The sequence below is a fragment of the Helicoverpa zea genome, chromosome 24 (assembly GCF_022581195.2).
Source record: "Helicoverpa zea isolate HzStark_Cry1AcR chromosome 24, ilHelZeax1.1, whole genome shotgun sequence".
In the NCBI taxonomy this organism is placed as follows: Eukaryota; Metazoa; Arthropoda; class Insecta; order Lepidoptera; family Noctuidae; genus Helicoverpa; species Helicoverpa zea.
The window spans coordinates 1,478,625-1,622,803 of NC_061475.1; the positions used below are offsets into that span (position 1 = coordinate 1,478,625).

At 35.4% G+C, this 144,179-nt stretch overlaps 1 protein-coding gene and 5 non-coding genes across 6 annotated transcripts; 3 read left to right on the forward strand and 3 right to left on the reverse strand.

Moving 5' to 3' along the window:
- Positions 1-1,212: 1,212 nt before the first annotated feature.
- On the forward strand, positions 1,213-113,899 carry LOC124642277 (facilitated trehalose transporter Tret1-like). Its single transcript, XM_047180630.1, has 5 exons — positions 1,213-1,557; positions 65,527-65,736; positions 71,580-71,742; positions 100,209-100,396; positions 111,421-113,899. The coding sequence occupies exons 2-5, from the start codon at positions 65,632-65,634 to the stop codon at positions 112,447-112,449; spliced, it is 1,485 nt and encodes a 494-aa protein (XP_047036586.1). The 5' UTR covers positions 1,213-1,557; positions 65,527-65,631; the 3' UTR covers positions 112,450-113,899.
- Positions 59,005-59,076, reverse strand: Trnag-ucc. Its single transcript has one exon. It is a non-coding gene; the product is annotated as a tRNA-Gly (tRNA).
- A 7,104-nt stretch (positions 113,900-121,003) lies between the features above and the next one.
- Trnag-ucc lies at positions 121,004-121,075 on the reverse strand. The gene has a single exon. It is a non-coding gene; the product is annotated as a tRNA-Gly (tRNA).
- Positions 121,076-128,886: 7,811 nt separating this feature from the next.
- On the forward strand, positions 128,887-128,958 carry Trnag-ucc. Its single transcript has one exon. It is a non-coding gene; the product is annotated as a tRNA-Gly (tRNA).
- A 3,828-nt stretch (positions 128,959-132,786) lies between these two features.
- Trnag-ucc lies at positions 132,787-132,858 on the forward strand. The gene has a single exon. It is a non-coding gene; the product is annotated as a tRNA-Gly (tRNA).
- Positions 132,859-136,458: 3,600 nt separating this feature from the next.
- On the reverse strand, positions 136,459-136,530 carry Trnag-ucc. The gene has a single exon. It is a non-coding gene; the product is annotated as a tRNA-Gly (tRNA).
- Positions 136,531-144,179: the final 7,649 nt, after the last annotated feature.

Below are 144,179 nucleotides of genomic sequence, written 5' to 3' on the forward strand. Positions count from 1 at the left end.
TTGTTGGAAATATACTGCCTACTAGAATGAATGCCTAATGATCTTAATGCATGAGCCTATTTAGTTAATATTGATACGAATGTTGTCAGTTATAATTCAGCTAGCAGTGGAAGATAAGCCAAAAATAATGGAACCACAAAGATTTTGTACTAAACTCTGGACTCTTTGTTAATTTTCCGTTATTTGTAGCTTCAAAGTCCTTGGTAAAATAAGTCATCGGTGAATAATAGTTTCTTAAATAAAATAACAAATATTAAGTAGTACTCTTTTGTAATGATATTTAAATGTAATGAATCAATAGTCGTTGCTGGTCCAGGATTTAAATCAAGAATGACAAATCTGTAGTACGGGATTAAAGCGGTTGCAAATAGTTTGGCACAAAACATTGGTTTATCTATTTAGTAAGGTCATTAGTCTTTTAACTTGTATCTAGCTATGACTGGGATCTGGGCACTAAATATAATAATCAAGATTTGTTCGCCGACGACGGAACCCCACGCGTTAATTTTTTCCCTTTCTATAAATAGGCTAGTATTTTGATGGGTGATTAATTTATTTTATTTAGGCATATAGTTCTACCTACATATGTTCGAAGACGAGTGTGTGTCTATAAAAATCTTTTCTGAGGAAAAAATGATGAGTCTAATTACATATTTCTGTATGATGTACTACGCGGAACACCGGAAATAAATTGGTACTTTAGTAGGTCAATGGCGTCAGTCCTATTTCAATCAACAGGAAAATATACAGGTACAATGAACTATGTAATGTATTGAAATATTTTTAAACGTCGTCTTATTCTTCTTTAACTGAAACTAATATTTATTACAAAGTAATAAAGCTCACAATGAGATGAAAGAAATGTTAAATAGATCTAAACATTTTCATTTGGACACATGCCACCAATCTCCTAATAGTAACAAGAACTATTTACTAAGAACGAGACACAACATACTTTCCCAGAAATATTATTAACATAAATATGATATAGGGACAAAATTAAATGCACCTAAGTGTACAGTGTATAGAGAAATGAATCATGTTGTCACACGAGACGAGCCAAGGACTATAAGCGATATAAACATTAATTAAGGTTATGATATAAAACGAAACGCACGCCAACAGAAAGCTCTATGCACAGTTTATTTTTTCATTCATACAAAATGACAAATACATTCGTCCGACTTACTAACACAGATAAGAGAGCTACCTGCAAACGAAACTGAACTTTCAGTTGCTCACTATAGAGTTGAGGATTCGTTGGAAGCGTTTGATAATTTTGTGCATGGGGTTATAGTAAACACAGTCGCCGGCGCAGGCAGGCGTAGTCAGTCAGTCGTTGATCAGTGTTAAGAGCGGACAGTTACTCAAAGGCACGCGCCTATCCACGCGCGCGCAGCGAACGAAATACGATTTTCGAATTATTAACTTGTGGTGTCCCCCTGGGGAATGTTTTGGGTCCTGTGTTTTTGAAAGTTATAAAACATATATTTTGAATCATTTGTGTGTACATGTGCTAGTGTATCGTGGTCCATTGTGTTGATGCTGACATGCATGGTGAGTAGATTTTGAAATTCCTACACACGATGCGTTTCAATGAGTCCCATTGTTTAGGCACGGTCTTTTTTATTCTCGTTTGTATCAACACTTTCATCTGCATTGTTTATTTTCTAGTTTATCAGTCTTCTAATTAAAGTGCAGTGAATAGTAAAATGGTTGTAAATGCATTTTTTATGTTTACTGTTGATTGTTAATTTTATGGCTTAGTGTATTCGGAATTAAAGTTGTACGCTGTGGTAGCAGTATCTAGTAAAATTTTGAGTCTTTTCTTTTTGGCGTTTGTTTACATTATAGTGATTCATGCGTTTGTGTTATTCCAATGGCAGTAAAAGTATATTCATTGGATCATTTGTTATGAAATTTAGATTTCGTTGATTTATGTTGTTTCACTTGAAGTCAATCGCTATCTGCTATCGTATCGGGCAGATTGTTTGTATAATTCATATTAGTGTCAAGTGTATGATAAATGTTGTATGCCCGGCCACACTCGAGTTAATATTAGCCGGTCTTGTAAACCGATGATAATCGAAAAACATGTTGTGTATCTTCTAAATTTTTACTTACCATTCATCGTCTTTGTTAAAAATAACAAAAGATTTTGTGTATTGGCGTCATAGTATTTTATTCATCATAAAATCTTTATTACGCTGTTTTTAGTATCTGTCTCCACTACATTAAAATTCTATCACTTCTTCCAAGTAAAACTGATTATTAAAACAGCTTTCAAGAGACAGATAGATAAGTGAACGTCCTTAGCTATACTTCTAATAAGTGCCTATATTATGAACAGTATACAGATCCAATTAAATGTATCGCTGTACATTCCTAAGTCTAGTATTAATTCTAAAAAAGAAGTGTGGATATGCCCCAGAAATTGTTCATCTGTCACATAAAAAGAGATAGAGAGGTGCTCAACGGTACACACACTATCAATTCCCTCAAGAATCTTAATGGTCAAGTCTTATTCCATTATACTTTGATTTACTACTGCATTTGATACGCGGTACAATTTGCCCCTGCTATCTAGGCCGGCTGTATATTTAAGCTTAATTATTTCTCACACTGATATTGTATCATTCATTTGTCAGTGCAGTTACATCATATCTATTGTTTCAATTTGTTTTGAGACTGCTATCTTCATTTGTTTCTTGGCCTGTTGTATCATTGTCGTTTCCTTTGTTTTTGTTGATTGATTTATATTTGATTTTAATTTCGTGGGTCAAAACTAAATCATAATCAGATGTACATTTGCCGCTGATTCGTCAAATTGCCGATTTGAAAATGGTTCGGTTACTGTTTCAGTCAAATGGTACCTATAAGGAGTAACTCATCGTAAATATGTATTTAAATTTAACCAATTTATAGGCATTTTGTTTATACTAAAATTATGTAGAATTAATTGTATTTGTTTGTAGGTTGTATGGTCCTATTTCAATTACACTGAGTCAGAATATGAGGATAATGTATCTCATATTATGCTAAATGTAATTTTAGCTGCCACCATACCTATAGTATATGTTTCAAATTCAATGTCATCAAAGATATATCTTTGATGACATTTAATTTGAAACTTAGGTAGGTATAAGGTATACGTTAAGGTTCTAAAACATCTTTTAGTTGTAAATAATAAAGCGAATTTAGGTAACTAGGTAGGTACCAAAATATAGAAAAAATGCTGATTATAGTTAGAAAACAACTGTACAATTTAAAATTATAGGTGTTCCTGTACCTACTGATGGAATTTCTCTACTATCAATAACCGTTCAAATGATGACATTATCGAAGTCAGAATCAATTCTTTTGTTCTAGAGAAATTGAAGCAAGATTATACATATTAAGAAAAGAACAATTTCTGCATTGAAATTACAGTGAATGGTGCAAAGTAGGCAAAAAAGAAAGCAAAAAATCGTAAAATGATATAGGTAGGTAAGGTACCTAGGTAAAGTGCTCTGGTTTTCTTAAATGTCACTTGTGTAAAAATCCTCCAAAGCACTATAAACTCCTTCTGTATGAAGGGATTCAAAGATTAAGAGTATTCGTTCGAACTCTAAGTCGTTAGTCAAACCAATGCTATAAATCTTTGGTTCTTAAGGTTTTACGGTTTGGTCTATTTTTATCATCATCAGCCTATCGCAGTCCACTGCTGGACATAGGCCTCTCCAAGTGCACGCCACTGAGATCGATTTTCGGCTTCTCGCATCCAGCTCCTGCCAGCCGTCTTGCGCAAGTCATCACTCCACCATGCCTGAAGACGTCCTACACTACGTTTGCCGAGGCGTGGTCTCCACTCTATTTTTATACATAGAAAATATATAGCAATTTTTTAGACATCGATTCACCTTCGTATTCACTGTCATCTCATCATCAAGCTAGCCTTATTCCAACTATGTAGGGTCGGCCTTATGTCTAATCGGATACATCTGCCTGTCTCACCTCCTCAACCCAGTTAGGTCCCAAGTCAGGATTTTAAGATCTAAGTTGGTAACTATAAATCTACCTATACGTGAGTGATGGACTATGGCCGACATACAAAACATGTATTTTCAAGTATTACGAAGAATATTGACTCATGTACAATATGCGAGTGTAAAATAATTATATTATGATGCATTACATGTTTTATACTACAATTAAATACTTGCGGTTTTTGTTCTGCAGAATTGTGAATATTTTTATGGAATGGCAAGAAATCTAAGTAATCCTTTGGATATGCATTAATTATTAATGCGGTTTAAGTTAGTATTATTTATTACGGCTTATATTTTTACTTTTCTTCTAACGTCAATTGTTGACGTCCAAAATGAATTAAGAATTAATTTACTTACTTATTCTAATTTAGCGGTTGACTGTGCAGGAATAATTTGTTTCCCGTACTCGGATAAGATATAGCGCTTAAAAATTATGTTGCATTCTATTGGGAAAAGAATTTTTAGAATCTCAGAAAAATCGAAATAAAATAACGTCCACTGATGGACTGCTGTCTCCCCCAAGCTGGGAAGATTAGCTCATACTCATTGCACTGGGCATGCGTGTTGGTGAGCACAGTGCGGGATATTTTTTATTTTTTGATAGTCATTATTATTAGTCAGAATAGAGAGTGATGCGATTTTCTCGTTCATAATCAAATATTTTTTCAAATCTAAAATAAATAAACACATCATGTCATCAGATATCCTTTCTAAACATCTATTTGTTTGGCCTACTGGTGTTGTTCCAAATTCTTTTGTTTGTGCTTGTCAGATGCGAAAACGCACCCAGTGTGCAGAGAAATCCTTGTGTAGGTATTGGTAAATTAACCAATTACTTTCTAGCTTTGGTTATTTACTTGTGTCTAGGCAAATTTTATCGAGCTGTAGGATTATTGAAAGGAGTTTAGTACCACGACTCTGATACATAAAGGGCTCTAGAAGGAAGAATCGTGCCATAAGATTCTGATTTCGATTATGTTATTGTGTTTTCAAAGTAATTTTTGAAAAATATTTAAAAACAAAATCCTGTACAAAAAACAAAGTCGTATATTTACGGAAGTTGCCTTAAAAAAATTCTTAGAAAAATTAATGGAAAGTCTTAAAGTAGATCAAAATAATAGTCATTGTTTACATCCAGGTAAAGTACACAAGTATATTAATAGACTTGTACATATAATTATGCGTTATCTATGTGTGCTCTCGAGTGTGTTATCAAGATAATAATTGTTGATTACTTGTTTTATAGCGATTTATTATAGCCTATAATTTATGGGCTATAAACAGTTTATTGATTAAAAGGTTAAAGACTAAAGATTTTATTGAAAAACTATTAAAAAATGTATTGAAATTACGTTTATACTACATACATACAAATATACTCTTTGATATTGGTAATACTTCAAGGAGTGCTCGAATATATACAAGCTGTTGATTTGCATCCGTGCCATATTCAAGGAGGTAATTATGCTAATGATTCTCGACCCAAATCAATAAAAAAATTGGTACGTAATTTTTTTTCTTTCATTTTTTTTCGGAATTCCGTAACTGTTATCCAGCCTTATTTAAACTTGGCGCGTATGTTACTGGCGTTAAAACCGTGCTGCACCCTCACACAAACGCAAACACAAAGCATACGCAACGATCACTCATAAATTTCATTCATAAAATTGGATTACTTCGGAAATACCACGACATTACAATGACAAATAAGCAGTGCATATTAGTTATTTCCCATCTACTGTAATTCCAATCGATTATTTACGTATTGTATGTCCTCCTCCTGAACTATGGCACAAATGCAAATCAACACCTTGTATATATATACTAGCTTCCGCCAGCGGCTTCGCCCGCGTGGTCTGTTGATACAAAGTAGCCTATGTGTTAATCCAGGGTATCACCTATCTACATACCGAATTTCAATCAAATCGGTCCAGCAGTTTTTGCGTGATTGAATAACAAACATACATCCATACATTCTCACAAACTTTCACATTTATAATATAAGTAAGATATATTTTTTATTGTTCTACTAGGAAAGTTTTTTTTGTGTTGTAAATATGTATATAACTTTGTAAATAAACTACTAATAACTAGGAGTGCTCGAAAAAGTTACCGTTGCCCTAGTACATAAAGGGCTTAAAAAAGGAACATTGGTTAGACTAGTGTCAGACTTACTGGGTTCTGACTACCCGTAACGACTGCCAAGGATGTTCAATGATGGCCGGGACCTACAGTCTTATGTGCCATCCGTAACACAGTGGATAGACCAAAGATATAAAACCTTGTCAATTCAGTAACAAACTAAGACAAGTTCCTAGTGAAGTATACATATTTCTAGTAACCTAGTAGTGCATTGATTTATCGGGGTCGAAGTCATTCGTATTTTATCCTCAAGATAAGGAGTGCGGAAGGCCTATTGTTCGGAGCGTTGCAACGTGCATTTCTATCGGGGTTTCTTAATGTTCGCGTTTGGCAATGTTTGGTCTACTTAGTTTACTTTAGTGTTAACACGGAAAAGTTGCTGGAAAATCTTTGAGTAAAGTGGTAATCTTTAAGGTGTTTCTTTGTGGGATAATTTTAGATGTTAGTTTGTAAGTTATTGCGTAAACAATGATAATATTTTGGGTTCTGCAACTAAGTCGCGCTGTCAATTGTAATGACAAATTACAATGTTTATAGATCAAAAGAGGTGTTCAATTACTTACGCGTAATATCAAGCTGTCGATTACCAACAACTTTTTTTGGAAAGGTCTTCAAAGAGCAATCGCATAAGAAATCAACCGACAGCCAGAGATCAGATTTTTTCAAAGTTTCTTAGGCCTTTGCTCAACTACCATCAATAAAAACTGACAAATAAACATGACGGTAAAAAGCACAGTACACTCAATTGCATTTAGAAGTAATCCGTTTCAGAGTAACAGACTGCAGACTAAACAGTCGGCCGACAGTTGACCCGATAGTTGCCAATTTTTTTAAAAACAAAATCTTGATTCCTATCCAAGTTTTCAGTCAGTCTGATACCGGCAAAATAGCTGATCTTTGCAATGTGAGTACTACCATTCATCTTCATACTGATTTATGAGCCCAAACAGACTATCGGCCGACTAAAAGTTTGCAGTGTGCTACTCTAAACAAGATTTTAATGAAGAAATATGTCCTAGTTTGTTTTGCGCCTGTTTAGAATTCCGACCTGATTTTGGAGGCAAAACATGGTTATTTGTCATCGCTTGTAAAACCGTTTTGGAAATTGGGTTAATGCATTCTATTTGGAGTGCAATCTAGTACTATTGCAGAATTGTGTTGAATTACGTTTATATTGGTGAAGAATTCATTTTAATTAAGAATCTGTTGGGTTGTGTTGGGTTAGACTATGAATTTATTTATAAATATAAATTGTTTTTAACAATATTTGTTTGACAAATGATGAATGGTTTAAGATGCATTGTTACCATAAAAAAGATTCTAATCGTCTAAACAAAAGCTAAAAACTAAAATGCTTCTGTCTTGTCATTCTAGCATTTCCGTTGTAGAATGCCAAAATGTATTTTCATAGATAAAATTTAATTTTGTAAAAAGATATTTGTACACTCAAAAAGTTGATTAAATTATGCAAAGAGCTGACTTTTAAAAACATAGTGAGCCACTATTCTACTTTTTATGATATGAAAATTCCAGTCAAAATTCATAGCCCCGATATTTTTGGCCAACGGTTTACTATAACCTTCACACACTACAAATGTCGTGAGAATTCCAATATTTACGTCAAAACCCATGTTGACATTCCACATTGTAAAAACTGTAACGTTTTCACGTAAATATTGCCTCGTAATTATAAATTGGAACGTAAACTCAGTGTGTTATGAAAATTCCTGCGACGATTTCCTTGTGATTGATTCATGTAAACTTGATTGTGATTTGTTTAGCAATTACTGCTTTATTTCGGTGTAAAGTAATTGATTCGTGTAGAGTGTATTTTCGGGTTGAAATTTTGGTAGTTCGAATTTAGTATCTTTTCGTGTTCAGTAGTTTAAATTGGACTTTGTGATGATGAGAATATGTTGTAAAAGCTATTTTGATGCAAATATTCTGAACCTTGATCTTTTAGTCTGTTAGCGAATATATTAAATTCGTCTCGGCTATAATAGTATACTAAAATGCTATGTGCTGGGATAATGATTAAGTAGGTCCTACAATTAGAATCGAGTAAGATGATCAATCTTGTGATTGCAATTAGATTTACGATGCAATTTTGATAGCGAAGTATATTATATAATCATTTTAGGATTATTACAAACATATTTTAACTTTTAGTTTGTGTACCTAACCGTTAACACAACAATAAGCCTCATTTGATGCCTTTGAAAGATCATAAAAAATATTATGAAAGGTCATAAAAACTAAATTTTACATACTTAACTTAAAACCAGCTTTTGCTAGCGTCTTTATCCACGTCCCGAAGGACAAATAGGCTATTTATCACTGAAATCATAGCCTCCCGTGATTAGCCTATTAGAGCAAATCATCAAGCTCTTCAGCCCTTTAATTGGTATAGATATTTCCTTCGCAAGCAAACCCGCGTTAAACAATTACTCTCCCAAGCAACATTTCAAGCTAATCAAAATACCTCAATATTCGATGATGATCATAAAATGATCACAAGAAGATCATTACCTGCAGTGATTGATCGCGGGCAACGCCGCGGTATTGGCGTAGTATCTGATGCCTGTCACCGTGATGGATGGCTACTGATCATCATTGGAGGGTGTGGTTGTTTGAATCCCAGGTGGCCTAAAATGAGATTGGCGTTTGTTTGGTCAAATTTTTTGTAGTGGATCGGAAGTTTATGATTGTGGTCAGTTGATAGGAAATAACATCTAAGTACTTAAGTATACAAAACTGACTGTATCCTCTAGTTTTACTTGCTTACGGCATTCTATTTTAAAGTTAACAAAAAATATATTATCGACATAGGTTATAAATTCCAAAAATAAAATAATTCAAATTGGTAAGCCCAAGAGTATCAAATAAAAACAAATAAGTAGGTATACCGCATTACAAAATGTTGGCAGCACGTGTTATTTTTCACACGGGCTTGCCGAATTTCTGTACACATAACAACATTTTTTGGAAATCATTTTACCCATCAATGTAGCCAAGACAACATCACATCTTATCAACTTCTTACCCTCAAAATCACCCTCTCAGCAGTCGGGTAAAAAACAAAACACGCTCACATCATAGTACACTTTCATAACAATACTGTTATCATCTGCCAGATGTGATCTATCAACATTATAGTGACATATGTCAGGTAAATAACGGCCATGTGTTACTATGTAGGTACTTACTTATGTACTTAGGTAGTCTGCGAGCTTGTTATGGCGAAAGTGAGGTTATATAGTACCTAGTTGTGTATAGCTGGGTACTCACTTAGCAGTGTAGCACGAAACGTATCAGATACGGTATCAAGTGAGTACGTAGGCACGAGCCCGCTGCGAGCCGCTCGCGCGTGGAGCGCTGTAAGCTCGCAGTGACCCGCCGAGTGGCGGTTTCACTGCAAACACAAAGGCGGCTCGCAGTGTGCTCGTGAGGACCGTGGACGAGCCGTACCCACTTGCAGGATGAGACTGTATCTGATACGTTACGTGCTACACTGCTAAGTGAGTACCCAGCTTAAGATGATGGGAGACCACCATGCTCCATGCCATATATTCGTTGCTTTAGTGTGAAAATCTTGTAAATGTAAAAAACTTTGTGAAAGCCTCGTAAGTATAAAAACCTTTTGGAGACTTTTTGGAGGAAGAAATAGCGACTTTGATAGTCGTAAATTTTCTTCCTAGAAACGCAAAAAAAATATAACTTGTATCATCGATGTTTTTACTCTAATTTCACTCTAGTAATTTTGGGGGGCTATTGTTTTAGTTAACAGGATTATAATTATGAAGAATAGTGTTATAAGACGAATGAATTCTTGCTGAAATGTGCGTTTAAGGTGTAACTAATTAATTTTTCAAAATAAATAATTATTATTTAGCTCCAATTATTAACATTTGTATAATCGAAACCATACACAAAACCTACTACTACTCTACTATACCAACATTTACTACCTAACATAAAAGCCGGAACCTAATTATACCCACCAGCACAAACCAGCTTCACCCAAAATGGTACAGCCACTTGACATTACCGTTGCAAACGTGGGGTCTATTGTCACATTGTGACCCTAAGCCACACAAAGGGTCATATTATGCACAATATTGTTTTGACCATGAATGTTGGTGTGTATTTTGAACTAGTATTTCTGGTTGGAGCTGTTAAAACCGCGAGAGTTTGTCGCTTCAGCTTATGGGAAGGCATTTGACCAACAACACAGCATAATAAATATAGATTTTTCAAAGCATTCGTCGACACCGGAGCAAGTATGTTTGCTTCTTTCTTTAGGCAGATGATAAATAATTCTAGATTTTTTGCTTCTATCTTTTATCAAAGATATCTTAACCTTTCCAAAGCAACAATTTTTCTTAAAAAAACTTATCCTCACTGTAGTCAGCCAATAGACTGTTCGGGCATGCGCTTTATTATTTTGACAACCCTGAAGACACATGGTATCCGACTTCAAAGCGTAAAGATATATGTTAGGCACTTCACCACGACCAATTCATTTTTAATCTACTATTCAATACTGAAGATGAAAACACTTGATATTTTACTCACTTTATTTTTCATGGACCGCAAGTAATTTGTCTTTTATAGCTTGCTAAGTTTCTCTTACATTACAAGGCTTGTCTTTTCAATTAGATTTAAGAGCACGATTGGCTATTATAATGTAAAAGCCATTTAATTGGCTCGTGCCTGCCACATACATAGATTATTGATAGATAAGTCAAATTGTATTGTGCACAAAGTTATACAAAAGAGATGAAAACAAATTAAAAACTTTTACAACGAAGCTTAGTTGGAGATTTTATTTTGTCACGCTTCTGGAGAAAAAAATATGGGCCATTTTAATTTGTGATTGGAATGACATGATATTGAATCATGTGGTAGTTAAATCTTTTTATTAGAAGCTTGTAAAAGTGCTCAAAATAAAATAATAGACTACTACAGTTAAATATAATTCCCAAAAACACTGGTACTCAGCTGAATCCGGTATGACTCTAACCCGATCCCAACATATTGGGAAAAGGCTCGGGAGATGATGATGATGAGTTATATAATTCGCATTTTTATCAAGCATTTCCACTTCAACCGCTGTTTTCGTGGCCCCAACATACTCTGACTGCAGTTCAAAGTGACAGTTTGCTTAACTGTACAGTTACTAGTTTCCACACTATTACGTACTTAACCTATGGGACACGATTGCTGTGTCAATATGTCACGTCGTATCTCAGAAACTATATGTGTCTGTTTTAGTGCTTTGAATTAGGATCAAATTTGTTATATGACTTTATTGTTCGTGTTAATTTAATTCTTGACTGAATTTAATTTAACATTACCTTATACGAAGTTTCTTTAACCTCTGTTTAGTAGTTTTTCCTTAAAACGTTATAATCATCATCATCATCGTCCTGCCTTTATTCCAATTTTATTTTTGTGGACACAGCATTTCTTCTTCTTCCAAACGTTTCTATCTGCCGTTATCTCACAAGTAACATTATTTCCAGCCATATCATCTTTCACACAATCCATCCATCTTTACATTAGTCAAAATCAAAATCAAAAATCATTCATCCAAAATGTTTATTTGTAAAATTGCAAAACGGTACTTTTTGAACGTCAAAATTTTACAAAAGACAGCCCCCAATGTCTGTCTGTAGGATGTCAAAACTAAAATATAACAAAAACCATGTAAGTACTGAGAGAGTGAATGTAAATGAGTCTATTAATATACCAGTCCATTAAATATTGTTACATCACAATAATTAATAGTGTCAATTAAATGACGTGCATAATTATAATAGTATCAATACTTGGTACAGTGAGGTAGAAACCAATTGACAGGAATGGATCGTGTGGTCGTTATAATAATGATTTAATTGACTTCCTGATAAGTGGTTTTGATCAATTAATAAATATTATGATGTAATAACAGCCCTTGTTATAGTAGGTTTATCATCATCAGCCTGTTTTATGTAAGTCCACTACTGGGTATAGGCCTAGCTATTTCAGAAACTGGTTCAAAAAGTAATACTTACTTAAGGATGATTCAGACCATCCAATAACAAAGTATACCATTTTAAGTATATCTAAAATACCAATGACGGTGTATGGGTGACTTTAAAATGCTGAAATTGTCATCCCGCTTTAAGCAAGTGTGATGATTATCGATCATTCCTTCTCTCTATGAGAAGAGGCCTTTGCCCTGCACTTGGGACTATAAAAAATCGTAAATGAACTAAAACTACTTAAATATAAGTAAGGAGAGAGATAGGAAGGTATGTAAATTGGGATAAGGCAGGAGGATGACGATGATTACAAATAACAAGAGAACATTTCATACATATTCGATACCATTTGTTTTTCTTCAAAGACATCGGAACAATTTAGATCAATTATCTAATCTTACAGCATTGTAGTGGTTCGATCTATTAACGATAGTGACGAATTCTACCAATCAAATTGAATCTAACAAGCAATACTTAATGCCCTTACAGACGAAAGTTACGCGCGGTTTTTTCACGTTTAGTAACTCCTGTCATCGTAAAGAAACAGCCAGATCAACCTATAGGCTAAGTCATTCAAGTATTGTGGGATTGAGCCATAAATTGTAGAGCTGTACATTTTATTTGCAAGTAAATAGGGTATTTGACCTTACAACCTGGGTAAGACTGGTTGTTGATGTCTTTGCCCGGATCAGCTCAATAGAGCTTTCCTCGGTCTCAAAGTGTTCACCCATCCACTAACGAATCGTGGCTAATGCAGCTTAACCTTTGAAATCGGACGTCGTTGCCTCGTCTGTTATACTTCTATCTGCTATTTCTTCGATCAAATTTTTTTTTTAGTTTAACTTTTGTCGTGATAAAAGTTCTATTTTGAATAGTCTAGCCTAGTGGTTCTCAATTAGTGGTACTCGAAATTGCATCAATCGTTTACCTAAGCAAAGACAAGATTATGACAGCTTCTAACACATCTTTCACTTTCTCACTGAGCTTTAGGTCTTTCTGAAAACGTAGAAAAATATTTGCGAATCTCTGGTCTAGACCACATGTGGTATAGAACCAGATATACTTAGATAAGTTAGAAGTTATTGAGTAAGCCGATATAAAATGCAAGAATGTATGCTTAAATGGCTTGTAGTCCTGTTTGTGCAAGATAGCGAATGTGAAAAAGAAATGCTACAAGATTTTATAGCACGGGATAAAGTTGTGAATGGGTACAATAAAGATTGTGTTTTGTTCATACGGTTATAAAAAGTGAAAACAAGAAATCTTAGCTAATATAATAAAAGGATACATTTTTGGTTTGTACCCTAAAGGCTCCGAAACTATTGAACCGATTTAAAAAATTCTTTCACTGTTGGAAGGCTACACTCTTCCCGAGTAACATAGGCTATATTTTATCCCGGTACGGGCAGTAATTCCCAAGGATACGCCGTATCTCTGTGGTGATATTCAAGTAGTTTTATACATGACAATATTACTCGGTGAATTGTTAGCTACACCTACTTTCTACCATCAGAACTTCTAATTAAGTTAAACGAATAGCGCCCACGACAATTTGTTCTTCCAATTCCAAGCAATTAGTACAAGATGGCCGTTTCTGTTGCCATAGCAACCGGTGTTTGTTCACGATCCTTCCTTAATAGATGGAACATGTTTTCAAAATGTTTATTTATGTGTCTTATTATTGTGGTAAACTTGAGTGACGTCATAATTTGATTATGACGCAGGTTCGATGGAACATTTCCATGCTGAACTAAAATGTGTTTAGATATCTGTGTATTTTTTATTCCCAGCATAAAAAAAATAAACAATATAAAATATTTATCGTTGTATGGTGCCTGTGACTTTATCGCAAAATATTAAAATTTGTATCCAGCGGTTAATTTGTTTTACCTTTTTTTTCAACTATCAGTTTAGCTACTCTTTCAAAAAAAATGGTGAAAATATAAGTACTAAATGTTTTCACCTACTGTCTCATAATTCCCAGTAATATTTCTTCACAATACCTGACAATATGGGAAAACTCACCGTGAGTAGATCTCACTGACAGTATGTGACAAATGGCCGATATATCCATATTGGTTAAAACAAAAACCGAGTTTTATTGTTCCTACTCGTGTAAACCACATCTCTGAAGCTTACATTGTAGATCAATTCCCACGTTACAAAGATTAGCCGTATCTGGGTAACTGAGATTATTTTATTTATATTTTGATTTGAAAATATGTAAATAAATTGGCTATCGTATTGTTATAAAAGAAAAACTGTTGTTTTCAATTGATAGGTGTATGTCAGCATAATAGAATTAGATAATTCACAGGCCTTTGTTTCAGTATACAAACAGGGTATGCCTTCAAGAGCACAGTCATATGACAATTGAGAGACTCCATTGAAAATTTAAATATTTTTTTTTGACACCATAACTTACAACAGACTATTGCACTTACTATTACCAAACCAGGAATTTTTATACATTATAAAATTAGAAAAAATACCACAATACCTCTATTTTGCGCTTTTAAGCAAACTACGTGCTAATTACTCTGTCAATGCGATTTCCGACTCAACGCGTGCAACTTTGTCGCGCGTTTTTTGTTCAACCGTCTGAAACCCCTTAGCTCCCTATTAGCGTGACATGGTTGTATTGAATCGGTTTTTGCTGACTTCTACCTCGAATTAGTGCTAAACGACAAATAGCTAGACAAGATGGTGAATGCTTGAGAGGTTTTTATTTTAAACCCTATTTACTTTTATGGCATTTCTCTGTTTTAAATTGAGATTTTATTTTGGTTGAGATAATTCGGTGTTTGGTGCATTTGATGGTTGCTGCATTTAGAAATGGTGCTATAAAGTCTGATAACTAGTCTTATTAGCGGATATACATATACATATGTATTTCCAGTTGGTATATTACGATAAAATTTCATGGAGTACTTCGCTAATACCACGAATTGAAGAAGGAAGTAGGTAGATGGATGTGGGCTGCTCAAGATGGGAGGCTTAAATTCATCAGTGGACAGCAATTGGCTGGTATGATGATGATAATTTAAAAAAAAATGAATACTTTTGGTTTATTTGTTTACAAATGGAATTGCCCGATTGCTCCATGCAAAAGAGGGTGATAAGTCTGTCTTTAGTACAAAAAAAAAAACTAAACAATGAAGCTTTGTTTAGAATAATAATTAAGTTTAGTATATCCTGGGTCGTGAAGGTCAGATAACGTTGCCCTAACTATTGATGTTAAGATGCATCTCGTTAGACTGGAAGCTGATCCTCGCCTAGTTAGTAAAGGTTAACTAGATGATCTTATTTACAGGTAATTATAATTTCTTATGGTCTAGGATAGTTATGTGATAATTGCCGTTATTGAGGGGTAGAATGTTTTTAGCATAACTGGGTTTAGGAAGTCAAATAGGCAGTCGCTCTATGTAAAACACTGGAACTCAGCATTCGATTTGTCTTTAAGTAACATATCATCATCCTCCTGCCCTTATCCCAATTTATTTGGGGTCGGCGCAGCATATCTTTGAGTAACAAAGTTTGGTTAAAATACTAAGCGGATGACGATGGTGACAAAAACAATATAGGTATTTAATTAACACAAAAAATATGTGTGTTAAATCAAATCTAATGGGATGGTACAGGAACATTTATTGACCGGCAAATCTCGCACTTGAGCAGTATTTTCTGTAATTGTTCTTTAATTTTGCATAGATGAAATTAAAATTAAAGAATGATAAAAGGCAATGTATTTAACGTAAATAAACACCTATTTTAAATTAATTGCTTTGGTTTGCATTTACCTTGTTTATAAAATGTCTAATTAATTCTCAGGAAATAATGAATTAGCTTACATATTAGGGAACACTAATGTGTTTGGCAAAACAACGTAATGTTTAAAGACTAATTATGTTGGCAAACAATATCGAGTGTTCATTAAGCTTCTTTTATTTTAGTATAGACGAGTTTTATCGTGAGAGTATTTGTAATAACTGTAATAAGTAATTATAAATAATTAACTATTCTTGTTATTACGGTTATAAGTTATTGTAGCTATTATGGTTAAAGTAGGCATGTTTTCTTGGTATGGCCGTAAGATTCTCATACTTTTTAAAAGTTTAGAGCAACATGTCTTCGCAATTTGTTCATGAATTGCTAAGAAAAGTATTGATAAAAGAATTTGATAGGATAGAACGAACATTGGCACATTTAGTTTATATACGTACAGTTATAAGAAGAGGCCTTTGCCCTACAGATGCACATTACGATTCATATCAAAATAACTATAAAACAAACTAAGAAGTTAATGATTAAGAAATAATTTAAACAATAGAGTCGTAACGTTAGTAATATAGCTTGATATCGCTTTATATCGCTTATGATCGCTTATCGTGAGCTTTGTTTGTAAAACTATACTCACGTTTATAGGAAACTATTATACTATGAAGTATTTTATACTTATTTCGTAATGCCCTATGTATTTGATTCTCAGGATATGTTTATTTCCTGGTTATTAGAAAGCTAGCGGTTTTTTGTGGCGTAGGTATCTCTGGCATTCCATAGCAATTATTTTGTTTTCTTGGCTAAGTACCTAGTAGGTATGTACTGTTTGAGGTTTTTAACTTGTCTCAGTGTGAAAATCAATTCGTTATTTTTTCTTTTTGTGAAAATAAAGTTAAACTTATTTAGGGCGGCGTTTGACCTTCTAGGATATACAAATTGTGATCATAAATAGAACCATTGTGAAGCTGAAATTCAGGCAAACGTTCCAATGAAGTAGACATTGTAACATTTGCCTGAATTTCAGCTTTGTATTAGGGTTACACGTATACCCAGAGAAATATTTTCATTTTACAAGATAAAAGATATACCTATAACTTACTTGCATAATTTCTATTGACTGAAATGCTCTTGTCTCATTTTAATAATCACCCACCATGACATCACCTTTCGATGAGATGGCATTTAATAAAATTGAATAAACGTAATAAAAAATAACAGCAGCAAGAAAAAAGTAATGTTTTCATTAGTAAGCTTAATCAAACAGACACCACACGCTGTTTACTAACCAAAGTCTAATAGTAGCAAAAAACTATTAACATAAGTACTTGGCTAATAAACTTGCATGACTCAGAACGCAAAAAACACCAATAAAATAAAATGTAGTAAGATGTGGCAATTTTTTTATTTATCTGTGTAGCGTTTTCCCAACTATGTTGGGGTCGGGTTCCAGTCTAACTGGATGCAGCTGAGTACCAGTGACTGTCTATCTGACCTCCTCAACCCAGTTACTCGGGCAACCCAATACCCCTTGATTAGACTGGTTGTAGGATTTACTGGCTTCTGACTACCCGTGACGATTGCCAAAGATGTTCAAATGACAGCCGGGACCTACAGTTTATAGTGCCCTCTGAAACGTGGTCATTGGATTCCTATATAAATATACCTATGTACTTAGAATTACAATAGATTACAAAAACTATTAACACAGGTAAGTACTTGATTAATAAACTTGCATGACTCAGAACATCAAAGCCAATAAAATTAAAATAAGATGTCGCAAAAAAAAGGTTAAAATAAAAAAGTTCTCATAATTCGTCATGGCTCCGCTTCGGTTCCGCAGAATAAGCCTGAAATCGATGACAGACGGACAGACATGGTCAGATTGAGTTGTTACAGTTAACGCGATGAGGGCGAGTGAAATCTTGTTTTTTTAAGAGTACTGAATTAAACTTTTTTTTTTTTTTTTTTTTAGCGACGTAAAATCATCAAATGACCCCTCCCGCTGTGGGTTAGCAGCGGTGAGGGAGTGTCAGACTCTTACTGACTAAAATCGTCGTGTTCCGTCATAGGCCTTTTATGTACCAGGGCCGCGGTATCTCTTTCGAACAACCCGCAGCCCCGGCAGGCCTTGGCCCTGCTGGGCCCCGCTGGGGTTGCTGACATCTCTTTGAGGAGCGCGTGGAACAACGCGCGCCGTCGACACGGGTCTGTCGTCTAGAAAGACAGAGGGACGATGAGCCACCCGAACTCACCGCCCACAGACCCACGCCTACGGTGGCCGGGAGTCATCTCGCGACACCCGGCGCCCATGGTGTCTACCTGGTCCAGCGCGGCGGCCGGGATGAGAGGTGCGAACTCTCTGGCGTTCCGCCTCCTCCTTCTCGAGCATGACCGCTTCGCAGAAGGAGGCGACGGCATCCCATTCCCTCTCGCCCCGGACCATGGCCTGAACCAGGGCCGGACGCGAGAGGTCGCCGCCGCCCAAAGCCTCGACGAGGACCCGGCGGTGCCCTTCCCATGCGGGGCACACCTGGACTGTGTGGTCCACCGTGTCCTCGGGGCTGTCCGCACAATGGTGACACCCGGGCGCCTCCTCACGACCGATGCGGTGCAGGTACCTCCCGAAACAACCGTGTCCGGTGAGGACCTGCGTCATGCGGTACGTGAGGGCGCCGTGACTCCTCCCGAGCCACTCCTCAAAGAGGGGACTTACCGCCACGATGGTGGCGTGCCCTGTACTGAATTAAACTGAGATTTAATTTTATGAATGTGTAAATAAAATGGTGAAATCTTCTTTTGAAGTGAATGCGAAAGGGATAAAATTGATGAAAGAGTTACAAAATCATCTCTTTTCCCGAATGCCAAAAACGGTTGATTTGGAATTTACGGGTGATTTAATAAACTTGTTAGTTTTCTAAAAGTACAATAAGATTAATTTACAGAACTTTCATTACCACACTGTTTCCCTTCGTCCTTTAGAAACGATGTTCATTGAAAACATTCTAACTAAAACGGTTTGTTCCCACTAGTTCTACTGCTTAGTTCTACCGTAGAACTAATGGGAACTTTTTTTCCCACTAGTTCTACTATTTGAGGTGTAACAAAATAGTAGAACTAGTGGGAATTATGGTTTTTATTGGTATTCCCACTAGTTCCACTGAACATTGGCAGTAGAACTAATGGGACATAATTTTGTTCTACTAAACAGAAGAAATACAGTCGACGGCCGATAGTTGTGATTTTTTTTGGAGCTCAAAATCACTCAGAATAACTTAGATTTTTTTCATTACTTTCAACAAAAATCTAATGTTTTTCTTTATAAAAGTACTAGGATAGCAGAAATGAAGAGGAGCTAGTTAATCTTTTTGTTCTTCTGATTTTTAAACAGGTGGAGGTGTTATAAAATTTTATAACACCTCTATGGTGGTATTTGACACATTGATTAAAAAAAACACACTAAAGTTAGTTTAGTTAAAAGGTTCTTCTAACCTACAGACAGACATGTGTTGCTGGGGAGTTTGTTGCGCCACTTCTTCTTCCCTGCAAAAACACATAGGAAGTGGTGAAGGGCGGGCGTTTTGGGGGCTGTCTATTGTAAATTCCTAGCGTTCAAAAAGTGCTGTCTTGCAGCTAAGTTTGAATAAATGATTTTAGATTTTTTGATTTTGATTTTGTTAGTTTGATGTGAGTGTTGTGTTTGAAACTAACAGTATTAATACAAAAAGTTAAACATCTGTTGAACACTTGTCTAAAAAAGTGTGGCTACAAAAGGGACCTTATTTCAACGTCGTTTGTCATTTATACAAGTGTTCAACAGACGTTTAATTTTTTTTGTGGTACGACGGTAAATATCCGAATTATTGTGTTTTTTTAAACGATTATTTTTTTTATTTGTTATTTTTTTGCCTAAATCATAGGGCTGCAGTTCAAATAGTCAGTCTCTTCAAAGTAATTTTTGCGTTATTGTTTACTTACATTTCTATTCAATGTGTATTATTATAAACAATGTCTTTTAATTAGTAGTGTTGTAGATGAATATCAATGTCTGATTTTAAACACCACCTAGCTCCTCTTCATGTCTGCTGTCCAAGTACTTTTATAATGAAAAACATTTATTTTTTGTTGAAATTCATGAAAAAAATCTAAGTTATTCTGACTGTGATCGATTTTGAGCTCTGAAAAAAATCACAACTACAGATAACCACCCAGGCCGTCGACTGTACTTCTTCTGTCTAGTAGAACAAAATGTCCCATTAGTTCTACTGCAAATGTTCAGTGGAACTAGTGGGAATACCAATAAAAACCATAATTCCCACTAGTTCTACTATTTTGTTACACCTCAAATAGTAGAACTAGTGGGAAAAAAAGTTCCCATTAGTTCTACGGTAGAACTAAGCAGTAGAACTAGTGGGAACAAACCACTAAAACATGTGCTCCCATGCGCTTGAATCGAAATCGAAGTCAAGCCTTCTTGCAGTACAAAAGTCAAGTAAAGTCTGGTATACCCGCAAGTTTACTTTGTAGTAATAAGGTAAACATGTCGGTTAATTTAACTTGGCTATTAAACGTCACGGTAACCGTGTTTGACTAACAAAATTAAGTTTTAACTAAGTGGCGGGCGTGCCCGGAATATTTCTGTATTTTAATTAATTTTTGGTCAATCTTGTATAAGTTTTAAAGTGATATGAATCAAAATCAAGATGTGTAATAAAATATAACTTTGATCTTTTCTATATTATTGTTAAAAAAATCATTTAGTAATTTAAAAAATCTGTACTACGAACCACTTCGAGCACCTGGGTGAAAAATCTGTAGGCTACTTCTACACTGAAATCATTTCATCTAAGTTACCTTCTTCCTGAAAAAACGATAAACTCTTCAAAGTCAAAGTAAAATCATTTATTTCATGCAGGCCTTTACAAGCACTTATGAACGTCAAAATTATAAATAGGTTTGATGCTAGTTGCCCATCCCAAAAGTAGCATAGGAATATGGAGAAGAACGGGCAAGAAACTTCAGTTTATAAAATTACTAGCCGTTTTCCCGCAGTTTCACCCGCGTCCCATGTGAATGTGAGCTACTGCCCGCACCGGGATAAAATATAGCCTATGTTACTCGCAGATAATATAGCTTTCTAATGGTGAAAGAATATTTAAAATCGGTCCAGTAGTTTTTGAGTTTATCCATTACAAACAAACAAACAAACAAAGGTTTCCTCTTTATAATATTAGTAAGTATAGATAACAGAATCGATTCTAGTAATTCTATCCCTAAACATACCATCTAATATCTAGATTTACAACAGCATCATCACAAGCGCAGTTATTTTAAACACAGTCCAAGTCAGTTTTACGCAGGTACTAAAAGTCGGCTCGGTTTACACGCACGGCATCCAGGTTGGGTCTAGGTTTATAGGCCAGTACACACAGTTATTGCTATCATTAAACCAGCTATGTTATAGGAATTTGTACAACCGGTCTGAAATTCTTGTTGGGTTAAGCTAAAATTGTGTGTTTGATTAAGGTTTCTATGGAACGTTATATGAAAATGATCTATTTACTAGGATTATAAGTAAGAAAATCAAACAGCCGTTTTGTTACCCTAAAACGGCTGAACCGATTAGAATGTTTTAGAATAGGTTCACAGAGATTGAGTATATTCATGTTCTTTCTATGACAGTCAAAAATCTATACTTATATAAATATATTATTATAGATATGTTGCTAAGTTTTTTATTGTAACTGTGTAACCTCAGAACACAATTTTTTGTCCAAATTCATCTTAACTCTTAACAATATTTACTAATATGAAGTTCAATAAAAAACTCAGCAAACATTAATTCCAAACTTCGTATGTTAAGAGCAAAATCATCATCAATTCGACATAAGTACGAAAAAAGTGTTGAAAGCTATTGAAATAGTTACGTACTTAGCCATCATGATTTGCAAGAAAAGACAGATGACTATATACTTACCGCCATCCCAATATGATATCTATCGGAAGTTATATTACTGGAGAAAGGAATATGACGTTACTTGTACGGATCTTATGTCAAAGTTCTGTATCTGATGATGATGTTCTCCTAGCCGATTATCGGCCACGGCGGCTGTTCTCATGAAAGGAGATCAGCCAACTGCGCAGGACATATTATAGTGCACAAGCATTTGCGCAGACACAGGTGCACTCACTATTCCTTCACTCTCGTAGTCCGACGGGACGGCAATCCGACACGGAGGGAGATCAGGCGCAGGACCGACATTTACGTGCTGTCCGATCCACCAACTTCCAGGCTCCGGGCTGCTTTGTGAAAGTCTTCTAAAATCCACAAAGCGATTTCGGCCCGACTCGGGAATCGAACCCGAGACATCATGCTCAGCAGGCGCACTTGTGACAGTTAGACCAACAAGGCAGTAATTCTATCTCTAGTAACCGAAAAAACGATAGATCTCATATTGGGAACGGCCATAAGTCTGTATTGTCTGTCAAAATTAGAAATCTTTGGAGAGATCGCGACGATGGCATATTCGTCTCATTTTCATTTAGCAGGTCAAGATTCGACACGGTGGTTTAAAATGTCAATTAGCGTTGAAAAAATCAGGATTTTGTTTGAAGTAAACACTTTTATTTTTGCAAAATGGTGATGTTTTTTTTATTGATTCGTGCGCAGTTAAGTGAATTCTTTGTCACATGCAGTTGGTTCTAACTAAAAAACAAAATTATTAAAATCACAAGGAAAGATCACGACCACTCGTGAAGTGTTTAATTGTTCAAAAATTTAAAATTTTGAAGCAATCTACCATCCAAATAAATGTTTACACAAAAAATTATTACTATGTCCGAAAATAACAGTCATAACTCACAGAATAACTTAATTACGGCGTAGACTCAATCAAAAATACCAATTTATAAACAAAAATCCCACAGACCACACATCATCACGAGGGAAAACGTACAAACTTTTATTTACAGCTCATTTCTATTATACACCACTCTATTCCCTAGACTTAAGATCTCTATTTGCTTATCTTTCAGTTTTAGAGCGGCAAGAAGAAAGTTTGACTTTATGGTGTCTGTCAAAATTAAAGTTCCATTTAAAGGAGTGACTGCATTATTTCTTTATAATGTTGATGCATCCGAAAGTCGAAAAAATGGCTTTATTACGGTTTGGGCTGACAACGTGAAATCAACCTTTTTTCTACGTTTTAAAGTTTAGTTTTGATAGCAAAGCTAATTAGCTTTTGGGATATAAAAAGTTTCATCTTCTTTGGTGGTCTTTCCTTAGAATTCAGTTGTCATTAAATTATAGAAAAAATCAAGATAATAGTTCTGTTGGATGTTTATGTCGCGAGCCACAAAAATATTATGTTACATTATTTTATCTCTATTTCTGATGTTTTGATGTTTTTTTGTCCGCTTTTGTAGAGATTGGACCACTGTGATGAGATTTTTATGGAGAAAGCATTTTTTATGATCTGATATAGTTGTTCTATGTTAAATCCTTGATATTCAAGGCTTTTGAAATATAGTGTGTATCGGATTTCATCGGTAGATAATTCGAAGTGAATGAAATTTTGGATCGAGTTACACACATACTTACTTATTTTTTTAAACTGATTACGAAAATAAAATTCTACAAATACTTTACATAATAAGTAATACTGTTCTTTTACTCATTACGAATTGTTAAGTAAACACGACAAAAAAAGATACCTTAAGCTTTCATCAAATAAGTCACAGCTTCAAAAAGGTTAAACCAAAGTTTTCTCTAGAGTGCACCAACATACCAAAAGTGTATTTTTAATCCATTAAACCCTGTATATATTTTAAATTCTCTTTAACATCAGTACACAGGTACTATTAACCTATTTTACGACTTTCCAACCAAAATGGCTTCAATATAAACATTATAAAACAAAGGAACGTTAACACGGTTTTTTCTTAAAGTAAACATATGGTAAAGGTAACAAAAATCGTGGTGTTTATGCCCGTTAATGTATATTTAATCAACTATGAATAAGGAGGTTCACAGTTTGACCTGCATGTATGTCTATAAGTACCCTAAGATACCTATGTTTGTGCGCGATTATCTCACGTTCTGCACAACCGATAAAAAATATTTTGTAGTCATACGAATAAAAATTTTGATTATGACCTTCTTCTATAGATAACTTTTCTATTTTAGTTTACTTAAGTATGTTTTTCTATGTGACCGTGTAAGTTTCTGATAACATTATAGAACTTTAGCAGCTGATTTTATTTCTCTAAAATGATTTCATATTTTTTCTTATTCTTTGATTAATCATGTAAAGTTCCTTACAGCGTATTGAGCGTAAGGTTATCCTCTAAAAAGTTAATAAGTCAATAAGTTTAAGTTAATCTTAACAAAAGAAACATTCGGAAGTGTAAAATCAAAGCCACAACAAGTCATAAACTCTAGTTATCTTATCTGCAGTTAAGTTTAACTGTTTGCTAGATAAGATAAGCTATTGTTAGCAGTTGCATGTTTTTGTTCTACTCATCAGTGTAAGCAATGATTGCACAAATGCAACATGTGCTTTTGTTCGAAGTAGGTACATTATAGTTCCTTTACAACGTGGTGAACAGCCAGTTGGACAAATTATAACCGCATGCCATATTCTGTTCATCCCTTGAAAAAGGTAAGTGTTGTAAATTAAAGTAGGTCGAAACAAAATTCGTCAGCTGTATTTCTAATCTAGAATATAAAAGATCATAATAAATATTCTTTATAATATAAAAGAGACACTGACATATAACTTACTGAAAAAAATTACAACTTTTCGAGCTGTTTTAATGTCGTACGGTTGATCTACTTTGTAGTTAAGTTGAAAAACAAAACTCCAAATCTATTTGAACTTCTTGAATCCGATTTAAAAATGAAACAGTTCCAATTCTAAACTCAAAATCTTACTCAGCACGCATTGACTGGTCTGTCAGTCCCAAATATGTTCCCATGCATGTAACGTCATAATTATCGGGCAGGTACTAGCGCATTATGCTAATCACATGAGCTGGTTAGCTCTAACGAGCCAATTAAATAGTGCCGTTGTAAAGGGTTAAGAGCAAAAGTGCCAGTTTGGTAGTTTCGGGGGAATGTTGATGTAAAAAGTCTCATATTGCCAGTTTTTTTAGTAGGTAGATAAGGACTACAAACACTGTTGTTTGTAGTTGTGCAAATAAACAAGGTAATGTTAAAATGTCATGACCTAAAAATCGTCAATTTTGCCGTTCAAGACTGATGAAACGATGGTTGCTGTAATGTGAAATATGCCCTTTTTGAAGTAAAACCATTTGAATTTGACTTTGGTTTAATGTAAAGTCAAAAAACCAACCATTTTTTTACATTTGCACAAAGATCAACTGATGTAAACAATAAAGTTGTCAAGACCTCTTTGCTTTAAGTGGAACTTCTGTGACTTAAATATTATGTGTAACAACAAACACGATTGCGTACCGATAACGGTTTAGTTAATAACAACACTACAACAGTTGATTAGTTCTGTATTTATTTGATCACTTTCTTCCAAGAATCCTTCTCACACTCTTCATAATATTATATGTAACACAAATAACATAATATTGATAACATTTAAAGTCTATTTGAGTTAGGACCTAAAGCGTTAAGACCGCCATTTTACATTAAAGCAAAGAAAAGCATTAAATAAATAAATAATTTTGGATACCTACAGAATACGGTTCAAATGAAGCCGTTTTCCGCGGTCTCAACGTTCGTAAAAAAAATTTTCAAATCAGTTCTATAGTTTCAGAGCTTTTAGGGTACAAAGAAACAAAAGTTTCCTCGTTGTTATATTAATATTCTAGCCTAGTATTATCTCCGAATTATAGTTCAACATTGAAAATGATGTCTTGATCGAATTTTGAAACCATAAAAATGTGGATGAAGTAATCAAGATGATAAAGGATGCCCCTAGTATAGAATGTAGTATAGAACTTTCTAATATTTTAGTGGGCATCTCACGGTTCAGTTATTGGTTTTATAGGTCAATTTATCAAGGTTAAGTTTCGTTTGATTCGAGGATGAGTGACCGAGTTTTATTACAGACTAGCTTCTGCCAGCGGTTTCACCCACATCCCGTGGGAACTACTTCCCGTACCGGGATAAAAAGTAGCCTATAGCCTTCCTCGCTAAATGGGCTATCTAACACTGAAAGAAATTTTCAAATCGGAACAGTAGTTCCTGAGATTAGCGCGTTCTAACAAACAAACAAACAAATTAGTCACAGATAATGAGGATCACTTTTATGCATATTTTCTATTATTCTAGCCCACTTTTGTGTTACTATTAGTTTAGTAAAGGATTCTTATGCCCATTTTTTGCTGACAACATAAACGCCCTATTTCTTACAAGTCCTTACTCTGCAAATTAACCGTAAAAATTCATAGTAAACAGTCAAAAAAGATGTTTAAATTGTCGGTGAACTTGGGCCCACTACGGCGGCTGTTCTCATATAAGAAAATCAGCTAGCTGCGCAGGACATACACAAGTATAGTATAGTGCATAAGCACAAGCATTTGAACCTTAAAGGACCTAATCATCCACTGACCTTTCAAGCTCTGCTTACCCCCTCACCAAAGCAAGCGTGAAGCGTGTAAAATGTCATAACTTGCGCAAACGCATAGAAATAGCCGCCGAGCCGTCTGATAGACGAACATGCATACATACAGTACACATGTCTAATGTGACAGTTATTGTTGTGAACGAATTTGTTTTTGAACTTTTTTTGTATTTAGTGTCGTGTTTTGTTGTTGCGTCATCGTTAATTGGCGTCTTATTCTCATTAGGGATAGCTCTCATTGATAATACAGTTTTCTACTAGCATAATCTTTACCAGGCTGTGAAGAAGGGTTTTACAATACATTACATCTTCCTTGACGGTATATGGATCTTTTTATTTCTTTCTCCCTAGGATCATTTTTAAAAAACTTAACGATTTTCAGATAAATCTTTAAACCTTGGATTACGAATTGAATCTTCTACGTACAATAAATGCTCACTTCTGTATACCTTTCTTATCAAAAGTTGAAAACTATAGTACCAGCTTCGAACAAATATTTATAGTTTTAACAAACAATATAACAGAGCAACCTTTAATACATCTATTTACTGCAACACCACTTGGTTATATAACAGTTACCTAAATTTGAACCAGTCGGTCAACTGGCAGCCGCCCGGTTCTATTTTAACCAGCTTTAGTTACTGATAGACGACTATGATTCATTGCGTTGAGTAACTAGAAATAAGGCAAGGGGGGTGTGTCTTTGCGTTAGAGATTACTTCTGCCAACTATTCGAGCTATGTGAAGGGTAGGTCGGAATTTTAAATTGTAATTTGTTGTTGGAAAAACACCTGGTGGTATTGTTATTTTTTATCGCCATCTTAAGTTAGATTGGTCAAGTTGAACATGATCGAATGCCTATTCGATTTCCCCTATCAAATTCTTTAAGAGAGCTACGAAATAATGCTCTGTTTACATTTGACAGGGAAATAATGCTTATTTGCTGTTCAAGAAAGCTCTTGTTTTAGCTTCAGTTGTTTGTTCGTTTGCCCTAAACGCCTTTATCGTTATGTCCATCATTTGTTTTTGCCACGGTTTTTGCCGATAGGAAATCTTCAAAAAAAATTCAGGCTGTGAGTGCAGCTTGAGGGAGCGTCAGGCTCCTAAAACCCACCATGTTCCTTTTCCCCCTTTCTCTGTTCCATGTCCCTTTACGTACCAGAGGCGCGGTAACTCGCGCGAACAATCCCGCAGCCCGGGCAGGCTTTAGCTCTATAAAATCCTACTAATATTTTGATTCATTATCGTCCCTTTATTAGTTCAATCAGGAAATACATTATAGATACAAATAATGTCTTAATCCGAGGTTATTAAGTACCGTCTACGTGATCAATGGTATTAACATGACATCATGCATGGTAGTCGAAGTCTGACAAACGTACAAACACTTCCTAGAATCTTAGTAGTTACGAACCTATCTTTTCCTCATAATGTTTAGTTAAGATAAAGTACCTATTAATGAGTACTTAGGAAAAACAATGCAGTTTGTCTTTTGTTTTATGCTTTCTTTCAAAATTGTTTGTGAATAGTTTGACAGGCATTTTAAGCGCGTTAGATAAGAGGGTCATGTTTTAGCAGTACTAGGGATTTATAAATACTGAAGAGGTCGAACATACTTGTTCAAACCAATATTAACGTAAGGGGATCGTGATTCCCGGTAACTTGGTTATGGAGATCAGATGGTCAGTCGCTCCATCTTAAACTCTTATAGCTACTGGATTAGGCAACGACGGTTGCAACTGTCTCAATTATAAAATCTAGTGCAGTTAGGGCGAATTATTTTCATTTTTCAATTCCAATCCAGTCCAATTCTGACAAGATTTTTTGTAGGACGTGTTCGTTGCACTATTGCTATCAGTACGTGCTATTTTTCTCCAACATAAAATCTGTCTCCGACGATCGGACGTGCACTTAATAGTTAATGCATCTATTTCCTCACTGAATTGGTTCTCCTCCTCCATGTATCCATGTGTCTGAGAATACGTACGATATGGATGTACCTAGTAGTCTACTAGTAGTAGAGTGACAAGCTGTAATGTAAACCGCGGACAGGGACAGTGCTGGGTCAGCATTACTGATACGGTGGAATACGGTGACCATGCGTTTAGAGTTGCAAACAGATAATGAAGTCATGGTTTAGATTGTTTTTAGTGCAAATGTTTGATTGTATTTTTAAGCTTATATTTTATAAGGCTACTGTTGTCCCTTGGATCGTTAATCTGAATGTATTATAAGATCATCTGTTTTCATAATTTATTCTAGGAAATCTGTCAATGAATTCACATAACTACTTACCACTTTCTTTTACAACATGGCAATATCTATTTACTTATTATGTTCAGTCAAAATATATCAGTACCTAATGTTTCTATAATTACTACTCAGGTTCCAGCAGTTTTTCTTTCTATGCATTGTACATAAGTATTTTAGATATAGGCCTATCTCCTAAAACCGCTTTGGCACAGTCACCCCACAGTAGGCAATATATAACATGCTGCGAGTGTAGAATGGATGCGTTGTACTGCAACTGTGTGCATCAGTTATGCAGGCTTCGAACTATTGCAGTGCTGCGTTTAACTGCTTTAGATTGAGTACCTAGTCTACGAAGTAGCTGTTTTTATATACCTATTTGTATGACAGAATTTTGAGAAGATGTAATATTAGTGCAATTAATTGCGCAATCTTAATAATTCTGTTAACTCACTGACATTATAGAGTTAATGTAGAAGATTGCACAATATGTTTTTGTAATATTACTCAATAAAATTGATCATCTAGGTGCCGCTTTATACAGATCATGTACCATCCTCAAAAAGCCTCAAAAAGTAAAAGTAAAGTAAGATTATAGTGGTAGGTATGACAAAATAGTATCGCGTAAGGATCTTGGTAAAAAGACAGTTTTAACGAAATAACAATAGATATTGGTACCTAAAAAAACCCTAACACTTTAAGAATGTGATCCAAGTATTTTCACTATTGTTAACAAAACACAGACAATAGCATTATTTATTCATTTGTCTATTCACTTCTACGAATCTACCTGAGCTTTTGCTAATTAGTTTTCAATATCCCAAAACTCGTTCCTTTCGGTATTTCACAAACTGGTATTTAAGTTTTTTGTTACAGATTTAGATAAAAGAATTGCTATTTTTGTCATAGCCTTGACTCTTCAGTTGTTATATAAAAGGAGAATGGATCTTTTTATATAGATAACAACTGGTTTAAAAGTGAGCTATTGCTATGCATAATATGCTAATTTCGGTGAGTCATGCTAATGTTACGTAACTGATTTTATTTGTCTGTCGTTATTGCATAACATGATATAAGTTTTCTCCTTGAAAACTAGTCTAGATCTTAGTACAGGTCATCTATATTTTAATAGAAATGCTATGTAGGAAGTGCCATCTACCGATTATACCTCTAGACGTCTAGGCTGAAATATAAAAAATAATATAGTAAATACTATTTCTAGATATTTCAAACTGTACAGGATAGGAAGACATGCGATTTCAAAAATTGGGTCAAGCATCCATTATAACGGTTGTCTCGCTTTAATCCTTGTAGCTTTAACATCTTTGGTGACTATGATTGTTCAAATATTCTCCAGGATTAGTTCAAGAACTCACCAGAAGCAGCTCTGGGTATTAATTTATATCCTGTCGAAGGCTGGCTCGTCCGATATTTTACATATAATATAATACGGCTGACAAAAGCGCAGAAACCAAGCAAAGTATGATTATGATTTATTCAACCCACTAGCTTATACCCAAAGCTTAAACCTAATCAGTACATTTCAAAGTTACTTACAATTCTTACCAATAGGCGTTGACCTTCAATGTAATAATATAATGTTTTTAATAAAAAATATGACATAAACTACTTCTGTCATAATATGGTGTTTTCGTTTGGAAACGTGACCTCCTTGACTATATGAGTTGACCTCAAGTTTGGAAACTAGTGATGTGGTATGCGGAATATCCGAATAAACGAAAATGATTTATAATCATAATTGATTTATGTACCTAATAATAATAATTATGGTATATAGGTATCGTTATTTATGTGATTTATTTTATTACTGGATATATATAGCCTCTGATTTTATAGCTTTTGGTTAAGTAAATACAAAATATTTGGACCCTTATGATAGTGGAAGATATGTAAATGTACCTAGCGTTATATATTTATGGAATACGTCAGTAAAAAAATGAAAATGTATCTAGTGTAACTATATCTCTAGAAAGTGTTAAATATCCGCAAAAGTGTGGTCACACTATATTTCAACTTCCCTGAATATAAGATGCATATTAAGATGTGACTTAATACATAAAATTGTGTATTAATAGCATCGGCACCTACGACTTTTGAACTAATCTTTATTACATAATATGCAGTTTATAACTTCTAATAATGTTCACTACATTATTAAAATTCAAATATCATCATCCAAGTTAATAAAATTATAAAAGAGAAAGTGTTTTAACAATTTTGTAGCCAAAAGAACATAATAGATAGCCCTTTGGCATAATAAATCTTTATTAAAATTACTGACAGCTCTATAAAGGTCATAATTTTATAGAACGAATGAGTGAATGATAGTGCGTCATTTATTCTTGTATGAATGAAAGTGTTATAATACAATATGAATGGATGGACTTTCTGATTTTCCAAAAGTATCTACGATGCGGTATTTTTTTTATTATCAATTAGGTAAATGAAGGTTTAGTTTGTTGTAATAATCTCGGCTTAGTGCCTTCTTATCCCTAGTTTTAACTTGCCCGATTCATACACGTATAACATGAATTCATATCTAGGAGATCAAAATACAGACATAAAAAGTGGGCGATATAAAACTAGGAGTTAGATGGAACTAAGCTAAATAATGGATAAAAATTGAATGAATTTTAATAACGTATTGTACTAGGATCAAGAATAGTGACATTTAGGGTGAGTTGCACCATTCAACTATTACGATAACTAAACCATAACCAGCCGTATAGTTGCCGCCCAATGGACAAATCGGCGATTTGACAACTCCAAATGATTTGGTTATCATTATAGTTAAATGGTGCAACTCACCTTTAAAATTCCTTCCCTAAGTAGACCACAATAAAAATATATTCTGGTACCTACTCCAGAAATGAACCAATCGGAATTTCAATTGCATTTCCTGGCGTGGGAGGAACCAGAAACAACGCAATTTATGTTTTATAAATAAACCTACCATAAACTAATACTTCAAAACAGTATTTATAGAGAGTAAACTTTATGGTTACCTGAACCTGTTTCAAAGGAATAGACAATCGATAGATTTTATGTTACAAAGTCTCCCGTTGTGGCTGCCTATTGGTTATGGATTGTCTATGGTATTACTGGATTTATTTTGCTCTACTTTTTCACTAATGAATTGATTTCTGTACTAGTTTATCTTTGATCGCAATATATAAGTGATAGAGAGGAGATAAAGCGTTTCATGATATTAATTTGGAGCTTGCCAAAAATAGGACACATATTTAGTTTATAAGTGTTTGATTAGAAACGCATTGAGTATTGTATGCCAATTACCTTCATTGTTAACAAACAAAAATATCTTCGTTAAGAATACAAAAAAATTAAGCCACATATAATACAATGCTTCTTACGCTGAAAACTTCATCAAAATCTGTCAGCTTAACGTGACAACCATCCATACCTTCACGCTAGTCAAAGCTCTTTTTTTTGAAGTCGGATAAAAAGTCTCACTAAAAGTATCCGCATGTATATCCGAAAGAAATATCCGCCGATGACGTCCCTTCACATGACCTGTATTGCCAGGCATAAAAACTATCGTGTTAGTGCAGTATCTAACAAGTTCGTGTAGTAACTAGTATTCCCACGCGCACTGAGCTTTCTATACCAAGGAGTTGGTAGTAGTGGAAGGGGCTAGGAACATGGTATTGCGGGGTTGAGCGTGGTTTTTTGAGGAGATGAAGTGAAATAAAAAGCTGTTATTTCAGTATAAAGGGGAAGATCTGAAGAAGAACATTGGTTAAGGGAGAAACATACAGTTACCGGGTTACTTATAAAATTAAAAGCCATTGAAGTTAAACTTGCTAAAACCAGTCAACAATTTGGGGCGTCATAGTTAAATTTATTTTAACAAAAGCAACTGCAGAAAAAATGGTTAAACAGCAAAAAAACCTATTCTACAAAAATCTGTATCCTTATCGATTTGTAAAACAAGATCAAACTGTTTGTTTTGAAATCAAAACTCATCTATGTATGAAAAGAACTCATTGTATAACAATTAAAACCTTACAGAAGCTCATCTAGCACCACAAGTTCTACAACAATTTACGGCACGCGTCGATACCGGTACAAATAAATAATACTTTAACCGACTGCGGTGAGCTTGTGGTAGCTGCACTGCTAGTTTCCTTACCTATATCAAACTTGTGTACGTGCATAATTGTGGTTGTGGAAAATTTTCATGCACTTTGAAAGGGAGATTTTAATAAAGTTTTCCATCATTAACCGAAGTAGACTGATGATCTTTAGTTCGTCATCTAACTAGCCTTTTCCCAACTTTGTTGGGGTCGGCTTCCAGTCTTACCGGTTGCAGCTGAGTACCAGTGTTTTACATGGAGCGACTGCCGGTCGCATATGCTGAACCCAGTTACTTGGGCAAGCTGATACCCCTTGGTGAGATTGGTTGTTAGACTTTCTGGCTTCTGACCACCCGTAAGGACTGCCAAAGCTAAATATTTTGTTTCCTTATTTTGTGGACGTCCTCATTTTTTTAACATTCTATTTTTTATTTATTAAAGATTTTACTATGAAGATCTTCATTTTTTATGTATAAAATAATAATGTAATAATGTTTTTTTGTTGTTACAGGTATGTATCCTGTTATATTATAATAGCTACATAGTAACGTGCGTGAGTTTTTACCTCTATAATGATTGACATGGCATGTCTATCTAATAAGTTCTCTGTGGAGACCGTTACATTTTTAATGGGTTAATTTTGTATGAATGCCGCATCTTATAAGGCTCTAATGCAATAAGCAATAAGAATGAGACAAGGTTCTGTATGACTGCTTTAATTTATCTGCAGCATGGCAGCTAACTTATTTATTTCAATCAAGAGAGGGCATTGGATAGAACTGTATAATACTTAAATCTCTGCCAAATCTTAAATTGTCATTGGTCAATTAAAAAAAAAACGTTTTATATTAGACAACCTACATCCTTCTTCAGCCCGAACACGATAGCCAAATCTAAACATTACTAACTCTACAAATTGCAGTTCAAATCACCAAAGCGTATAATTTTCACGAAAAAATTCGCAGTTGTTAAAATAATCTGCCATCATTAGCGGTAAATATCAAATTGTCGGCATGTTTGTAAACAATTATAGAAAGTGAGGAATTATTGCTATTCACTGTTATACAGTTATTTGTGAGAATAGTACTGTAAATGATCATTATGCGTTTATAGTGAAGTTAGTTGCAAAATTGCTGGGATGAGGACAAGAGTGAATTTGCTTGAATTTTTTTGATTGACGTGCTACCTACTCAATTTTTGCAACCACGTGGTTGATATCTGATTTTCATAAAAAAAAAAAATTGTGTAGGTACCTATTACTAAAATTAGCGATTATATTCTATTTAACGTATTGGATAGGTAGTGCCTTAACAATTAAAACATGCCATTCTTTGTTTATTGTTATAATTTCCGTTAATTCCATTTTAGTTAGTGGGCGTAGGTATGTGATTTGTAGCTATGATAACAATTATGCAAAGATTGAAAACTCAAGTCATTTATCTGTTTAAGTCTGAATATTATGAATTACGAAATAAGAGTGTTGTATTTGTAATTTCCTACTTAATCAGTAAAAGCCAGAAATTACACACACCTTATTACTTTATTTACTCTTATAACCATTCATTGAAGATAGTTAATTATTTTGCAACAAAAACTAAACAGCATTATCCATAAACACTTACAATTAATGTCTAACTAGTCAGTAGGAATGGCAAAAACTATTCAATTGCTTCCTCCTAAGAAAATAACTATTAAAAGTTTATTATCCGTTCGTCCGTCATATTATATAAGAAAAGGTCATTCACCTCTGTTTATCATCGACTGAGATATTGATATGGAAACTAGTAGAAAGTAACTTTCTTGAGCTTAAAGCATTTATTTTATTGTCGCTTCATAGAAATAAACTGTTCATTGTTATAGACTTTAATTGTTCTATAAAATATTTTATGTGCAATTTGTATTCAATAATATTTTGTAAGTACAAAATAATGACGTCATCATTGTTTAGATACAGAATTGCTATAATATTTCAACAACTTTTTGCGATTTTGGTAATATTTTTAGAAGTTTGACTGGTCCTTTTTGCAATAAAATGAGGATCTCAACCAACGTTACTGTATTTGTGACAAAAGAGCGTAGCAGAAACAATTGGACGCTATGAACCGCAGACACAATTTTGATAAGTACAAAAATGTATTTTCCAATCAAGGTAAGTACATCATCAAAATAGCTACTTTCTTCCAAACTTGCTACTGACAAAAAGTGTAATAATAACCCGCCCCGTTAAAATAATTGCTTTCAATTAAGGTTAAAATGTCAGTTAAGTTCACGTTAACGAGAGCTACTTACTGTCAATCAACTGTTACTGTTACACAATTATTTCCAGCAAGATATCGAAAGTTCAATCCTAAGAAAATCTTAAATTAATGTCCTCATTTGTGGATTAAATAAAATAGATAGCAAATTTTTAACCGACTTCCCAAAAAGGAGGAGGTCCTATTGTCAGTATTTTTACAAGATAAAATCATTGGTATGCGTATGAATACAATTTTTTTTTGTTCAGTTTACAGTTAAAATTTTCAACGGGAGACTCAGAATTTTCACTTGCACCAAAAAACGGTCAGACCATAGGTAAGTTACCTTACATAGGTAACAGGTAACAAAATACATAAACATATTTCTACCACCTTCTACACAATAATTTCTCCTTTTAACTTAATCGTAGTACAAGCCAATAAAACCACACAACTTTGACATCCTAAACCGGCTAGCCACATAGTATAACCTAAGCAATACAATCAAATAAATATGTTATGATACTTTATCCATTTCCTTAACAATCCCGAAATACATATCGTTCATACAAAAGTTGAATGTATTTTCAAGTGGTTTAAAATCAAAGGTGTCTATGTACTTCAGCATCAAAATTCAACCTTATTTTCTACACAATAAGGTTGGTTTTCCTTCTCTGTTTGCTGGGTATAATGTAGTCTTTGGTCGAAGAAAGCCGGGCCTGTTACTGATACTCGAGACGGGGTATGTCTCCATTGTTACACGGCTTTTCTACGAGAAACACAATGGATTGTTGTGAAGAAACTTCACTTTCTTTCATTGAACTGTGTATGCAAATATGTTTTAAATAAATACACACACAAATGTCTTTTGTTGTTTCAAATGTTTATTTGATTTTCGTTTGTTTGTTGATTGACATGTTTTAGCGTTTGAGAGCTCGATAATTGGTTGGTCACGGTTCTTAATCGTCACGACAAAAGTACGCTGTTTTCACGATTCGGATCAGTTGTAAAAATTGGTATTTCCCAATAGGTTGTAGAGATCAAATTCCAGTCGTTCAATGAACGTTGAAATAAAGATTACCTACTTGCTAAATGATGATGGAAGACCAATCTTATTGGTATTTGATAGCACATTTCCAGTAAAAAACCGAATACATTATAATTAGACGTTTATTAAGGATTTTTGAGGCGGTTTTTTCTAAAGATTTTGATTATCGTCAATCTTTATTGCGCAAACAACACTTGTAGATATAAAAGGTTTTACAATAACACAGGAAGGTGATAATTTTTAAGCCATTTAAAAATTGCCTTGTTTGGCATTTTCAAGGTAGGTAATTTTTTCTAAAATATATACTTAATATAGATAAGATGTTTCTTTTCTATTACTTACTTTTAAAAAATGTGTTCCTTCAATCAATACGAAAAAAAAAAACAATCAAAATAGTCTAACCCCCATACAACAATGGACACACACTTCAAGTGGCTCTTGCGCAGAGTTCGGTAACTCTGCTGTAATCGAGTAACGGTGCACGCATATGACCCACGCTTGTGAACTAAACATATTTTATTCAGCCTACTATGTTAGTTATTAGTCTTGTTTGTATTATTGTTACGTTTGAAGAGCAGAGTAAATATAGAGAAGATTTTTTGGGTTACAGTAGGAATTTACAGAGATCGGTAATGATAATTAATAGGTAATTATTAAATGTTCAGTAGTTTTTATTTACTTTATTATTTTGTATGTATGTATAGTAATATAAGTTAAATATTATAGTATTGTTTTTACTGATATATTCTTATGTATTAGTTTATTAGTATTTTTATATTTTCGCATTGTATTTTGTGTGGGCCTTAGTTGCCTGAAACAAACTTTTATGTCTATCAGAGTACCTAAGCTTTTGCTACAAAGTTGCCAAAAAATAATCGTTAGTTAAAATCGAAATAAATGAACAAGTATACAGCTCATTAACGTCCATTTAACCCTTCATTAATTTCAAAATAAAATGAGCATATAACAGCATTAATCTTAGTAAAATTATTCACCGTTAATCTAGTTATAACCTATCAATTTCTTCGAAGCACGTGCATCCTAGATATAATAATTGAACCCTTCGTCGCCTCCGTACTATCACAGCGGAACCGATCAATCAAGCAATTGATCAATGAGAGATAGTAACGGTTTAGGTATATACTTACTTATTTTAATCTTATCTAAGCGATGTTTGTTATTTGTGTTTTTCTTTTATTGAGAAAAAATCTAAAAAATCAAAGTTCACGGTGTTCTGATGTACCTACAATTAAATTAATTCGCAGAGTATTTAAAATAATACATAATTTCTTGATAAATGGGCCATCTAACCCTGTTTTTGTCGGATCAGGATTTCCTGAGATTTGCGCTTCTAAGAATACAAATTAGTATAGATTAGTAACGATTAGCAGGCGTACTTATCAATTGACAAATCCGATTTCACACTTACTCATAGCAAGTTAACTAGCTTAAATACATATTTCTGTAAACCGAAAATGCATATTGGAATCTTGCGTTTAAGTCTAAATCAAAACGTTTATTCTTAGCTTGCAAAACAGCACTTTTCGAACGTCAGAAATTTACAAAAGACAGCCTCCAAAACGCCCACCCTTTACCACTTCCTATGTGTTTTTGCTGGGAAGAAGAAGTGGCGCAACAAATTCCCCAACAACACATGTCTGTCTGTAGGTTAGAAATACCTTTCAACAATGTATAATGTGTATGTATGGCGTCCACGGCCGATTTCGGCCACGGCGACTGTTCTCACTTAAGGAGATCAGCCAGCTGCGCAGGACATATTATAGTGCACGAGCATTTGCGCAGACACAGGTGCACTCCCTATTCCTTCACTCTCATAACCCGATGGGACGGCAATCCGACACGACCAGAAAGAGATCAGGCGCAGGACCGACATTTACGTGCTCTCCGATGCACGGGTGAATCAATCACCAACTTCCAGGCTTACGGGCTGCTTTGTGAAAGTTTTTTTTTTAAGAAAACCCACAAAGCGATTTCGGCCCGACCCGGGAATCGAACCCGAGACCTCGTGCACAGCAGCCGCGCTTGCGACCACTAGACCAACGAGGCAGCAAATAATGTGTATATTGCGATATACAATGCAATCACATGGTAGAAAGATGAGGGAAAAATAATTCAGAAGTATCTAATATAGTGACCTTAATGCGAATGTCCGTCATGAACTTATTGGCGTATGGCTTTCTTAGAAACGGATTTAATATCTTTTATTGTACTATTTGAACTTAGTAAAAGGATATTTATTTACTGTTGAACCATACTTTATTATATTATGCTATGTTATGTTGTTGGTAACTAGTAATATTGCAGGCGTTTTCTACGTTTTATCACATTCTGAGTTTAGGAATACTTTCAGATGTATGTACATACTTTGTTTTTGTGTAACAAGCTATAATAGAGTACCAATCAAAAATATGATTTAAACTTTTAAAGCTAAAACTTAATTTGTTTGTATAATATTCATTGCAAGATTCATCAGGACCATTGAAAAATAATATCAGTGGATAATTTTATCCAAGTGCCCGGAGTAATATTTACGGGTCGCGGGAGAAACCACTAGCATTGTCTTCTAAGAAATATTTACTTTTACAATTACAATTAAAAATTACACTAACAATCGCATATTTAAACAAATGATTACTACCTTCATAATTACAGCTAACTAACCGTATCCATAATTAGTGGTTTCCATAGTAATGAATAAAATACCGAAAAGTTTTTCCCGGGTCGTGACTTTAAAATATAGCAACAGTATCTAACGTTTACATAAATGATTATCATACATATAATTATTATATCGATATTAAGCATAGGAAAATCAATGGGAAAACCATTATTTTCGTAGTTAGATCATCATGGTAAATTAATTTATGGGTTTTGTTGTTTTCCTTCTAGGTAAAATTTTGTCTTATTGGTATTGAAATAGACAGCTAAAATTAATTCAAGTGCAAAAATAAATAACTAGAGCTACCTGCGGGTTTACCCACAGCCTGAAAATTTTATTATTTTACCATGTGTATGTATGTAGTACCGTATGTTTCACTTCACTTCAGCAACTAATCTCAGACACAATACTTACTGACGTAATTTTCAAATTTCACTGTTAGTTAGTCATGTATAGAGTAACAGCCTTACTAATAAAAATCTCTAATCACCTTCTAAGCAACATTTTAACTAACCACTACTTAAAGTCTTAAGTAGTGATTAAATGTTAGCTAAGACATGCTTAAGCAACGTTTATAAGTAAGAATTTTCTTAAACAGCCCTTAAGTATCACTTATTATTTCATTCACGTTTATAAGTAAGGCTGTAATAAATCTTTTGTTATTATCATAGGCTACTTCTTACCCCGAAGTAGTTACCACGAAACAGCTGGCAAAAGCTAGTAAGTCATACCGATTATTGAAATCTGCTCAGCATTTATACACAACGGAAAGTTACAAACAAACAATCACAATATAATACAATCATTTATTTCATTATCATAATACTAACTTCTGCCAGCGGTTTCACCCGCAACCCGTGGGAATTACTTCCCATACCGGGATAAAAAGTAGCCTATAGCCTTTCTCGATAAATGGGCTATCTAACACTGAAAGAATTTTTCAAATCAGACTAGTAGTTCCTGAGATTAGCGCGTTCAAGCAAGCAAACAAACAAACTCTTCAGATTTATAATATTAGTATAGATTAGTAAAGAATGAATTGAACCTGCTACATAAAACACAGCTACCAATCTGTCAGAATGCCAAAGACACCATATGCATCCAGTCACGTATTCAGGAACTTTGACCGATTTTACAGTTTTACTACTGCACTAAAATGTTTAGGAAGTAGACGGGAGAGAAAGAAATATTGTTTTCAAGAATGAATGATGGTAGTTGCTTGTAAATGTCGGATAAAACATCATTTGAAGTGATCTTTCGAATCTTTTGATCTCGAAATATGTGAAGTAGTTCGTTCAGCTGTTATGAAGCAATTGTAAACTGTAGTAGCTTTTGGATATAGAATCATTTTATTTTGTGTTGTAAAAGATAGGTAGCTGGGATAAAGATAGGTAGCTGGGATAAAGATAGGTAGCTGGGATAAAGATAGGTAGCAAACTTGGTAGCTTCTTTGAAATATTATTCAGAGTTAGATAACCCATTTTTATCGAGGAAGGTTATACTTGGGCTACTCTTTATACGGGCGCGCCGAGTAGTCCCTTTGGAATATGGGTAAAACCCCTGGCGGAAGATAGTCTATCTTATATTGATGACTTAATATTTAAAAAGATACTCATTACTAAAGATATTATATATAGAGTTGCAAGATTTCGACCGTATGCATAATATTTTACATAAATACATTGCAAGTTAACTGGAAGCGTTAAAGAGTATCTTCATATAATTTTCAATATCATAGCACCTATAGTCACGTGAAACATTTTCCTCAGAAACTGCATCGATCCGTTTTACATAAACCACAGCTTATTCGATCATAACGCTAGAACTAGTTTTGTTGATTCATCTGGCCCATGTTTCAACCCACCCCATGCTCACGTGGGTGTTAGACATGGAGAACAAAATGACTAGCGGAGATGTCATAACGCAAAATGTTCTAAGAAAGTAGCGCGACAACAGGCGGGTGTTCGGGGGACGAGGAACGTTACTAGCTCCACACGCCTTCTACATATAGAACCCTCTTATTATTTTTAAAATAAATCACCACTTATCAAAGCCCATCTTTGACAGATTGGTTTTTATTTGTTCTAGTAACTGATCAAACCTACCGTACGTCGCTTGACCTACAAGAAGGTGCTTGACCTACCTTCCTTATAGCATCTCCGCTCTTTCCTTCCTCCGTGGTGTTAGATCTTAGAAGTGTCATGTGTCAATGTTAACATTTACATATTATCTCGTATTGTAGATAAGGCTTATCAAGATAGAAATTGTGATAAGTTGTTTTTTTTTGTTATAATGTTTGAAAGGTTAGGAAGGAAATGTTAGATAGGTGATAATATTATTGTAAGTTTTTTTTGATATTGTTCAAAAAATATGACGGCTTCCTCTAGACTGGACATTAAAGATCAGTACATACATATACTAGTTTTAAACCATTTTAATGTTAAAATTTTAGACACTATAACTGTTAGGTTAGTGGTCATTATACACCAATCCTTAATAAAAATATTTTTTTTTCAGTTTTAGATATTGAACTAAAATAAAATTATTATTATAAATTACACTAGGTATTAGAAAAATAGTTTTTTTTTCTCTGGTCCTTCAAAAGTTTCCTATTTTCTTCCAGAAACGTAGACTAAAATACATAGATATCTTGTCCCTGTACAGTCGCGCACAGATGCGCCTCAATGTTTGCTCGTAACTATTTGTACGCGGACGTTTTATCTTGAGCTAACATTTGGAACTGGGAGCACGGACACTTGTGCACACAACTGTACCTCTTTTTACTTTTTCTTTCTTGATTTTTGTTTCTGTAAATGTTATAACTTTTGTCTTTACAATTACATTAGAACAATTTTTTGTGGACAATCCTTTGATTGCAGTTTTATAACACTTTTGTCCAGGAACGGGAATAAGTTCCCTCGGGAGTATTCTAAATACATAATTATAATGGCTAGGTATAATTCTAACTTAGATTAAATATGACGAAAACTAATGACAAGACTGCTCAAGGATTTGGGTACAATAGTTTTTCACCGATTTCTCAAAGTACTTATGTATGCTCAATTTCCCTTGCGAGTGAAACCGTAGAGAAGTAATATAAAGGCTTATGCCTTTATATAAATTCACATAAACATGTCCTAATATCCTACCAAATTGTAAAGACATGTTACACTTTGAAACCCGCTAGGAGGCGCCACCTGTATTGTATAACGTGTATAACCGACATATCATCGGAAAAGCAATTAAATGTCAACCTTTCATTAAACATGGCGGATTATTATTGTTCTTGTTTATTTATATGTCATTTGAGTGAGAGCAAATTACTGTTACTTAGCTTTTTTTCATCGTTAATTAAATGAACATGCTTAATTAGTTGAGCCGATTAATAACTTAAGATCATTAAAGAATATAAAGGCAGTTCTCAATTCGGATGTGTATAATAAACATTGAATTGAGAACTGCCTCCTTTTTGGGAAATCGGTTAAAATATTTGTACGTACCTATAGAGTTTCGTGGGTTCCAAGTACCTACTTAGTATTTTCTTATTTGCATCTAATTATATTGGAAGCTAGAACTAACAAAACGCATACTTATGGAATTATTGGAATCATGGAACGTATTAGAAAATTCTGAACACACGACTTATTCTTGGATGAATATTTTGTCTATATTTCTTTAGGAATTTTGTAGTCTAAATAACTGATAACATTTATAAAATCTATAATTCTTAAGAAAGTGTAATAGTGATGTAGTAATCTCACTCTCCTGCCTAGTCGATATTATCTACAGTTTCACAACACAGATATAAGTTCGATACACTCGCGATTAGATTAAACTAGAAACATTGTTTACTTACATAACTTACATGACATGTGTTAGATCATAATTATAGTATTGGGTTTTATTAGATTTTCTGTATGTTCATTGCATAATTTTGAAAGATGCACAAATGTAGCTACAATATGTTACAACAACTACTAATTACAATAGGGCTGAACGCATTAGAGTACATGGATACAAATGTATGTATAGGTACTTACTTGCATAGCAAATTGTCACGTCTTTAGTTTCACCCATCCAACCAAAGACAGTGACAATAGCATCTTAACTTTACAGCCCATTACATGCTTTAACTAAAAGTTTTCTATAAGTCAACTCTTTTCACATCAAACGAATTTACAAATTCCCAGGGAAAAATGTATACACGGGTTCAGTCAAACGGCCACACAAACCAAACCACCACAAACCTATAATTTCAACATCATCAATAAAGTTTGCACATTCCCTAATGTTAAACAAAGTCTACCTCTAATTAGCCAGCCTAATTGCTACACACCAGACAAAAACCGAGATCAAACCAGACAGTTTTCGGAGAAACCATTAATGATTGTTTCTGAAATATGAAGGGAGATACAGAAGGAAAACAAAGGAATTCAGATCATTAATATTAATAATGTAGTATAATAGTGGTGTTGTGTGAAAGAGTTACCGCGGCTTTGAAACACAAAGGGTAACAGAAGGAACATGGTTTAAAATTGGTTAATAAGTTTTTGGCACTCCTTCCTATTATTGCTACATATTCTTGCCTGTGGTAAGAAGAGGTTAGAGGTAGAAAAACCTAATTCCCTGACTGATTAGTCATCAGTCAGGGAATCTAATGGTCTAATGTTTTTGCCTAAATAACTTTCGTATTAATAATGTTAGAAGGATTTCCCATCGACTAACTTAGCTGATTCATATTGGACAAAAAGTAATAATAGGTATCTAAGATTTAGTGCTATCAATATGTGTATCACACACAATTCTTATTGACATTATATATTTGAACACCACAAAGGTTTACAATGTAAACATTTTCTTACACTCGCTTCACAAATGAGAATTAATTAATTATACCATTCTTCTCAGAGACGATACAACATTGTACTCCGTTATTCATCTTTCTTATGACGTTTTCCACGAATATACTGAAATAGCGTTTTATAGACGTTCCGTTCCGAGGAAAGTATTTTCTTTTTAATCTGTATTTTATTGGCGACGAGTGGTACGTTTATGGCAACACTGGATCAGATTTTATGTGTTCCTTTTTTGAAATAAAGCATGGATAAGTGTTTTTTTGTTTTTATAAAGAGTTGCTTTAGTCGATAAATAGCTCGATTCGAAAAAAAAAACACATAAAAGATACTGTTTAGTAACTTTTTTGTATATTTGTCTTTGGAGCCATTTTGGAGCTATTCCAGAAACTCTTATACTAATAGAAAGTCACATTATCCTTCAATGTTATGTTTTCTGAACAAACAAGACAGACAAAGTCGCGGGTCTGTGCTAGTTTCAAAGAAATAACGCAATGAACTATGTACATAATACATAAGTTAGTAATCATACAATAACCCATAAAATACTTTAATACCACTTATATAACACAAAACCATTGTTAGACTATAACAAAAGTTATCCAAATATTTCGAGAACTCAACTAAATTCGATTTATTACATAATAAAACAATCTACCCAATATATAAACATTGTGAAATTGTACGATTGTAAAATATTTATAATATCGATATCGATATGGCCCAGGTGCGTGGGCACAACACTATTGTGATTGCGATCATAAAAATATCGATTTAAATCGTTTATTTGTATATCTTTATTTGATGTGTTATATAACAAATTTATGTTATGGGCAAGAAAGAGCTACTGGCATATTCATCATCATTGCATAGGAAATAATAATATCACTACCAATCCAGATTGTATTTTTATGTTCGTTACGTAGGTATGTCAATTCGTAATATAATACGCTTTTGTATACAGTGTAATGTGGCGTGTAATGGGGTATCAGTGTATTGTAAGACAGTCAATAAATGACTCTTGAGCTGACTACAACAGGGAAAAACCGAAAACCTAATCATGATCAAAATTTTCAAGATTTTTCTAATAAGTCTAAACACAACTATGATACGATGTTCCATCATGAAGTTCCAGTTCATATCTTCCGGCTCCATCATCAAATCAGTTCCACAGTACTATATTATTGTATTGTCATCAGAACTAAATACAGCTGCCAATTGTCTGAAGATTATTTAATTATTATTGTTCTTTATTGCACACATAAATACATTTAATTAGCTACCTTAGATTCCATTACATACATAGTTACATACAGGTCGACCTAATAAAAAAAACCGCTAAAAGGTGATCAACCATTTCAAAATTAGAATATCTTCAAACTCACATTCTAATTTCAAAAATCGGTCGTACGATCCTAATTACAAGATCCGTCATAGTAAGAGCCCTTTGCAATCCATCAGGTGACCACTCTATAGGAAATACCGTAAGAAACTCGATCCGTTGCGGTTACTCACAAACTGGTGTGAACTTAGATAACTTTGCCAACTGGATACGATAGTGATATATAAAAACAAAAAGCTCGTCTCGTCCTCTCCCCTCGTGTGTAAATTAGGTCTTCTCACATAGAGGTTGCGTCCATTGGCAGATGTAACGGGTAGTCAGATGCTTCTAAGTCTGACAACCAGTCTTACTGAGGGATATTGGGTTGCCCGGGTAACTAGGTTGAGGTGGTCAGATAGGCAGTTGCTCCTTGTAAAATACCGGTACTCTGCTGCATCCGGTTAGACTGGAAGCAGACCCCAACATATGTAGTTGGGAAAAGGCTCGGGCAGATGATGAAAGATGATATTACATAGAGATTTGAGGTCATGGTGGTTCCAGTTAGTTAGATGCTCTAAGGGCGTGAAGAATGTCGGGTTTCTGAGACTGACTGTCGCATCGAGATGAGAAGCCTTTGGTAGTCCGGATAATAAAGTATGAAGAGTGCCTATAAGTCTGTCCAGTGGAGGAGGAAACGGTACGTCTTCGATTTCAATTGATTTTGAACGAAAGAAGGTTGTTTGTCACACTATTTAACTATCAAGTTAACGGTTGACTGTTAAATCTATGGCCGGCGAAACTATGAAGTTAACTATCAAGTCTATAGTCAAATATAAAATTTTCTGATGATAAAATAAAACATACAAGACAAGAAAGATATGCTCATCGTCATCCTCCTGTACCTATCCCAATTTGATATGGAATTGGTGCAGCATATTTTCAACTTACCATACTTTTATATCGCGTATCATCTTACGGCTAGTATGAAAATATGCTCATCAATAAATAAACATTAATGATTAGTGACTAATTTTGCTAAAACACATCTAGATTTCTAATGAAAATTTCTTGATTTTCTTCAAGCATTAGCATAGTTCCATTTTCATCAAGGATGGTTTAATTTTCCAAAAGGACTTTTCGAATAATTTCGAACCAAAGCTCTAGTCCTGTAAAACCATCCATTACCTAAACGATTTTTAGTTACATTTAAAGCTTAACATTGCACTTCTCTAGTGGAACCGCATCTTTAAGACTTCACAGGTATTCAGGTGGACTAATAGTAGGTAATTTCGCCTATGCAAAGGAAAGTCGTCTTTATACATAAACACACAAGATTGATTATCGAAAATCCGTAAAAATTTTCGACTATGACCATTTATCGTGCATTTCAAGGTTTAATATAATAATTTATTACTATTGAAAAACCACAAAAGAAAACCGTAAGGAGGTTTCCAATGTTTATAATTGTACTTAATACAATTTTATTTGACAAAATGATTTAAGTCAGTCGCTAAACAAATTCGTATTGGCAAATTGGGTTATCACGATTCATGAAAAATCTGGGATTTTTGTGACCTAGAAATGTGTCATCCTTGCATATAAGAAAACTTAATAAATAAGAAAATTTTAGAACCTTGTCCCCAACACCTCAAGACAGATTATTTTCTACTGAATCAATGCAAAAGTAACTCTAACTGCCTTTTGCGATTTCTACAGTACATGCATTTTCCTAAATCTCTGAAATTATGTACATATCTGCCAAAGTAAGTACTGGAAGATATATTAACCTTACTAGACTTCTTCCACGATTTCGTTCGCTTCCATAGGGACTTCATCCTGGATAAAAACTTGGAATATCCTCAGGAATCAGTTCAACCTTTTAGTTAAAAAATGTAACAAACAAACTCAATTTCGCATTAATGCACAAACTAATGTGAAATGCATCCTTTAAAACAACTAGTAGCACCAAAGATCACATTACAAAGACGCGACAACTCATCGCCGTGTCCGATACCTAACGCGTCAAGGTTACCCTTTATCTTCGTTATTAGATACCGTGCGAACATACAGACAGACGGACATAGCATCTCATGTGGTTTCTTTGAAGAACTTAAATGTGAGGACTTCGTGGTTGAGAGGAAGAGGATTGAAGAAGTCTGACTAGAGAGATATTCTCGCTCATAAAATAATTGGAACTTCCTGTCTTTCGGCCCAAAAGTACCTTACATGTTCTGGACCAGAAGAGTCATTTTCAATTCTAGCTTGAAGAGTTGGCTTATTAGAACAGTCCAATAAAAATCACAATGTTAGGTAACCCATTTATTTATCAAAGAAGGCTATATAAGTTATTCGTTTTATCCATGTGCGCGAAGTTACTTATACACTACAACCCTGGCAAAATTGCACGAGGAAACTGGTGCCTAAATAAAACAAGAATTTACGAATTCTTCGATAAATGAGTCAAATATCAGTCGGAGCAACTAGGGCTCAATCTTACTTCAACACTTTACACTAAAGTACCTCATAACACCCGAAGCCTAACTACATACTTTCACCAAACGAAGGAAAGTCTAAAACAGTATTATACGTAACAGCCTAGTTGGCATTCAACGGGTTACCTAGAAAGTCCTAGAATCAACGGCATAAGCCCAGAAAGTGCCTGTCGGCGGAAAATCTGCGGTGGCCATATAATTAAATGCTTATTAGATTTCCTTATTGGTGCATTGATAAGCTGTATTTGCCTATTTATCAAGCTTTCATTCATTTATGCGTAGATTGAAAGTGGGTTATTTTGAGTTTAAATGTTGGTGTTTGTATTTCTTCGATGTATATTTCTGATTGCCGTTTCATAGTCTTCAATACATCACATCATTATCAGCCTTTTTTATCGTCCCAATGCTGGGCACGGGCTTCCTCTCACACAGAGAGTTAAGCGTCTGCAATATATTTTTCAAAAAAGTTTTTGTTCCAAGTGACGTTTACCCAAAAAAAAAAACAAATACGAAATCTTAGATATAAAAAGCAGCCAAAACCTAAAAAAATCTAGATCAATTGTGTTACAGCCTTTTTATCGTCCCACTGCTGGGCACAGGCCTCCTCTCACATGGAGAAGGATTGAGCATTAATCACCACGCTTGCTCAATGCGGGTTGGTGATTTCAGACTGTAGTCCAGGTTTCCTCAAGATGTTTTCCTTCACCTTTTTATCAGCCATTGGTATCCAAGATATACTTAGAAAGTACATACAAACTTAGAAAAGTTGCATTGGTACTTGCCTGACCTGGAATCGAACCCACACCCACATACTCGAGAGGTAGTTCGTGGTGGCCTAGTGGTTAAAAGAACCAACCTCTCGAGATCAATTCCTAAAGAAAAATTTAAAAGGTCTCGTGAATCTCTAATAGGTGCCACACGTAAACTAAACCAGTTAAGGCTAGGTGTCTATCACATTAACCGTCCCCCAGTCCAGGCATCCATTATATGCGCCGCTCCGACAATGCAGTTAACACAATCGGATTACTGGCCGGTCAATCTGTCACAACTGGTGGATATACCACGGTGTCGTTTACAGGGAGATGCAGAATTAAGAGAATCCTGATAATATTGTTAATGCGAAAGTTTGTGTGTACTTTCGTTACTCGTTCACGTAAAACTACTTGACTTGATAGTAATATAGTAATATATACATCAAGCAAATTAAAGAGAACGTGAATGTTGTGACGTATAAGGAAGTTCAGGAGTTGGCGCTAAATGGAAGGAGCTGCACCGACAAGAGCTGGGCTCTTGAAGAGAAGATAGTAATATAGGTTATATATCCGAATTTATATAGGTCATATACCCGAATTTACATAGGTTGCCATTCAGGTAATTGGATTCTTTCTTCTAGCATTCCTCTTCGTGCATACTTTTAATCGAGGTAGGGAAGAAGAAACTTTTTGGGAAGCGATTGAAACCGCAGGAACCAGGTAGTACCTACTTTATACTGTCGTGTTTGAATTTATTGGGTAGTAAATATGGTGGGTGTGGGGGATAGTATCGAATTTTATGGGTAAGGAAACTGAAGTGTAGAATGCGTGATTGAATGACTTTGGTGGCTAGAATATATTCAACGCAAGCAATAGATGGAGTTATAGCCAAATGTGGAAAATCCTAGCATTTCTTATTAGTGGTGTAGTCCATGAGGACTTTCCCAAATCTGCGAACAAACCAAAATCTGCGGAATAATTTTTGTGTGACCAATTTTTATGTGTGTTGTGTCTTAGAGTAGCATCATCCTCATCTTTCATATTCCTGCTCTTGTCCAAATTTTTTTTGTAGTCGGCGCAGCGTGTTTTCTCCTTCCATACTTTTCTATCTGCCGTCATCTCACAAGTAATATTCTTCCTAACCACATCGACTTTCACACTTCCACTGTCATCCTCCGAGCCTTTTTTCCCAAACTATGTTGGGGTCGGCTTCCAGTCTAACCGGATTCAGCTGAGTACCAGTGCTTTACAAGAAGCGACTGCCTATCTGACCTCCTCAACCCAGATACCCGGGCAACCCGATACCTCTTGGTTAGACTGGTGTCAGACTTACTGGCTTCTGACTACCCGTAACGACTGCCAAGGATGTTCAATTACAGCCGGGACCTACAGTTTAACGTGCCCTCCGAAACACAGTCATTGGTGTCTTAGATATACTTAGAAAGTACATACAAACTTAGAAAAGTTGCATTGGTACTTGCCTGACCTCGAACCCGCGCCTTCATACTTGAGAGGTTGGTTCTTTGCCCGCTAGGCCACCACGACTTTTTTTTCGACACTTCCACTGTCTTAGATGAATATTATCTGCTAAAACGCCATGACCGAGTCCAGTAACACCCTGTGTCACGTCACGTGCGTCACGTTGTCACAGATTGGACTATTGCATAAAGTTACACCGCCGGATGTACTTGTAACTGCAACACGTGCTGCCGAGGGTAAGGTCTCACTCCTGAGAGTGAAGAAGTGGATGAGTGTGAAAGTGGTGGGAAAAATGGGGTGGAAGGATCTAGAATGTTGGTGTTGGTTTATGGATTTCTTGTTAGTTTAGGCTGCCTACGTCAGACTTTTTGTAGGACAGATAAACGGGTCGATACACTTCCTACAAATTATCGGACGTGGGCGCGCTGCCTTGATGGTCATAAGATATATGTATATGTATGTGTGAAAGATCATAAATTACCAGGTCAAAGTGTGGAAAGGTTTTTGATAATGTTACAAGGCTTGTATACTTTCCCTATTTTGGTTGTTTGGACTCTAAAACAGATTTGAACCCTTCGATTCAGTATTCCTTCTCAGGGATGGTCAGTTATACAGGGTTACTGGTAAGTAGACCGCATCCTTTCAGGAGGTGATAGTACTGGTCAATACGGACAAATTTGACCCTGGGATATACTGGGCAAAAGTTAACCCGTTTCAAGATAATCGAATTTTAAGATCGATTCTTTACAAGTCGTCTAGGTACACGTATACATTTTTATTACTAGTTAAAAGTCTCGTTTTTGCGAGTTTTTGTGTATTTTGTGGCTTTTTGGATAGCTAGACAAATGTAGATGTTTTTTAAGTATTCTGCACAAAAAAATGAAGAGTAATATTTTTGAGAAAATATCTACTAAAAAAGTAATTGCTGTTCGCTATAATTTCCTCTGTGATTTGTACAGTTTTATGGTTTGTTATTATGAAATGATTCATCTTCTATCCAAAAACACACAAAAGTCCACAAAAACGAGACTTTTGACTAATAATGAAAATTTATACGTGTACCTAGACGACCGATCTTGAAATTCGATTATCTTGAAACGGGTTAACTTTTGCCCAGTGTATCCCAGGGTCAAATTTGTCCGTATTGACCTATACTATCACCTCCTGAAAGGATGCGGTCTACTTACCAGTAACCCTGTAGATTGCTGATGTGTTCTTAAAATAAATTGACATATACACAGGCAAAACAAGCGATTTCATATCATGGGTTTTGGGTGGCATTAGATGGGTTCTCGTAGTCTCTCAGTCGAGCGGGATTTGTTATGTGGTTTATTTATACCACCAAAGCCATTTCGCAAGTCAGTAAAACTCCCACAGGTGTTAAACTCAATAAAACTGCACAATTTAACCCCTTCTCTTCATTACGAAGATATAAAAAATAAGTGCTTAATGATGTTCTAAAGATTTCATAAAAGATAAAATAGCTGAGTAATTCTATAATATCAAGTACAACATGAACTTCGTAATAAATATAGATTATAGTATCCATAAAACGGGATACTAACGACTTATCCTGAGGATCTAAACAGTCTGATCCTTTAATAAGTTTAATAATATTATCTTCGTGGTTTAACTATCGGGCTGGTAATATCTTCGGCTCAATTGACTAGTCTTTACTAACAACGCCTCAGATATACCTATATTTATTTCTGCTGTTACTTCAACTATAACGCTCGTAAAACCCTGGCATTGAACTGGGGCACAGAATATGGAGTGAATGGAGAACGACAACCGTTTTTTTAAGAGCTGCTGATACTGGTTAAAGCTTTGTCACAAGCGTTACTGAACGCGATAAAATTAGATTCGTTATCATCAGCGTTGTTATTCTTCCACTACAGGGCACAGGCGTCTTGGCATACAGAGGCAGAATTAGCGTGTCACATATTTTTTACTGCGAGTTCATTCGTCACATGCATCATGGCTTAAAAGTACCTAGATCTAGCCTATTTATAAATTTAGATAATTTCTATTCTTAAATCAGTTTATCTTATTCTGTTTACTTTATTGCAAATTCAACAGCGAGTCCAAATCTGCCATCGGAATAAAAGCAACAAAAACATAGCTTGAATCTTCACCCACCATTCTGCTCATGAAGATCCCTCCATTTACTATCTCCTCCGCGTTTGATCATAACCTTACCATATTTATGTGATTGTCATGTTTGTCCGTATGTCATGTACGCAATGAAAACGGTATGAAAGCTGCAAATTACAGGATTAATCTAAGGCTTAAAGTCAGAGTAATTTTAATGCGTGGTGTTGCCAGGATAGTAAATGCGGTTTAGTGTAAATATGCTTTGATGTGGTGTTGTGATGGTCAGCTTGTTTATAGTTTGGTTAATTTAAGGTTTCATGATGTAGTAAATGTGGTATACGGCAAAATATCTAAATATACTGTTACATTATATGAGCTGCTATGGACAGTGGACAAAGTAATCATCTAAAGTGTTCACTTTTGTTATGAGACCAATTCTTTCTAATTAAGTATGTATTCTTAATCCTGATCTCTCTCCAGTGGTGTCGAATTGCCGTCCCATGGGGCTTTGAGGGTGAAGAAATAGTGAGTGCACTTGTGTCTGTGCAAATGCTTGTGCACTATAATATGTCCTGCGCAGCTGGCTGATCTCGTTACACGAGAACAGCCGACGCAGCCGATAATCGGCTAGGAGGACATCATCATCTTCATCATTCTTATAATGTCAGAGTAAATTGTCTTTCTATTTATTTTATGAATGGCAAAAATTCACTTCAACTTAGGTCTACTGGCTTCATCGTCATAACTGAAAGAAAGAAATATTTATTTGCTTAGAATATAAGTGGTACCGGATTAAACAGTGGTTGTAGTAGGAAGTACTCTAGCTAACATGCCTCAATTAGTCGTAATCACAGTCATTAATGCGTTTATGTCCATATGTACTCTTAAATACTATCCATGCTTTCAGTTTAACATATTTCCTTGGCAATTTATATTGTTGTTTATGACTTAAAAGCTTCTAACATATCGTCCACTTTACCAGTCCATATTGGTAGCTAGATTCTTGAGAAAATGATATAATTTACAAATATTATGAAGTGGTAAATATAGCAACTTATAAATTGTTGCTTACACTGAGTGATTTCAAATGGAATGCGTAAGCAGAGGCATTGGTAGAAGCTAATATTCTGAAGACAGTTATGATCTTATATTTATTCCGAAAATAGTTACTACATATATTAAGTGTCGACTATGTTAAGTAAAATGTCTACTATATTTAGTATATACATATTTCTGCAAGTCATGTAAAATTGTTACACAAAAGAACATGTGTGTACATGGAGTTTTTTGTCGGCTCTTCTGCATGAGACCAACATTTTTGGGAACCGTGCAACTAGCGTGACGTTTCATAAGAGCCTGCAAAGGCTTATTTGAAATAAAAATATTTGACATTTACTTAATTTCTCATCAGTTAAAATCAATATTGGAAGTATGATATTAATAATTCTGTAAATTAAGGGTCACCTCACCCACTCTGATATTCAACACCTTAGCAAAAACAAAAAAAATATATTTTAACACACATCAATTCCCAATTAAAACCGCATCTTATTAACAAGAAAAATTAAAATTACCCATGCTAAAATTCCCCTGTGATATGAAATTACATGCTGTATGGTATCAATATCGCGAGCCCGTCATCGTCGCGGTTCAGCGAGCAGCGACGATGATCGACTGACGTAATGACCGCGATTATGAGTGTAAGGCTTTATGTGGTAAGGGACGGGGACGACACGACTTGAAAATAAAATATGTTTATTGGTAGCAACTAATGGCAGCTGGTAGCAATTAGGTAGCAACTCTATATATGTATTTCGAGGGATCTATGAGAAGTGACAGCGATTCTGACGGTCACTAATGGATGGGCCTGGAATTTAGGACATCTCTTTTACCAGCAACGCGGTGTAGCTATTGGGCCATTGCTGTTATTTAAGCATGGCAAGCTAATTTGCACTATGCTATATTCCTTTAATGTAATTGTATGACAGTTTGATCGGATTTTAATTTAATTTTCACTTATACTATTAAAAGGTAATAGATTTTTCAAAAGCACGGAAGTAATTTGCAACGTATGACTTCAACTTGTTGTTTTTAAATATTAAACTTTAAATCTGTCAATTTGCAAATGATAACTCAATTAACCAAAAGTATAAAAGGGCACACACTCAATTAAACAATGTTCAAGCTTTTTAAAAATCCCATAAATTTCCCCGCACACTATAAAATACCCCATATAGAGATGTAACCTGTCGATACTTGCAATTTGCCATCGATATTACGCATAATAACCAGACACCATGCCTTCGTTAAAAACGCGTTCACGGTAAAAATGAAAAATGACCGCATTTTTTCTTTTTTTTTTACAAAATTGCCGTTTAATCGCCATCTTTAAGAGCTAGGGTTGTTATGGTACGTGTTTAAGCCACGCCTATTTTTGATAAAGTGTAGTGATAGAAGTTATTATAGGTATAAGTGCGTGCAGGAATGCTTGTGCTTGCAACGTGTAATGTAAGTTGATGAAGCATGTAATGCAATACTGTGTCTTTGGATAGATAGGCTGTGATTAATTTTAGATAAATTTTCAATCTATATATATCAAGTCTGGTAGTCAGCGTTAACAAGTAATACTAAAGGTTGATAGGTTGTAAGGATCTAGCTTTTGATATTTTGCAAATACCTGAGATAGGTCAAAACCTTTGTCCTTAATCTTGAACCTTGGTCTTTTGGGAAGTAGAATATATTTTCAAACTTGTTAGGACTGAAAACTGCTCCAATGGAGATCAAAAATCTCTAGCTTCAGCGAGGTTTTTCTAAGGAGTTACCGCGGCCCTGGTACATAATGGGCTCCAAAATTAACATGTATGAGTTTTAGTCAGTAAAAGTCTGACACTCCCTCACGCTGCACTCATAGCAGGATTTGATGATATTCTATATTCAAAAGACAGCTACAGACAATTTAAAAAGGGACTTTATTTAACAAAGATGACATAGCGAGTTCAAAATAATAAAAAAGGTTATGTAATTTTAATAATATGCATAGTGTCTGTCAGTCACAGTATATAATGACTGATGAATAAACTAAAGTTCATTATTAACCATAGTTTATTACCGTAGATTACGCAATTACTAGAGTCATGCAATCGCTTGTCCTAGAGAAAAACGATAAACAAACAAACAGATATACTATAGGTAGCTTGTTATCGTATAAATCAAAGAACAGTAGTTATTATATATAAAGGTAACCCGTAGTGATGACCTTTATCGAAATTATATGTTTTTGAATATATGTAGTGTGGGTCCATGTTTTAAATATGTTTTTTGATTTATTTTTACTTTTTTTAGGTTCAATAAAGATTGTTTACACTGCTTATTTAGAGGCTAAGATAACTTGAAGTATAACTTATCAGTGTGTAGGTAAACTTATCATGCAAAAAAAGTATTTATTTAGTAATCTGTGACAATACAGCCATATTAAAACTAAACTAAAAAACCTGTAAACATGGAAAAAACTGAATTAGGTATAACAACACAATAGTTTAGCTAAGAGAAAATCTGAATATTTTTTTATCATAGTTAGGTTAGGTTAAGATTCATCCTAATCGGGCAGACCTGATCAAAAGCTATGGTAATTTTGAAATCAAATCAAATTATGTACCAAGGAGTTTGTATTAATTAACTAGAGTATTACTTGATCAGATTTACATATTCCAGCTTTAAAAACTTTATCCTATGACTACTAATAAATGCGTGAGATAAACAAAATATTTAACTTTTCATCTGTTTTCCTGCCTTTCATTAAATTACTTTGACGGTAAAAACGACTGATCCGATTTAGATGAAATCTTTCAACCAGTAAGATGAAACTCTAGAAATGGTTATAGCTTTTAAGATTTAACAACTTCCTCAAATATTGAGAGCACACTACAAACTTTTAGTCGGCCGATAGTTTGCCTGGCTCATAAATCAGTATGAAGATGAATGGTAGTACGCACATTACAAAGATTAGGTATTTAGCCGGTATCAGACCGACTGACAATTTTGATTGGAATCAAGATTTTTTTTAATTGCCTGCTAACGAGTCAACTTTTGACCGACTGTTTAGTCTGCAGTGTGTACTTTAATTAATACTTTTGTTTTGTTTTTCATTTGTTTCATTCCAAGATCTTTCTTCCTGATGTTTCGTAAAGATAATAACTATTTGTGAAGTGTCAAACGTTGGGGAGTTATTAACGTCATCCTGCCATTTTGTAACTGTCTCGGAAGTTTTATGAATGCTTTGTCACCCTGTTTCGGACTTTCATCTTTATAAGCTTGATTTGACGAGCTATTTTTCATGTTTGTTTTGTTTTCTTTAACTTATTGCACTTAAGACTTTTTTTTTGTTTTTTTTTTTTTTTTTTAATGTCGGGACACTTTTTCACACACGGTCGGTTAGCCCCATGGCAAGTTATTAATTAACTTGTGTTATGGGTGCTAACACAACTGATAAACTACATATAGTTACATATATACATAAGTATAAATACATATCATAACACCCAGACCACGGCCAACAAGCATGCTCATCACACAAATGTCGACCGAACCGGGAATCGAACCCGGGACCTCAGGTTCGGTAGTCTGGCATGGTGACCATTGCGCCATCGAGGTCGTCAAGACTTTAAACATTGTTTTTTTTTTATATCTTGCTTATTCTATTAATATTATAAATGCGTAGGTTTGTGTATCATATATCAAAAGCTAGTAAGCAAAGCAACAGATCATAAAACTTTGTTTTTGTCAATAGATTTTATAGATAGTGGTTTGAACTTGACAAATACCTGTCAACATTGCTTGTCAACGGTCAGGTGACAAATCATTGACAGCCTGTCAATTTTATTATTAATACAGGAAATTATCGTAATCCATGTGTTAATGAGATTATTAATTTCAATGTGAGTAAGTACTTGTGTTACGAAAGAAATTAATTACTTACGCTTCAAAGTTTTTAATTATGTAAAACTTAACTAAGTACATTGTTGGAATGCCTGAAAGGTATGCAAATATCCTTTTCTATATGATATCCTAATATAATGCAGATAATAAAAAGGTATAAAACTTTGCATTGTACCATTAAAATAATCTTCAACTGTACTTAGCATTCCTTACCTAGAAATAATAACTACAGAAAATATACACCATATTAAATCAAATACATACTTACTTACCTACAGCAAACTCAAAGAAATCCATTTAGAATCAACTGCACATTTTATGAGCGACAATTTTATTTCCACATCCTATCTGAGCATCTTCAAGTTAAAGAATCATGCGTGTTCCAACATCGTTTTATCTTAATAATCTTAATTAGTTTAGAAGGGACATTTCCGCATTGTAACGTGTCTATAACTTGCCTTGGTTAAACGGCTTTTAATTAAGTTTATATACACAGAAGTTTAACTAAGAGCACACGGCAAACTTTTAGTCGGCCGATAGTTTGTCTGACTGTTTTTTTTATGCGTAATCAACAAATAACCCCTCCTGCTGTGGGTGCAGCGTGAGGGAGTGTCAGACTCTTACTGACTAAAACCCATCATGTTCTTTCTTAGGCCTACTATGTGTCAGGGCCGCGGTAACTCTTACGAACAATCCCATATCCCAGTTTGTTTGGGCGCATAAATCAGTATGAAGATGAATGGTAGTACACACATTACAAAGATCAGGTATTTAGCCGGTATCAGACCGACTGAAAACTTTGATTGGAATTAAGATTTTCTTTAAAAAAATATTTGTGTACTATCGGGTCAACTATCGGTCGACACTTTAGTCGGCAGTCTGTGGGTACCTACTCTATGTATAAGTATTTGTGTGTTTGTCCACTGTGTAACGTCAAGAGTGAGTGGGTTTCGATAAGTGGTATTAAGTAAGTCTGGTTTGTGTTAGAGATTATTTTGAGCGAATTTGTTTGTCAGTTGTTTAGATAGGTAATTTCTAATGTCTTTTTGACACTAATGAGTGACGAGGAAGGGTAATGGAAATTAATTCTCTGTCATCTTTAAGCTGTGCCCCACTGAGTCTATATTATGTCCATCTTATAAAATGTACGACTTGTAAACATATGGAATGCTTAAAGAGTTGAGTATAATTAATGAAAAAATACTTTAACGCTCATGATCTTATAATTTTTGACGGTTAAACATAACCCATGTTTGTTAAAAGTTTCAGTATGATAAACAACAAAACAGTTATATAGCAACCTGGACTTTTTAAGCTTAGGTCAAAACGGTTTTTGTAACCATAAACCAGATTTACAGATATACTCACATATACAGATTTTCTCTAAAAACATATTCATTCATACAAAGAGAAAATAAAAGTCAACGATGAGAAGGAAAAGTAATACAAGTAAAGTTTTACGATGTATTGTTTAGCAATTTATGGCGTGAATGTGCAAAACTGAATTATTATCTTTTGTCTTGGAAAGCGGTGTCTATCAATATTATTAGTTTCAATGAGTTGGTATCATTGTGGTTTTAATATTAATTTTGTTTTACTTGTTTTATGGTTTTGTTGTTTTCTATGGGAATAGTAAATAGTAATTGTTGGTGTTCAGTCTTAGAAGGTTTTTCTTAGTGGTCAGCTGTTTTTTTTTTCTCTCTTTTGTACAGTGGGTGAGTGTTCAATTTAAATTAATTTATTTCGGAAAATAGGGATCTATATTCTGTTTAGATATTTAGTGCTTATTTAAATACCTAAGTACGGTGTTCAATGTCTTTTCTCGATTACTCCAACTCGACGTTAAGAAAAGTCGATTTTTATACTGAATTCTTTAAATAAAACGGCTCAATCTAGATATGCTTTTATTTTTCAAAGTTTTATATTATTTCGAAAGTACAATTTTCCAAAATTCCCGTACCGTGTACAACAACGGACACACGACACGGCGTCGTAAAAAATCACCGACAGTTCAAAACATAAAATAGAAATAAATTTCTTCACATTTTGATGATTTCCGTAAAACTGTATGTTTGTTCGCGCTTCAAAAATAAAAATACGTGTTTTTAATAGCCATTGAGCAATATTTAAACTTCATTTTATGGCAAAGTTATATAATTACCATAGAAGAAAAAAAAGTGTGCGTCGGCCGGGAATCGAACCCGGATCAACTGCTTGGAAGGCAACTATGCTGACCATTACACCACCGACGCTTGTGTCAAAGTTTTCAAAATGGCCGCTGAAAACCAAATAGATTTATTGCAACTACTTATTGACACAGCAGTTATTAATAATGTTTTTTGTTTGTTCTTAGGTATCTACGTCAATGTCAACCTATGTTTATTACTTACTAGCTTTCCCCGCGGCTTCGCCCGTGTCAAGTTCAGTTATATCGCGTTTCCAAGAGAACTCTTCAAAAGTCCGGGATGAAAACTATCCTAAGTTCCTTTCAAGGTCAAATCTATCTCTGTACCAAATTTTATTAAAATCCGTTCAGTGGTTTAGACGTGAAAGCGGAACAGACAGACAGACAGAGTTACTTTCGCATTTATAATATTTTAGTAGGGATTATTATTAGTTACCAATATTGATTTGTTACGTTTACTTGGTCTTAGGAATTTTGTTTATTTTCCTTGTTTTTTCTATGCAGTATGTTCTTGTATGCGTATGAAGTTGCATAACCAAGTTAAGCTATAGGTATCACACCATAGAGAAAAAAAAAACAAAACCTGTTTAGACTCAATTTATCTTTGTTCTAATGAAGCATAATTACCATAAGTATTATTATAAACGTTCATCTTCATCTTCCGAGCCTTTTTCCCCAATTATGTTGGGGTCGGGTTTTATTATAATCATTGATTGCAGTAAAAGGAAAAACATAAATCTATTTTAATTATTGCTGCAGCTTTTTTGGATTTGCAGATGACTCTGTGCTAGAAACTCAAAACCTTTTTAGGGTTCCGTAGCCAAAATGGCAAAAACGGAACCCTTATAGTTTCGTCATGTCCGTCTGTCCGTCTGTCCGTCTGTCCGTCTGTCACAGCCGATTTACTCGGAAACTATAAGTACTACAGTGATGAAATTTGATGGGAATATGTGTTGTATGAACCGCTACAAAAATATGACACTAAATAGTAAAAAAAAGAATTGGGGGTGGGGCCCCCCATACATGTAACTGAGGGATGAAATTTTTTTTTTCGATGTACATACCCGTGTGGGGTATCAATGGAAAGGTCTTTTAAAATGATATAAAGTTTTCTAAAAAACATTTTTCTTAAAGTGAACAGTTTTTGAGATATCAGCTCTCAAAGTCGTAAAAAGTATGTCCCCCCCCCTCTATTTTTATAACTACGGGGTATAAAATTCTAAAAAAAATAGAGGTGATGCATGCTAATTAACTCTTTCAACGATTTTTGGTTTGATCAAAGTATCTCTTATAGTTTTTGAGATAGGTTGATTTAACTGTAATTTACGGAACCCTTCGTGCACGAGTCCGACTCGCACTTGGCCGGTTTTTTTTATATATTTTGCGTGTTTACGTAATGTTAATCAAACGTAGATATCTACGTATCTACCTTCATTAACGTAAGAACACAGAAAGATATAAATTAAAATAAATACAGTAATGAGTTGCCAGTCATAAATATTGAGATAACATTGAACGCCCATAAAGTACAAAGTTATTCATGTACTTGACTACTTTATTGACAATCAACTGACGTAATTAGTGATGTATTGTTGTCGATAATTAATATCTTACGTGAGTTGTGATGTATCGATAGTTAGCGCGTGTAAGAATAGACGAGTGAAGATAAAAGTAGGTAAAGAGACGGGGGTCGAAAGAATCAGGGGTTACTTGAATCATCGTTTACATGTCAGTTAGTAGAGATAATGGTCATTATTTGAGCAACTAGAGCTCTCAGTAAAAGCTTTAAGTCCTACTAGGTTTACTTATTATTAGGCACAGTTCACATCCAATAACTTTGTAATTCTGAAGTTACCCATTTGAATCTTGGCGCAATTTGTTTGTGTGTACAGATCTTGGCTTTGCTTGTGTGAAGTTGGCTGCTTGAGATGTTCGCAACATCCAAAAAATATGAACAAAACACTATCTAATGAAAACTTCAGAATTGCAATATGAGTATAGCGAACTGTAAAAAGGTATGAGTATAGTTTTGTTTCCAATATCTATTTAGATCGCTTTGCACTATTTTGCTTCAGCCTAGGTTATTTTTACCGTACCTACAGAAGTCACAAATAACTAGCGTATCGTACGATTTCCGAAATAGAATTTACTGTCAACACTACGCATTTAATAAGTATCTAGTTCACCAGGCACAATAATTACTTTGTTTTGACACTTCTGTTTCTTTTCTATATCTACCTACTCAAGCTATTTTTAATCCCTAATTTCAGATGATTGTAGAAATACATTTAAAACGAGGAAAATTCTTATATTTTCCTATTTTTTTTTCACCTTTATACTTGTTTTATATTAGGCATTCTCCTTGTATTACCACAGAAATTGTAAATATGCAAGAAAATCCTTCAACAAATATCTGTTCAACATCATCACCATCATCATCATCATCTCAGCCATAGGACGTCCACTGCTGAACATAGGCCTCCCCCTTAGATCTCCACAGATACCTGTTGGAGGCGACCTGCATCCAGCGTCTTCCGACGACCTTTATAAGGTCGTCTGTCTACCTCCACTAATATCTATTATAAATGCGAAATTAGATCTGTCTGAATTTGATAACCAATAGTTTTGTGTAAAGTCTGAGAAAAGGTATACCTTTTACCCGGTTGCTGAAAGTAATTGTCCCGGTACGTGAGTGAATCCGCGAGAAAAAGCTAGTATGTATATAAAAAAACTTCATTTATCTAAATATCCGCTAACTGACAGACAGTTTATTTAAATTGCAAGTATAACATATAACTGGGATTCGGATGTTTGACGTCAGGCCTTGGGAGGTAGACTGTCTGTATGTTTGTCATTGACCTCATTAATGCAGATATACAGAATTATACAACCTTGTAAGGTGCTGAAAAAATATCTGAGACTACGTTTGTTGAGGTGTTAAAAATCTTTTTTTATGTACTGCTGTACCTATTATTATTATTACCTATTATTTTTAGGTTTTTGATTTTGATATGCCAGTCCGATTAGATTTAAATACAGTTGGTGAAAAGTTAATTTTAATTAAAATCTTTTGATCCTCAAATGAATGACTACGAGTAACTTCTGCCCGCTACTTACGTCAATGTGAATCACTCTATTACACTCTATAGTTCGTAAAAATCCGTGCAATAGTATATAGACAGTCTCGGCAGACGATTTTTTATATAAAACTATTAATGGAAACTATAAATTTAAATTGTATAGTGTTTACGTCAACCAAGCAGTAAGCAATTCTATATTTCCTGATATTCTGCAAAACACATTATTAAATTTTAAAAGATCTATCCATTTCATGAAAAATAGAAAATGAAAAGAAAAAAGCACAAACAGATGTTATAATTCGCTTTTCGAACTATTTGTAGAAAAAGTCCGTCGACCCGATAACAATCTTTTTCTAAAAATTGTCGTTGCCAAAATTAAATATAAACTCGTGGGAGATAAGTATTTACTCCAAATACTTAAATAAAACAGTTTTTTGGGTTGTTTTCATTTTACAAGAGATTTCTTTGCAAATCATTTCAGTTCCGATAAATAACATACTTAGCCTCATTTCAGTTTGCGGGGTTACGTCTAAAAATAAATCATTTCGGTAATATGGAATTAAGAATTTGATAACATATCTGAAATTTTAATGCAAAAAGATCTCTCAGACAGAGGCTTCTCAGTATTGTTTTTTGCAACAAATTATTTTTTTTTTTTTTATAAATGTTACATTTACTTTAGCTAATTTCAATGCAGTTCGATAAATCAGAAATCTCAATCACAAAACAGTTTAATTGATTCCTTGATTACATACACAACAAGTTTCAAAAATACTCCAATTAATCCGATTTCCAAACATTCCATATTGATCTGCCCTTCAATAAATCTATGTGTAGCTTACCTACGTAATATCAGAGTAAACCACCCATATTAAAACTATCCGCAGACTACAAACTTTTAGTCGGCCGATAGTATGTTTGGGCTCATAAATCAGTATGATGATGAATGGTTGCACGCACATTACAAAGATCAGGTATTTAGCCGGTATCAGACTGACTGAAAACTTTGATTGGAATCAAGATTTTCTTAAAAACACTTTTTCTCAAAATCATAGTATCTTTATTCTGGGCATATTTAAGTTACAGATCTTAACAATATATTCTAGTATCAATATATCCTGCCTAACAGGCATATAATAATTACATGGGTAGGTATTGGCAGTGGAATTAATATAATTGGTCAACAATTTAGGAACAATTTGGATCTTGTAAATTGCCAACCATTGGGTCAACTGTCGGCCAACTATTTAGTCTCAAGTGTGTGTAGGTACACACATTAGTTAAACCAACAATTGTTTACAGCATCCGATTCCGGTTCGTTTCAGGCCATCCTGACGACTGTTTGTTGTTCTTCCGTTAATTTCCACGTTTACTTGTAAATTAGATTGCGTAAATAATTAATGTCGGTCTGATCAGTAATGTTTTATTGTTGAATTTCCTGTTAGGAGATTTAATTGTAATTCTGAGTCTTGTTAACATGAGAGTTGGTATTTTCTACCATTTTTGTACTTCCTCTATCCGTTCCGTTGGAACTACTGCCCGTACCAGGATAAGATATAGCCTGTTACTTGGGAAGTGTCTAGTTTTCCAACAGTGAAAGAATTTACACATCAGTTCAATAGTTTCAGAGCCTTTAGGTTAGAAACAGAAAAGAAAATGTTTCCTCTTTACTATTTTCGTAGAAGTATAGAAAACACTATTCTTAAACCACTTTTTTCAAAGAAGAAGAGTAACAATTGTAGTGGTAAAGTCAGTATAAAATTCGAATCAACACGTGTTTAACATAAAGTTAAACAAATACATTGCAATCAATTACATAACACAGACACAGCTGTAATTATTCTTTCTAACATACATATTACAATCAATATTTTTATTCTAAATCCTAAATATTTCTACATTCTTAGCACGGGCGTCATTGCAGGCCATTGTTAACAATAGTTGTGATCAATCAATAGTACCGTCATCTCTTCAGTACAGATGTAATGTATGGGTTAGAGCTCTGTCCTACGTGAGGGGGAAATGCTATGCTATGCTGAAGCGAAAAAGAAGCTACAGTTTTGCAAATGTTTATGGGATATTACTCGTGGAATAAGTCTAGAAAAATACAAACTGAATTGTGGCCTAAAATGTATTTATTAATTTGCGCTGTTATTGTTCAAATTGATTTAAAATGATTATACATAGTTTTTGAAAGACTAGGCAGATAATATTGTGATGAATCGATTTCTACTTATTAGTCGTCACTATTAATACAAAAACGTTCCGAAATAAGACATGCAGTCATACTATACTTTTGCATAGTCCATGAAGATGTACAAAACAGATCATGATTTTGATTTGCAGCTAGAATGACAGCTGTTTACACATTGTATTCAGATCTGTCACTGTTTAGCTTTAACTTTAGATTGATAGTACTCTGAGTCACATCGCGAATATTGTTTACTAGACTCAGATTTACACGTGAAAGACAGCATCATGGATAAACTACGCCAATTCTGACGAATGGTGAAAAAGAATAGCTATTTTTCTACTCATTTCATAAACTATTCGAAGCTTGAAAGTACTTGCTTGTGTCCTTTCATGTGTTGTAGAGATTTTTATTCGTTATTCGACTGTTTTCACAGTGAAGGTGTTCAATAAATTGTAAAATGACTTCACATAATTAAAAAGACAGTAAAAAGGGCTGTTATTCGTGTGTGTTGTAATTCAAATAATAAAATTGTAATACACAGCTGTGTTGGAAGTTGTCTGGGAAGTTTGTTCATCACCACTTCTTGTAAGTGGTGAAAGGTAGTTTTTGGATGTCTTGGAAAATATTGACGTAAAAGTGCTAATCTAATAAGCCTTCTTTCAAGAAATGATTTTGTCTTGACTTTTGTCCCCAATCAATAGCTTCTAATCTCTCAGCATCGCTTTTACCCTTCCCCTCTCACGTAGGACGAAGGGTATAGAATGAAGGAAAGTTAATATAGATATATAGATGTGTCTTTGTTTGAATGGACAATTAGTACTGAGTATGATGTAGTTATGTTTCAACCGGCAATCGGAGAGCTCGTGTAATTGTTATCTGATAAAAGTAGGGGATTGATTAGAAAGGTTCTTGTAAGGTTTCTGTGATGAGAAGATGTCTTAATGAGAATTGTTATTGTTGTTTTTTTTTTGTGTGTGATGGAAAGTGTATTTTGTTATTGCGGATAGTTTAACCATTGTGGTAAAAAAATTGGAGGTCTTCTAAGTTTGACTGACATGTGTGCCTGTCTGTGGTGTTGACTTTTCAAATGGATTCCTCACTGTAAAATTTGAAAATATTGGCAATTATGTCAAAAATATTTTACTAAAAATGAATTTTTACCGTCTCGTGAGATAACCATGAAAAAAATATTTCAGCGTTTTAAAAACAATCAAATCTAACACCATCTTTCTTTTTGTTACAGATTCAAAAACCAGCAAAATGATACCTCATTCTACGTGACACCTACAGTGTACAAAGTGTACAGTTTTACAAGAAGTGAACAAAAAGTGTACTTTTTAGTGTACATATGTGTGAAAAGGGATTGCGTAGTGATAAAATGACGAACATTACTCCTGAGACCAGGATTATGATGATGAGGTCTAACGATGGAAGAAACAGTTATAGGAGACAGGTATGTACTACCTATATTTCACTAGTATTACATGCGTCATTACTAAGCATGGAGTTGTAGGGATGTAAACCAAAATTATTGTCCTGCCCATTGACAACCCCACCTGCTATGGTGCACTCTGCTTAAAAACGAACAGGGCTCTGGTAACCGACCGGTGACATGGCAGTATAATCACTGCACAGCATCAAGTGGGATCTGAGACAAGCGAACAAAAATGTGGGTTTTCTTTGAAAAAGTGTAGTCCATCCGCTCTGTCGTGTGGTTTTTATATGTGGTTTTGGGTTCGATTCCTGGGTAGGTAATGTGTAACAGACTTTTCATAATGTCTGATTTTCCGAGCGGATAAACCGAGCGGCATCGCCAGATTCGTAAGGACTGTGTATTACAACAACAACATTGCAAACAATGACAATGTCTGTACAAAAATGACGAGAAGAACGAGAAAAAAGTGTGAAAAGGTTCTAACTATGTAAGGTATGTTTTTATTAGTCAAAACATAAGGTGGAATTATAGTGCAATAATATGCTCTCTCTAAATGAGTAAATATAAGAGATTAATTAAGTCATATTACATAAATTATAAATATTATAATAACTTATGTACTGGGAACATATATCTCATGTTATTCTGTCATTCGTGTGAGAAAATAATGTTCCCACACGCGTGAAGTAAGTTCACTGTTTTTCTAAATCTTGACATTATTATTTATCGATCAGCCGTCTTTCTACGATAACTGTCCTGTGCGATAACTTATCGTTATTGGAAAACGTGTTGAGAATATTTTCTTTATGTAAGTAAAAGATTTATTATTCTTCATACCTTCATCTTCTGTAAGTAACCAACTATGTAGCGACAAGTTTATTTTTGCTGTCATGGCTGACTGTTTCTACTGAATCTAAAAACGGAGTCGTTCTCATTGATAAGAAATTGGCTTATTGTATTTTCTTCTTCTGCTAAAATAGGAAATTTAAGGTGTGCATGTGATATTTTTCGGCGCCCATTTGCCCATATAGAAAACTAGCTTCCTTCAGCGGTTTTACCCGACCCTTGAGAACTATATCGCGTAAAGTATCTTCCTCTATATAAAACTGAAAGTTTTTTTTCAAATTGGGCCAGTACATCCTGTGACTACAGCGTTCAAGCAAACCAACAAATAAACTCTTCATTTTTATAATATTAGTATAGGCGTAAAGATTCGGAAAAAATGTTTACCTTCTAAAAATGATAAAGTCATAAACGATGGGCAGGCGTGCAGTCGGATGCGTATGGGTTGGAATGTGGGGTTCGTCAAGGTGGTTTAACATCTCCTACACTTTTCAACCTTTACGTTAATGACCTCATTGATAAACTCAGCAGCGTCAAAGTGGGTTGTCATATTGACGGAGTATGTTTTAACAATATCAGTTATGCGGATGACATGGCGCTGCTGAGTGCATCGCCTTGCGGTCTTAGAAAACTTATAGGCATTTGTGAAAATTATGCTCAGAGTCACGGTTTGACTTACAATGTTAAAAAGAGCGAAATCATGGTTTTTGAGACTAGGGGTAAAAGCCATAATTTGATACCACACCTGCTACTCAATGGGTACCCATTAAAAAGGGTATTCCATTTCAAATACTTAGGGCACGTTCTTACCCCCGATCTTAGGGACGATGAAGACGTGGAAGCGGAGGGCGTTGTCGGTGAGAGCGAACATGCTGGCCCGCAGGTTTGCAAAATGCTCAAGAGCAGTAAAAATCACTCTTTTCAGAGCTTATTGCACATCTTTTTATACGAGCAGCCTGTGGGCTAGATATACTCAAAAAACATACAGCTCCATCCGTGTCCAATTCAACAACGCGTTCAGGGTGCTGTTGGGGCTACCTCGCTTTTGTAGTGCCTCTGGAATGTTTGCGGAGGCGAATGTAAATTGTTTTTTCGCTACAATGCGTAAGCGTTGTGCCTCCTTAGTGCGTAGAGTGCGGGCCAGCTCCAACAGCATGTTGGCCGTGATTGCAGACAGACTGGACTGTCCTTACCTGAGCCATTGCTGTAAAGTCTCGCATGGGGTTGAGCAGCGATGACTCGGGTTTATAATATGTTGAGTGTGATATTGTGTTCCTAGGATATATAACTACTAACATAGGGTAAGAATTTTGTATTACTAACAAATTTGAGTCTTGTTACTTGAATAAATGAAGTTTAATATATATATAAACACATTTCTCTCACTGTTACATAAAACAGTCGCTCGTAAAAACTGTGAATTTTACGAGACATCCCTTTTTACGATCTTCCTTCGTTTCCGATAACAACACTCATTTTCGGACAAACTCGACACACTTAACGGTGCTGGTGGCGAAATACGGAACTAATGTGATTTGTATGGAATTTGACAGCTCTCTGACAGCTCGCCTTGACAAGCAGCGCCGCCCTGACGCGCAAAGTTATGTGTGTCGGTCTAAAATAACATGGTTGCTGAGTGGACAGCTGTCATTTATGGATAGTTTTTGGGTTATTTTTTGACGAGAAAGTTGCAACACGTGAACATTGGGCAAAACTGAAAAAAACGTCAGCATTAAATAGGTATAGTTTATTCCATCACGTTGTTACCCTACACAAAAATCAAATACATTTTCATTAAAATTTGGAGATTATCTTACAGCATCGGATAGTAATTCTAAGAATTCGTCTAACACGGAACTTTTCTAAATTAGGTACGCTCCTAAAACCACAGGTGCATCTCTAACCTCAAACAAACTTTCCTACAAATTCATTTAATTTAATTCCCCACCTTTAATAGCTGCCATAAATTAAAACCACCAACTTAATTACCAGAGCCAAACAAATTAATATTTCGTGAAGTAATAATCAATTTTAATAAAATTATACACATTCGAACTCTGTTTCACAATCCGTCAATTTCAGTGACATTAACTGTGCCCATCATTTTCGTTGCCAAGTCACATCATTTATCATCCTTATTTCCTTGGAAACAAAGTTCATTATCCCGTGGCAGAAATGCGGAATTAAATTTGTCAACACCCATGATCATTATTCGGTCGAAACAAGTCTTGTACCGTCGCTTTAGGGTTCATTTTTGGTTGAGTTAAATGAAAATGTTGGTTTGTTTTAGGGGGATAGAATGTATGGCAGTGTGCCGTTCATTGACCCCGCCAAATGTTAGGAGTCTAGCGGACGCTTTCTGATAGAGTAACTAGGGTTGTCCCGGGATGTATATCGAGGTCGATGATTATTTTGTGCCGAAATAGAATATGGGTTGAGGGTGTTGCAACAAGGTGATGACTGGTGACACAGTTTTTGATGGATACTGTTAGCAATAGGACTTTTGAATGTCAATTGAAAGAAAAATCGATAAAACAAATACAATTTCAACGAGATAAAACTTTCAGTGTAACTATAATAATTTAAGTTTAAATACTACTACTATAATGGTACTTAGTTTCAGTTTAAAAAGTTTTGCAATTTTTTTCTCATTTGGATACATCACATTTCATTTAGTAAACATATTCCAAAATTATTTATTATATAATACATAGTTAAACTACATACAGCTGCAAAAATCGGCCATCCCGCCATCGCTCGTTATATCGATATATCGCAGTAACATCACTAGCTCACCATTCACACATGGCGTCGGAAATCGATCGATCGACGTACGTGTACCGACCATGTTCCCGTAACACTGATGTATGTCTGTACGTTACAATGCACGGGATAAATCTTATAATGGAGGAATTTGTGGAAAGAAAGAGTTTATTTACTGGGTAGATAATATAATAAATATGTTTTATCCAGGACTCGAAGGAATGACTTCACAACTATATAAAATACAAACATCCGAATTGAAAACTTCGTCCTTTTTGGTAATAAGTAAGAAAAACATACAATTCAAATCAGTCAAAGCGTCTGCGAAAAAAACTAAATATCGAATTGAGAACTTCCTCTTTGTTTGCAGTGGGCAAAAATCGTCTAATCTAGCAATTTCTAAAAGCTTCATTATAAAGCACTATTATTTTGTCTTAGTACAGGAAGTAGTTCCAGCAAAACAGCTTAGTAAAGCTTTAAAACAAGTCAACCTCGCAATTAAATTTTAGTATCTCATTTTCTTCCAAAACTAAAATCTGTATTTACTCATTTCCAAACACAGTTATTTGTTTACAACGTAACGGTGTTACTGTCCACATTAAACCAGCTAATTTAACTATTTCTAATACTAATTCATACTTATAAATGTCACAGATATTGGGAACACCAAATTATATGGCAAGGTGTCTTTAAAACGCACATTAAATTCAATCTATGGGTACCATTAAAAACCACAAACTACAGACTAAATAGTCGGGCGACAGTTGCCTCAGTTGTCAATCATTTCTAAAAGAAAATCTTTATTCCAATCAAAGTTTTCAGTCTGTCTGATACCGGGTAAATAACTGATCTTTGTAATGTGCGTACTACCATTCATCTTCATACTGATTTATGAGCCCAAACAAACTATCGGCCGACTAAAAGTTTGCAGTCTGCTTTTAATGTTATAGTAGTTTATATTACTGGTTTAAAGTGTCGAAATTACCTTTGAGGTGGTCTCCAAAATAAGTGTTAGTTATTAAAGAAATTGTTTGTGATCTAATTTAAATTAATTATACTTTTGGATTAGTGAATGGTTTAGTTTTTTGATGTGGTATTAAGTTTGGTAATTGCTGTATCATTTGTAGTGATAGATGTAATTTTTGGTGGCAGGAAATGCATAGTTTGTTTAGTTTCGATAGTAACCATATCTGGACTGCGTTCTTCTTATCTTTTAAGTTATCCGGAGCAGATTAAAATCGTGCTGTAGTGTCGCACACAAATATTTCATCTGGTCTAGTCGCTCTAGGATACAGTAACAAATTGAAAAATACGCAAAACTGAAATCTTTATGCACGAAAAAATTCCAACAGTGGAACTCAAGACTTTGATTGCAATGTAACAGTTGCATTTGTGACCTTTAGGAGAGTCATAGTAAATAAATAACTGTTTGACTGATCATTGCATAATACATGTGAAGTAGGTCAAAAAGACGTATAAACAATGTCGCTTATGATCTTAAAACGCTTATAGGTAGGACCACTGAGGAAGGAAAGATAGCGGAGATGCCATAAGGACGGTAAGTCAGGCGCCTTCTTGTTGGTCAACGTGCGAGGCGTCTGTTACTAGAACTCACGAGGCATATGGGTTTCTTGTCAAATCCAAAACAATTTGCCAAAGATTGGCCTTCATTGATTGGATATTTTAGTTTTGAAAATTATGGGAGAGTTCTAATGAAGGCGTAGCTAGTAACGATTCTCGTCCCCCAAACACCCGCATTTTGTCGCGCTACTTTCTTAGGAGATTTTACGTTATGACATCTCCGCTAGTCAGTTTGTTCTCCATGGGTAGGACGAATGGCGTCGTGCGTTTGTAAGCGTTAAGCTGTTTGTAGTTTGCTTTCTGCTTGAATAAGTTTTGTGAGATAAGTCCTAGAGACTCTGGGAGGGTCACTTTGGAATCATTTCTAGGAAAACCTCGTATTATCGCGAGAAAAATAGCTGCAAAGGTTGTTCTGCGCACTTAGTTGTTAGACCGACTAAACTCAGATAAACATTTGTATGCATCACAATGCCACACAGTACCGCACAACGTACACCGGTGAAATCTAGCCCTCACACTAATCGAATAGGATACTCATGATTCAGAATTTTGTACTTACTTAAACAGAAGCAGAAGAAAGAAAGAAGAAAAAGAAGAAGAAGTCTTGCATTATTTAAGTCCTGAAAAAGCAATCACTTGGGACTCCTAAAACTAAACCCATCTCTCTTCCACAGATCCTGGCAGCTCTCGCGGTATCCCTGGGACCGTTCGCAGCGGGTCTCAGCAAGGGGTACATGTCACCCGCCATAGCATCGATGCAGGACTCCAGTCTCCACGAGGGGGGGTTCACTGTCAGTGATCAGCAGGCCAGCTGGATCGCTAGCCTTAGTTTATTAGGTAAGTTCTTTTAACTTCTTCTAAGCTCCGTTTAGTAGGTCTTCTTCTTGGCGAGACGATGGCAATCTGAGTATATATTTTAGTGGCCCAGTATTTCGCCATGCACACGGCATTGTCATTGGCGGCAAGTAGGTCTTTCGCTGTGCAGATGTTGGGCCATATCGGGCGGCTTAGAAAATGCAATGCCGCATTGTTTGTGGTGTGGCAATTAGTTTTTTTTTATATATTTACATTGGGAAGAAAGGTTAACACTAATGGTATGTCTGCGCCTTTCTCCTGACTGGTTTTGGGTTGGGGAGGTATTGTGGAGGGGTTTGTGATGTTGTAGGTAGTTTGAGGACGGATAGGTTTTTTCACTTATAAATATATACATAATAAATAAAGTATCGATTAGTAGGTACAGACCACATTGTGAGTAAAGAACAGGTGGATTCAACATTGGAGAAGAACGAACTAGGTACTCCTAGTCGAGGGGCTGCGGCATTGTTTGAAACAGTTACCTCGACCCTGTTACATAAAGGGCTTAAGAAGGAACATGATGGGTTTTAGTCAGTAAGAGTCTGATACTCCCGCGCGAATCAATCTATTAATTAAAAAATAAAACTCTTCATCCAGCAGTTGAAATACCTAATTTAGCAAAATAAAGCACTGGTCATAAACAATATAAAATTAGATAAAAATCTGTCTTTGTAAGGATATCTTAGTTTCCATGAACTTTGTAGTATTGTTGCGACGCATTTTTGGTAGTGTGCGTCAGAAAAGCATATCTTGAGACAGTTTTAGGAATTAATTAAGGCTAATGAGATATAGAAAAGGTCATTGTTTGCATTTCGTCTACTGATGTCAGCATGTTTTTATTTAGATATTTAGGTAATCATCTAAATCTATTTATGTAGGTATCAATTTCGCTGTTACTATCTTGAATAGTCTCAACTTAATATTGTAACTTTGTCTGTGTATTGAGCTTTTACGCCAAAACCACTGATCCAACTTGAGTTAAATAAAGAAATATCAGTCTTTAAATTAAACTATCGGGTGGCTTAACTTACCTCCAATCTAGGCAAAAAACAGAAAAAAATGGGCAAGTCCTATTAAAACTAAAGACGAAAAAGCAACGAAGAAAGTATGGCAGTCTAGATTTGTGTATAGATTTTGATAAAATTGGCAAACCAAATACTGAAAATGGCTCTCTCAGGACACATATGAAACAGCTGGCGAAAACTAGTGTAAAATAAATACATACTATTTTCCCACATAAAAATATACTATATCTATTTACTAATAGCACAACCGCTGTGCAGTAGCATTGCAATCTGTTGCCTGCATAGAGCACTAGTATTAAAGCCTGTGGCTTTCATTGTTTATATTATCCAGGGCTCTGTGGATAACTAGCTTCTGAATAAGGGTATACTTGTGTTTCTATATAAACTTGGCAATTTTTCTATGTCATTTAATAAGGCAATTAAATAATTAAACAAAATTATAAGTGGTGAAAGGGGGGTTTTCGGGGACAGTGTCCAATGTAATAAATTGAAATAGTGCTCATTTAATTAGCGTAATTTCAATAAAAATACAATATTTTACTTTAAGTATGTATTTTGGCAATTAATAAAATAGTACATGGGCGTTTCCTCTGGTTTGGGTGATCGCCAAAGAAGATTTTACGCACGTTTATTAAATTGAGAATTCCTCAAAATATTACGAGCATATTTATTAGTAAAACCCATCATTAACAAAAAAATTGAGCGCATCAAATCCCAGATATTTTGCAACAGTGTACTTAAAGTACCTACGATAGATTCGTCATCCTTACAAAGATTTTTGAAGGTAACAATTTTCAAAAAAAGGTGCACAAATCCCATTAAAACGTTCAATAATGTTCCACGGAGAACAAACTGACTAGCGGAGGTGCCATAACGGAAAATCGCCTATGAAAGTAGCGCGCCAAAATCATCAGGCATCTCCGTCCATCTCCCGAGCCTTTTCTCAACTATGTTGGGGTCGGCTTCCAGTCTAAACGGATTCAGCTAAGTACCAGTGCTTTACAAGGAGCGACTGCCTATCTGACCTCCTCAACCCAGTTACCCAGGCAACCCGATACCCCTTGGTTAGACTGGCGTCACACTTACTGGCTTCTGACTACCGGTAACGACTGCCAAGGATGTTTTATGACAGCTGGGACCTACAGTTTAACGTGCCATCCGAAACAAAGTCTGTGGTACTTTCCTACTCCGTGTAATGTTGAATTCTCGGTACAGTCACGAATAGCTATCAAAAGTGTTTTTTCAATCACACTACGGGTATTACCATTGTTTGGTTTTAGGCTTTTTGTACTCGCTTGTACTCAGTACTAATTCGATTTCGTTTACGAATGTACACAAATCGATTGAGTTGATCGATATACGGAGTGTTAGAAATTGGATTTTTTGTTGGTCCCATTTTAAAGGGGCTTTTAAACAATGGCTAATCGCTTTGAGAAAGATTGAAGTTGTCAAGTAGCTGAGTTGAGGAGGTCAGATAGGCAGTCGCTATATCTTAAACTTTGGTACTCAGCTGCATCAATTTAGACTAGAAGCCGACAACATAGTTAGAAAAAGGCTAGGCAGATGATCCAGAATAAGGTTTGCAAAAACTTATTCCCGAGAAAATATAGCATATACCTACTGTTAAACAATTAAGTTGTTGGTTTGTAAACAAATTCTAGTATTGCTTAATTAATTCTGATAAGAACTGGCTGCAAAATACTTGAAACAAATACTCCATAAACATACATTATTACGGTACAAAACATACTTACTTGTCTTACAAACAAACAAGCGTACATTTCCCTATTTGCAAAACACTTAAACAATTATTTCGAAAACGTATGTCCGACTGTTTACGCCGGCCAAACTCGGAAATGGCTAAACCTTTACTAATGATCGTTTGCAAGCTTTTAGAAACTAAGAATGTATGGGTAAATATAAGGAAGGTTTTAACGTCTGTGAAGCAAGTTTTCTTTATGGTGTAAATAAAGATTTAGTATCTAGTAAACTTTGTAAGCAACTTTACACAAATTAATTCAAAGTATTCCGATTTAATTTTGTATAATTAATTCTATAAAGATTAACTTACACAAAGAGCAATTAAAAAGTTTCATTAATTAATTACTTAGCTACTGGCAATTTAATCATTATGTTTTACTAATCAAAGATTAGAAAGGCATCATGTTCTTCTCACGGACTTTCAGTCACGTTTACTAATATCAATGTAGAATATGTATTTAACTAAACATGCTATTATTAAATGCTATTATTACCTACTATGTATTTAATAATATTACACGTTCAAAGAACAGTCGAGGGCACTAATGATTAATCTAATTTCCATTGTTCATAATTTGGGAGTATCTCTAACGAATATTGTCTGATAGATTCGTTTTAGTTCGTGAAATCTCACGTATAATGTAATGAACTAAATAATTGCGAAGGTGTAAGAGCGGCTTAACTATTAATGACTTGCTATTTTGAAGATTGTTTATTTTACTATCAGTTTATTTCCTAAGTAAATAAGACTCAAAGTTGGTGTGCGAATAAATAGTCTTTCTTTCTTTCTAATGTCATCGACTGTACTCACGAATAAATCGTTTTTCTTTCTTTCTTTTCTTCCTTTCTAATTTCCTCGACTGTACTCACTCTACATGAGAAAGCATCAAAAACAGACACCATTTCTTAACTAAAGTCATTCCAATTCTATGTGGCCAATATTTACCACCAACTTACTGCAATCTTTATAACGTAAAATTCTCTTAGAAATTCACCCAAGCGATTATGGTGGTCATAAGTTAAGCTACCAATGACATTGTCCATTCAACAGTCGTTTGCACTAATGTTGCTTCATTAGGTGACTGAATGTCATTGCGGTAAGCGCCACTAGCGATAATGTCAGGAATTTCTGACAGATAGGTTTGGGAGAGGGGGGAGGTTATAAGAAATGGGGGGGTAACTTTAGAGTTGTATTATATGAGATTTTTTTTTTCAAAAGTAAAGATCTTTGCAGCTATTTGGTCATTTACACACATATTCTTTGTGAAATGAAAATTGCATAGGTTACCTGATTCATCATCACCAGCCATTTTTATTGTCCCACTGCTGGGCACAAGCCTCCTCTCATATAGAGAAGAATTCAGAGTTAAGGAACCTAATTATTTTAGAAAAATATTAATCGTGAATTGGTGGCATCCTTCACATTGGGACAGCTTAAGTTTGCCCCGATAAAAACTATCCTAAGTTCTTCTCCAATTTATAATCTATCTACGTATCAAAGCAATTCAAACAATTAGCCCATTTCTAACTCTATTTCTCAATTAAATAGACAAAATACTGTATATTAAATAAAATACATTTCAACAAAATACATATAAAAATCAAACACAGTTACTCTTGCACTAAATAAACGATACTGGATTAGGATAAAATGGATCACCCAAATTCACCACATTATTATCCTTAACTTACATAATATCAGGAAGAATCCCGTGACCCATAAACAAACGGAAACCTCATTCAATTCGTTCCAGAATAAATAATAAAATTCCCATCAATTTTGACCCGTTTTGCTCACTTCCCCAAATTTTGCGAACGTTATTGATCATAATTTGAGCTGTCAACTTGACAGATGTCATTGTACCCAGTAATCGGTTGAATTGGTTGAGATTTGGTTGTTCTGAAAGTTAAGTAATCGTTTAAAATGCTTGCCGTTATGTTCGAAAAAATAACTGATATACTTTTACTTACCTATGTAGTTTTGATTTTTATGGTCTTATTAACATCATCAGCCTTTCTTGACCTACCTAGCTTTAATCATCAGGCTTGCTCAAAGCGGATCAGCGATTTCGGTTATAAAGTACATTAAATTAAGGAAAGTTAAGTCAGGGTCTTACGTTATTGAACTGGATACTGAATAAATACTTAAGAATTGTTAGATGTCAATGAGTCAGACTTTTTAAGGTCTCACTCAAAGTAATACCTGCTAATAAAAGGTAGTTTACATAAGTAATATTCAACATAATTTGGTCTCCGCTTGTATGTCAATATTTTGGTAAAAGCGATCTCAGTCAGCTGCCCCTTATTTCAGCAAAATACGACCTATATGACGTCATAATTTTTACGGGTCAATAACCTCCCATATTTACGAACCACCCTTCAATGCACAGAACACACACAGTCACACATACATGCGTACTTAAGTATATATGTACATGTGCGTTGAATCTGTGTGTACCATACCTACAAGGAGAACAAAATGACTAGCGGAGATGTCATAACGCAAAATCTCCTAAGTAGCGTTCAGTTACTAGCTCCGCCCTGTCATGTCTTCTGTAGAACCATTATTTTCAAAATAAAATAATCAATCAATCATGATCATGAATGATTTGTTTTGATTTGACAAGGAACCCGAACACCTCGTTAGTTCTAGTAACTGTTCGCGTCTACTATACGTAACTTAACCTACAAGAAGGGGTTTGACCCCCCTTATGGCATCTCCGCTATCATTCCTTCCTCCGTGGCACCATACGTTCGCGAAACACTGTTTTCACAATAAATCAGTTCGTGTTTTAAATCATTGTGAACACAAGCCCAGAACACATTTTACTCAACAATTACGTTGTCCGCACCTAATATTTAAAGTTGAAGTAATGTACAGTCGTATAACAATATGTACTGCCTCTAGAGATGGGAATCGGTGACAAAAAGAATCGATATCATACCGATTAGGGAATCGAATTGAAATCGAGTAAAGTGAATCAACACATGTAATTCGGTTTCATTTTGAGGGCATTAGAGTGATGTAACATTGATTTGAATGTTATCGATATTTCGACGCCTATTTTGTTTCTACTACTTCAAATCCCTATTTAATTAATGACAATTGCTATTTCAATTATTACGATGGCTTTACGAGTGCCCTCTTAAACGATAGTCTCGACAACTGATTGATTTGACCTTTCCTATTCGATTCCGTAACACAACTTTGAATCGATTTCAATTAACCTCCCTATCTCTAGTTGGAGTAAATAGCAATAAATTGGCAGCGTTTGATAAATAAACTTCAGCAATTCGACGCTTTAAGAGATACGTTTAACACCGAGTCTGTTCAATGTTACCAGGTGAGAAACAGTTTTGATACTAATAGTCTAATTTTATTCGTTGGCAACACTATTTGTTTCGTAGAAGTTCTTTTTTCAAATGTTTTGCGAGGTTATGTGGAAAGCTTGAGTTTGGTTTGTAAGCTTTAGTGCTGGTAATAATTGTTAATGGCTACATGTGGAGTTTGGGAAAGTATTTTCAGTATTGAGAGTAAATAGGGACCTGCTTGGGTGGGTTACTTTTTAATTCGTATGTCGATTAATAAATGGTCATTCGTGTAACTAAATATGAAACAGATAATATGGGGAAATTCTTAATCTACCCGGAAAAGAGTTTGCCTATGTTAGCAACTCGGGGATAGTTCAGCTGAAAAGTGAAACAATTTTTGTAATCGGATAGTGAGATAGATAGAAGTAACTTCTATAATAAATTAGTATCGATATATATACTTAGACTGTTTACATTTGCAATATGACGCACAATAAATTCGCTCCTATTCTTTAAAAATCTGTCCTAATAATTTTGCAAGCAACTGTACCGCCTCAATGTAGTCGGTAATTGGCGCTGCGATCGCGCAACGATTTGTCACGTCGAGCATAAACCATTGCCAAAGGCGCCGAGTGTACCTACAGAGAGAAGTAGCTGCTAGGTTACTGTACAGGCAAATATTATTAAGGTAAATATTGGCGAACTATATTCCTATTACATATCTAAAATATTTTAAATTTAAATTTAAACTATTCTAGTATAAATCTAAAACTAAAAAGTGTAAAAAAATCGTCTCCATCGCTATGTTCTTTAATAATATTTCATCATCAGCCATATATGGTTCTACTAGGCTGCGGCCTCCTCTCACACAGAGAAGGATTGAGCGTTAATCACCACGCTTGTTCAATGCGAGTTGGTACCAATATTTTTAAGTTCATTAATATATATTCACTGTCATTATCATCAGGATATTGTTCACCCTACTTCTGGGTAAAGCCATCTTCTTATACAGATAAGGTATGAGCATTGATCACTAAGCTTAATCAAGACAGATTGGCGATTTCCGATTTTACGAGTCCAGATTGATAACTGGATCAGAAAAGGACAATGTTTTCCTTCGCCATTTGTCAGTAAGAAAACCTAGTTGTTGACGGTTTCACAAAATACAATAAAGAAGCTTGTATGTTATTCTGATATAACAGATGCAGATTAATCAAAATCTATTCAGAAGTTTTTGTGTCTGTGAGTTCCCAACTCTCAAGTGTGAAAGTGTTACATGATTTTGAAAAAGTGTTAACAAGACAGGTTTTGAATTTGTACGTTGCAGGTGTAAATCTCTATTTTCTAGTTAGTGAATAACCGTGATCTAGGCTAGTTAACTACATGTTATTACTGCTCGATAAATACTTACTATTGTCTGTATCTTGAATGGGAGAAAGCATACATACCTAGTGGTTCAGAGAATGTACTTATGTGTTGTACTTTCTTAGTAATTATATTGGAGACTAGTTTCTATTCGCAACTTTGTCTGTATTGGTTTCATAATTAGGTACGTATATAAAGAGAATAATTTTATAGACTTAGGTGGATTAAATAAATTACTAAGCCTTAGTACCTAAACATTTTGTCTCAAATTGTGTAGATTTTTAATTTCCTTATTTTTTATATTATATTTCCATAAGGTAATAAATAGATGTTGAAGAGACTTAATGCTAGGTATTGTATTGACAACCCTAAGTTTTGTATTGATTGTGATTCATTGATTTCAATTGCGTGTAAGTCATTTTCTACCCAAATTCATTCAGTAGTTAGTTGTTCGAGCATACAAACATTCGTGCTCATAAAGTTTCCCGATCTGAACTTAATTACCAGTGATTATGATTGCGGAACTGTCAAAATTATGAACGAAACTAGTAGCAGTAGATTTATTTTCTTCGCGCCGCCCGGGACTGCGGGATCGCTCCGTGGTAGGAGATGGTACACAATGGGCACCAGCAGGAACATGGTGGGTTTTAGTCAGTAAGAGTCTGATACTGACCCCGCTGTAGGTGCAAAACAAGCGTTATAAAACACTGGTACTTTCCTGCATCCGGTTAGACTGAGAACCGACCCCAAACATAAGTAGTTGGTAAAAGGTTGGCATTGGCAGATTATGAGATACGTGAGAAGTCACAGCAAAGTGCAAGTATAAAAACCACAGTATTATATACTGCGGTTTTATATACTATATATAAGTAGTAGCCATTTGTAATCGTAAAATTAATTCATAGTTCAGGTCCTAATACTTTAGTAATCTATGCAGCGTTGTTAATCAAATTGATTAAATTGAATTAATCAATTCACCTGTTGTCTGAGTATTATCCAAACCGGTTGTTCTATGATTAATTTACTTGCCAAAGATATGACGTTTAGTTATTTTAATTAAGAAGATTTTAATTTAATTTGTAATTACGTGTTAAAAGCTTAGAGCTTTCACGTTCACTTTCAAAATAATTATAGTGTTTAGTTGCGTCGTGTAAACATGGTTTTTAATTGCTAGTTATTTGTATGTTTACATTGTATATACTTTGAAACGAAAGTGCAAGAACTTTTACTGCATTTCCTACATGTTTTCCAATTTCTTTATGTATCTATTTACCTAAAGTAGCCGGAAAATCCGAGAGTACTTCCTATAATTAATTGTATGTTTTATTTGCCTTAAACAAACTTAATACTTATGTATGTATACGGTAAATATTTTTAATCACTTCTATCACAAATCAATTCCAAACTGGCTGTCTTCTCGCGTCCTGTAGGAACTACTGCCCGTTTATGGACAAAATATAGCCTATGTCACTCCGAAAGAGTCTAGCTTTCTAACAGTGAAAGAATTTTTCAAATAGGTTTAGTAGTTTCGAAACCTTTAGGATACCTACAAACAAGCAAAAAATCCTCTTTTTCGTATGTATAGTATAGAAGAACTTGCAGATGTACTACTATGTAGTTTTCATTTTCCATGAATAAGGTTGTATCGTGGTTAGGTCAAATAGCTTTCAAAATAATTATTCATGTTTCAAGAGATTGCCTGCATACCTTTCTTATCGCCGTCCGTTCACATACATTTAAGGCCTATTTTCTAGATCAAGGTCTCAATAATTTAGCTTTAATTTAGCCACCGTTTTGTCGATTATCTTGCATTATCAGTTTGACAAGATACAAGATATGGGCTTACCACAAACCTAGGGTTGGGAGGTATTGGTAGACTTCGTCTATTTTATCCTAGCTAATATAATATTTGACTACAGTTCCTAAATGGAATCTTACCTAATTCTTGTTCATCTCCTGAGCCTTTTCCCAACTATGTTGAGGTCGGCTTCCAGTCTAACCGAATGCAGCTGAGTACCAGTGTTTTACAAGGAGCGACTGCATATCTGAACTCCTCTACCCAGCTACCCGGCCAACTCAATACCTCTTGGTAAGACTGGTTGTCAGACTTACTGGCTTCTGACAGTCGATTGATTTTTCATCAATGATATATGGTGGTGTTAATAGGTTAGTCTCTTAATCAAAACGTGTCTATTTTATTGGTCTTTCCGAAGTTTAATTCGAAGTCTAATTACAGCGATTGGTAATTACTTGAGTACCAGCCCGCTGAGTTTATAACGTCATTAAGTTAATTTATTTTTAGAATAAGGATGTTTTCCTGAAATGCTATAAAATTTTCTGCTGTTTCATGTTTATATCTAATTAGTATTGCTACCTCGTAAAGTTTTTAAAGGTTAATTTTATGTACACTCTTGATTACATCAATCACACGAGCAATGCTGAACATAACTTTAACTTCGTCGAACTGTACAATTTTAATCGAAGTTAGATGAGTAGTTTTTGAGATAAAGGCGGCCATAGAAGTACATACGGCTAGCCGTAATTAGTTTAATACAAGAGTTTTTTTAAGATGAAGGGTGGGCGTTCTGGGGTCTTCTGTTATTTTGCCATTCAAATAGTGTTGTTTCGCAGCCAAGTCCAAATAAATGATTATTGAGTTGAGTTTTTATAAATTTTCAAAAAGGCTATTCCTTACTCAGATCTGTCTATTCCTAATCGCGCCTTAAAGTTCACTAATAACTTCAAAATCGTGCTGGCTACTTTATGCTAATCATGGTTTCATGTTAATGTAACTACCTATACCTACTTAACTATACTTAGTAACGATATATAGTACAGGGCTGTTAGTGACATTTTGGGCCCAAGGCTAATCTGACTCCTAGTAGCTAAGTCAGTTCCATAAATGGAGCTATATTACGACGGATTTTGAAATTTTGAGCTGGGTTGGTCTGGGTACCTAGGTAGGTAGTTATGTAGTTGTTAGGTAGACAAAATGTTTGGTTTAGACCACCCGTATTGATTGGTGTTAAATCAATGGTTTTGAAACTATAGCTCAATGCTTTGATCGTATATTTGATATAAAAAGATAATCTTTTGTATAGAGGAAAGTATATTTAAAAAGGGTATGTTCTAATTCTTCTTTTTATCGAGTGAGCTGCTGATTAAACCACCTAACAAGCAAGTGTCAGAGTTTTTCAAATCCACCTTTCAAGCTTCTGTACCGGCAATATTACAACAACGACTGCTAATGAGTAACATTTGTGTACGGCTTTATATGCCCCCTTCGGCTCGGGGGTTTAATACAGCCAATTTCCAATGCTGGGAATGGAAAACAGCGTTAGATTTGAGTAGAAACTAACTACATTCACCAATCACCGCCACTCATTTTATTATTTGATCCTCTGATATAGAACTTAGAATTAATAAACCTTATCAAAATCTATTAGTGTTTGCACAGAAGCCAAACTATGCGTCAACTGAAACAGAATTTATTGCTAAAACTTATTCAAACACAAACAATAGAATCTAAAATGAACCTAAAACTGAATTTAACAAACAATAAGGAATGTGTGCAAATGTGTCAATGTCAATTACAGCTGTGAACATAATCTTATAGTTTATAGTGTAGATAAGGATATCTGCAAACCTATGTCACGAATACTTAGAGCAAAGAAACAACTGGAACCGCTATGCTCAAAAATCTCTTTGCAAAAAAGTCTGCCAAACGCTTGGGGGCATCGCAAAAGATAGTAATAGTTCGCAAGGATAAACTTGATAAACACTACATACCTATACATAGATATTATTATGAAGAAGTACGATAAACTGTAGGTCCCGATATCTGTGGCAGTCAGAAACCTGAAAGTCTGGCAACCAGTCTTACCAAAGGATATTGGGTTGCTCGGGTAACTGGATTGAGGAGGTCAGACAGGCAGGCGCTTCTTTTAAAACACTGCTACTCAGCTGCAACCGGTAGTACTAGAAGCCGACCCCAATGTAGTTGGAAAAAGGCTAGGCGGATGAACTCTCGTACCTTCAGCGTAGGGGAAGTTACGGCAATGGGTATTGGGGTATCCGGTAAGTTAAGTTATCTAAGCACGAATAATACCAGACTGGCTGTCTGATAAACAAGATTGTTTAGATAAACGAAATTATTATGAGGTTCTGTTCAATTCTCACTAGGATTTGGAATTCTTGACAGAAATAGACAGCGTAGAGTATTGTTGTAAATTATAGTGAGAATAGTGTCAACTAACTTGGTGTTAGGTTTCGTTAACATATCTTGCTATTTTGTCAATTAAATAATTTTCAAAACTACTAATAGAATGAACTATGTACCTAATAAAGGTTTTAACAAGTCTTAATTTTGTCCCCCCAAAAAATATAAACACCCTAAGTAAAAATCGGTGAAAATTCAAAATGATACAGTATGTAGCTGTTTTCTTTAATTTAACAAAATAGTAGTCCATAATCCTACGAATATTATGATTAAAGTGAATTGATTAGTTACCAATAAAAACATAGTCACATCAAGGATATTTTAAGACATCTTTATAAAGATATTTCTTAAGAGGTTGCCTACACAAGTTTCTTGATAGTTGCCACCTATCTATCATTATAACCATAAAAGGCAGCCATATTAGAAGTTTTGTAACACGTCCAAGCAGGATTTAATGACTGATTGCAAGCTAATCGCGCGGCACAAATATGTGGTTAGGTGACAATTTTATGACATAAAGCCGACGTATTGGCGCCAACATTTGCACCAATATGTACCTATTAACAATTGTTTGATTTAAAGGAACTGGCAAAGAATCCTTCAGTGGAATAAATAGAAAAGAAGAAAATATAACCAGGTACCAAACAGTTAAAGCTTCGAGCGAAACGGATTCTCAGATTCTCATGAATTATAGCCAAGATGTATGCTGATGCGTGGGTCTGTGGGCGGGCGTGGGTCTGTGGGCGGTGAGTTCGGGTGGCTCATCGACCCTCTGTCTTTCTAGACGACAGACCCGTGTCGACGGCGCGCGTTGTTCCACGCGCTCCTCAAAGAGATGTCAGCAACCCCAGCGGGGCCCAGCAGGGCCAAGGCCTGCCGGGGCTGCGGGTTGTTCGAAAGAGATACCGCGGCCCTGGTACATAAAAGGCCCATGACGGAACACGACGGTTTTTAGTCAGTAAGAGTCTGACACTCCCTCTCCGCTGCTAACCCACAGCGGAAGGGGTCATTTGATGATTTTTGACGTCGTTAAAAAAAAAAAAAAAAAAAAGATGTATGCTGATTAGGTACAGTGAAATTCAGTAATAAAATCCCTTTAAAATTTGGGAAAGCAGACTAATTGGCCCCTAAACCATTTACTGTCGAAAAAACAGATAGAACTACAAACATAGGTGCGCAAGTTGATGTGAATGTTCTATACCATGTATTGGACGTATATGTTGGACCAACATTGGGTCCAGCTTGTAGAACCATAATAAGTATTGTGTAATTCTTCTCACAAGTATTTGCTACTAATTTTATGTTTCATGACATATCGATACTAACATAAATAGAGATGTGCCCTTTGAATTGTCGATAAGAACCTTGTATATTCACGAAGCACCTAAAACCACAAATTCTGTAAATGCTAAATCGTTTTTCATTATAATTGGTGAAACAAATTGAAGTAATATGCCTATGTTTTACCGATACCCGTAGATAGAGACGGTAATTAATTTTGCAACTCAATAAGTCTCTATTAATATATGAAACTTTAAGTTATCTGTTTTGTTTATCTCGTACAAGTTTGCTGGTAGGCAGATTTGAACAAATAAGTCGTGTTTGGAATAATCTTGAAACTTAATGCCATAGAAAATAAATTCACTGTGACGTGTCTACTTCATTGTGATTTATAAAAGATACTCGATTACTATACCTGCTTAGTTTTTGCTTGTTTCTAAATATGTGCGGCTCCTCTAGTCCTTCGTCTTCCAAACCAATCACAACTAATTGTACTTGGATTCATCACCATTTCTTCTGATCATCACTGCTAATTCTTACCATTAGAAGAAGCAGCAGTAGATTTATTTATTTTTATTTTTTTATTTATAATACGTTTTGCACAAATAGTACAATGGCGGAATTAACGCCTTAGGCGTTTTCTCCCAGTCTACATTTGGGTGGTGGGGAAATAGCAGTGGTAGGTGCAGTTTTTAATACAGTAGATCAGTCACATTGTAAAACCACACTTAAGTTCTACCCACTAAAGTCTGATTCACCACAACCGTTCCTTCTTCGAACATGTCCATATTTTTCTGATGCCCAATCAGCTAGATACTGATGGCTTCTACATCCTGGTTTTCATCATAAACCTTGATTATTCCTAGCATAAACATGTCATATTATCTGTAGATAAATAGTTTTGGCCCGCGGCTGTGTCTGAGATTACAAAGATTTATATCCAGACTAGGTTTGTGGTCTGACTTCTTACGGCCAGTATTTTGTGTTACGTTGTAATGAGTTTTCTTGTTTATTTTGTGGGGAAATTGCATTTTTGGTATTATCTTGGTTCCTGATATTCTGCTATATTTTGAGCATTTTTTAATGATATTTGTTTGGTTCACTTTCTTCTTTGTCCTATCCGATTTGGAAGATAAGTATCAATTTTTCATGAGTATTTGGTTAGTCTTTCATCTAACTATTTTTTAAAGTAGGAGAGATGGAGAGACCCAGCTTTAAAGCCCCTTCAAACGGTGCAAAAACTGAAGGCATAAACAATGCAAGAAAAAAACCTTTTTTGCAAACATTCATACTTACTACCTGTGTCTGCAATTTCTTGATGATCTCCTTCTGTCTTCCTCCTAATTAAACCACCATAATTAATACCCCAGCCAAACGGTCTACAGTCTACACCAGTAACTATTAGTTACGATTATCTACCAATATAAATAGCTCAGCTCCCGGCTCTGTCTATATATAATTGATTTATTTGATAGATCGCGACAGGATAACAAGTTGACACTATTGATTTGCTGAATAAATCTTGAATCCGGGATCGAATTCGTGACTTCACTGTTTTAAGATTATTATATATTTGTTAGGTAGGTATATTTGGTAGTAAACGTGACGGTTATTAGTAATAAGTTAGTTACAACTTATGCTGTTGTTTTTGCCTTGTTTTGGTTATCTTGATTTATGTGAAGTTGATTTTGGTTAAGGGAATCGGATAAGGTGTTGCTTTGTAATATGTATTTCTAGGATGTTTCAAAATTAAAAGCTGGTGAGTTGGTTGCGCCTCTTCTTCACAGCAAAAACAGTAGGAAGTGATGAGGGGTGGGTGTTTCGAAGGCTGCCTTTTACACACTTTTTGATCAAAAAGTAATGTTTTGCAGCCAAGTTTGAATAAATGAGTTTGAATTAGAAATAATACTGGGCACAAAAAATGAGCACTCAATAAAAGTCCAATTTACAAAAGACAGCCCGATCGCCATTTCCCTCAAGTTTTCTCTAAAAAGAGGTTAAAGTATATAGACCGGATACCTATGTTAGTATCAAACAATGAGGAGAGTAGGATTTGGAAGTGACTCATACAAACACGAAAAACAGACGTAAATTAAAGAAAGACTTATTGCTGAGTTCAAAGTGCAAAGTCTGAGAAGATTTAAAACAGGTTGAGATTACTCTCCGATTTACGACTTTAATACAGGCCTAAATATACATACGGGTAACTTAAAGTTTACTTCACAGATGATTAAAAAAAAAAAGATTAAAAAATAATTATTATATCAATGTCGAGATTATGATGTCAATCAGTCCATTTTCAGAGTAAAATGAGAATATAAAATTTTAATACATTATAAAGTAAAACCATTTAGTAAAAACCATTGTTAATTACATTTTACAGCTTAATGAACACTTAACAAGAGCTCTTAGTGAGACATTAAAGCACATTAACAGCTTTCAGACAAAAACCCTTTTATATTATAATCGTTTTAATTCAATTTCAGCACTGAGTCATCCTTTTAAATTATTATTGTGAGTAAACAAAGAGTAGTGAAACAAAGCAATCTTTGGCACAGCAAGGAGGAAGGAAAGATAGCGGAGATGTCATAAGGAAGGTAGGGCAGGCGCCTCTTGTAGGTCAAGCAACGTACAGTAGGTGATTCAGCCTGATTAGTTACTAGAACTAACGAGGCGTTTTAAATCGTTATCAAATCATTGATTGACTGGTGATTTTATTTTGAACATAATAGGCGGGTTAGAACGAAGATGTGTAAAGGAGCTAGTAATGTTCCTGGTCCCCAGAACACTCGCATTTTCGGGCGCTACTTTCTTAGGAGATTTTGCGTTATGACATCTCCGCTAGTCATTTTGTTCTCGATGGCCACAACTCAATTTCATAGACGTCTTAACTAGACAAAGCAAATGTCTAATTGGGACTTTAAGATTAAGATGTAGAGTCCAAAATTGCATGGCAAAGGTTTGGAGGCTTAAGACGTTTTGGTTTTCAAGTAATTGTTGTAAGTTATGTAAGTGTTTTCCTTTCAGTGTTGTGAAATATGGCGTTAGTTTCCAAATGTTTAGCGTTTTGTTTGTAAAACTTGAAATGTTACTACATATTAGTACAAACAATCTTAATGTTTGGAGGCTTTTTGGGGATAAAGATTTTGACATCCACTTTTCCTTTACATTTCCGTATATTTTCACCAAGATTAATTAGTTTTTCTTTATTCGAATTTTTCGTCCCATTTCCGTGGATTTTTGTCATAACTGGCTTAATATTTTTTTTAAAGTTTTACCTAAAGGAAATTCTATTGACCAATATTCTTTAAATAAAATAGGTACACTTGGTTGCATTTTATTTGGGGCAATTTTTAAAATGTTCAATATATATAAATGTTTTTATTTATATGTTTTATATATTAATCAAATAATACGTAATTGAAACTGATTTAGGACAAGCATTTTTAGGAACACTTACAATATTAATATTATTTTAATCCTAACAAAGCCTAAGTCCTTTGCTTTATAGTATACAAAGTCTAGGCTGCCGAGCTGTAAGCTTATTAAAAGATAAAACCACATAGCTCTTATATCTCAACATCGTAATAATATCTTGTATTATGAACATATTTACAATAATACCACCGGTAGAACTAGCTACACAACTTTCTTCGGAGAAATCATTAATAACAATATCTTATGCTAAAATATACATGCTAACTTGAGGTTTCGAGTTAAGTTAGTACATTGACTTTTCTATGTTTAACTCTTTCTATATTAGACAGACTTATGTTGATATTTTCTTATAGTAAAAATGTAAAGTTTTTAATCCATATATGTATCTGTATGTTTAAGGGCCTATGCACACCACGTTTTTTAAACGCGCCGTCGCACAGTGGATCCAAATTGAAAATTAGTGGACATAGGCAACAAAGTTCCAATATCGATTCGATATGTTTTTATGTGATTCTACATGATATTCCAGACAACTTTTACTCTTGTGAAATTTCTTCTAAAGTCGATCGTTTGTCTGAAAAAAAATAAATTAGATTTTTTTGTATGGAGCGACTCACGTTTATTGTTTTTTCTTCAATTGTACGAATATGTTAGGTCTGTGGCGTGAGTATATGATACTTAGGGTCATTCTCTATCCAAGAAAAAATATATCAGCGCCGGCCATCTGCAGCCGCGCGAGTAATCATTCGGTAAAAAAATAATATTTTCTATGACATTTTTTGCCTTTTAAGATCAATTCAAAGTATATTTTCTGTCTCACTTGGCTGTTTTCACCTTATTTTTGGTTAAATATATAGTTTTAATGGCACATAGGTACTCACAACCAGTAATTCTAGCAGAGGTTTTGTTATTATTGCATGTTATCGGTGGCACCTGCATTGTGATTGATGACTCATTTTTGTTGTGCGCTCGTCTAAGCGCACAACTAATTAGTCATCGAAAAATGCTCGTCTCTGATTGGCTGTAATTTTTTTTACTACCTGCTAGTCATGTTAATATGTTCACTACTTGAGTAATTAACACTGACTATAAATACAAAGACATTTATTATGTCCCTCTAGTTTCGCTCTTGTCGCTTATTTGTGAACACGGTGAAATACTTTTATTTTAATATTTACGTTAGAACTATGGCTGGATTTTGTACCAACCTAGATCTTTTTGTGAAATTAAGAAGTGGTGGTGATCTGAAAAATTATATGTTTCTATATGAAAGTATAATTTCTGTTTTGAATCCACAGTTTCTGAAGAAGACAAAAACCTAATCAAGGAGTTCTGTCGGCTTTTTTGTGTAAGTCTAAATAAAAAGTGGACAGAGTCAAGTAGAAGTCAAAAAACTTTTATGAATCGTATAAATAATCGCAATTGGTTGGAAAAAAATATCAACTGGCCTGTTTTTGACAGTGTTGACCTGAGAAGTGAGTTGGGCTTTTCGGACGCAGACTTATCTGAGCCAGTGGATGTGAATTCCCATGTTCCTAATCTTGCAGTATGTACTACGGAAGCGGTAACATCTACCTACACTCTACAGAAAACCGTTCGAAGACTTATGTAATAAGCAAAAAAAAGACGTTCTACTTCCATAGTAGAAGAAAATTCAGAGGAAGAGTTGTAGGACTGGTACTTAACAAAATTGAAAGACAACGGCAAAACGAATCTGGCAAAAGTAGTCGAATACCTTTCCAGTAATCCGGAAACGCTATCCCAAGTACACGAGCGACTATTCAAAAAGCAGAACCTAAGTACCGTCTCTGAAGATAAGTGCTTAGCTCTTTATACCTCACTTGCGCTCTCGAGATGGAAGTACTTACTTAAGACTTCAGAAACGTCAGAGAGAAACAAACTCGGAAAACGGACAGAACAGCAACAAACGAAGACATCCTCCCATGGACTTCTAATAAGCTCTGATCCCCACATATCCTACATAAGGCCTAAAATAACGAAACAGGTTCATGGTGAGTTGTTGCCTGAAGCAATTCAGTTGTTACAGACTACCGAGCCTCCCTGTGATAGCGAGATTATGGAGGAAGAAGAATGCCTCATAGCAGAGTCCGAAAATTTGCTGGACCCACTTCTGGAATAAGAAATAAAGTGATCCGGCTCTGGACTGTTCCCACAAAAGCCCATCAGGGCTGGTATGACAAACAGCCCCTTTCAGGGCTTTAATAATTTCACAATGTTCTTTCGATCATACGTACGATAACTTATACTATACTTTACATACGCTTGATTGTGTAAATAATGATTATCAACGTCTTGCCCATAAAAAATCAAACTATTTCACCTATATTTGACAAATAATATTTATTTTACAGGTAGCAGGTATTAAAAAAAATTACAGCCAATCAGAGACGAGCATTTTTCGATGACTAATTAGTTGTGCGCTTAGACGAGCGCACAACAAAAATGAGTCATCAATCACAATGCAGGTGCCACCGATAACATGCAATAATAACAAAACCTCTGCTAGAATTACTAGTTGTGAGTACCTATGTGCCATTAAAACTATATATTTAACCAAAAATAAGGTGAAAACAGCCAAGTGAGACAGAAAATATACTTTGAATTGATCTTAAAAGGCAAAAAATGTCATAGAAAATATTATTTTTTTACCGAATGATTACTCGCGCGGCTGCAGATGGCCGGCGCTGATATATTTTTTCTTGGATAGAGAATGACCCTAGGTATCATATACTCACGCCACAGACCTAACATATTCGTACAATTGAAGAAAAAAAAATAAACGTGATTCGCTCCATACAAAACAATCTAATTTATTTTTTTTCAGACAAACGATCGACTTTAGAAGAAATTTCACAAGAGTAAAAGTTGTCTGGAATATCATGTAGAATCACATAAAAACATATCGAATCGATATTGGAACTTTGTTGCCTATGTCCACTATTTTTCAATTTGGATCCACTGTGCGTCGACGCGCGTTTTGGGAACGCACGTCGACGGCGCGTTTTTATCCTGCAGAGCAGTTTGTTGTCATTTGTATTGATACAAACGCGCGGCACCGGCGCGTCTGTATCGATACAAACGCGCGTTTGCATCGCGCCTGCATCTGCATATACAGGTGTGCAAAGGTCTACAGGCTGCGTCTGTCTTGCGCGCGTATCGCGTCTGTATCGCTACAAACGCGCGTCGACGGCGCGTTTAAAAAATGTGATGTGCATAGGCCCTAAATGGTGAGAAAATTTAATAAATCTGCGGGCATTACATATATAGGCAATGAAAAAAACTTTATGTAGGTGTAAAAGCATAGTACATTGTCCTTTATCATCTGTCTAGCCTTTTCCCAAACATGCTGGAGGTGGCTTCCAGTTCCAGTTAACTAAATGCAGACGAGTACCAGTGTTTTACAAGAGCGACTGCCTATCTGACCTCAACCCAGTTACCCAAGCGAACTATTGGGTTGCCCCTAGGTAAGACGGTTTCTGACTACCCGTAATGACTGCCAAAGATGTTCAATGACAGCTGGGACATTATGTACAAAAATATATTATAAAAATATGCCTCGTATTTAATAACACAATTTACGGTAAAAGCAACACAATAATCAATAAAACCGATCTTCCGAAATAACCGTAATTTATAATCGATAAAACTGTCTCAAAAAGTATCTGGAAATTATTATTTATTGCCGGTATAATGATAATTGAATACACGTCCATTACGTTACACCCGCGAGCAGTTTGCGTATGTCGGTTCAATTATTATGTGACCAGTTTATTTTGGCACGCAGTGTAATGTGGGATTGAAGGAATATGATGGAAGTATGTGTATTTTATTAGCTTATTTGAATTTGATTGACAACACATTTTTAATATGAAAAACAAATGAGAATCAATTGGTTTTGAGTTTTCTTTAGCTTTCCTGAATTAATAATTAGATAAGTAGTTAAGATTTATTAATATTATAATTTTGGTTATACGAAACATAACATTTGGCTACCTCCCTCTACCTAAACACGATATTCAATGAATTTTAGAAACAAAAACATTGTCAAAAGTGACCATTATTAAGCGTTGTCTCATGGAAGACTTTCCTTGAGGCAGAAACAAGTATGTAACCAGCTCTATTCCTACTCATACAACTTTAACGAGAAGCACCAAGGACTTTAACCAGTGCCAAGGACCAGTCTATTACAAACTGATTGATACTACGGTAATATGTTAGTTGAATAACTGTCAAACCCATAAAATATGGCGGCGTGAAGATTGCTTCCACGGAGGAAGGAAAGATAGCGGAGATGCCATAAGGAAGGTAGATCAGGCGCTTAGGTACTTGTAGGTCAAGCAACGTACGACAGGCGTGATCAGTTACTAGAACTAAAGAAACTTTCAGGTTCCTTCTTATGTCAAAACCAATCGGTCAAAGTCTTGATTGATTGGTGATTTTATTTTGATAATAATGAGCGGGTTGTATAGAAGGCGTGTAAGGGAGGAGCTAGTAACGAAGTAGTTCGAACCCTGCTTTCTTAAGAGATTTTGCGTTATGACATCTCCGCTATATTTTGTTCTCCATGATTTCACGCCATAACGTTTTATCACTCCGTAGTTAGCAATTTCAAGTGATATTAATAAACTGGAAGCATTATTCATTAATTTTAATCCGTTTAGTAGGCATTTACGCAATGATCAATTTGATGTGGTTATTATTTCATTGCTGAGGCAATAAGTTAGGGAAATAAATATCGGAGAGCGCTAAAGTAAAATGTATGAGTCTGATTGGCCCTTCCGTAATATTTAACTTTTAATGTTTTTAGGGTTTATATTGTTTGTATTGTATTCAGACAAATGTAGGTTTGTTTGGAAGTATTTTTTACAATGAGCCTATTTTTTACAATGGGCTAAACATTACAGTAAACCCAGTATATTGTGATCCCTGATTTATTTCATCGAACTATTCATATTAAAGGACATTGTTCAATTTTGGCCTAAGAACCGATGTGAATATAAATTATACTATAATTTTTATTTATTTTTATATTGTTTGAAACATATTTTAGTATTCCACGGACACTTCAAATAAATAAATTCCAAATAAAAAGTAGGGTCACCATTATTGATGCCTTATAAAATGTTTCCGTCAGCCAGTGCTGCCAGTTTCAGAAGTTTTCGGGATTTCGGTAAATACGGATCGAATTGAGAACCTACTTTCCGAAGTCGGTTATTAAAATTAGTTGGTAACACTTTATTCATTTAAATACCTAAACTGACTAGCTAGAAAAAAGCTAGTATTCTGTATAATGTTTTAAGATGGTTTTGAGCGAATCGCGAATTTCTAGCTTGGCATTCGAGTAGGATTATAGTTTTCGTAATTGGCAACACTGGTGTACTTCAGTCAGTTTGCTAGAAGTCAGTTTGATTGGTTTGATTGCTTTGCGACTATCGTTTCTTTTGTGATTTTCTATGCGTTTCATGGTTTTATTCTAACAACTTTGGCTTGATTACGGACTCCGATTAGATTGCGTACTTGGTAGACTCGGCTTTGTGTAAAGAACTGGATTTTACTAGCATTTTCGGATATTGCTCTGTCTGTGATCGAATTTAGTTATATTATAATTACAACAATGGATGCAGAATATAGTATATTGTATAAATTGTGGATCTGCTGGAGGTTCTTTGGTATTAGAAAACGAAGATATACTTCGTTGCATACAACAATGGACTGTTCCCCGTATGGTAAGTGGTCTACGAAAGTGTTTTTCTAATTTTGATAAGAATGTTACTACCTACTTATGTTTTCATAAGCACACAATTTCTCGGTTTTCAAATCAATTGCCACAATTGCAAGTTACTTGATATTTACTAATGATTTTTTGTATTTATTATTACAGGTTGAAGCTCATGACCTTATATGTACGACGTGTTGGTCTGAAGCAGTCGAGCATAATAAGATGCAATGCACTGTTGGACGCAATTGTGTACTTTGTAAGAAGCTCCTACCATCAGGCATACTGTTGCAATTGTATCGTTGGGCGTAGAACAGTGGGCTGTTGTGCCCACATAATGACTATTATCTGGTATTTAAGCTGGGCGAGATACCAAAGCTCAGTTCTTAGATATATTATTGAGAAATATTGATGATTAAAAACCTTTAATTGAATATAAATATTGTTTTTATTGCACATCCTCGAAAACCTCTTTCATTGTTATTGGTAAACCTTACTTTAACTGTTAAATTATTTTGTGTGGTAATGACATTTTTAGTATGGTCTGTGCCTTCTTGGTAATAGACCGCGGGTTCGATTCCCGCCTTATGGCATGTAGATAGCTAGGTAACTGTCTAATATAAAAGTAGTAACAATCATTTAAATAAATAATTCTCCATCCTAATAATATCGATATTTTATGAATTGTGGTGAATGGAACTCTTCCATTTTGGAAACTTATGCGTTTTATCACAAATCCAAAGTGGATTCACTATATATTAAGAAACGTAACGTTGAAAGCAAAAGCGTTTAGGTAGTTGTTTTTCATAAAAATTCTAAGCATTTATGAAAACTAGTCACACGCCCCGTCTTCGCACGGTGGCAATGTAAAACCTTGGTGTAAACCTTCCTCTTGACCTACTCTATCTATTAAAAAAAATCGCACCCAAATCCATTGCGTAGTTTTAAAGATCTAAAGCATTCAAAGGGACAGACAGAAAATGCAACTTTATAAAATGATCATTGTCAAAGAATTATCTTAAACTTGACTATTTACTATCTCTTTTCCTAGTATCTAGTAGAGTAGTCTTTTCCTAGATCTAGAAGAGAACATATAGAGCTGTACATAGTATTGTTGATTTTTTGTATAGTGTAGTTTGATAATACTACTCTGATATTTCACGCAAGCTTGGTTATTTTTTATTTATAACCTCAAAATATTAACTTTTTTCGTAATTATTTTAGTTTCCTGAAGTGTCCGTTCGTGAAAACTTATTTCATAGGATTCCATATAATTTTAAGAGTTTATAGAAGTCACTTTCCATTCGAACGGTTCTTAGGCAGAACATGTATGGAGCCGGAACAATGTCCTTTCAACAGTTACATGTTGCTTACAGTTATTTGCATTAAACATAGATTTCGCTCAAAACGAAGCAGCAGCATGCAGCAGAATGAAAATAAAAACAATTCCTCACAAAATTGACTGCTCCTCCGAAACCAATTTGACATCTCCAAAGAAACGTCAAGATACACTGGTCGCACTGTACAAATACCGCGACCAATAAATCAATAAATACATTAGAACAGCATTCTAAATTGGTAGCAACCTGAATACCAGCGTAAATAACAAAATAAAAGTGTTTTGTACCGTCAAGTGACGGCGTTTAATATATCTTCTGCCGCCGACATAGGTATTTCTTGAGACATTGTTTTTCGTTGATAAAGGGCGTCTCTCGACTTCGGTATGCCACTTTTTGGGATGTTCACTAAGATTAGTTAATCAACTGGAGAAGCTCTTATGATTGTTTTCGCCCAAACTCACAGTTCACTGTAGGTAATTGTCCTAACAGTATAGTGACTTTTAACTATTATTTTGCCAATTTTAAAAACTAGTTAAGTCTAGTCCACCTGTGACCATGGTCGCTGCAATTCAACTGAAATGAAATCTATTCGTGGCAGTGCCTCCCCCACGCGTTAACTGTCAAACTTTTTCGCACAGACATATTATTATGAGCATGGCGTCTCCAGTTGGTTCAATACTCTAAGAATGTTCAGCCTACTTATTTCGTTTTGGTAGGCGGGATTAGTGTTCCAGTCATCGACTGAAAGAACTCTTTTGTTTCATTTGTGAAGTCTTGCGATGTATTTATTCATCATTGAGATACCACGAGGTTATGGCCGATCAAAAGGCAGTGTAGACAGATTCGAGCTATTGAAATTCCTTTTGAACAATCATAGCTAAGCTAAAATTAACTTGATAGGTTAATTAAATGTCAATTTGACAGTTCTCTATTTTATTTCTTAAAACTTTAAAAGTGTGCAATGCAACCTCTTTTCAGAATGCCATGGCACTATATAATGAGAAATTAGGTACTGGCCGTTTTGCTGTCAAAAAATTTAAGATGCCATTAGAGTTTTTTTTTTGTTAATTATTTTAATTAGAGTTAATGGCTTTATTTGATTTTTTGCGTAGAAAGACGAGTGTTTTATTGAATTGAATGTAAACTTTTCATGTGAAAATGGCCACATTTGCAGTTTTTTTTGGGTTATTATTTATTTGCAATACCTAACCAGGATCATTTTCAACCCGTTTTCAATCCCACTATTTCCTGTAGTAGTCGTATGCTTTTTAAACCTTTACAAAACACAAGCCGTATGCATAGTTTATTGACTCGAAACTGATAGTCCATCACTTCATACCCCGATTGCGCTTTGTAAACGCAGAAATATTGCACCAACGTCATTCAATCGTCTGTGTGTCTGTGTGTATGTCTGTTTGTCTGTGTGTTTGCCTTTGATATGAAGCTTTTGGCTTGATGGTTCGTTATGGCATACGAGCTCGTTATTTGTTAGTGATGCATATTTTGATTTTATAGGGCGCGTTGCATAAAATCTGTGTAGTTATCTACCATAAATATTCATTTGAATTGGACTTTGGCTTATATTGGGCGAATTTATAGATGAAAAATATAATGTTGTAATAGAAGCTATGAATTAGGATTTAAGTAGGTATAGATAGATAGGTATGTATTTCTTTTTAATTTATTTTTTTTCCAGTTATTTGCTCATATTTCTGGTGATGACAACTTTACTTACTTTTCTTAAGTATAGATTTAGGTACATATTATATCAAAATTATAGTTTAAGCTGGAATTACAGAGGTGGATTATTAAGAAATGACAGAGGTTTAAAAGCATGCACTCTCCCTTAGAAATTCACAATGAAAATGATTGGTGATATTCCAATACGGAGCTCACACAAGTTTATTTGTTTTCCTACAATTCTGTGTTAACGTACAATTTATAGGTTTTGCATCCGTTTCTGTGTATCATTTTAACGCAAATCGTGTTTATTTGCAGTAATAGAATTTAAGATTGAGTAAATACGCTTACTATTATAGTTGTGTTTTAACGTCCTGTAGAATGTACCTACCTATACTATTTATAGTTATAAGGTCTACTCCTAAAGATTTCTATCTGTGTGTGTTTATCTTCAACTAAATTAGTTAAATTGATGATTTTTATTAAATGTATAGAAAATATAATAAAAGCAAAGTGACCAATTGTGTGCCAAAATACTTACAATAATTTGAAACGACATTATAATAACTGAAAGTATTTTGTCTGAGACAAAACTACAGTCACTGGAAGACATTGAAAAAATCTGGGCAGTTTACTACTATAGATACTAAATTCGGCAGTGTATCCATCACTTTATACCTGCTAATCTAACAAAAACGCCGAATTTACAGTACCAGACAAACCCAACCTTTCAATGATCTCCAAGACCACACATACAAAACTTCGCAAAAAGACAAAACAAACAAACGCACATGAAATCAAATGTTTAGTCCGAGCCAGCCACGGAGTCAGGAATTATTAAAGTTGAGCGGAGATGCCATAATGCAGGTAGGTCAGGTACCTTCTTATAGCTCAAATTCCTACTGTCGGTATGATCAAAACGACTCACTTACGAGAGAACTAACGAGGCGTTCGGGTTCGTTTAGACGTCTGTCAATGATTTTTGGTATTACAAAAAATGGTCGGGTCCTAAAAGAGCGTCTCACTAATATGTGGTATAGTAGAACAAAGTCACTTTCTCTGTCCCTATGTATGCTTAAATCTTTAAAACTACGCAAAGGATTTTGATACGGTTTTGTTTAATAGATAGAGTGACTGAAGAGGAAAGTTTATATGTACAACAACATCCATTACATAATGTAGAAATACTGTATTTAGTATCAGCATTGCACCCGTGCGAAGCTGGGTCGGGTCGCTAGTAAGTACTAAAACAGTACCTAACGTTCCTCGTCTCGTTCACCCACATTTTGGCGCGCTACTTTCTTAGGAGATTTTCCGCTATGGCACCTCCGCTAGTTATTTAGTTGTCCATGGAGCCAGCCAATCTGGTACATCTCGCAGTGATTTCGTGCCAGACGGAAATAAACGGCTCAGACGATAGACATACCCGGGATATATTTACATGTATCGCAATCGTTCAGCGCTGAGCTTTCAATTAATAAGAATTGTGGTTTTCCGTCAGTGTGTACGAGAGGAAAACGGGAAAATATTAAGTCTGTTGAATGTTTTTATTTTTGTGTTCTTGAGACGGTAAAATTTTAAATAGATACTTTTCCTACTAATAAAATGACAGAGATCGAAGAAATCTCACATACTCGTAGCATATAAGACTTTCACTACTCAGTAAGACAGGAAGACTGAAAAAAAGTAGAAAAATAAATAATATTTTAAAACCTATATTTTCAAATACAAGACGTATAGTACTTACCTAAAGGCATCCCAATATTTATAACCCTTCAGCAGTTTAGGATGTCCGAAGTACCAAACTATCTTACATACAATATAGCAGCTCTCTGACGTCAAATATAAACAGTATTAAAGCATTATCATTAATAGCTACAATAATAAACTACATATATTATATTTGTAGAACTGTTTTATAATATTAATAACATTTCCATTACCATAGAGGTATGAAAGAAAATCATAAACATTAGAATGAATGATTTATTATATTACCGTAACTTCACTGTTTAATGGAAACCTGAGAGGTTTTTGTATACATTTGTTTGTAATTATTATTTGCTAAGATTTTACATTGAAATCGGCTACCATTTTAACCTGATACATTGCTCTTTCTTGAAGTCTAAGGCTGGTACGGTAATAAGTACCTACTGTTTTCAAAATTTTTTACCACTTAATTTTTTTTAATGAAATATAGAACAATGTACTGCTGTTATTATAGTAAAATAATCACCGCTTTTAAACTATGTAGCTCATTACTAAAAACTGCACCCAAATCGTTTCATCTGTTTAAGAACGTGCCACAGATATCAGTAAAATAAAAGACACACATCAGTAAATATATGACTCCTCTTTTATATCGGGGATTAAAACTTCACCTGACAACAGAAAGTCTACAATAAAATTTCCGATTGAAATCGCTAGAATTGAGCACAAAACTACATCGTTTGATATTCCGCCTGTCAAAGAGAATATTTGTCCCCTTTTCACGGGAAAAAAGTTTTAAAAGCGATCACGGAATGTAAAGCTTTTCAGAATTTTCAATTTGTCGTGAGAAATCCTATTGAAAATGTACAGGTAAACATTGCTATGCAGAGGAAAATATTTAGGCTATTCAGCGAAATTGGAATGTTAAAAAAGTATGAATTTTTACAGACAGTAATTTCATTGTACATTATAATGTACAATCACTAGTCCGTGCCTCATCATAGACAGTAGTACCAACTGACCGTAATGTTTAGATGCACCATCCGCGTCTATGCATTAGAAGACGATATCGGTGATATCTATACCATACCAACTCTTAGAATAGAATAGAATAGAATAGAATAGAATATTCTTTATTGTACACCAAAGAAACATAGACAAGGACATTACAAACAAATACGTGTGAGTACAACAGGCGGTCTTATCGCTCAAGAGCAATCTCTTACAGACAACCTTTGGATGGAGTCGATTTTAAATAGATAGATTAGGGTAGTAGGCGTACGAATAATGATTAAATAGTTATATATACAAGTATAAAATAAACAATACATACACATATTTAAGGATAGTTGGATGGGAGACAAAAATATAAATATAAAGAAAGTAGAGAGAGTGTTAAAGATTCAGATAATAGTTCTTCACCATACTCTTGAATACAGCGAGTGACTGTGCGCGCCTGATAGATACAGGCAGTGCATTCCACAGACGAGTTGCTTGGACAACAAATGACCAATCTTAGTTTTATATCAAATTCTTCCATCTAAATTAAAACACTTATCAAAATCTTTGTTCTTCCTCAGGTGCATTCGTGGGCGGTATAATGGGAGGCTTCGCGATGCGTCTCGGCCGCCGCTCAGTGCTGATCGCGACCGCCCTACCGTACACCCTCGCGTGGCTCGCCACTGCACTGTCCACCAGCGTGCACATGATCTCTGCCGCGTCATTCTGCGGGGGCATGCTAATCTGCTGCATTATTATGACGACACAAGTAAGTAGCTGTATCATGTAGACACTGTCCTACCGTACACCCTCGCGTGGCTCGCCACTGCCCTGTCCACCAGCGTGCACATGATCTCTGCCGCGTCATTCTGCGGGGGCATGCTAATCTACTGCATTATTATGACGACACAAGTAAGTAGCTGTATCATGTAGACACTGTCCTACCGTACACCCTCGCGTGGCTCGCCACTGCCCTGTCCACCAGCGTGCACATGATCTCTGCCGCGTCATTCTGCGGGGGCATGCTAATCTGCTGCATTATTATGACGACACAAGTAAGTAGCAGTATATTTTTTTGGTAGGAAATCATCAAATGACCCTTCCCTCTGTGGGTGCAGCATAAAGGAGTGGATGACTCTTACTGACTACAACCCATCATGTTCCTTCCGGAGCCCTTTATATACCAGGGCCAAGGTAAATCGCGCGAACAATCCCACAGCCCCGGCAGTAGGCTTCGGCCCTAAGGCTATAGGACTTTCATAACTGAAAATAGGTTCACCTTAAATTTCAAAAAGAACCGGTTTTCCAAGCTTTTCGTTTATGCTTTATTAATTCTAATAATAGTCTGATTTAAACTACTGAAATGTTTATCAGAAAATAATATTTCCAACTTGCATTCCAAAACGGTAGGATCACCATCAAATTGCATAGTAACCTACCCATCTAATACACCAAAGACATTTCCCACAATAACTTAAATAAATCCAATAACATTAGGGATCAGACCACAGACCTCAGGAAACATAAACCAGTATTATAGCCCTATTACGAAAACTGCGTATAAAGGAACTGTATCTACTGGAGAAAGCTAAGGAACACTATATATGGGCAATTAGGGGCCAACATAAAACATTATGGGACACCTTATACAGAAGAAACTTGCGTGCGTCAAAGAGACATTAAAATTGAATGGAACTCTGGTCTAGGATAAGGGTGCAATCACACTTGGAAGCAATTTATTGGGTATATTTTGTATTGATTTTTAACCGACTTCCAAAAACAGGAGGAGGTTGTCACTTCGGATCTTTATATTTTGTTATTTCAAGGCTTCTGATGGCATATTGTTTTAAATATCTACCAATCGAATATGGCTATTTTTAACCAGTTGACTGTCGCGTATTATATGCAAAATAAAATTCAATCCGGTCAAAGCTCGGCGACTTTACATTAATAGAACAATTTAATTTAAATATACTATAATAAGCATATCTTCACTAAGTTTTCTATTAAGCAGTAGTTAGAAGCTAAATAAAACTTTTATTCGTCGAGCAATACGAATTCGCCATAAATCAACACAATTCTTATTTAAACTTTTTAATATTAGCACAACGTAATCCATAGGAAAACAATTGGTGATTTAATTTAAGTTATTGAGAAATAAATGAGTATTAGCATTGCGTGCCCACTGCAAGCAGTTTTCAGAATCGTGCAATCTTTGACAGACGTCACGTTGAGTTGAGGACGAAGTATAGAGTAGCTAATTTTTGCAGATGCGATAGTCCTTCTCTTATAAGGATAGGTTTTATTTGGTACCTACAGTCCTGCATTGAGTAGGTCATTTTAACATTGAGGTAAAAATTTTAAAAAGTAAATTTCTTCTAATAGTACTGAAACGTTGTTTTTTACTTGGTTGTCTCGTCTCTTAGAAATATCCACATTACCTTTCCGTGTTGATGTTTTGTTCTAAAAATAAAAAAGTAGTAATGTTTCCTACGAATTTAACTATGAATACCTTTACCGTTTATCATATTAAATAGCTGATATTTACAGGCATCTTAAAAATATTTGCATAAGTTGATGCCAACTAGATACAAATGTATTATTTTAATATGACCTTAAGTATGATAATCCAATAACGAGGCTATTTATAACTATAACTGTATTTTAATAACAAATGCATAATTCATTTACCAAATTCCGAATTACGTAAAGTTAACGATGCTTAAGCATCAGAATTCGTACCCTCAATCCGTATAATCCTAGAACCAACACAAATCATTATAAATCGGATTACCCATAACATTAATATTCGTAGAATTTATCAAATTGAAGTCATGAATATCACAGAACGTTTGCATGCAAATTTGACAGCTGCGATGCGAGCCATTGTGAACATCACAGTGATTGAATTAACAGGAATCCCTTACACAGCCTATGTTTTTCAATTGATAACCAAATTGAATTTCGACAAAACAGGCAGAAACCCATCAATCGAACAAGTAGGTAGTAGGTAATAAAACATCGCCTTTCTTGTACTTGTCAATGGATAGTCGTGTCTGCCCATACATAGTGTTTGGCATTCTCCGAACAAAACATAAAAAGGTATTACTGTGCTTATGCAGTAACGTAGCAATGTTAAGTATTATTTATGTAAAGTAATCTATTGTTAACATTTTACGAGACTATGTGAACTGATGACCAATGTTTTGGTGTAAGAATACATGATTATTGGACGTAAGAAACAATATTCGAGAATTTATTGTGAGAACGTTTCTGTTATTGGCTGGGGTATCGTGCGGGGAATTTTAAATAATTTGTTGCGACAAATTATTTAAAAACTCGAAATAGATACCTATTTCGAGTTTTCATAAATAATTCTCTCAGGGTAATTGGGGAACGAAAATAATATAAATGATGGGATAAGCCTCGACGACCATTCAATTTCAAAATATTTTTGTTTATAAAAAAAGTGTCCAGAAAAGCTACTTCTTTTAAACCTTTTATGTTCCTCTTTTTATTGATTTTATCAACATTGATGTGATCACCCTGGAGTACCAGAAAAACCAAGATGAGTGCAACGCTGGTCTAAGGTACAGTAGTGTAGGTGGTAGCCTACAAGATAAGGACCGAAGATGTGGTCTAAGCCACCAAGTACCTGCGCTGTAGAGAGAAGAACGGATATATATGTCAACAAGAGCATCACGTTTCAGCCGACAGATAATCTTGAACTATTCCAATTGACTGTGTATGCGGCTACAGAGGAAAATGAATCTTATGCTGATGAAGCGTCAAAAGAAGAGATCGCCTAGCAGATGACATCCCACCAGGGCCCCTGTGGGCCTAATAAGAACATGAGGGAACTCATACTAGACCTCTCTAAGCTGGAGGTTGCAGTGAGGAGACTAGATCCGGATTTTAAAAGACTGGAGTGTGATATTTTTGTTAATGTTTGTTAATTTAATGTTTAATATTTTAATGTATGTATCCTAAAATACACCAATCCTTAGGTGGTAGGAGAGTGACCACCAACAATTGCATTCCCAAAGAGGGTTGACGTCAGGCAGGCGGCCGGTCGTAAAAACACAATGCCAAATCATATAGCAATATGTCGAATGTTGAAGAGATGAGCGATAGGGCTAGGGCGTACCCCTCAGGCGACGCGCAGGGGCAGCACCCGGCCCCTGTGGGAAGTGGACAAGGGTTTTTGCACCAACCTGGGCGGGTGCAATGTAAGAAGCGAGTCCGGGAAGTAAGATTGAGGTATGCAAGTTGGAATGTAGGAACGATGACTGGAAGAGCCAGAGAGTTAGCGGATGTATTAAAGAGAAGACGAATAAATGTGGCATGTTTGCAAGAGACTAAATGGAAGGGCACGAAAGCTAGAGAAATTGGGGAAGGATACAAGTTTTATTATTGTGGAAGTGATGGGAAAAGGAATGGGGTAGGCATTGTGTTAGATAAGAACTTGAAAGAAAGTGTGATAGATGTAAAGAGAGTGAATGATAGAATAATAGTTGTTAAAATAATGTATGAAAGTTTGATAATAAATGTTATAAGTGTGTATGCTCCTCAAATCGGTTGTGATGACAGGGTGAAAGAACAATTTTGGACGGATTTCGATGCAGTAATGATGAATGTGCCGACGAATGAACAGGTATTTGTGGGAGGAGACTTTAATGGCCATGTTGGCAGAATGAGAGGGAATTATGAAAGAGTGCATGGAGGGTGGGGGTTCGGTTGCCAGAACGACGAGGGTGAAGCCCTGCTACAGGCTGCTACTGCGTTTGACCTAGCAGTGGTAAATACGTGGTTTCAAAAGAACACCGAACATCTAATCACCTATAAAAGCGGTCACCACGTGACACAAATAGATTACTTTTTGGTCAGACGCAGTAGTTTAAAGAACATCAAAGATTGCAAGGTGATACCAGGCGAAGCTGTAGTCTCGCAGCACCGACCCCTAATTATGGATGTGATTTTAACTTCCCGGCCAAAAGCCAAAGAGAGACGGCCCCCCAAAATCAAATGGCATCTGTTGGGGAAGGCTGAGTTGGCCCGGGAATTTAGAAAAGTAGTGGTTGATAAGATGATTGAAATGGGAGAAATGAATGAAAAGAATGTGAATGAATGCTGGAGTGGAATGGCGACGTGTATAAGGAAAGCGGCAAGAAGCATTCTAGGAGAATCAAAAGGGAATGGAGTGATAGAGAAGGAAACTTGGTGGTGGGTGGAAGAAGTGCAGAGTGTATTAAAGGAAAAGAAGATGAAATTCAAGGAATGGCAGCGGACGGAAGACAATGATGATAGTGAAAAAGCACGAAAAAAGGCTGAATATGATGAATGTAAGAAGAAAGCAAAGAAGATTGTGGCTGTTTCAAGGGCAAAAGCGCACGAGAGGATGTATGACTCCCTAGATAGCCCAGCTGGTCAAAATGACTTTTACCGATTGGTTAAATCTAGGGAGAAAATGACAAGAGATGTATGCCAGATAAGGTGTGTAAAGAATGGAGACGGAACGGTCCTTTCGAATGATGTGGAGATTAAAGGTAGGTGGAAGGAATATTTTGAAAGACTGATGAATGAAGAAAATGAGTGGAGCGGTGTGCTCCATCATAAAGCGGTGAACGAGGGCCTTGTAAGAAATGTATGTGAGGATGAGGTCAGATTAGCAGTGAATGGAATGAAAAATGGAAAAGCGATAGGGCCAGATGGAATACCAGTGGAAGTGTGGAAATTATTAAAGATGGATGGATGGAAATGGCTGGCTTTATTCTTCAATAAGTTGTTGCAAGAGGAAACTATACCAGACGAGTGGTGCAATAGTTTCCTGGTGCCCATTTTTAAGAACAAGGGTGATGTGTTGAATTGCAACAACTATAGAGGAATAAAGCTAATGTCACATAGTATGAAAGTGTGGGAGAAAGTTATTGAAAGGAGGCTGAGAGAAGAGAGTGATATCGCACGAAATCAATTCGGTTTTATGCCTGGTCGGAGTACAACGGACGCTATATTCTGTATTCGCCAATTGTGCGAAAAGTACAGGGGTGCACACAAAAACTTGCATATGGTGTTCGTTGACCTCGAGAAGGCATATGACCGGGTGCCTCGTGAGGTTTTGTGGTGGGCCCTTGAGGAGAAAGGTATACCAGGGAAGTATGTGCAGTTGATCCGAGCGATGTACGGCAGATGCCGTACAGAAGTCCGGTCCGCAGCGGGCACTACCACCAGCTTCAGTGTAGGTGTTGGCTTACATCAGGGGTCGGCCCTCAGCCCGTATCTCTTCCTGCTTGTAATGGACGCGCTTACGGCAGATATACGGGAGGAGGCACCCTGGTGTATGCTTTTCGCCGATGACATTGTTCTGGTGGGGGAGAGTGGGCCAGAGGTCCAGAGTAGACTGGAGGCATGGCGGCTGAGACTGGAGACAGTGGGTTTAAAGGTGAGCAGGAGTAAAACCGAATACCTTCATTGTGATTTTGGCGGTATTTCGGGACCCATGACCATAACCCTAGCCGGCATGCCCCTACCAGTTTGCTCCGACTTCCGGTACCTTGGTTCACTCGTCCAAAGTGACGGTGAGGTGAACAGGGACGTTACGCATCGGATCAATACTGGATGGATGAAGTGGCGACAGGTAACTAGCGCTATTTGTGACCCGCGGATGCCCCTCAAACTGAAGGGCAAAATTTACAAATCCGTCATTAGACCTGTCGTCCTGTATGGATCGGAGTGTTGGGCATTGAAAAAGAGGGACGAGAAGAGAGTGCATGTAACAGAAATGAGAATGCTGAGATGGATGTGTGGTGTTACAAGAATGGATAAAGTGAGGAATGATTACATTAGAGGAAGTCTGAAAGTAGCGCCAGTTACAGAAAAGATGAGAAGTAGAAGATTGTCGTGGTATGGACATGTAATGAGGAGGGATGATACGCATGCAACAAAGTGTGTGCTAAGTATGAATGTAGATGGATGGAGAGGAAGAGGAAGACCTAAGAAAAGATGGATGGATTGCCTGAAAGATGATATGAATAGGAAGGGAGTGAGTGTCAGTATGACGAGTGACAGGGGAAAATGGAAGAAAATGACATATTGCGCCGACCCCAAGTAATATTTGGGAACAGGGCAGGAGAAAGAAGATGTTCCTCTTTTTATTCTTCATGCCTTACTACCACTTTTTCATTCCTCTCTGTCATTCGTCGTACTAACATTGACTCCCGTCATATTCATGTCATCTTTCACACAATCCATACATCTTTTCGTCGATCTACTACATAAATTGCTATTACTAAAGAAACCATATTCCTAACTTAAAATTCTCGAAATCCCGCACAGGTGCTACCAACGACATTACGACTTGACAAACGAATGCCTGCTCACGCGCACTTAACATAAACATTGACATAATTCTATAGAATATTCACGCATTTCCATATATTACTACAACAATAACTGCGGCCAGTGTTATGGCGAATCGTTCAAGAATTTTATGTTTTTGGCTCACCGTCGTATGAAGCTTAGAACATGTAACTCACTGGACACGCCATGACCACCGATCTCTATGCAAAATAGTCTTAATTGCCTGTGCTTTCGTGTCTTCAACAGAGGGGAAGGAACGTCTATGGCATCTCCAGTAGGTTGAATTATCCAAGTATAGACCTATGGGCTTTCACAGGGTGGTCTAAGTTTACTAACTTTACTTTGTAGGACAAAGGAACAGGAATGTTAGAGTACTCCGCAAGCAATAAACGTAAGCCGTGATTACCAATGCACATGTCAAAATGGTCACTTTCATAAATAATGCAACAGAAAAGATTATAACCATAACTATTAAGAACGATGTTAGCGATGTTGTATTTTAAGCTGTAAAACTGAATCTATACATATAATAAATCTGTAGAAAAGTAATTTTTGTACATTGAAGAAATTGACAAAAAAAATAGCCAGCATGTTAAAGGATAACTAACAGAACCCATTTCCATCACTTTTGTAATTTTTGTCTGTTTGTCTGTTTATCTGTTTGTTTGTTCGGGATTCACGTAAAATCTACGAATTAAATGCAGACAATGCTTATATACAAAAATTCTACGTAACTTGGGGTATTACTTAGTTTTTGTTTCATCGAAATCGATTCACTCTATCAAAAGATATGATTAATTTTGTGAATTCAAGATGTAAAATATTACGACACGCAATCTATTTGTCAAAACTGTACATTTGAATGTTGTACTTATATTAGTTGATCGGCCTATTATTAATCTTTACACAGAAAATCACACCTTTATAAGTAACTTCGGAAGAAAAAAAAAATAAAATTTTGTTTAGCCAAGGTTAAAGTAGCTCCATCTGTGGTAAATAAAATACATCATCAATTTGTCAAAGGAGCGAGGTGGTAAATGACAATATTACCATACATTCTTTATAGAGGATTATTATTTCAACAGATGGAGTTGTGTATTTTCCGTAATTCACCATATTTTAACACGAAGTGTAATTTTTCGATAGACATTTCAATTGTGTTTGTCAGTTTGCCGTGCCACATCAAAATCCAACTATAATTATTACCTTGATGAAAGGAAAATTAATAGTTTTCGGCCAAATTTAAAACGGTGCCATCTAAATTATTTTTTGAACATTATGTCAAAAATGATGACTTTAGTGGAACAATTACTTATCATTTAAAGTTACAGATGGAGTTCATATCAGGATTTTTTCATAAACATAGTTTAGCTTATCTTCCACTAATGTGGTGGCCTTAAAACAAATTACTTTGAGTGAGTAGTATTAAGTAGACCTTAATTATTTTTTCTGATGCAAAATATGTAAAATTAATCCTAGAAGAAATGAGGATCTATCTCTCGCAGGCGCTGCTAAGCGTGAGGTAGGTAATGTAGGATTCTGTAGCTTTAAAAACAAGCCCAGATACAAAGTGCAGATAAGAAATGGGAGCTTTCTCGATTTAATACCATACACACGTAAAATGCTTTATGCGTCTGAAAACGTACAAATTACGCGCCGCATACCAGAGACAAGTTTACTTTCAACTTCTGATTGCAAATACACTGTTCACGATTACGAACAGTCTCAGTAAGACCCGAGCCAAGTCTAAAAAAACACCTTTTATATAAAACTACGTTTGATGTCATTTAATCACAAAGACAGAATTGTTCTCTGTTGCAAATCCTATCCACCTATATCCTATCCTAATCCAGAATGCATTGCAGGTGTGCATTGCACAAAAACCAATGGTATCCTATTCGAGAAGTCAAAAGACTTGACCTGCTAACGTCAGCTTCTGCGCTAAGCAAGTGTTCTTAATAGTACCATCAGAATTACAATCATCGTTGAATGAGGTGATTAAATTTTCAGAAACCACAATAACAGTAGGAGCCAAAGCGTATGATCGCTTCATAGAGCTCTGATTGGCCCCAGGTGACCAAGTCAGGTCTGATTTGTTTGTTCATCAGATCTTTGACAGTGTTTCGGTGGATACTTACTGTCGTCCTGTTTACGTGTGACACAAAATATGGTATATAAACGTCCTCCGCAATAGCGAAATTTTCCCGGTGTGCGGTAGTGACGCACAGTATACAACACTTATGTTTCTTTTGATTTGCTGGCTCCACCAAGAAATGGCAAATTGCGAGCGTACATTTTGAAAATCTTGGCAAAACTGCAGGTTTCAAGTACGAACACATGAAGTGGACTCGCACAGATACGTACATTTTGCCTATTCGTGAACTAATGCAAACATTTCGGTGGAGTCCCGGCTTAGGCCACCACATTAGGCGTGCGCGATCCTCGGGCGTGTGAGTAGCGCGGGCGCCGCGCGTGCGTCGCGAGCGCGTTGCGTGACCGTCGTGTTTTGCTGCCCTGCGGCATTTGCAGCGCGCTCGCGGCTTGCACGCGCCGCTCTCCTTGACGTTTAACTGCTAAGGCGTTTAGCGGGCGGCGGGGATAGCGGGCGAAGGGGTAAGAACGCAACTCGAGCGCCGCGTGCTCGCCGCGAGCGCGTCGCTTGCACTCTTCACACATGCCGCAGGGCAGCAAAACGCGACGTTCACGCAGCGCGCTCGCGACGCCCGCGCTTCTCACACGCCCGAGGATCACGCACGCCTAATGTGGGGTCAGCCTTATCATAGTGAGTAAGTGCACAGAAAATCCCCGTCATACAAGTGTTTCTCCCCAGTAGTGAAACTATCCTACCCTATGCGCCTGCTGATGATGATGACTCATTTTATCATCCATCCAGCTATTCCCCAACTATGTTGGTGTTGGCTTCCAGTCGCCGAATCTGTTTGAGTACCAATATTTTGCTTGGAGCGACTACCTATCTACCTATCTTCAATCCAGTCAACTACACAAGACGATATCCATGGTAAGACTGACAGACTTTCTGGCTTCTGATTAGTCGCAGCAGCTGCAGAAAATGTACAAATGACAGCTTTGTCAGACTCAAAGCATATAGACATAGATTATAGCTGTTTCCTGTGAAAATTACTTACGCACCATACGTAATAATTTTCCAAATTGGCTGACTAGATCAAGAGATATTCACAACGTCACAAACTTTACTTCTTTTGTTTAGATAAATGGTCACATCCACAACACAACCTTGATCAATGAATCTATGCGACTGCTAAGTGCTAATCCTAATTATACTGTCACGTGAAAGAATGCACCTACGGGATAAGTAGTATTTTGACTATTCTATATTGCCCACGCAGACGAAGTTGCGGGCAACAGCTAGTTATAGTAATAAAAGTTTGTTATCTGTAACATCTTTAGTTAGGACCATAGATTTAATCAATTTAGTTATGGCTAAAACAACATGGGTAAAACGATCTACAGTAATAACAATGACGAAAGACACTGATAAACATATCGAAAGTCCATAACCTACTAAAACTATTTCACTCGAGACAAATTTTACTACCAACGTGGGCAGAATCAGCTGGTAAATTCTATATTGTATTACGCCACACAAACACCGAGGAAGTCATTGAACTACATAATAAAACCAATAACAATCAAAATAAAGTGAAGAATGAAAATAAAAATACAATCTTGTATGCCTACGCTGAAATTGAAAGCAAGGAACAAATTGATCTTATCTCTAAATTAATAGAAGCTAATAAAAGAAATATAAAGTCATCTGATAATGTAGAAGATGATACCAATGATATGTTAATCTTAATTTGTGATGCTTTAGGCGATGGAGACAAGATTAAACGTCATTAGATAACGCTTTGTCTCGTTTTACAATTTAATTTGATTGCATAATAGATTTTATTGCTTGTATGTGTGGTCTGACATCGGAGTTAGACAGTTTTAGATGTTAAGAGTTTTATTATTCACGTAATAGATGTTCTTTGCTATAGTTCGGCCATTCAGAGAATGCGTTCCTGACACGTCGCGATTGAACTGACGACGTAACTTTGCAATGGCGTTGCAGTTACGATAAAAATATTTTTGCTGGTTGTTTACCGTTTTAACAATTGAGGAGCATTAAAACAACATTATTATATCAATAATCAATGAATGTTATTACGTCGTCAGTTCAATCGCGACGTGTCAGGAACGCATTCTCTGAATGGCCGAACTATAATTGTAGGAATCTTTCTGCATTCTAATTACGCGGCACTTCACATTAGATATAGACATTAATGAAAATATTCAGAATGATTAGATACTGACAATGATAAGCATTGATTGCCTTTTATACTGCGTTTTATACTATAATTAGGTTCCAATATATTTTGAACTATATCTAATGAATTTTTCTCTTGTTCACAGGTATATGTCACAGAAATAGCAGTTCCCGAAATCAGAGGATGCCTCAGTTCAGTTCTCAAAATTCTCAGCCAGATTGGTATATTAATATCATTCTCCATAGGCGCCTACCTGAACTGGTACCAGCTCGCTCTGATGGTCGCCGCGGCACCTATACTCTTATTCTTTGCTCTCTTCTTCATACCAGAAACTCCATCTTCCCTCCTGCTGAGAGGGAAGGACCAGGAAGCAGAAGAGTCATTACAATGGCTCCGAGGACCTGAAGCAGATATCCGACAAGAATTAGCAACGATACGAACAAATATCTTAGCCAGTAAACTATTCAACGGTGATAACACAGGGAAGTTTAAAGCCTTGTTGTCTAAAAGGATGACAAGGCCAGTCTTAATAACTTGTGGCCTGATGTTCTTCCAAAGATTTACTGGAGCGAATTTATTCAACTTTTACGCTGTCAAAATGTTTAAGAAGACATTTAGGACAATGAACCCTCACGGCGGTGCAATAGCGACTAGTGTTGCTCAACTATTAGCGTCATGTCTATCAGGAATGTTGATAGACAATGTTGGCAGACTACCACTGTTGATGATTAGTGGAGTCATGATGTCGATAGCACTCGCCGGTTTTGGGTCTTACGCCTACTACGAAGAAGTCTTTCGAAATTCATCTGATTTGATGCAATCAGAACCGACCTATGACTGGATTCCTTTGCTCTGCGTTCTAACGTTTACGATCGCGTTTTCTTTGGGCATCAGCCCTATATCATCATTGCTTATTGGAGAATTATTTCCTCTTGAATACAGGAGTACTGGCAGTGCTCTAGCTACCAGCTTCAGTCATCTCTGTGGCTTCGTTAACGTGAAGACAGCCACAGATTTCCAGGATTACATAGGACTTTACGGACTCTTTTGGATGTACGCAGGTATATCCGTACTATGTCTCCTATTCGTAGTACTTTTCGTCCCAGAAACGAAAGGCCGAGAGATAGACGAAATGGATCCGAAATACGTTGAATCTTTATGTATTAATCGATAGTCTTCGTTGTATGTTTGTCATGGTTTGTTTTATAGAAGACGCTGGTTAAGCGCGTGATGAGGAAAATGGAGATTATGAAATATCAGCTATAGACACTGTTCTGCTAGTCACAAGCAAAGGAACTATATCTTGGTGTTGAGCAGGTCTAAGCTTCCGTGCGCTTATCAGCACATGTTGTCTTCAAACCAGTATTAATGTGTAGTATTTCCCTGAAAGTGCCTTAATCTTAAAAAGTTCCTTAATTCATCACAAGACTTGAGAAATTGCATCGGGAACAGACGTGCTAAATATATCTAAATGGTGCTTGTAATGAATATTGTAAATAAAGTGTTGTGTAACTAAATTTAAATCATTCAATGCTTTTATTGAATTGTTAGTTATTGACTTTAGTAAATCTAAATGTATATTTTATTTATAATTAATCTGTACTATTGTTATTAATATCAAAATTATCGTCATAAACTGAATTTATTGCTATTGTGCTTCCAAAATCTGATGCAATTTCAAAATTATCCATTTTCTTGTAGATAACATTTTATTATATAAATGTTAAGAGATCTGAATATTTTCAGCTGTTTATTGTATTCGAAAAACTAGTGATATTTATTGTAAATATAGTTTAGATGATTTTGAACGGACTTTTTTATGAGTGAAGTCTGAGCATTTTGTTCTTAGCCTATCTGGGTAGGCTTTAAAATAATTTTGAGTGGAACAAGGAATTGGGCTTCATTTATGATTTAGTTTATTTGTATTAGAGAGCTATGAGTATCATAGCATTGGTTGGGTAAATTAATTTTAATTATATAGATCTTTAAAAGCTAATATTATTATTAGCTTTTTCAGTGTACCTGTCAATATAATAAATGTGAATTTTAATAGAATTGAAATAAATAGGTAATTTTAAATTAACCAGTAATTTTGTAAACCAACCAATGATATTAAACTCATTGTAATGTACGGGTATGGAATACAGTCGCGAGCACAAGTGCTCACAAATTGTTTTAAAAATATATCTTATACAAAAATGTAAATTATAATAAAATTGTATTATAATATCGAACAAATAATTTGTTGAAAGTATTACACCTTTGTGTAGGTACAGTCGTGCATAGTATAATTATTTTTTACTCCAGTGACAATGTCATAATATTTTGATAAAATAATGATGAATTTTGCAATTTTATTTTGTAAAATTTGGTGCTAAAACCGGTGCCTTGCATTTTTATAATGTTTTTTTTTTCGATTTTATATTTAGAGCTATTGAGAAAGCGAGTGTAAATAGAAACAGTATTATTAAGTTTTGTAAATAAGTATATATTTTAATGAATATTTATGTATTAAGTTATGTGTTGCAAAAACACGTTGCCATACGAGGAAGCTAATTCTAATTATTATTGATTTGTACTTAAAAATCGAATTTAAGTGTTTCAATAAAAACTTTGTGACCCTATTTTTTTGTTTGATTTTATCAACAGTCAAATAGTAACAGAAAAATAATATCACAGCAATGATGCCCAAATAACCTCCAGTGTCTCACAACATTATAAAATACGTTATCCACACGAAGCTAATTTGACTGTAGGATTTACATAAGTCTACAGCATTTTTCCCCCAAGGTGAAAATAATTTGTAGATCAGTGTAATTTATTTAAAAGAAAAACCTGAAGGAAAGTGTTAAGTTAGTAACTGACACTTCATAAATGCCTGTTTATAATCAGATCAATATACCTACCTACCTAAAAAATATTTCAGAAAAAGTAAGTATTTTGTGCTTGACAGTCCTAACCTCGAACTACGTAAACTTGACACACGAACTATCAAATAGAATAGAATCATCATTACTAGCGGAAGTAGCAACATTACGGTATCACCATTGTGGACCATTGTACCATGATTATATGGCGTCATGGGTTTGAGCACGTAAATGTCGGTCCTGCGCCTGATCTCTCTCCGGTCGTGTCGGATTGCCGTCCCATCGGGCTATGAGAGTGAAGGAATAGTGAGTGCACCTGTGTCTGCGCAAATGCTCGTGCACTATAATATGTCCTGCGCAGCTGGCTAATCTCCTGATATGAGAACAGCCACCGTGGTCTACTTTGGTCTTGGAAGCTTTGATATGGCGTCATGGTGATGAACAGGGAACCTGTGAAAAGTCTGTCAAATTAGTTTGGTTCTTTGATAAAAGGGTCAAGCAATCTTAGAAAAAAAAATGGTAAAAAATACATTCCTACATCATATTTGGTACATTACATTTACTTATTTATTTATTTTATTTTATTTATTTATTCCTTTAATTCAGGCAACTAGGGCCCATAGAAAATACAATACACAAATAACATTAAAATAATTATAAACTAATACATACAAAAATAAAAAACAATCATCAATTCTATTTGTTTACACGAATAGGCGAACTCTGTTTTTGTCCGGGTGCGATAAGTAATTCTGAATAGTACCTAAGTACCTATGCTAGGTATACTAGAAGAAAAGTTTCCATTTTCTTATAATAAATCATCGTCAATAAAGTACTCAGACTATTCTGATAAATGATCAGGACATTGTCACTTAGATGAGGTGTTAATTTCCTATCAGAAAATTACTTGGTACCTATTGATAAAGATACCACTTGTGAAAATACAGCTGACATCATACGCAAAGTATAGTTTTATAACATACTTATGTAAATATTTCTTGGTTTGCATGTTGGGGTAAGCATCTTAAGTAGGTAATAGAAATACTACTAAGTAATTTGATGCTGCAATTTCAAATGATTACAAGATGTTATAACCGCCTTCAAGATTTCTAATAATCTTGGGTCAGTCGTTTTCAATATACATATATTTTGTCTCTTTAAAATTAAAAATATTTTAGTTATTATTTATTGCGGCATAAACAAATATTATATTTTTTTCTTTCTGTGGTCAGCACCCGCTTTTCCAATTTGTTATTCAATTAAGCGCCTGTAAGAAATATCTTAGCAGAACTCTTGTCTTCCTCTTTTTACACTTTCCCATTTTATTTGTAGGAACCTATGTACGACTTAGTACAGGCATAATTTTGTTAGTGAAAAAAAAACTGTGTATTTAAAAAGGAAATTATATAAACTACAAATTAAGTATTTACATCCAAAGCAGTCACTTAAAAGCAGGATACCAATTAGTATTTCTAGACAAAAAAAAAAAAAACATAATGCAACAAAGGTACCTAAGTACTTACACTAATAAATTATCGTTCAACCTTTAATGGATGCGTTCAAACAGAAATAATATATTTAGCTTAGTGGTACTTAGAACACTTCAGAGATATATTTTCAAGTGTGTAGCACCACTTGAGATTTGATTCATTCGTGCCGTCTGTACAAAGTAACTGACCGTTTGTTTTGTAAGGAATTGTTTAATTGTGACTGAGTTTGAAGATTAAAGAGTATTTGGATCCTCCGGAGCTGCGGGATTGTTCGGAAGAGTTACCACGGCTCTGGTACATAAAAGGCATACGACGGAACACGAAGGTTTTTAGTCAGTAAGAGTCTGGCGCTCCCTCACCGCTGCTAATCCACAGCGGGAGGGGTCATTTGATGATTTTTGGGTCGTTAAAAAAAGGAGTATTTGGTTTTTATGAAATAAGTGGTTGAAATAACTTTACTAAAAGTGTACCTACATTAACAATGTTTGTCTGTTGCCTTTCACATGAAGACTACTGAACTGCTTTAGTTGAATGTACACAGGATAGTCTAGACGCTGAGAGAGGATATAATAATAATAATAATAAGCCCCGCAGGGCATCTGAGGCGGATGACGGGGAGTAGCGACCCCGCGGGGCTATATATCCGAGTGCTCCAGGGAGAGTATACTGTCCCCCATCTCCGGCTTGCCGGAGTGAAGCATGACGGGGGATAGGTCTCCCGCCTCTTGGCTTGCCTTCATCGGCCGGTCAGAGTGGAGTCGCTAGAGCAAGGTTAGTCCTGCTCGGAGGGTAGGTGCCTCGTGGTAAGTGGCGAGTGGGCCGGTGATGCTGGACCCACAGGGAGCGCGTGATCTGCGTTTAAAGTCCGCCGAGGTGTCCTCACCCTTCAGCCGCTCATGTACCTGTTGCCCCCTTGTTGCGATTTAGCGACTGATTCCCGGGGGCCCAGTAAGTGAGTTGGCGAGTCTCCACCTGCCATTTTTACGTGTATTTATTACATTGTTATCGGCAGGTGCCATAGTTCCCGTAGTTTCCCCATTCCTAGTCCATTAGCATCCCATCCCAATAGCCCTAGTAGTTTTATTCCATATTTAGCAATAGTTTAGCACAGAACCGGGGATTGTCCTTGGGTACGTTTCTATAGTGTATACAGGGATAATCGTCGGTTTTGTGTCGCCATTTCATTAAAGTTGTCTCAAAAGGGCTTCAGCGTGTTGGCTTCGGCCCCACGTTCGCCTTCCAAAAATCCGGGACTCTGTAGTCCCGTGGTCGGTTAGAGACATACAAGATAATAATAATAATAGCCCCGCAGGGCATCTGAGGCGGATGACGGGGTGTAGCGACCCCGCGGGGCTATACAAGGTGTTGATTTGCATTTGTGCCATACTTCAGGAGGAGGACATAAAATACGTAAATAATCGATTGGAATTAAAGTAGACGGAAAATAGCTAATATGCACTGCTTTTTTTGTCATTATTATGTCGTAGTATTTCAGAACTAATCCAATTTTATGAATGAAATTAATGAATAACCGTTGCGTATGCTTTGTGTTTGCGTTTGTGTGAGGGAGGAGCACGGTTTTGAGGCCAGTAACATACGCGCCGAGTTTGAAAACGGGTAGGTGACGTTGACGAATTTCGGGAAAAAAATTAAAATCAAAAATTTTCGTACCAATTTTTTTGTTGATTTGGGTTGAGAATCATTAGTATAATTACGTCCTTGACTATGGCACGCATGCAAATCAACAGCTTGTATATCCGAGTGCTCCAGGGAGAGTATACTGTCCCCCATCTCCGGCCTGCCGGAGTGAAGCATGACGGGGGATAGGTCTTCCGCCTCTTGGCTTGCCTTCATCGGCCGGTCAGAGTGGAGTCGCTAGAGCAAGGTTAGTCCTGCTCGGAGGGTAGGTGCCTCGTGGTAAGTGGCGAGTGGGCCGGTGATGCTGGACCCACAGGGAGCGCGTGATCTGCGTTTAAAGTCCGCCGAGGTATCCTCACCCTTCTCAGCCGCTCATGTCCCTGTTGCCCTCTTGTTGCTTTTCAGTGACTGATTCCCGGGGGCCCAGTAAGTGAGTTGGCGAGTCTCCACCTGCCATTTTAACATGTATTTAATACATTGTCATCGGCAGGTGCCATAGTTCCCGTAGTTTCCCCATTCCTAGTCCATTAGCATCCCATCACAATAGCCTAAGTAGTTTTCATCCATAGTTAGCAATAGTTTAGCACAGAACCGGGGATTGTCCTTGGGTACATTTCTATAGTGTATACAGGGATAATCGTCGGTTTTGTGTTACCATTTCATTAAAGTTGTCTCAAAAGGGCTTCAGCGTGTTGGCTTCGGCCCCACGTTCGCCTTCCAAAAATCCGGGACTCTGTAGTCCCGTGGTCGGTTAGAGACATACAAATATAATAATAATAATGTCGGGACACCTTTTTCACACACGGTCGGTTAACCCCATGGTAAGTTATTTATTAACTTGTGTTATGGGTGCTAACACAACTGATAAACTACATATAGCTACATATATACATATTTATAAATACATATCATAACACCCAGACCACGGCCAACAAGCATGCTCATCACACAAATGTCGACCGAACCGGGAATCGAACCCGGGACCTCAGGTTCGGCGGTCCGGCATGATGACCATTGCGCCATCGAGGTCGTCAGATATACCTAGCTACATTTTATCCGGGTGAGGGAAGGCGTGGGTGGAACAATTGAGAACAGCCTGTTGGGACCTATATGGTGTTAGAATGAAACAATAGACTTCATTAGAAGATATTTATATCTGTATAAATTATCCAAGTTTTTGCATTTATTTCGAGGAATTCTACCTTTATTGCATTGTAGGGAAATACGAGTATTTTCATACATTTCCTTCGTAATATTCAATGTGTATGTTTATTGATGTTTTTGTGTAAACATTGTTTTGACATGGAGTTTAATTAAAATCTGTGTAAAGACAGAGACAATTACTTATTGTGCAGCAACGCCAAGGAAAAAAAATATTACAAGCAATTCGGCTTTAGCATAGTGTTGCCCAAATGCAAGAACAAGACGAGACTTAGCCAGTCTTGGTCTTGGTCTTGCGCCAATACACCTGGTCTTGGTCTTGGTCTTGGTCTTGCGCTCCCAGTCTTGGTCTTGGTCTTGGTCTTGCAGCAAGAGTCTTGCAAGTCTTGCAATTACCTATTAGTCTATTACAAATTACATTTAAAGTTTACATTAAATCTTAGAAAAACGTATTAGAATTGGAACATTGTGAGCTTGAATTAACATAGCCATAGTAAAGATCAAGCAGATTAATAAATAACTGAAGATTTGATAAGAAATTCGAAAAATCAACTGACCTTTATGTCGTTTTCCATGGTACTTCCATTGTTTCTTAATAAACATTTATGATTTATAAGCTTACATTTGCTAAAACATGTAAAAAAATGTAAGAAATATAATGACTATAAGTTCGGCCATTCAGAGAATGCGTTCCTGACACGTCGCGATTGAACTGACGACGTAACTTTGCAATGGCGTTGCAGTTACGATAAAAATATTTTTGCTGGTTGTTTACCGTTTTAACAATTGAGGAGCATTAAAACAACATTATTATATCAATAATCAATGAATGTTATAATTTTGTGCCAAACTGAGTGTCAAATAACTTGGTAAACAATATTTTTCTAAATCTATACTGCGCTATTACAAGGTTATGTCAGCGGTTTATATTTTGTAGTGCTGTGCTAAAAATAACAGGCAAGTATCGTAATCTGTTCTTATACAGTTATAATATAAAATAATACGTTTTGATTTTCTTTTTAAGAATTGGAAAATAATGGACTATAAGACTTAATTATAACGTTTATGAAATATAAAAATAAAACTATGACCAAACCGCATTTTTATACTTAGATTAAAAATGGTAACCCCAAATGGCGTTATGGGCCGCCATTTTGTGACGCTAAAACAGTCGTCCGTTGTCGTTTCGTGCGCATAGACCACGTTTTTCAAGTGTTTTCGATCTGTTTTTATTTGATTACCCGGCTTTTGTTAGACCGAGATATCAGGATTGATTCTGTTATTGATAATAATATAATTATACATGTAGGCGAAGATGATGATGAAGACACCACCTCCTCAAGCAAATCGGAGTCTGATTAATATTCTGTTCGCACATTCAATTCAATGTACTTGTAACAAAGAATAAATAAAACAATTTTATTATATGAATATTACCTTTTTTTGGTTTCCACTTAAATAACTAAAATATAAAACAAATGATTCCGCCAATTTAAAACGAAAATAATCTTAAAATAATGCGGCGGTTCATTTTGAAGGAACGGTAACGAACTCAGTGTTATGTTGTGCCCATCACTAGTCGTGACTAACTGATAGGTGTCAGGAACGCATTCTCTGAACGGCCGAAGTATAAATGTACAATAATAGTACCTAAGTAATTAGTTTAAAACCATATAAGTAATCAATATTATAATATATACTTACTAGAATGAATTAATATGACATCTACTACCTATCCTTACCATTTTATCCTAATCATAATACTACTTGCGTGATCAGTATAATGTATTCATTTTCATTCTAAGCACTCTGAAACTTATTTATTCTTTGGAACACCTGTAGGTACTCTACTAGGAAATTATTTTGCATGAGTATACCTACGCCCTATGGCGGCAATCAAATAGTGTCAAATGTTATGATTTCGGCGTGGCGGCAACGATTGTTGTAGATTTCAAAAGAAGCCGCCGGCGCGTGTATCATAACCATGTACTTCCGAAAAGCGGCAAATTTCTTTGAGAAGTAAGTACAAAACCTTTCATGCCGCATTATCAAAGTGCCGATGGTTAAAACATAACTATGCATGCACTCAGTTTGATTTGAATAGATATTTTTTTATTCGCTATGTTTATGGTATTAGTCGTAATGCGCATAGGTCCAGTTTTTCATATTCTTTGATACAGTTTTTTGCGTCTCATAGAATTCCTAAGCGTACCTACCTATACACCGAACTGTTACACCTAACTACTCAGTGAAATAGCGCTAAGTCCTAGCTGCAAGACGCAAGAGTCTTGCAGGCTATGTCTTGTTCTTGCTCAAGTCTTGCACGGTCAGTCTTGGTCTTGGTCTTGCTAAAAATACGCGGTCTTGTTCTTGGTCTTGGTCTTGCAAAAACGCAAGAACAAGACCAAGACTGCAAGACCAAGACTGAATTTGGGCAACACTACTTTAGCAAGACTCAAAAGTTACTAATATTTTTAATATCTCAAAGAATGTAAATTGTAGTTGCTCACACTAATTTTAAATTAATCTTCATTAATTTCATCTATGGAAACAAAACAAAACGCAAAAGGTGTGCGTCGGCCGGGAATCGAACCCGGATCAACTGCTTGGAAGGCAACTATGCTGACCATTACACCACCGACGCATCTGTTACAGCCTTCGAAATTGACGAAAAACTCGGATAATGTAAATAAAATAATAATACCTATTGCAGAGGTCTCATTTTTCCGTCCTCCGTGACCGTAGGTATATTGTTTTATTAAACACAGGACCTATTTAAACCACCTATGCAAATAACAAATGACTTGTAGTCAAATACCTACAAATTATTAATTCTTAAACGCCATCATTAATTTGGTCACTTCGGCTTATGGCTCCAGAAGACGGTGGCTAATCATAACTCGACTCACAGACACAGACTTCTAGCGCCATGTGGAAGTTTTATTTTTCTCTTTTCTGGATTTGAATTCGTTTTTTTATGAAAAGTTATTTCCACAGAAAATTAAATAAGTAAAGTAAAATATGTTTTCTTAGATTTCTTTTCATCATCATTCTCCTGCCCTTATCCCAATTTCATTTGTGATCGGTCGGAGCAGCATGTTATCTCCTACCATACTCTTCTATTTGCGGTCAGCACACAAGCCACATTCTTTGATTTGAAGATGTCTTTAAAGACTACGTACTTGTATAAGATTGAATGCTAAGAAATAAAAGTGCATCATTATTTGCAATACAGTGGACAGAAAATCTACATTCGACGTCCGTATCTCCCCGTCCGTATTTCCCCACATTCTCTATTCAAACAACTTGTGACTACAAAGATACATATAATATGTGTATACAAAGTGTATACATTTAAGTAGTGTATACACTTGTATACATAGACGTCGTCATGTTGTCAATTTGCGCAATGTGCGTAGAAACTCAAATAAACACAAGTCGAGCCGTCCGCTATATTGCTAACTTGATGTATTATTGCTGTGTACAGAGTGTTGTTTTATTCATTCTTCGCTTTATTTACTCTTTATTTTATAGTCAGACTGTTTTTATTCTGCAACTGGTAATGATATTCAGCAGCCAGAAAGTCTAACAACCACTCTTGCCAAAGGATATCGGGTCGCCCAGGTAACTGGATTGCGCAAGTCAAAGATTGACACTCAGTCCATGTACAACAATGGTACTCAGCTGCATCCAGTCAAACTGGAAACCAACCCCAACTGTAGAAAATGGTCAAATGACGGCCGGTACCCAACAATTTAACGTATATTTTTACCCGACTGCCAAAGAAGGAGGGTAATGTTTTTCGAGTGTATGTAAGTATGTATGTATGTCTGTTCCTTTGTGACCTCCTGTAGCCTAAACGGCTTGATGGATTTTGATGTATGAGGTATCGTTAGATTTGTCTTGATTACGGGAGTGTCATAGGATACATTTTATCCTAAAAGTCCCACGGGATATTTTTTCTAAACCCTTTAAAAAAATATGTATGCGGTATCATTAGATTCATTTCAATCACGGGAGTAATAATTAATATAGGATACGTTTTTTCTCAAAATTCCCACGAGAACATGTTAATTCTGCGTCAACGCAAAGCAACTCATGCGTTAGCAAGCAAAAAGATAGGGCGTGGCCTGGCATGCGGCGCGCGGCGCGGTGCGGAGGGGGATATGCTCGAGTATACAGCCCGAATGCGGGCACACGCATAAGGGCACACGTCGTTGACGGTCTTCAGCAGTAATGACTCACCTAATTCTTTTTCTTCTTCACTACCAACAGTCCAGATTGGCGGTAAAGGACATTGTTCAATTTTGGCCTAAGAACCGATGTGAATATAAATTATACTATAATTTTTATTTATTTTTATATTGTTTGAAACATATTTTAGTATTCCACGGACACTTCAAATAAAAAAATTCCAAATAAAAAGTAGGGTCACAATTATTGATGCCTTATAAAATGTTTCCGTCGGCCAGTGCTGCCAGTTTCGGAAGTTTTCGGGATTTCGGTAAATACGGATCGAATTGAGAACCTCCTTTCCGAAGTCGGTTATTAAAATTAGTTGCTAACACTTTATTCATTTAAATACCTAAACTGACTAGCTAGAAAAAAACTAGTATTTGTATAATGTTTTAAGATGGTTTTGAGCGAAATCGCGAATTTCTAGCTTGGCATTCGAGTAGGATTATAGTTTTCGTAATTGGCAACACTGGTGTACTTCAGTCAGTTTGCTAGAAGTCAGTTTGATAGCTTTGCGACTATCGTTTCTTTTGTGATTTTCTATGCGTTTCATGGTTTTATTCTAACAACTTTGGCTTGATTACGGACTCCGATTAGATTGCGTACTTGGTAGACTCGGCTTTGTGTAAAGAACTGGATTTTACTAGCATTTTCGGATATTGCTCTGTCTGTGATCGAATTTAGTTATATTATAATTACAACAATGGATGCAGAATATAGTATATTGTATAAATTGTGGATCTGCTGGAGGTTCTTTGGTATTAGAAAACGAAGATATACTTCGTTGCATACAACAATGGACCGTTCCCCGTATGGTAAGTGGTCTACGAAAGTGTTTTTCTAATTTTGATAAGAATGTTACTACCTACTTATGTTTTCATAAGCACACAATTTCTCGGTTTTCAAATCAATTGCCACAATTGCAAGTTACTTGATATTTACTAATGTTTTTTGTATTTATTATTACAGGTTGAAGCTCATGACCTTATATGTACGACGTGTTGGTCTCAAGCAGTCGAGCATAATAAGATGCAATGCACTGTTGGACGCAATTGTGTACTTTGTAAGAAGCTCCTACCATCAGGCATACTGTTGCAATTGTATCTTTGGGCGTAGAACAGTGGGCTGTTGTGCCCACATAATGACTATTATCTGGTATTTAAGCTGGGCGAGATACCAAAACTCAATTGAACCCCCTGCTCAGTTCTTAGATAATATATTATTGAGAAATATTGATGATTAAAAACCTTTAATTGAATATAAATATTGTTTTTATTGCACATCCTCGAAAACCTCTTTCATTGTTATTGGTAAACCTTACTTTAACTATTAAATTATTTTGTGTGGTAATGACATTTTTAGTATGGTCTGTACCTTCTTGGTAATAGATCGCGGGTTCGATTCCCGCCTTATGGCATGTAGATAGCTAGGTAACTGTCTAATATAAAAGTAGTATCAATCATTTAAATAAATAATTCTCTATCGTAATAATATCGATATTTTATGAATTGTGGTGAATGGAACTCTTCCATTTTGGATACGTTTTATCACAAATCCAAAGTGGATTCACTATATATTAAGAAACGTAACGTTGAAAGCAAAAGCGTTTAGGTAGTTGTTTTTCATAAAAATTCTAAGCATTTATGAAAACTAGTCACACGCCCCGTCTTCGCACGGTGGCAATATAAAACCTTGGTGTTAACCTTCCTCTTGACCTACTCTATCTATTGAAAAAAAATAAAAAAAAATCGCACCCAAATCCATCGCGTAGTTTTAAAGATCTAAAGCATTCATAGGGACAGACAGAAAATGCAACTTTATAAAATGATCATTGTCAAAGAATTATCTTAAACTTGACTATTTACTATCTCTTTTCCTAGTATCTAGTAGAGTAGTCTTTTCCTAGATCTAGAAGAGAACATATAGAGCTGTACATAGTATTGTTGATATTTTGTATAGTGTAGTTTGATAACACTACTCTGATATTTCACGCAAGCTTGGTTATTTTTTATTTATAACCTCAAAATATTAACTTTTTTCGTAATTATTTTAGTTTCCTGAAGTGTCCGTTCGTGATAACTTATTTCATAGGATTCCATATAATTTTAAGAGTTTATAGAAGTCACTTTCCATTCAAACGGTTCTTAGGCAGAACATGTATGGAGCCGGAACAATGTCCTGTTGCGGTAACATCACTCGTAATCTAAAGCCAAATGTCGTCGAAATAATTTAAAATGGTACTTACATATACATAGTCTTCTACATCTACAACATTTTCGTTAAATAAAAACAGCTAAAAAGTTATAAATAAAAGAATTATTATTAAAGAAACAAAATACCCGACTGCACACTAAAAAAAGAGTAAAACAAGCCCCACAATAATATTTAATTTATAAATATTGATGGAAAGCATCGCAGGCGGGGACCACCTTGACCGCCACCAACGAAAATTCTGCTAAATGGTGCACAACCGAAATGACTATAAATAAGCCTCTGTTGGTCCCCGCCTGCGATGCTTTCCATCAATATTTATAAATTAAATATTATTGTGGGGCTTGTTTTACTCTTTTTTTAGTGTGCAGTCGGGTATTTTGTTTTTTTAATAATAATTCTTTTTCTAATACAGAGAAAGTCGCAATGTCAAGATGTTAACCTCATGACATGATAGATTAACTCATGCTACTGTTACTTAGCCAATATATTCAATTCATGAGCATTAATCTCAACTTAAACAAATAAATAGAAAACAGCACCCTATACAGAGCGTGTGACGTCTCAGAATGTCTCGCTACTCGTTATGGCAGTCATTAGCCGGCTGCGGGAAGAGCTGAACGCCAGAGCACTTCTTATGTTAGTTACCATTAAGTGTAATCTTCACTACTTCTAGATAACTAACTGTTATAAAACAAACTCTGATGGGTCTATCATCCTGCCGGTGCTGCTGGATTGTTCGAAAGAGTTACCGCGGCGCTGGCACATTGAGGGCTTAAGAAGGAACATGACGGGTTTTAGTCAGTAAGAGTCTGACACTCCTTCACGCTCATGCACCGACGCATTTGATGATTTCCGTAAAAAAATGGGTCTACCATTATGATAGAATCAATAACTGTTTATAACTAGCTTCCGCCAGTGTTTTATGTAACCTTTAGCATAGCCTTCCCCGATAATGTGATATGTAACACTGAAAGCATTTTTCAGATCGGTCTGGTAGATTCTGCGATTACAGCGTTCAAACAAACTCTTCAGCTTTATAATATTGGTATGTAGAAGTTTAGATGTTGCTTTCGCAAAAAAAAGAAAGAGGATAAGAAAGTTAGTAATATACTAAAAAGGTCAAAATAAGGCTCAACCTTAGATATTATTACTTAGATCTTCTAAGCATGTTATGTATAATTCGCTGAAATCATAACCAATATTTTTACAGTAAACATTATTATGAACTTAAATCAAATCAGAACTTCTAACTCGTCTTACGCTAAAAATAACTCGAGCTCCAAAATAATTCATTACGATTTTAATCGCTTTGAAACTTAAAGTTTCACCAGTTTGGATTGTGGGGCCATGAAATACGCGATTAATTTGAAGACGGCCCGTTTTACTAATTGGGTGAAGTTTGAGCCTTTTTTAAGTATTTTTCGGATGGAATTCAACACCAGTGTGTTTAATACCACGTGGAGTGACTGCCGATATATCCTTCTGTACCCGATACCGCGAGACAAAAAAGGTTGTCAAACTTTGTGGCTTCTGGCTACCCGTAACGACTGCCAAAGATATACAAATGATATTCTTCTGAGAAGATCTTGCAGATCTGACTTTATTCAACTAACTAGCTTCCTCCAGTAGCTTCTCTCACATCCCGTAGAAACTACTCGTTGCGCCTTATATTATAGGTATAGGATAGGCTATACACCGTGACTTTTTAGTCGTCTTACAAAGGTGGCCCACTCAATCTATCCGACATAAAATACCACTAGACACGATTATTAATTTTATAGCCTTACTTAATTAAGATGCAAAGAAAAATACTGAAAAAAAAAATGTTTACGTATCAAACGGTAGAAAGTAGGTACCTTACCGACGCGCAGCGCTCACAACAGGGTGTTCTTATAATCTACGTCATGCATCATAATAATGAATTAATTTTTATTTTTAAATTATTCAAATCTCATAAACATATATTTTTTTATATGAACGTTTACTAGTCATTGGATATATGAAGTGGGCTGCCGTTGTAAGACGACTAAAAAGTCACGGTGCATATCACAAAAAAAAACCTATCGGCCTAGTAATTTTACAGGTTAGCGTGGACAATTAAAACACAACCTATGAGGTGAGGTATGTCTAATATGTATGTAGATAAACAAAGTCAAAGTCAAATCATTTATTTCATTTAGGCCTTTACAAGCACTTATGAACGTTAAAAAATATAAATAGGTTTTATTATAGCTACGAGTAGGGCTGCCATCTCGAATTTCGCCAAACCCGGACAAACATTTAAAAAACCCGGACATTTGGCGTAAATCGCATTTTTCCCCCGAACCTAATTTGTAATCCCTTTACTATTAACATATACTTAAATTCAATGAGGTGCTTCCTTACAGGAAAAGTGTCCGGGTTTTCCCCGGACACTTCTTGAAACCCCGCCCGGACGGCCCCCGGACGGCCTCCAAACGAGGACAAATCCGGGGAAACCCGAACGGATGGCAGCCCTATACGAGTGAAGGTATACATTATTTTTGCTGATTTCTCCGCTTGTTTCCCAGCCCCAATATCAGTAAACGTTATAATTACCAAATAGATTAATTTGAGAGGATCAACTCTCGGATTCCTAATCTTGCTCTTTTAATTTATCCATCAGCCGAAATGATGGTAATTAATTCTGTTTTCTTTAATTTCATGCTTTGTCATGTTTCGGGAAACTAGGTCAAGTTGGGTGAAACAGTTGTTGCTAAAGATACTTAAATTAATAGTAGATCAATATACTAATCTTATCACTTAATTAGGAAAATGTGAAATAAATGTGTGTATGTGTATGTTTGTATGGTTAGTACTGAACGAATTTATATATTAAGTACAGTATATAGATTAAGTACATACTTATATTATACACCCGCGTCCCGTGGGAGCTACTGCCCGCACCGGGATAAAATATAGCCTATGTTACTCGCAGATAATATAGCTTTCTAATGGTGAAAGAATATTTAAAATCGGTCCAGTAGTTTTTGAGTTTATCCATTACAGCCAAACAAACAAACAAAGTTTTCCTCTTTATAATATTAGTATAGATGATACTTTATATAGGCAACTTTTTTCCCGGGATGTAGTTAAAAATGCGGGCAACGTGTAACTATCGCTTTAAGGAAATTAATCAGGCACATAGACTTCGACCCGCATGGTTGTATGACATGACTGTAGCTGAAAATTGAATAAAAATCCATTTTTGGCCCATAAAATTGAATAAATAAAATTATCAGTACGTAGAAACTACTGCTTTAAACACAATGAACCCTTCATGCATTACTGTACCTAAAAAAAAACTACAATCGGAAAACCCTATATTACTCTCAGCACTTTCCCAACCGCAGCACGTTCGGCCGTAAATTTTCCGTTAAAAAAAAACAATTTACCATTTATTAACGTTAACAGAAAGTTTACAGAACATATATTTTAATGAGGATAATAACAGTTGTTAATACATCAAGTTGTGGCAATGAATCGCGATGCCAAATAATAACATCCGTGCCGCTTTATATTATATACTTATACCGGACTGTAGGCCTACCGCCACAGAGTAGGGAAGGATAGAGAGCGCAGAGTCTTTAATCACGGTTTTCGTCTAATAAATTTGGTTCTCTGAAGTTAGCTATTTGACGATCAGCGCATGGGTGTGTTGTGAAACCAACTTCGATGTGTTGTGAAAGCAAAGTTATTTGGTGGAAGAGAGCGAACGTCCTGCAAACTAACTGTTTATATTTAAGGTAGCTGTAAGGCTAATTTAACTTTTTGGTTGGTCAGATTCTGGCCAGATACCGGATCGTTGTTAATCTATCTACTAACTTCCGTGGAAACCTGCTAAGTACTCTTTCAGCCTACTTTCAGTAATGGAAACTAAAATGTAAAACTTACATAGAATTTACAAACAACTGTGTAAATAAGTTAGGAAGTGAATAAGTAGGTACATCCATCTACCAAAATGTCTATTGCATGCCGCTAACACATGCGTCGGTGGTGTAATGGTCAGCATAGTTGCCTTCCAAGCAGTTGATCCGGGTTCGATTCCCGGCCGACGCACATCTTTTTACTCCACACATTATTTTTTTCAAAAATCCCCTATTCTGAAAACCAAAAAAAAAAGGATTCTACATGTGAATGAACAATAGAACCGAAAAGTGCATAATGGTTTCCCATTCCTTGTATTCAGGCTCAAGGGGGCTCATTGCTCTTTTCGACGGAGCGATCCAATGTAAAGCCTGACCCGCACACTGCTCTGTGCAACCCCATTTAAGATGTAAACACATAAGTATAGGATGTAGAGGTGCGGGACGGCAGTATTCGCGGCCCAGTGCCGCCGAACGCACGCGGCGAGCCGACACGCTCCGCATAAAAAAATAACCAAAAAAAAATACCAAATTCTTTTGTTTTTTTGAACACCAATCCCAATTCTAAATTTAAAAACTAAAATTCCATTTTCAAATTAACCTTTAGTGTATTTTCCCCCCGAAAAGCGCATTGCAGTAGCGGTTTAGATCGTCGAATGTTTTGAATTGTTACACTCGTACCGAAAAATTCCTTTGGCTCAATGTATCCTTCGTCCTTCCCAAGATTTTATTTCTGTTATTCTGCAGAGAATGGTTTGGAATAAGTGTGCGATGTAATTTCGTCAATTCGGGATGCCTTGTTGTGGATTATGACGGGTTAAATCAAGTGAGTTAAGTTGTTACATATCGATTGTTGCAAGAAACGTAGCGGGATGATGCTAGTGTAGATTGTAGCTTTAGATTCATCATTTCATTAGGCTTCATCGTGTTTTGAGTTGCCAGTTCTAACAGCTTTATATAAATCCTCCTTTTACTATTCATTAAGTTTAACATAAAGTGTAGCTTTATTTCGTGCTTCAGTTGTTTCATTTGCCTATTTATCCTCATTATAAATGTTAACAATGTTCCCAAATTGTTTGTCTTCTCATGTAGGGATTATTAAAGCTATAATGGCCACTAAATGTGAAGTAATCGCGTATTATATTTTGATAGCTCAATTTTGAACCTCAATTCTCATAGTTTACGATTAGCGAGGTTTTAAAACGGTATGATACCAATAACCATTTTTTACGTCTTCTTAGGACCAGAGATCGAGATTTAGATTTCTTTATTCGTGTAAAACACGAAGAATGATGATGCTACGCTTTCAAAATTTCAATAATTTAATGTCATGCAAATTATTCGATTTTAAAGGATAGGAAAAAAGGAGATCCTCAGCATCATCAAAATTTGGCTGTTATATCTCTATATCTTTGACAATTGCTACGTCACGGCAGAAGCCATAAAATTTGACAGTAAGTAGTAGATAGCATCATGTAAAAAGCTGTTGGTACTAGCTGCATCAGGTACAAATCGACAACAACATAGTAGAAAATGGCTTGATGATGATAACTTAATCAAATTCCACATTGATATCTTCTGATCAAATCCGATATTCCCAAAAAATAAGGATATCAGCATATACCTTATACCTATACCCTATTTTTCGTCTTTACATTATACATATCACTCAATTCCTCTCGAATTAGCTTCCAGTTTCATATCATTATAGTTTTTACTTGTGCTCTATAGGTACACAAGAAGAGGTTTTAAACCATCGTACTAGATATAAAGCCTTCAGTGGTTGTTAGCCTATCTCTATAGACACCATTATGTGATATTACCGGTGTCACATCTACTTTTACTGCCTTTGGGAGATAAGCTGCTATCTTTATTTCTATAATCTATCTAGGTATAGAATGTGATAGAAATTTTGGGGATAATGTTTGTAGAATCAATATTAGTTCTCCAAAGATTTGGTAACAACATCATGCAGTATACAGGTTTCAAAATCATGTTTGTAAGAATCACAGAAATACTGCACAAAATATTATTTCTCTAAACAGGCGGAAGAAAGAACTAAGAAAATGGTTGTTTCTTTTAAAAAGTTAAATATAATTTTGGGCTTTTCATAATTTAGATTAGGAAGAACAGTTTCAAACTTTTTTTCTTTATCTGTCTAATGATAAAAGAAAAAGAAAATTCAAGGATCCGTCTCGAACAAACAGCCCGTACCCATTAGTAGGGTATTTAAAAGCATGACTTTTTTTAATAGAAGTTATTTAGGTATGCCAGAATACCTACCACAGCCATTGTAACTTCAATGACCAACCTATATAAAATATCCCAATCCCTCTGTTGTTGTCTTTCAACTGAAAAAAACTTATTTATTCATACCTATCGATCGTATACGAAAAACTTCGCTAGTAACAAACTTTGCTAAGCAATGATTTATGATCCAACTTTGTAATCTATCGACAAACTCAGATAAGGCTAGTCTTTTTGTAGTTTCTTTAGAGTAAATGTCACAAATGCTGTTGGCAAGTTTTTGGGACCCTGGATCTTTTGGATTAAGATGATAATAGTCTATCTTAAACAAATGTATCTTTCGTTACGGTCAGTATTCTAAAATTCTAACAACCAGTGCTGCTAAGGGGTATCAGGTATCTAAATTGAGGAGGTCAGATTGACAGTCGCTTCATATAAAAGTCAATGTAAAATGCAGGTTGGGAGAAGAGTCCAAGATATTTGGGAAACACTCTGGCATACAATGATGTTCTTAGTCCTGATTTTCAGATCTCATCCACATCATCATCATCAAATCTCTATTTTGTTTTTTCTGCTCTGATCATGCACCGGCTGAACTCTATGTGATACTTAGAAAGAAAGAAAATAAGTTTTATTGCGCAAAATATAAGACGCATAAATGCCCTTAACAAAATGAGCATAACACCGATAAAAAGATAAAAAGAACATAGAACAAATTTAAGGGAAAATATGCGTCCTAAAGCGCGCAATACGGCCCTCGCTCAGCATAATGCTGCGACCCGAAACGAGACAGAGTCCCAGCGCTGGTTTCAGAGATAGCCGGTGCTATCGGTGGTACTTGACGTAGAGACTGACTTAACAGTAGATAGGCCAAAAGAATTTGAGTTTTAATGGTATGTACAAGAAATTATTTCCTTAAACTATGAGAGAAACCTTAGGACAACACAAATTGTGGAAGAAAGTACTGTAATATATGACTACCATAAAAATTGCATGAATAATAGTCCGACCTTTTTTCAGTACTTAAATTATGGTCATAACAAGGTAATGTTCATGATGGTCCTTTGATAACTGGCGTTTTATTTCTTCCTGAGGCTCTATTAATGGTCTGAAAAGGTCATTCTCAGTACATAAATTGAGGAGGCAGCTAATTTCAACAAAGCCTGGTGCCAAACTGTTTGCCTTTAGGTGGCAAAATGTGTTACTTCACCATTTACTTTTATATTCCTTTTCATCCTTGATAAGAGTCTTTTCCTAGAGTATCCTTATAATCAAAGAAAACCACTGCAGTAATACCTTAAATGTGTGACCTAGTTGTCCATTTCATATGCATTGTTTATGCCAGTTTTACTTGTGAGTGCATTATGTCTACTTCTTCCATACTTCTCTGTCAGACGACATCTCATAAGTGACATTTTTTCTAGCCATTATCGTCTTCTACAGTCTATCTATCGTGTCTATGGTCATCCCTTTATCTACATCCACATTTACTTATGTTCTAGACCTTTTACACATAATGCTTCAAATAAATTAGCTTATAATCACCTATGAAGTTATACATAGATCGAAACCTGACTCCAATATCAAGTTCTTCTTTAAAGTAACTTATCGCTAACAGAATATTCAAATTAAATTACATAAAATTATACTTTAGAGAGTCAGAAAGGTCACTGATAACAATAACTTCTAATTGAAAGATAACAACAGAACATTTGTTTAAACATTTAAATTGATAAAGGAAATATGAATATATGATTTAAGAGCTCTATCATATGCGTTGGTGGTGTAATGGTCAGCATAGTTGCCTTCCAAGCAGTTGATCCGGGTTCGATTCCCGGCCTACGCAGATATATTTTTGCAGTTTCTAATTTTTAAGGAGTCTAATGAAAGATAATTCTCATATCACAACACTATCACTTAAATGAAATTGCACTAGGTATATTGTATGTTAAGATGTTTCTTTAATACAGAAACTGCAGAACAGGTCTTAATGTTTACAAAAATATAGCTTATGTTACATCAACTCGGTAATTTACAAGATGATTTTCACCGGTATCCGGGAAATATAATAGTTCTCTCCCTTGGGAAGACCGCGGGAATTAGCTACCTAAATATTGCAGTACAAGTTGAGTACATCAGAAAGGCAAATACATGCTTGTGATAAGATTATGTCAAATGAATCGAAGTATGGTCGTAAGTAGATTGAAAATGAATAAGGACATAATTATGAATACGAGTGATGAATACAATAACTTAATCTTTTCTTGACACTGATGGAAGACATTTTCCAAAACGACAATGGGGTTACAAGGTCTCTAAAAACCCACAAAAAACTACCATCATCACTTAAAATTATTACATGGCAACCCCGCTAAGTCCAAGGACAAAAAACCTTTTTTCCTCTTAATTATATAACGTTGTAAACCTTGGGAAGGGAAGCCACAAAATTTTGTGATGTTTCCGCAACGTACCAACTTTGAGGGACTGAAACGTAAAATAATAGGTTTTTGCTTGAAGATAGAGAGAGGTAGTTTTAGGAAATTAAGTAGGTAGGAATAGTGGAAAATTACTAGGGTAGAAAAGTCTATGTCTTTATTAAGTATATAGTGTTTAAAATTATGAAAGGTTTTTGTAATTTTATTTTCATGTAAATTCTTTTTACGGAACAGAAATTGTATTTTAAATTATCAAGTATAGTTCAATTTTTATGTATCTTCTAAATCTTTCTTTAGAATGTGGATTATTAAGAACACAAGCATAAGGCTTTCTTTAATACTTAATTTGAAAGGTGATTTGAAAGAAAAAAATTGTACTTTTCTTTTAAATGTACCCTTAAAAACCTTTATAAATTTTATAATAGCCATCGAGCGTTTTAAATACTCGGTGAATTTGATATCTTTAACAAAAGAGACTTATGTAAAAACAAGTTATACAAAATTTGAACCCATTTTTATCAATACTGACCCAGAAATCCAAAGAAAAAAAAGACAAATTACACTACGCAAAACTTTTCCCAATTTTCTTCATTAAAATTCTATAGATACTTACTTGCAAAAACATAAGACCTTGGTCGGTAATCCTTATATTCGAAGTCCCAGGTGTTGGGTGAACACAGCTGTAGCCCGAAATAAATGGTAGCTGCCTTACAAGTTTGTGTTCACCACCGTCTAGCTCCCATGAAGTCTTTAAACGAAAATTGTTCTTGTTTTTTGAAAGTGTATCGGGGAAGATCTTGGGCGGTTCAATTACTTATGGTGAATTTTCCACTGTTGAGATCTCTTGTTTTATTAAAATAAGTAGCTAATATCTACTTATTTACCAGTGAATTAAAAAGATAAATAAACCCTTTGTATTTTTTATATATTTTTGTAAGTACAAAAGATGAATTGACCTTATGTCACAGTATGAGTTGGTCTGCAATGACAAACAGATATAAAAAGTCAATCTAGGATGGATAAAAAAGTGCTGTAATAATAATGTACCTGTAATTTATATTTTCAGCATTAACAAAAACAAAAAGCAATAATTTCCACGGCCACAATTAATTATATCGTCCATTAAACAAACCGTGATGCCATTGTGATCACTTTGACAATTCAAAATGGAGGTTTTATTGATTGAAATGGAAAATTCGTGTCACGCCCGTTTTGTTGAAGGTACTGTAATTATTTCAGCGAAAATGCTTTCAGCCATATTTCTTACGAAGGTTGAGAATATATTTGTGTTATTTTGTATTTGGTTTGTTGGTTCGCAATTAAATTTAATATTCATTGCTTGGTTTGTTTGCCATTGTTTTGAATTAGAGGTGAATGAACAGGACGTGAGAATTCTGTATGATTTAAGACATTGTTTTTATTTTACGGTTTAATTTTATCTTTGAAGAAAATTAGCGTATTAGATATTGTTTTAGATACCTATTTCTAAGACAGAGAAATAAAATCTTTAAGGTATAGTATCTCGGATGATTCTCTGCGAACAAGCCTAGTATTAAATTATATATAATTAGCCTAGTAGGTATTACTGTTTTAGATCTTTCCATCACAGGGAGATAATATCATTTAAGCTCTTATGCTTGTATCCATGATTGGTTGTAATCTTGCAATTTTAACTGTCAATTCCTTTTCCAAAATTAAGAATGGTACAAACTAATACTAAAAATAATATACCTTAAACATAAAACTATATGCCTAGCTACACAAAACTTAATTGTGGACATTCCATCAAATTCCCATTTCAGTGCGCTAGACGTTTGAGAAATGGTCCCTGTCACAAAAACTGACCGCTTCGCTCAGGTGCTAGCGAACAGTTGATGGATTCACAGTCATTTGTCATTTTGTGTCCAAACACTTCTTGACGACATACTGATAATATCTAGTTATATTCTTCTGGACTGCTCTTTTGTTTTGGAAGGAGATATTGGAGTGGTTAGGTAAAGTTCTCGTTAAATAATGTTACGAGTTCGAATAAAGGGTTGCAAGCACAGAGCAGAAAATATTTTGGTTTCATAGTTACTTCAAGATAGTCAAAATATACGACAGGCTTTATTTGATTATTGCAGTTAAGAAATTAGGAAGGTTAAAGAAATTATGTAACTTCTTTAAACTAATGATTTCAAAAGAACTGTTTGATACGTTTAAATACATAGCTCTACATAGTTTTAGAAGCTGAAACTATGATGAAGCTTGTCATGAAGATGAAATAGATTTTTTAAACGATTTATTGGATATTTGTAATCCATTCAGATATCGTAGATAGCTAGTGATTGAACATTACAGGCCCTTAATCGTCAAGAATTCGCTAAATCAATACACAAGACATATCCAATAATATAAGGAAAACATAAACGTATGTAACAGGATCTAGCAATGTCGTAATAACATCCGAACTGTCTGTCCTGGCGAATTATTGGTATCGAGGGAATCGATTCCGAGTATTGAGTGGAAGTACCGAACAGTTGACGTAGGAATAGCGAAGGAATTAGTAAAAATATGCTTTCGCCCCGTATAGGCCTTGTTAGCCAACTTGACATGGATGCAGCTTAAATCATCTTTTATAGATGTTAAAAGGCTATTGATGATGCTGTTGGTAAAAAATGCCCTACAGTGGCTTCACACTAGCCTAATTTTCGTCGCCCGTGGCGTAAAGTCGCGGCACAATACGAGCGGCAATAATTTGTCGCTCGATTTTAAGCTATAGTTGTCTTGCTTGCTGTCGCCCGAATACGCTTGACACCCGTACGAATCGCGCGTTGTTACTTGGAAAAACGGAGCCCAACATCCACTAGTGTGAAACTGTTGTCAAAGCATGTATTCAACCAATTGTTCAGGTTCGGTAAAAGATGTCAGCTAGTATTACCTTAACTACGTTATGTTTGGTCTGAATTTACTGAAGACCACTATTTGTTTATTTAGCCTACTTATAAAGAAAGCAGATGTATAAAAATATATGCGTCGGCCGGGAATCGAACCCGGATCAACTGCTTGGAAGGCAACTATGCTGACCATTACACCACCGACGCATGTATCTGTAAGTTCAAAAAGTTAGATCACATGGGATTAATCAGTACCTATACATTTATTGAAGTCAGAAAACCATTCGCACAATAGCTGTTATTAGTGTTTTGTAATATTAAATTACCGCTGAATAAATATTGTCTTTAAACACATTGTTCTCCAAGAAATATTTTGGGTTCCAGTTCCGAGTAGATACAATTATGAAAACATAAAAAGGGATTTTTATAATATGTTTCAATAAAACAAATAATGATATGATATGTTTACTAGCTGTTACGCTCAGTTTCTTCAGCGTCCCGAAGGAATTCGATTTTTTCAGATTTCCGCACCAGGATAAATCCTAATTCATATGTTTAATTTTTACCTCAATGTATATGGTGTGCTGCGTTGAGCCATTACAGCGTTATTGGGAACGAACATACAAACACCCAATTCCATAAACACATGGTTAGATTACCCAGCATCTCCGTAAACCAAAAAACTTTTTCATTAACTAGTTACAGAATCTCTTAGTTCTAATAAAGCTTAGGTTTCTAATTTAAAAACCCATGGCAGATCCATTTTAAAAATGTAGATTTCGCTGAAAAATACGTCAATTAGGTCAGACCTCGGTTAGACGAAGGCGCATTCACATTGCACGGAGTTAGCAGGCGAGTACAGTTGCTACTGGAATGCAAGTGGAAGAAGTGTGTGTTTTAGTACATATTTTGTTTATGCGTTATGTCACGTATTGCTACGTACATTATCTATTGCAAATGAGTAGTATTTTTTTATAAAAGACCATGCATCGGTTTATGCCCATTTTTAAACAATGTTCAACAGTTATAAAACTTATGCCATATAATATTAAAGCTAAAGCAACTATACTATATTCTGTGACAGCCAAGTTGTATAAAAACGCATTCTCAGGGTATTTCATTACCTCCACGATAAAACAAACATGTTTCAAATCACTTTATTTAGTTTTTCTGCATGATAATTTAGTCAGTAGGCATTAGTACAGTACTAGCCTATTCCCTACTCTTCAGCCTACTATCTCATCAACTCGACCAATCTAAATGCGCCTTCATGCTCAGTATTCGAGGAAATGCAACTTGCATGACTTTATTCAATAACGTGGCTTCGGACTGCATTAGGAAAATATATATCAGGGTTTCTTTGAAAAACTACATTTGCATCGAAAAGGGGAAACGTAGATTATCTTGCACATTTAATTAGATACCTTTTACTGGATCTGCGACTAATTAAAATTATCTGAAGACAGATATTTTTTAGTTTTTAATGAAGGCTTAAGCTAATGAGTGATTTTATTTCAGATGTAGGAAAAGTACATTAATTAGGATAGAAATCTTTTGCGGTACCTAATGTTTTTTTAGTATAAATATATTAGTATTAGTACGTTTTATATTTTTTATTTGTGTGAGTTTTGGCTTCTTATTATTATTTTCTTTACCTAAACGATTAGGTAAAGAAAATAATAATAACACATTGTGTTCATTTTAATTATTAAGTATCCATATTGATAGCTTTTCCTATTGAAAATGAAACAAAGACATTTTAAACAATAACCTATGCCAATAGTATCCTTGCAATATCCATTCACAGTTATCAATATGTAAAATTGAAGCCATTGTCTGTCCGGATAATTGAAACGCATAATCCGGATATGCCGGATAAAATCCGATAGATTGACAGATTGAAATGTCGAGCGTTAATACCAATCATAGATACGGTACAGAATGTACATTGATTCAGAAGTAGAAGTGCAGTTCAATAAAAGTTTTCTGTAGTTGGATCTGTCTTCGTCATTATCAGCCTTTTTATCGTCCCACTGCTGGATTGCGGCCTCCTCTGACACGGAGAAGGATTGAGCGTTAATCACCATGCTTGCTCAATGCTGGTTGTATCTTCCTTATCCTACTAATGAATGTGAAAGTTAGTGGGTTTGATGCTGGTAACAATTAGGTAGCAACTCTCTGTATGTATTTCGAGGGGTTATATTGGAGAGTGACAGCCATACCGATTCACACAATTTTTTGTTGTCCATTTCCTTTGTCACATATTTTACCCTACTAGGTTGGTAGTGCATTTAATGCACAAAGTTCATTCACATGTCGACTCTCGTAATTAAACAAAGTGCACCATCGGAATCTAGTTTATCAATCGGAATCAAGTTTTCAAAGCGAATTCAGCTCAACAGAGGTATTAAAACCAACTGTCAATGTCCATTTTGAATTTAATCTAGTCCTGCACACAATGGTCCTTCTACCCTCCCATACGTGGTAATACCCGGCCGGTCATTTTATTATCCGGACAGGCGGACTTAACTGGATCAAACCGGATTCTACCGGATTTCACTCGATTAATCCAGTACGTGTTAATGTTGATCCGTTTCGGCTTTTAGTTTCTCGTGCTGTTTTCCACTGAATACTGAAAACAAAGGTATTCTCTATAATAAGTTGTGAAATGCTGGATTTTAAGGTATTAAGGGCGGGTTTCATTGTTTACGTTGCAATGCGAGGAAATGTACTCATTTGTAAGTACCTACTATTTATTATCTTTGTAGTTATCTATGTGAGAATATTATCCCCTTACGTTTTGAACAAATGCATACCAAAGAAGATGGATACCTAAGGGCACGACCAAAGAAAATATGTATAACATGAGTGAATGCTGGAAAGAATGCCACTATGAGATCATGTCAGACTGAGAACTACTGAGAAGTATAGAAGAAGAAGGAAAATTTTATTTTATATGGATTTAGGATAATGGGATGATAATGATTTTTGAACTACTTTAATGTTAGATCCTCTTTGTAAATATAATAGAATGTACAGTTTATATTTGATCCTGAACATCATAGCCTAGTCTGAGCCAGTAGTGTTTAGAAATATTCTTGAAGATTTTTTTTTTGATTCTGATAGCTCAAATTATATGATAAGGAAACCAAAACCATACTTTAAAAGGACAGCAAAAAGATTCACTCCCAATTAAAACCAGCTACAAAACTTGATAGGTATGTCAGATTGGTCCCTTACGCAAAAGTATAGAATTTTATTTTTGGACGTTTCCTAAAGGGTCCTAAACTAACAAAGGGATGCTTGGGTCCTCTCTTGAGGTCAGTGGTACCCCCATGACTGCACGTTTAGCAAATACCGTCAAATTTTGATGTCAAAATGTTTTTTGATGTTCATTTTTTTGTGTGTAAAATTGTTTGGAACGTCTGTTTCGCTTTGTCGCTTTTCAAGTGTTTAAAAAACCTGTGGTTTGTGTTGTGTAGAAATAATATTTGTTTTGCTCTTTAATTTTTTATCGGTTTGTGTGTGTGAATAAATTGTTTGTAGATTTGTCACGTATGTGCTGAATGTAATTTATATATATCGGGTGTGTCGTTCATAATCACATTAAATTCTATCACATGTACTTCATGATATTCTATAGCGAATTGTAAAAAAAATAACATAATCCATTCAGTGGTTTAGTCACAGGACTCATTTTTCGTTTTCATAATTTACAACATCGTGTGTAAAGCAGAGATAATGTCTAGACACATGTCTAGACACATTTTCACACACGGTCGGTTAGCCCCATGGTAAGTTATTAATTAACTTGTGTTATGGGTGCTAACACATCTGATAAACTACATATAGCTACATATATACATACTGATAAATACATATTGTAACACCCAGACCACGGCCAACAAACATGCTCATCACACGCATGTCGACCGAACCGGGAATCGAACCCGGGACCTCAGGTTCGGCAGTCCGGCATGGTGACCATTGCGCCATCGAGGCCGTCAATAAAGTTAGGAGTATCGAATGATTTGATCAATTGACAGCTGTCAGTTTTCAAGGGAGAATTTCAGCTGTTTGTAATGACTGACTTCTAAATGGTGTTCTAATTTTCGCACATTTTTATTCTATTTACTTTGTTTGAAAAATGCATTTTTTTTATTTTCACGTATTTTTCTTTTTTCTTGGTGTTAATCGACATATATTAACCAGTATATTAACGCATTTCATTTAATGTGATTATGAACGACACACCCGATATAAAAAGGAAACTATGATTAAATTCACATTACAAAACGAAAATTTTGTGAAAATGTGAATAACATCGACGCTTATGTGCAACTTAAACACAACAAACAATAATTAATTTAATTTCACTTATGAATTATTTATGTAAACTACATATTTTTTGACACATTTTAAAAACACAGTCAACTAAAAATTTACTTAATTTCATTACTTCATACTGTAAACAATCTGCAAATTAATTTTCGGAACTGAACCGAACAGCGTATGAGATTGTATTATAATACAGGGTGCTGGCAAGCCGCGACCATTATAACATACTTGACCTAGAGGGTGTTGCCAAAACTGTCCGTTTATACAGCCAGCTTAGCTCTACTTGTGGTTGCGATACATAGGTTTTGCTGGACGTGGGGAAATTTAATGCTGGTCTGTATGTTCCCAGCTTTGCTTGGGTAGCAGTGCCCAGCCAATAATATTGTATGTAGATTTTCTTGTAAAATAATTTTGACTGGAGATTCACGTAGACTGAATAATGTTTAAGCAATATAAATATAATATACAAGGTGTTGATTTGCATTTGTGCCATAGTTCAGGAGGAGGACATACAATACGTAAATAATCGATTGGAATTACAGTAGATGGGAAATAACTAATATGCACTGCTTTTTTTGTCATTGTAATGTCGTGGTATTTCCGAAGTAATCCAATTTTATGAATGAAATTTATGAGTGATCGTTGCGTATGCTTTGTGTTTGCGTTTGTGTGAGGGTGCAGCACGGTTTTAACGCCAGTAACATACGCGCCAAGTTTAAATAAGGCTAGATGACATTTACGGAATTCCGAAAAAAAATTAAAGAAAAAAAATTACGTACCAATTTTTTTATTGATTTGGGTCGAGAATCATTAGCATAATTACCTCCTTGAATAAGGCACGGATGCAAATCAACAGCTTGTATAAATATATAAACCTTACAAACAGGCTTGTGTTGCTGGGTAGTTTCTTGGGCATCATATTTTTCCCTGCAAAAAGGTAGAAATTAGGGAAGGCGAAGGGAGGGCGTTTTGGGGGATGTCTTAAATATTTATTAACGTTAATGCTCATTTTCAGAATTGGTGTATTAGGTACATGACACCTCTCGTAAGAAATAACTAAATCTAAAAATACCAAGATAAGCTAGATAATTTTCTTAGCAAAATAGGTAACAACAAGAAATATTGCTAATAGATTTCTATGGCTATCTATCTCTATCTCTCTATATGCTGAATGACACTGACTATATCATAAAATTAATGAGGATAACTGAGATTCTAGATTCTTCCTGAAAATTGAAATAGGTATTGATTTAAAACAAAATAAGATTCTAACCTGCCCGTCTTTCAAACAAAGGCGTGTTGTCGTCTAATGTTAATTCATGAAAAAAATAAATAATAGTTTAAAAAAAAACTAAAAAACACGCTTTTTATAGAAAAACGAACTAAAAATTAGAAAATAAATTTTAATGGATTTAAATTAAGAAAACAGTGTTAAAAATTTCAATGAATATAAATTAATAATAGTGTGAATACAAAAAAAAATATTTAAAAAAGCGTGGGGTGCATGGTGTCAATAGTTCTAAATATTTTATTGACAGATATGAGTACAGTGATTTTCATTTCGATAATATCTTAAAAGCACCCCACGCTTTTTTAAAATATTTTTTTTGTATTCATACTTGTATTGTACGCTCATTTTATTATGTTAATCGACTCGCCAACGCACCACCACACAGGTCGACAGTCTGACAACGACTGACTCCCCACCGCTCGATCCGGTATTTATAACCGAGTGACGTATGCGCACGAGGCGTCATAATAATGACATAACCTATACAATGATGCACATGTACCTGCATACACTACATCTCTCCCTTGTTGTTTTGATTTTAACCTTGTTTCAAAAAGTCCAACAATCAAACTCATAAATATTTTGGTAATTTCTTAAAGATCTATCAAACACCTGCAGCACAACAAAACCACGCTATCAGATCAGTCCACCGATCACACTGCCATCAAACTGATTTACTTTGTTCCGTTTCCATTTCATTTCCCTTTCCATTTAAGGAGACGACAGATATCGGTGATACTGCAGGACACTACATCCCTTCCCTTGTGAAATAAACATAAATAAAAATCCGTCCCTTTGCAGACGGTAACATACCAGCATCTGCTTCAGGCTCAACAAGACAAATTCGTAGCAGTGATATCAGGCCGGCAAGTTTAACTTCAGGTTTTGTAGCCGCTGTTCCGGCCCTGTATTATATCTACACTAGAGATGATCCGTCCATTTGGCAGACATCCCGCCAATCAGTCCATGTGAAATCAAGCAAGTCTGAAATATTGCTGTGCCTTCAGATAATGAGCACTCATCTTGCTTGGTTCGACTTCACTTAAAACTGATACAGAATGCATTGTTCCAAGGTAAAAGATCGGCATTAGGGTACCTCATCAATGCTTTTCACTCATTCAAAACCGTACGAGCCGTACGAGGAAAGTAATCACATAAGATCGTCCCAATTGAATGGTGACCTAGATGGACTGTTTCCAATTTGATGATGACCATATACTTTGTCACCCATTTAATGGCGACCACATACTTTGTCTCCAATTTAATGGTGACTCTATACTTTGTCACCCATTTAATGGTGACCACATACTTTGTCTCCAATTTAATGGTGACTCCATACTTTGTCACCCATTTAATGGTGACCACATACTTTGTCTCCAATTTAATGGCGACCACATATTTTGTCACCAATTTAATGGTTTAAATTGTAGTTCTATGTACGAGTTAAGTACTTTGTGTGCCTTGTAAGCAAGAGAATGCTAACTCAACTAATTTTGGTAATATGTAGTTTTTAATTTGAGAGTGGAATATCAAAGCCTATCATTATCTCAGCAATGTAACAAACAATCTGGTCTTCAACCCTATTGATCAGCGCTAGTACTTTGCACGTTTCTGCTAGTACACTCGCTGAAATTCTGATATAGGCTTTAAATACCCTACATCAATGTATGTCCAATATCTAGTCAAGAAACTGTAAGCTTCTTAGCATTCAACACCCAACATATGAATACCTTACTGCATATAATAGTTGGAAGCGACCTGCATCCAGCGTCTTCCGGTGACCTTTATAAGGTCGTCTTTATAAGGTATCTGTGGAGATCAAAGGGGGAGGCCTATGTTCAGCAGTGGACGTCCTATGGCTGAGATGATGATGATGATGATGATGATATAATAGTGCGATAGGAATACTTATATTTCGGTTAGGCATCCAAGAACACTATTATCACCGGACATTGCGTTCTGTAATGTTTGTTTGCTTTTATTAATGTGGTTTTCAAAAATTAAAGTAGTCAAAGAATTATTATGCTTTGATGGTAAGCTTTTTAGTGTCATGGTTACATATTGATTATAACGAAGGTGTAAAGTAACAGTACGAATCAGATTTTAACTAATTAGAACCATATTATGTAACGAACGCACTTTAACAGGTGTCACTAACTTTGCACTATATATTTTGAAGCTGTGACATTCTGCATCACCATAAAATAGAAGAGTCCCTGACCCTCAA

Coding starts and splice junctions, on each gene's coding strand:
- LOC124642277 (XM_047180630.1), top strand. CDS start 65,632: ATGTGTGAAAAGGGATTGCGTAGTGATAAAATGACGAACATTACTCCT. Junction 71,743..100,208: donor CGCTAGCCTTAGTTTATTAG/GTAAGTTCTTTT, acceptor GTTCTTCCTCAG/GTGCATTCGTGGGCGGTATA. Junction 100,397..111,420: donor GCATTATTATGACGACACAA/GTAAGTAGCTGT, acceptor TCTTGTTCACAG/GTATATGTCACAGAAATAGC.